The 144,179-nt window shown below is 38.0% G+C and overlaps 2 protein-coding genes and 1 non-coding gene across 7 annotated transcripts in view; 1 reads left to right on the forward strand and 2 right to left on the reverse strand.

The window, feature by feature from the left end:
• Positions 1–24,517: 24,517 nt before the first annotated feature.
• FHL5 (four and a half LIM domains 5) lies at positions 24,518–82,047 on the reverse strand. Of its 3 annotated transcripts, XM_061427785.1 has the most exons (7): positions 81,858–82,047; positions 80,895–81,117; positions 42,598–42,768; positions 41,633–41,807; positions 39,676–39,845; positions 35,060–35,246; positions 24,518–29,018 (listed from the first exon to the last, which is right to left on the reverse strand). In XM_061427785.1, exons 3-7 carry the CDS (start codon positions 42,754–42,756, stop codon positions 28,855–28,857), a joined length of 855 nt encoding a protein of 284 aa, XP_061283769.1. In that variant the 5' UTR covers positions 42,757–42,768; positions 80,895–81,117; positions 81,858–82,047; the 3' UTR covers positions 24,518–28,854. The 3 variants fall into 3 exon arrangements, with proteins under 3 accessions (XP_061283769.1, XP_061283767.1, XP_061283770.1); XM_061427783.1 differs by lacking the exon at positions 80,895–81,117 and having other exon boundaries at positions 81,858–82,046; XM_061427786.1 differs by lacking the exons at positions 42,598–42,768; positions 80,895–81,117 and having other exon boundaries at positions 81,858–82,046.
• Positions 82,048–89,228: 7,181 nt separating this feature from the next.
• The window catches only part of UFL1 (UFM1 specific ligase 1), a 67,647-nt gene continuing 12,696 nt past the window's right edge, over positions 89,229–144,179 (reverse strand). For 2 of the 3 annotated variants that reach the window (XM_061427787.1, XM_061427789.1), the window contains exons 4-20: positions 141,440–141,537; positions 140,802–140,916; positions 138,231–138,361; positions 137,899–138,024; positions 112,641–112,699; positions 110,509–110,655; positions 107,691–107,866; positions 106,877–107,056; positions 105,034–105,154; positions 102,618–102,734; positions 99,618–99,735; positions 98,353–98,519; positions 98,145–98,275; positions 92,991–93,071; positions 92,592–92,677; positions 91,911–92,091; positions 89,229–91,291 (exon numbers count right to left, since the gene is read on the reverse strand). In XM_061427787.1, the coding sequence (XP_061283771.1) occupies positions 91,073–91,291; positions 91,911–92,091; positions 92,592–92,677; positions 92,991–93,071; positions 98,145–98,275; positions 98,353–98,519; positions 99,618–99,735; positions 102,618–102,734; positions 105,034–105,154; positions 106,877–107,056; positions 107,691–107,866; positions 110,509–110,655; positions 112,641–112,699; positions 137,899–138,024; positions 138,231–138,361; positions 140,802–140,916; positions 141,440–141,537 (2,253 nt within the window). In that variant the 3' untranslated portion in view covers positions 89,229–91,072. The remainder of the gene's footprint in view (positions 91,292–91,910; positions 92,092–92,591; positions 92,678–92,990; positions 93,072–98,144; positions 98,276–98,352; positions 98,520–99,617; positions 99,736–102,617; positions 102,735–105,033; positions 105,155–106,876; positions 107,057–107,690; positions 107,867–110,508; positions 110,656–112,640; positions 112,700–137,898; positions 138,025–138,230; positions 138,362–140,801; positions 140,917–141,439; positions 141,538–144,179) is intronic. The other variant, XM_061427788.1, reaches the window with a different exon arrangement.
• On the forward strand, positions 124,613–124,685 carry TRNAG-UCC (transfer RNA glycine (anticodon UCC)). The gene has a single exon. It is a non-coding gene; the product is annotated as a tRNA-Gly (tRNA).

Raw genomic sequence — 144,179 nt, forward strand, 5'->3', positions numbered from 1 at the left:
TTCAAAAACATCAATTCTTTGGCGCTCAGCTTTCTTTATGGTCCAACTCTCACATCCATACATGACTACTGGAAAAACCATACTGTTCTCCATAGTGGCTGTGCCAATTTACATTCCCATCAAGAGTGTATGAGAGTTCCCTTTTCTCTACACCCTTGCCAACATTTATTATTTGTAGATTTTTTTATGTTGGCCATTCTGACCCATGTGAGGTACTACCTCATGGTAGTTTTGATTTTTCACGTCTCTGATAATTAGTGAAGTTGAGCATCTTTTCATGTGTGTGTTGGCCATCTGTATGTCTTCTTTGGAGACATGTCTAGGTTTTCTGCCCATTTTTTGATTGTGTTATTTGGTTTTTTGATATTGAGCTTCATGAGCTGTTGTGTATTTTAGAGATTAATCCCTTACCTGTTGCTTTGTTTGCAAATACTTTCTCTCATTCAGAGACTTTTCTTTTTGTCTTGTTTATGGTTTCCTTTGCTATTTAAAAGCTTTTAAGTTTAATTAGGTTCCATTTGTTTATTTTTGTTTTTATTTTCATTACTCTAGGAGGTGGGTCGAGAAAGATCTTGCTGTGATTTTTGTCAGAGTGTTCTGCCTACATCTTCCTTTAAGAGTTTTATAGGGCCTGGCCTTACATTTAGGTCTTTAATCCATTTTGAGTTTATTTTTGTGTATAGTATTAGGCAGTGTTTTAATTTCATTCTCTTACATGTAGCTGTCCAGTTTTCCCAGCACCACTATAAGAAGAGACTGTCTTTTCTCCGTTATATATTCTTGCTTCCTTTATCATAGACGGTGTGATCATAGGTGTGTGGATTTGTCTCTGGGTTTTCTGTCTTATCCCATTTATCTATTTTTTTTTTATGTCAGTATCATACTATCTCAATTACTGTAGCTTTGTAATATATCAAAGTGGTAATTTTTCTAACTCTTTTTTCTGTAGCAAAGACATTTTTCTTTCCTTTTATATATATACTCATTTATATCAGTTTGGACTCATGGATTTTATTTTATTCAATAGGATGCAGTATTTCATTATCATTATAAGAGGTGATACGTATATTAATAAACTTGATGGGAGAACCCTTTCACAATGTATATCAGATCATCACTGCATATATTTTAAATATTTTACAATTTTTCTTAATGATGATATTTTAATAAAGCTGAAAAAATAAGTTCTCATAGCATGGAATTTGACTGTAATATGTCCAAAATCAATTATGAATTGTCAATATTTTGAAGCCATATCATTGTTGTAGTTTACAACTTCTTGAACAATCTACTAATATTTCTTTTTTTTTAAACTAGTATAGTATAAATTTCACCACTATCAGTAGGATGATTCTCTCTTTTAGATTTTAGGTTCTGGTAAATTCACATTGTTGATTAGTCACTTAGTTGTATCTGACTTTTTTATGACCCATGGACTGTAGCCTGCCAGGCTCCTCTGTCCATAGGATTCTCTGCAAGAATATTGGAGTGGGTTGCCATTTTCTTCTTTAGGGGATTTTCCTGACTCAGAAATTGTACCCATATCTCCTGCATGGATCTTCTGCATTGCAGATGGATTTACTGCTGAGCCACCAGGGAATCATGCCTTTCATAAGATTTTTTATTTTCTTTCTTTCTCTTTTTTTTTTGCTTAGCCACCCTCTTAACCTCAAAGAACAACTTGAGAGGTCAGAAATTGGTTAAAATATATGCTGATAATAGTTACTTATGATTATTTATTGATCATTTATCTGTGTAGTTTAGTCCAATAAGTATTATCCATTTGGGCTCTAACAGTATGTTTTTTTTTGGGATGTCTTTAGGTCAATTTCTCTTTGAAAATCCTAAATGTAGAATTTTGAAAGTTGGATCTTATTTGCATGTGTAGAAATCTACAGATTTATGAACAAAAGTGAAATGGCATAAACTTAGATGTGATTACCATTGTTTCTCATTTTGTCATTGGAATGACATGGAGTGTCCCTCCATGTGGTATGATATGGTTTAATTGAAATTGCACAAAGGAAACTCTGTGTACCATTGTTCAGAGGCTACACAATAAGAAACCATGTGTCTAAAGCTCATGTTTATAGACATAGAGAACAAACTGTTGTTGCCAAGGGGGAGACGGTTAAGCAAGGGATGGAGTGGGAGTTTGGGATTAGCAGATGTAGGCTATTACATATAAAATGGAAAAACAACAAAGTCCTATTGTATAGCACAGAGAACTATATTCAGTATCCTATGGTAAACCATAATGGAAATATATATATATATATAGAGAGAAAATGAATATATTTGTATAACTGAGTCACTTTGCTGTAGAGCAGAAATTCATACAACATTATAAATCAACTTTGTTGTTTAGTTGCTCAGTCATGTCTGACCCTTTGTGACCCCATGAACTGTAACCCACCAGGTTTCTCTGTCCATGAATTTCCCAGGAGAGAATACTGGAGTGGATAACCATTTCCTTCTCTAGGGAGTCTTCCTGACCCAGGGATTGAACACATGTCTCCTGTATTGGCAGGCAGATTCTTTATCTCCGTGCCACCTGGGAAGCCCAAATCAATTATATTTATGTAAAATAAATAAATAAAGCCCATGTTTATTTTAAAAAATCTAATTCTGAAGCTTCCTGGATAAAAATTACCTGGAAGAAAATTAGAGCTTGGAAGGGTTTCAAATTTAGATCACAAGTATGGAAAACATGTAGTGCCTTTATGATCAGGGCCTCTCCTTCAGCTTCCCAGGTGGCATGGTGGTAAAGAATCTGCCTGCCAACGCAAGAGATGCAAGAGACACAGTTTTGATCCCTGGGCCAGGAAGATCCCCTGGAGAAGGAAATGACAACCCATTTCACTATTCTTGCCTGGAAAATTCCATGGACAGAGGAGCCTGGTGGGCTACAATAGTCCATGGGCCCACAAAGAGTCGGACTCAACTGAGCACACACTTCATGAGTTTAGGTAACAGATAGGGTAATTAAGAGTGAAAAAGGCAGTTTTTTGGCTGAGAGGAGTTGAAATAGGACTAAGTTTTTCATTTAACAGGTTATTTAGGATTTGTATTAGTTTTGGGCTTAGCCCAAATAAGGCATTCTTTCGCTTGAGGAAGTGTTTACTGTAGATGTTCTAACTCCTTATTTTATTCTGCGATAATTTTAGAAAATAGCCTTGACTCTTAGTTAAAGGGAGGTTTACTCGAGTTTGCAAGTTGTTATTTTAGATGATGAAAGCCACACAGTTGTACATCTCCATAAATATGGTTTTAAGTAGTACTTAATCATATTTAGATACTTCTAATTGAGAAACAGTTTTTGTTTTCTTTTAATTTTAAAGGAATGGTATTTATTTGGCAGTGGCTTATCTGAAATGGTATTGGTGTTGGAAACACAGTGCTCTCTAGCAAGTTCACATTTATTTTCCAGAATGACTGATGCAGAAGCTTAAATACCTCTGTGCTTCCTACAGCAGTATACAGAAAATGAATTCAGATGGCCGTCTTCTATCTCCAGATGCTCTGCTTCCATTCTTCCCACACAGATACAAACAACCTAAAAAATAAGTCAAACTATAGTCATTGAAAGCTGCCACTCTGGTCTGTGGGTGCATAATAGCTTTCCCATTCAACCCTACAAAGCTGGCTGCAGTTCAGTGATTATGCATCAGCTCTGAGGCAGAGAGCTTCAGTATGAGGGTGATGGATCTATCCAAATTCAGTGGCACGTGGCTCACGCTCATTTTAGTCATTGCCTGTATACTATTGCTGTCTACCATTTTTCTTCACAAGAATATAAGCATTTACTTACAATTGGTTAGTCAGGAACTAAGCATCAGGTAAGTAGGGGACTGTATTTGTTTCTAAAAGTGATTTTATTGTTTTTTAAAAGTTCTGCTGACAGTCGTATAAGCAATTATACCTTCTAGTGAGTAGGCAAGTCTTTTAAAATTTTTTTAATTGGAGGATAATTGCTTTACAATGTTGCATTAGTTTTTGCTGTACAGCAATGTGAATCAGCTGTAAGTATACATATATCCCCTCCCTCATAAGCCTCCCTCCAACCCCGCCCCCCATCCCAACACTCTAGGTCATCACAGTGCACCGAGCTGAGTTCCTTGTGCTTGTATCTGCTTCCCACCAGCTATCTGTTTTACACATGGCAGTGTATGTATGTCAAAGCTACTCCCAATTCATCCCACCCTCTCCTTCCCACACTGCGTCCACAAGTCTGCTCTCTACATCTGCAGGGGAAGTGTTTTTATATCATAGACTGTGACTCAATTATATCCTCATTTTTATGACTGAATTGATGACAAGTTTCAAGTTAGAAGCAAATGTTGACTGATAATATCTATTAAGCACATGCAAATGGTAAATGCAGTATAAAAACCTAAAAACATTGTATTTACTGTCATCTCACAGCTGATAGTCTCAGAAAAAAGATAGAAGTTCAGCCTCTTCCTTACTTACCCACTGGATCCAAAGGAGAGTGACAATAAGACTGTAGTGAAAAAATATCTTCCCCCGTTATTCTTAATTCAGCTTTTTATTAAGTAGATGCTATTTGAGAATGCTTCTGAGAAGGGCAGTTGATTACAAGTGGGCCCAACAGAACTTTTTGGGTCATAGAAATGTCTTATATTAATATTTTATTCTGCTGGTAGTTATACAAGTGAATACATTTTTCAAAACACAGCAGCCTGTATATTCAAAATGGATGAATTTTAATATATTTACATCATACCTGACTTCTAATTTATAAAGCAGTCCTGGAAATTAATGTAAAGCCCAAACTAACTGATAGAATGTTCTTCAAAGGATATGAAAAATCAGTTGACAGAAAAGGAAATACAAATGACTATGAAGAAAATATACAGATGTTATACTCCTCTCAAAATAAGGAAAGGCAATTTAAAATGACGAGGCTAGTTGTTTTTTAAATTAAGTTTGAGGAAAATTATTGATAACAAATGTATTGTATAGAAAAATAGGTGCTGTCAAGAGGACAGCATGAAGAATCCTTGTGATGATGGAAGTGTTTTGTGTCCAGACTGGATCACTGTCAACATCTGGCTGTTGTATCGTGCTGTGGGTTTTCAGGATTTTACCATCAGGGGAAACTGGCTAAAGGACACAGGATTGCTCTGAAGTTATTGCTTACAACTGCGTATGGCTCTGCAAGTGCCTCAAAATAAAATGTTTAAAAAGAGTCCATGTACAGATTAGCATGTGTAATTGGCTCCTTTATATATAAAAGGTGTGAGAAACAATCTATAATACAATGCTAGAAAGATGGAGAAGGAAATGACAACCCACTCCAGTACTCTTGCCTGGAAAATTCCATGGATGGAGGAGCCTGGTGGGCTACAGTCCATGGGATCACAAAGAGTCGGACACGACTGAGCGACTTCACTTTAGAATGATTAAGAAACTTAAATGTAGGATGGAGGAATGGAGGGAAGATGAGGTATACAAATAGAAAGGATAATTTTCATTATATATTCCTTTTTAAAATTTTATTTATTTGTAATTGGAGGATAATTGCTTTATAGTATTGTATTGGTTATTGCCATATACCAGCATGAATCAGCCGTAGGTATAGATAAGTTCCCTCCCTCCTGTCTCTCACCCTATCCCACCCCTCTAGGTTGTCACAGAGCACCTGTTTGAGCACCCTGAGTCATACAGCAAATTCCCACTGGCTTTCTGTTTTACACATGGTAATGCATATATTTCCATATTACTCTCTCAATTTGTCCCACCCTTCCCTTCCCCCACTGTGTCCACAAGTCTTCTCTCCATGTCTGCGTCTCCATTGCTGCCCTGCAAATAGGTTCATCAGTAGGATCTTTATAGATTCCATTGTTGTTCAGTTGCTCAGTCATGTCTGACTCTTTGTGACCCCATGAACTGTAGCATGCCAGGCTTCCCTGTCCTTTACTATCTCCTGGTATTTGCTCAAACTCATGTCCATTGCGTTGATGATACCATCCAACCATCTCATCCCCTGTCACCCTTCATCTTTCCTAGCATCAGGGTCTTTTCCAATGAGTCCGCTCTTCACATCAGGTGGCCAAAGTATTGGAGCTTCAGCTTCAGCAGGAGTCCTTCCAATGAGTACTCAGGGTTGGTTTCCTTTAGGATTGACTGATTTGATCTCCTTGCAGTCCAAGGGACTCTCAAGAGTCTTTTCCAGCACTACATTTCGAAAGTATCAATTCTTCGGTGCTCAGCCTTCTTTATGCTGCAATTCTCACAATCTGTACATGACTACTGGAAAAACCATAGCTTTGATTGTATGGACCTTTGTCGGCAAAGTGATGTCTCTGCTTCTTTAATACACTGTCTAGGTTTGTCATAGCTTTTCTTCCAAGGAGTAAGCATCTTTTAATTTTATGGCTGCAGTCACTGTCCACAGTGATTTTGGAGCCCAAGAAAATAAAATCTGTCACTGTTTCCATTTTTCTCCCCATCTATTTGCCATGAAGTTATGGGACCAGATGCCATGCTCTTAGTTTTTTGAATGCTGTTTTAAGCCAGCTTTTTCACTAGATTTTTCACATAGATTCCATATATATGCATTAATACTTGTTATTTGTTTTTATCTTTCTGACTTACTTTACTCTGTATAATAGGCTCTAAGTTCATCTACCTCATTAGAACTGACTCAAATGTATTCCTTTTATTAGTGAAAGTCACTCAGTCATGTCCAACTCTTTGCAACCCCATGGACTATACAGATGGAATTCTCCAGGCCAGAATACTGGAGTGGGTAGCCTTTCCCTTCTCCATGGGATCTTCACAACCCAGGAATTGAACCCAGGTCTCCTGCACTGCAGGTGGATTCTTTACCAGCTGAGCCACAAGGGAAGCCCAAGAATACTGGAGTGGGTAGCCTGTCCCTTCTCCAGCGGATCTTCCTGACCCAGGAATCAAACTAGTGTCTCCCGCATTGCAGGCAGATTCTTTACCAACTGAGCTATCAGGGAAGCCCTAGAAAATGATGATAGAAAAAATTACAGAAAAGAATTTTCTTTTATGAAAATTCCTTTTATGGCTCATTTTATGGCTGAGTAATCCCAGGGACAGAGGAGCCTGGTGGGCTGCCGTCTGTGGGGTGGCACAGAGTCGGACACGACTGAAGCGACTTAGCAGCAGCAGCAGCAGTATTCCATTGTATTATCTTAATGTGTACCACCGCATCTTTAGCCATTCATTTGTTAATGGGCATTTAGGTTGCTCTCACACTATATATTCTTTTCAACTTCCAATTTCTGTATGCTTCTGTTTTAGATTTTAAACTCCCAAAGTTCACGTATATGTGTTTTCTTGACACAGACCTGCACACTTCTCCTTGATATTAGTTATTTAGTAATTTGTTTAATGTTTGGTAACTGGTTTATAAATGTAGTTAGAAGATTTGCCAAGAGGATAAATCTAGTTGAATAAAAATATAGAACATGGATAATGGGTTAAATAAAGCTGCAAGTTGAGTGATAAAATAGGAGATAGTAAGAAATATGAGAAATAGACATACTTGTGAACACTTACAAAATGTAATTTTTTCCATCATCATTTTCTTTGTTATAAATTCATCATTATGAAGCTGTCAGCTCTGGCTGTTGGTTAACTGAACTTCCTAATTCTTGAATCAGTGTTCATTTAGTCTATTTGATTCATTGACTCAACTCTTATCTTGTTACTGCTTGAGAGAGAGAGAGTGTGTGTGTGTGTGTGTGTGAGAGAGAGAGAGAGAGAGTGAGCGAGAGGAGAGAGAGTGCAAGAGAGACAGAGAGAGGGAGAAATAATAAGAAAGAAGGAGAAATTGCGTATCTTACAGTTTTGTCTTTGGGTTTCTAGTCATTTCTCAGTTCACTTCACTTTCTATCCCAAAGAAGCCACACATTTTAAACAATTAGATGCCTGGCACCAAGTAAGTACTTTATACGTTTGTTAATGTAATCCTTGTAGCAATGCTGTGATGAAAGTTGTATTATTATCATACTCAGCTTTATTCTTCTCATCTTCAAAATGAGTGAGGTGCACAACTTCCCCAATCTTACATAGCTAGTAAGGAATGGAGCCAAGACTGAAGTCCAGCTCTGACACGAGTGTTTGGTCCTTGCTGCTCTGCTTATCTGACTGAGGAGCTATCGTGTGAGCAGATGCAGCACAGCTCCAGCAGAGTTGGTGGGGACAGAGGTGAGAACTGGGTAACTCCTCGACCAGGTTATAGTATTCTGCATAATAAAATGCCTGAGAATATCATGCCTGCTTGGGTCATCCTGAAGGAAATGTATATTTTATAGAGAGAATGAAACATTTTGTCAAAAAATTGAACATGGGAGAAAAGAACAAGACATCTGATATTCTGTATTGGGGAAAAGAACATGATGGTGCCTTTTACGAGTGAAAATTGGTAGTAGAGTTGTTTAATTAAATAAGAGAAGAAAATGCTTCTATTGCCCAGTTCTGCTATATGTATAGAATGTTATTAATAGTCAAGGGATGAGGGAGAGGTTTGGTTCTTGGACACAAGGGCAGGGACTGGTGATGTAAAGGGTATGAGGAGGCCGTGACTCAAGGCAGTTAGGCTGGGTAAGCTTGTATGATGGCATATAAAGAGGCAAGGGGGAGAGAAAAAAGTGAAAGTTTTAGTCATGTTTGACTCTTCATGACCCGTGGACTGTAGACCGCCAGGCTCCTGTGTTCTTGGGATTTCCCAGGCAAGAATACTGGAGCGGGTTGCCATTTCCTTCTCCAGGGGATCTTTCCAACCCAGGGATCCAACCTGGGTCTTCTGCATTGCAGGCAGATTCTTTACCACCTGAACCACCAGGGAAGCACTCATATATACTTGGAAAGAAAAGAATAGGGCCAGAACAAAGATGAAGAAAATGAAACTCTTACATTAGAGAAAAAGGGGCGGAAAGAGAGAGACCATGAATCATTTCAGTGACAGACTTATAGATCTGAAATAAATTTTTGAAAGAAAAGAATCAGATATCTTTTATATAACTGTTGAAGGTAGAATGTTTCACTGTGCTGAACAATATCAGGGTATAATTTTAAGTTTATTTTAGGCTGGTAGAAATATCATTTTTGTGAAGCCTACTGTATCTCCCTTCTCCTTGTGTTTGAATTTCTTTTCTTCAAAGTGCAACCCAGGGACCAGTGCCATAATCAAGTGCCAAGTCCCATTCCAACTCTAAAATTTATCACACTGGCCCTTTGGAAACCTCAAGGATAGAAAGACTATGGTTTTAAATTGGCTCCTTTCCCTCCTGCAACTCTTCACTTGGTGAGGCCAGAATATACGCCTGACTCTCTTAGATGATTGTTGAGTGGCTTGCCAGTCCTCATGGGACAATGGTTTAGAAAAAGCCTCTCTCACTGATTTCAGGGATTTTGCACATAGCATGGGAGTTTTCAGGGGATTTTGCCTTGCTGTAACCCACCCCTCCAGGATTTCATAGTCCAAGTGACTATGTATAAGGAAGCTCTACCTGGGGAGAGAGCCTCCATGTTAACCCAGTGATCTTCAAGAGGGAAAGTCTGAGCCCATAGAGATGCTCTCAAGATTACTCCTTGTTGAGAGTCCTGCCTTTAAAGCAGCTTCCTTCCATTGCATTGTCCAGCTGCAATGGGAGTTTCTGTGAAGTTCAAAAATTATTACCCAATCCACAGTCTGGGGGGTGTACTGTAAACTTCTGTGTTTTGCTAAATCTCTGTAGTCTGCTATTTCACACAACATGTGCTACTGACATTTGGCCCAGAAGAAACTTTTTTCTAAAAGTAAATGATTACTAAGGAGATTACAACTATTTGACAAGAACCAAACATAGTCTAAGGTTTGGAGAAAGTGCCAGGGGAAAAAACAATATGAATTGTGGTACACTGCTGAGGCCCTTTGTATTCCTCCTGATTAAAATTTGCCTGATAAATTACTTTCTGGAAATAAACTGTAATTCCTCAACAATAACCTATGCTTCTTAAGACCAGGGCATTCAATAATGAATGGGACCTAGATAAAATAGGTTCTAAAAGTATAATTTTTACTAATCAAATAAATGTTATGTTTTCTTAAAAAGAGCATCTTTAGAGTGTCATACTAAAATATTTGCAGTTGAGGTAGTATGACGTCTGGGATTTGCTTAAAATAACCTGTGTTTGAGGGGAAGGGAATAAGTAGAGATATAGGGAAAGAGATTGGCCCAGAGTTACAAATTAATTGAATTTAGGTGAGTACATGTGTTTATTGTACTTCTCACTGTACTTTTACATATGTTTTCCAGCATGAAAAGCTAAAAAATAATAGCACATAATGCTCACTCCTAGAGGCATTTAATTCTTGTGAATATGACTGTCTTCCTCAAAGACAGATGATCCAAAACTTCATAGCAACCATACAGCATACTTACTACTGAACACTGCCCCCGGATATTTATTTAGCAAGAAATGTTGGCAAAAAGTATTGATATATTCTTCAGAAGAACACTGCAAAGAATTCAGCCTGATTAAGCCACATGTGGAAGAATCTGTAGCACATCCACCTGCATTTCTATGGAAGCATTCTCACGGGTCAAGAGAGCCATGCGTTCAGATGCCAGGAAAAAGTGAAGTTCTAAAAAGAGAGGACAGTGTGAATAGAATGTAGTTTTTATTAGTCTCTTCGAGGCTTGGCAACAAATTCATGTCATGGATGTTTATAGAATTTATTAAATTAGGATTCTCTTGAAAATTCTAATAAGTGCATTTAAAATTCTCTTCTTTTGAAAAATACCAGGGATTACTGAATTCAATTATAATTTCCTCCAGAAAAATAACAGCGCTCCCAATGTACTATTTTTTTTTAGTTAGTCACTGCCAAAGCACAGTTCCCAGACAGAGTGTGCCAATTTTCCAACGAGATCAGCAGCTATGGCTTAAAAAACAATGTTTGAAACTATTGTTGGTGCAGGTGCATTTTTACATATAGGCAGAAAGAGAGATGGATTAATCAACCATTTATGAGGGAATTATGCTATAATGGTATAAGCTCAGGCTCTGAAGCCAGACTGCCAGGAAGAATCTCAACATTCTCTTTCTGTATGACCTTGGGCAAGTTCTAAAACCTTTTCATGTCTCATTTTCCCCTAACTCTTTCATAGTGCAGGGGATTAACTAAGTTAATATTCATAAAGGCTCCAGAACAGAATTAGCTCCTGCAGTCACAGAGCTTATAATGATAGATATGCTATTAGATGAGGAGGAAATGACAACCCATACCAGTACTCTTGCCTGGAGAATCCCATGGACAGAGGAGCCTGGAGAGCTACATCTGTAGGGTCGCAGTCAGACACGACTGAGCAGGAGCACGTTAGACATCAGTCCTAGAATATTGGAACCTGAAAGACTAAAATGTCTAGTCTAATCCTCTTATAGCTGAGGAGGCTTGAGCGAATACCAGTGTCCAGGTTCCACCCTCGGAGTGCTGGGGTAGGGCCCTTGAGTGTCTAGTGTGCAACCAGAGGTGAGAAAGTTGACTTGAAAGTTACAGAAAACTGTCCTATTTCAGGTCTTTCTGCTTAACTATACTCTCTCACATCTGGATGGAACATTCTGTGGAGGCTTTCAGCCCTTCACCCAATGTCTGTGCATCTGTTTCCACTATGTTAAAGCAAAGCAACACAAACATATAATTAGCATGCTCATACCTACTATTTATTACTGTGAAAACCTCTGATTTTTCTTTCCCAGCTTAAAAATAGTTGTTTGCTTTGAAATGCCATGTGCGAAAAGGCCAGCATTGCGAAGCATAGAGGTGAAAGCAATTTGCCTAAATCTGCAGTTTAGCAAAGAGCCTGGACTAATCTAGAAATGTCGCTTTAGATGGTAACAGTTTTCTGCCACCTAGTGGATAATTCAAATAATAAACTGGTCTTTATTTTTAAAAAATCAATATTGTCACCAAGCTATGGCTTCTGAATGCCCTGCTATGGGAAGGAAAGGTTTAGTGTTAGTTGGACAAATAGTTTTCCACAAATTGTCTCAAAGGTAGTCTTCCATTTTTATTGATTTATTAACATTTTTTCATTGTAAAGAAAATTCTGTTAATATTGCTAAAAAAAAAAATTGTGGGTACACAAAATAAAAATCCAAATATGCCCAGTTCCTTTATGCTCACCATCCTTATGGCAGAAAGTGAAGAACTAAAGAGCCTGTTGATGAAAGTGAAAGAGGAGAGTGAAAAAGTTGGCTTAAAACTCAACATTTAGAAAACTAAGATCATGGCATCCGGTCGCATCACATCATGACAAATAGATGAAGAAACAACAGAAACAGTGAGAGACTTTATTTTCGGGGGCTCCAAAATCACTGCAAATGGTGACGGCAGCCATGAAATTAAAAGACGCTTTGTCTTTGGAAGAAAAGCTATGACCAACCTAGACAGCATATTAAAAAACAGAGACATTACTTTGCTAACAAAGGCCCGTTTAGTCAAAGCTATGGTTTTTCCAGTAGTCATGTGTGGATGTGAGTGAAGTGAAGTGAAAGTTGCTCAGTCATGTCTGTCTCTTTGCGAGCCCTTGGACTATACACTCCATGGAATTCTCTAGGCCAGAATACTGGAGTGGGTAGCCTTTCCCTTCTCCAGAGGATCTTCCCAACCCAGGGACTGAACCCAGGTCTTCCGCATTGCAAGTGGATTCTTTACCAGCTGAGCCACGAGGGAAGCTCATGGATGTGAGAGTTGGACTATAAAGAAAGCTGAGCACCAAAGAATTGATGCTTTTGAACTGTGGTGTTGGAGAAGACTTTTGAGAGTCCCTTGGACTACAAGGAGATCCAACCAGTCCATCCTAAAGGAAATAAGTCCTGAGTATTCATTGGAAGGACTGATGCTGAAGCTGAAATTCTAATACTTTGGCCACCTGATGGGAAGAACTGACTCACTGGAAAAGACCCTGTTGTTGGGAAAGATTGAAGGCAGGAGGAGAAGGGGACAACAGAGGATGAAATGGTTGGATGGCATCACCGACTCGATGGACATGAGTTTGAGTAAACTCCGGGAGTTGGTGATGGACAGGGAGGCATGCCGCAGTCCACGGGGTCGCAAAGAGTCGGACACGGCTGAGGGACTGAACTGAACTAAATGTTCAATTCCAAAAGTTTACATACTTACAGGTCTGTGGTATAGATGCATGTATTTATATTTGGCTCTTATAAAATTTTTTCTGTACTAGAAGAAATTAAAATATTGTCTACACAGAAGCTATCTACAAAAACATTCTTAGGACCAATAAGTGTGTTTAGCAAAGTTGCAGATACAAGGTCTTCATAAAAATCAACTGTATTTCTGCAAAAAAATAATGAACAATGGTGAATCCAAGTTTTAAAGAATAAAACCTATACACAAGCTCCAAAATAACTGAAATATTTAGGTATAAATCTAACAAAACCTAAATAGGATCTGTATGCTTAAAACAACCATCAAAATACCCATTGCCAGACAAATAACTATTCTGCAACCCGGGCAATTAGCTACCAGTCAAAATATAAATAAGGCTCAATGAAAGTTCAGTAACAAAGTAATGTTCAAAATAATAAACAACATTGCTTTACTTCAAAAAAATTGAACTTTTCATTATTGGGGGTGGTAGTGTACAAGCTTAAGAGCATGAACTTGAAAGCCAAACCTCTTGATTGAAAATTCAGGCTCTCCCTTGTACTAGCTGTGGTAACTTTGTGCCTGGGCTTTCCCATGTGATAAGGATCATACCTCAGAGGGTGGCTGAGAAGATGAAATTCAGTCAAAGTCCTTGGTCTCAATGGCATTAGTAATTTTACTAATTTAACATTGTTGTTACTTTAACTATTTAACATTGTTAAAAACAATGTTAAAACATTTAACTGTTTAAAAATGTCGTTGTTTATGTGTGTATCAGTATTTATGGGGAAGAAGTTCAGAAGTGGTTTGTTCTGAGACCAAATTCACTTTAAAAAATTAACAAGCATTTGTTTAGGCTTATTTTATACTCAACATTACAGGGAATACAAAGCTGAATCAGACATTTCCCTGTTTTTGAGTCAATGTTCTCATAAATTAATGAGGGAGAATTAACTATAATTCAAAGCAAATATATTGAGTGTGAGACTAGAGTTATCATAAAGAACAGAGGTGAGAGAGGGTGTTTCCAGCTGGAGAAGTTGACTTATGAGCTGTAGCTTAAATAATGGATACATTTTAATGGAAATTAAATTGCATAAGTATAGATGGTAGAGAGGACTCCATTTTTTTAATCTTTAAAAATTTCCTCTAAGTATATTTTATTTTAATGGAAATGGAAAGGCATTTTATTTTAAATATAGCAGTGTGTATGAACTTGCAGTGGGTATGAACTTATTTACAACACAGATACATATTTTAAGCAATGGAATCAAGTTGGGAAAAATATAAGACATTTATTTTGGATTCAATGAGTAATAAGATTCAGTTAAAGCAGAAGATTTCTTCATTCTTCCACCTGATACTAATTTGAGCATCTACTCTGTGCCAGGCTCTGTTCTAGGTATATGTATGATGTAGACAAAGACTCTGTCCTTAAGAATGCATATTCCATTGCAGCAAGAATCCTGAGAGAGATGTCTGGGAAAAGAGGGTGGGACTAGATTTGGGAGGAGACCTAATGGAGAGCCAGCAAAGGCTGCTGAGTAAGATGGAGCCACAATCAGGTGCTACCTGAGAAATAGTTATCTGGTGAAGGAAGTGTGCATAGATGTAGGGAAGAGGCCGTAGGGGCACAGAAACATATTTCAGTAGGATGCAATTTAAAAAGTCTGGGCAAGAGGTCATGAAGCCTTGAACTGTGGAAGCAAAAAGGAGAAAACAGACTTAGAAGACATCCAACAGGTGGAGCAGGACTTGGACCAGCACAAAGAAAGCATATGAAAAATAATGCAAGATGGCTTGCTGCAGAGAGAGGAGGCAGAATTACACTGTATTATCAGCCTCACTGGCAGCATAGACTCTGGAGTCAGACCTACCTGTATCATTATGCCTCAAGCCAATTATTTGATCTCTTTAAACCTTTGTCTCATCAGCCCAAATGGAATAATTAAAAGTACCACTTTATTAGATTGTTGTAGGAAATAAACACAGGTACTTCGCACATCACTGCAGACATGGTGAGGGCATGGCCCTGGAGGCTGTTCTTGGGGAATGTTAAGAAGGCTAAGCAGAGTCACCTACACTTGCCTGTACTTAGCATCAGATGTGCTTGTAGGGGGGCTTCCCAGGTGGCACTAGTGGTAAAGAACCCATCTGCTATGCAGGAGACATGAGAGATAACGGGTTTGATCCATGGGTCAGGAAGGTCCCCTGGAGGAGGAAATCACAATCCGCTCCAGTATTCTTACCTGGAGAATCCTATGGACAGAGGAGTTTAGCAGGCTACAGTGCATAGGGTTGCAAAGAGTCGGGCACAACTGAAGTGACTTAGCCACTCACTTGGACTTGTAGGGGAGGTTGCTCTCACCTTAAAGCTGACAGTTGTTCACAAAAAAGGTAATTAGCCAAGAAGTTTTCAACAGTTATTCCATGTTAGAGAATGAACCACAAATGAAAGGGCCTTATTTTGCTTTTGGGAATCCTAGCAGCTGTGAGTTTTGGTGATAACTCTCCTCATAAACTGGCATAGGCCTCATTTACAGCACCTAGTAAACATACCTCATTTAAGGAAGAGAAATTTCATTAAAAACCTAAGAATGGAAACTGAACTAAAATTTCAATAGCCAGAGTGTTTTCAGTCTCAGGATCTATCTCTGAATATTTACCAGCTGAACACTTGTATTACCCTATCTTTAGAAGTTGCATATAGAGCATAATAGCAGGCAGCAGAGTTGGGGGTATTTGTTAAGGACCAGACAATATGGATCAAGAAGTATGCCTAATCTAGGTTAAAATCATTAACACTAGTAGGAAATTTCAGCAAATTTCCTGGATCTAAGATAAATATATAAAATTCAATAGCATTTTTAGGTATTAGGAACAATTAGGATTCCCAGGTGGCTCAGTGGTAAAGAATTCACCTGCAATGCAGGAGACCCAGGTTCAGTCCCAGGGTCTGGAAGATCCCCTGGAGAAGGGAATGGGAACTCACTCCAGTATTCTTGCCTGAGGAAACCCATGGACAGAGAAGTCTTGTGGGCTATAGTCCATAGGGTTGCACAGAGTTGGACACAACTGACAGAATGTGGTCCACTGGAGGAGGGAATGGCAAACCACTTTAGTATTCTTGCCTTGAGAACCCCATGAACAGTAGGAAAAGGCAAAATGATAGGATACTGAAAGAGGAACTCCCCAGGTCAGTAGGTGCCCAATATGCTACTGGAGATCAATGGAGAAATGACTCCAGAAAGAATGAAAGGATGGAGCCAAAGCAAAAAGATTACCCAGCTGTGGATGTGACTGGTGATAGAAGCAAGGTCCGATGCTATAAAGAGCAATATTGCATAGGAACCTGGAATGTCAGGTCCATGAATCAAGGCAAATTGGAAGTGGTCAAACAAGAGATGGCAAGAGTGAATGCCCACATTCTAGGAATCAGGAAACTAAAATGGACTGGTATGAGTGAATTTTACTCAGATGACATTATATCTACTACTGCAGGCAGGAATCCCTCAGAAGAAATGGAGTAGCCATCATGGTTAACAAAAGAGTCCGAAATGCAGTACTTGGATGCAATCTCAAAAACGACAGAATGATCTCTGTTCGTTTCCAAGGCAAACCATTCAATATCACAGTAATCCAAGTCTATGCCCCAACCAGTAACGCTGAAGAAGCTGAAGTTGAATGGTTCTATGAAGACCTACAAGACCTTTTAGAACTAACACCCAAAAAAGATGTCCTTTTCATTATAGGGGACTGGAATGCAAAAGTAGGAAGTCAAGAAACACCAGGAGTAACAGGCAAATTTGGCCTAGGAGTAAAGAATGAAGCAGGGCAAAGACTAATAGAGTTTTGCCAAGAGAACACACTGGTCATAGCAAATACCCTCTTCCAACAACACAAGAGAAGACTCTACACATGGACATCACCAGATGGTCAACACTGAAATCAGATTGATTATATTCTTTGCAGCCAAAGATGGAGAAGCTCTATATAGTCAACAAAAACAAGACCAGAAGCTGACTGTGGCTCAGATCATGAACTCCTTATTACCAAATTCAGACTGAAATTGAAGAAAGTAGGGAAAACCACTAGATCATTCAGGTATGACCTAAATCAAATCCCTTATGATTATACAGTGGAAGTGAGAAATAGATTTAAGGGCCTAGATCTGATAGATAGAGTGCCTGATGAACTATGGAATGAGGTTCATGACATTGTACAGGAGACAGGGATCAAGACCATCCCCATGGAAAAGAAATGCAAAAAAGCAAAATGGCTGTCTGGGGAGGCCTTACAAATGGCTGTGAAAAGAAGAGAAGCGAAAAGCAAAGGAGAAAAGGAAAGATATAAGCATCTGAATGCAGAGTTCCAAAGAATAGCAAGAAGAGATAAGAAAGCCTTCCTCAGTGATCAATGCAAAGAAATAGAGGAAAACAACAGAATGGGAAAGACTAGAGATCTCTTCAAGAAAATTAGAGATACCAAGGGAACATTTCATGCAAAGATGGGCTCGATAAAGGACAGAAATGGTATGGACCTAACAGAAGCAGAAGATATCAAGAAGAGGTGGCAAGAATATACAGAAAAACTGTACAAAAAAGGTCTTCACGTCCCAGATAATCATGATGGTTCGATCACTCACCTAGAGCCAGACATCCTGGAATGTGAAGTCAAGTGGGCCTTAGAAAGCATCACTACGAACAAAGCTAGTGGAGGTGATGGAATTCCAGTTCAGCTCTTTCAAATCCTGAAAGATGATGCTGTGAAAGTGCTGCGCTCAATATGCCAGCAAATTTGGAAAACTCAGCAGTGGCCACAGGACTGGAAAAGGTCAGTTTTCATTCCAATCCCAAAGAAAGGCAATGCCAAAGAATGCTCAAACTACCGCGCAGTTGCACTCACCTCACATGCTAGTAAAGTAATGCTCAAAATTCCCCAAGCCAGGCTTCAGCAATATGTGAACCATGAACTTCCTGATGTTCTAGGTGGTTTTAGAAAAGGCAGAGGAACCAGAGATCAAATTGCCAACATCTGCTGGATCATGGAAAAGGCAAGAGAGTTCCAGAAAAACATTTATTTCTGCTTTATTGACTATGCCAAAGCCTTTGACTGTGTGGATCACAATAAACTGTGGACAATTCTTCAAGAGATGGGAATACCAGACTACCTGACCTGCCTCTTGAGAAATCTGTATGCAAGTCAGGAAGCAACAGTTAGAACTGGACATGGAACAACAGACTGTTTCCAAATAGGAAAAGGAGTACGTCAAGGCTGTATATTGTTGCCCTGCTTATTTAACTTATATGCAGAGTACATCATGAGAAACGCTGGACTGGAAGAAACACAAGCTGGAATCAAGATTCCCGGGAGAAATATTAATAACCTCAGGTATGCAGATGACACCACCCTTATGGCAGAGAGTGAAGAGGAACTCAAAAGCCTCTTGATGAAAGTGAAAGAGGAGAGTGGAAAAGTTGGCTTAAAGCTCAACATTCACAAAACGAAGATCATGGCATCTGGTCCCATCACTTCATGGCAAATAGATGGGGAAACAGTGGCAACCATGTCAGACTTTATTTTTTGGGGCTCCAAAATCACTACCGATGGTGACTGCAGCCATGAAATTAAAAGATGCTTACTCCTTGGAAGGAAAGTTATGACCAACCTAGATAGCATATTGAAAAGCAGAGACATTACTTTGCCAAAAAAGGTCTGTCTAGTCAAGGCTATGGTTTTTCCTGTGGTCATGTATGGATGTGAGAGTTGGACTGTGAAGAAAGCTAAGTGCCGAAGAATTGATGCTTTTGAACTGTGGTGTTGGAGAAGACTCTTGAGGGTCCCTTGGACTGCAAGGAGATCCAACCAGTCCATTCTAAAGGAGATCAGCCCTGGTTGTTCTTTGGAAGGAATGATGCTAAAGCTGAAACTCCAGTACTTTGGCCACCTCATGGGAAGAGTTGACTCATTGGAAAAGACTCTGATGCTGGGAGGGATTGGGGGCAGGAGGAGAAGGGGACGACAGAGGATGAGATGGCTGAATGGCATCACTGACTCGATGGACGTGAGTCTGAGTGAACTCCAGGAGTTGGTGATGGACAGGGAGGCCTGGCGTGCTGCGATTCATGGGGTCACAAAGAGTTGGACATGACTGAGTGACTGAACTGAACTGAACTGAAGCAACTTAGCACAGCACAGATTTTTTTTAAAAGACACCATTTTGACAAAAGTAATAGTTATGAAACCACCACCATCACTCCTCAAATTTCCCTTGTAACCCTCTCAATTCATACCCTCACCCCCAGCCTCTAATACCACTGATTTCTGTCTCTATAGTTTTTACTTCCTCAGAAATTCAACTAAACAGGATCATCCAGTTTACAGTCATTGCTATCTGATTTTTTTCATTTTTATACATGTTTTTCCATGCATTAGTAGTCCCTCTTTATTCTTGGGTAGTATCTCACTGTATGGATACACCCTGGATTTTTATCCAGTTACCCATTGATAAACACTTAGTTGTTGCACCTGCATCTCCTGCATTGCAGGCGGGTTCTTTACCACCTGAACTACCAGGGAAGCCTGTTAAAATAATAATAAAGCTGCTGTTAATTAATAATCTTTATTGATAAATATTTGTATACAAAAAAGTGTGCTTAGATGTCTGTTTTCTGGAATTCCTTCCAAAGTAATTAAGTGAATAGTCTGAATCTATGTCCAGAGAGAAGTAATGCCCGTCAACAGAAAGAGAATGCTGAAATAGAGAAACGGGGACCTCTGGAGGACCAGGGCAGCCCACACATGCTGTTATGGTACGATAAGAGAATTTAGGATGCTTAGAGCTGTCTGTACTCAGCAATAGGTTAAAGTCCTCTGCCCTTTTGTGAGACACAGAGAATGCACTCTGGAGTTTAAGCAAAGTAAGTACAATTACATTTCTAACTGTAAGTACATGATCCAAAACTTGCTGGCTGGCTTGACTCCATATTTGGCAGGCGTATTTGGGATGGTCTGGCTTGACATAAAAGCTACTCTGCATTGCAAAATCTATTTTGAGGAACCAAAAGGAAACTTCAAGTAAAGAGTTATTCTCCAGGGCACCTGAAGATTAAGTGTCTGAAGACACCCTCCTGAATTCTGGTTGAAACAAGTGCATCCTACAGATCAGTAGTCTCTGGACAAAGAAAGCAGTGATATCAAAATAGAAAATTCAGAGCAGATGCTTGAAGTTGCAGGTGCTGATTTGCAGTCTAGCTGCTTCTCACATGGGCAACTTCATTTCACACAATCAAGATGAGAAGCAAAAAGGATTTACATATTTATCATGGTTACTGATAACATAAATATTATTATAATAACTCTTCAAAACTAAAATTTAATTCAGTGAGTATTTATTGCTCTTCTACCAAGTGCCAGACATTTTGTTAAGCTCTGGGTTTATAAACAATGAATAAAAGCATTATCTAGGGCAAGGGTAGAAAGGAAGGTGACAATAACTGACATTTAGTTTTTTAGTAACTGAAATGTTTTAGGTAGATGTGAAGCAGCTTGCATCTATTTCATTTAATATTCAGAGCAGGATTTTGAAGCTTATATTACAGATCCCCAATTCAAGATGGGAAAATCGAGACTCAGAGAGTTTAGTAACTACCAAGTGTCACACACCAAGGGAAGTGGCAAGGCTGAGCCCTGTACCTGGTACGCCTGGCTCCAAAGACCATCATCTTTTAGTTAGACTTTCTCCCATTTCTGACTGTAATGTAAATCAAGTTATGTAAACTGCTCACAAAATTGTAAAAGAAGTTGAGGAAAATGGTGAGTTTTTTCCTAAGGGATATCAGTAAAGATTTGACATAGGTGATAACTTTGGGCTTTGGAGCTTGATTAACATTTTGACAGGCAGGAGACTCCTAGGTGTAGGAAGTGTAAAGGAATGAAGCCTGTGGAGAATGACAAAGCTTGCAAGAGAAAATTTTTAAATTGTGGCTTTTCTTATGAGAATTAGGTATAAGGGATTCGGGAGGGGGTGGGATCCAAGGCAGATTAAAAAAAAAAAAAAAAGCTTTATGAGGTGTACTTTGTGTATCAGAGAATTCACTGATTTCAGGGATACAATTTAATAATTTTTTTTTTTTAGTAATTTTACCAAGTGGTGGTGCCACCATCATCATAAGTCAGTTTTAGAATATTTTCATTCCCCTCAACAAAGATCCTTCATGCCCATTTATAGTATATCCCTATTCCTTCTCCCTGCCTTAGGAAACCATGGCTCTACTTTCTGTCTATAAATTTGCATTTTCTGACATTTGGTATAAATGGAATCATAGATATATTATCTTTTTTGTCTGGTTTCTTTCACTTAGAACAACGTTTTCAAAATACATGTGGTGGCGAGTGTCAGCACTTCATTTTTTATTTTTGACTAACATTCCATTAAATGGTTATGCTATGCTTGTTTACTCATTCATCAATTGAATGCTTGGGTGGTTCCACTTCTTTGGCTATTAGGAATAATGCTATTATGAACATTTATGTGGATGTGTGTTTTCATAGCTCTCAGGTAGATAAGTGGAAGTAGAATTGCTGGGCTGTTAGATAGTTTTATATTTAACCCTTTGAGAAAATGACAAGCTGTTTTCCAAAGTGGCTGCATCATTTTACATTCCTGCCAGCAGTGTATGAGTGTTCCTATTTCTCTACATCTTAATAGCACTTGTTATTGCCTGACTTACAGATCACAGTCTTTCTAGTCCATGTGAAATGGTACCTTGTGGTTTTAATTTGCATTTTCTTAATGACTAATGCCCAGGATATAAAATCTAAAGACTGTCTGGATGATACATTTAACTAAGATGCAGAACATAATAAGTGGAATTTGTAGGAAGAATAGAAAAGTTGTGAGCTGTTCACATGATACTGAATTGCAGATGTTCAGAAGGCAGAGAAAAACTCAGGTCTGCAACTCAGAAGAGAATTGAAGGCAAGACATGTATATTTGGGCTCAGTTACATAGAAAAGGCAATTGAAGTCAAGAAACTAGATGAGTTAATTGACAGAGAAAATGTAGGAATATCTATTTTAAAGAAATGGATAAAGGGAGGTATGACTTTAGGAGACATAAGAGAAACAAGTGCCATGGATGCCACTGGAAGACAATTTTTAAATTTTACTAATGTTCATATTTTATTGTACTTCCTTGCAGTGTTTTTCTTCACACATAAATTAATAAACTTAGTAACATGGACATATCATACATATTTAATAATATTTTATTTCCACTCAACCTTGAGTCATGAACATTTTCATGTCCCTAGTCTTATTTTTTAATGGCTAATTTAAAGTAATTATAAATAGATACCGTAATTAATTTATTCTCTTATTTTGGACCTTATTAAAGAATACTGAAGTAAACCTTTTAGTGCAAAATATTTGTGTGGTTATCCAATGATTTTTCCCAGTATAAATTCTTAGAAATTGGAATTTCTTGTTAAAAGAATATAAAAAACATTAAGACTCTTTATATACATTGCCAAAGTTCTTTCCAGAAGTACCTTTCTCTCTCTAGCAGTGTATGAAAATAATGAGCCAAATGTATCAAACATGAAAAGAGTTATCTCATAAATATAAGGAAAATATTTAACATTGTTATTCTTTTAGGAGATCTGTTTGCAAGATTGCCATGAGCCCCTATTGATGACACTAACTGGAGAATTTTGTTTTTAATTTTTAAAATTATTTAAGGTGTACTACATGGTAATTGGATAGATACATATAAAAATCAACATCTCTATCAGTACACACACACAGACATATATATATATATAGTGAAAATATTACTATAGTCAGATTTTGAAGGAGCAATGGAAGACCAACAATAGCAAATACCTCACGACAGCATTGGAACTGTAAATATTATTGACTTTGGTGACTACGTATCTGTTGGTAGTATTTGAGAGTAATTTTTCCTTGAGAGAGGTTATGCATGCATGCTAAGTCGCTTCAGTCGTGTCTGACTCTTTGCGACTCTATGGACTATAGCCCGCCAGGCTCCTCTGTCCATAAGATTTTTCAGGCAAGAATACTGGAGTGGGTTGCCATGCTCTCCTCCAGGGGATCTTCCCCACCCAGGGATTGAACCCGTGTCTCTTACGTCACCTGCATTGGCAGGTGGGTTCTTTACTACTAGAGCTACCTGGGTGACAGATATCAAATTGTAGTTCTCGTGTCAAATTTTATCAAATTTTATTTTCCATTGTCCATTGATTTTGCTTTCTTCAAATGCCTTGTGGTTTTGAAAATGTTTTATTATACTATAGGGAAAAATGTCTTTAAAAATCAATTAAATTTTCTGTTTTTTTCAGGAATGTTAATTTTTTATTACCACTCTTTTTTCCTTCACTTCTTCTTTATTCATATTCCCTCATTTATTTCCTTGGGTTAGAGTTCTCAGATAAATAGCTTCGTAAATGATGCTACAGAGGCAAATTAGGAGTAGGTTGTAACTTGTGTAAATAAAGAATAAACCTTTGGGATTCCGTGTGTGGACTTCCATAAATGTCAAACCTCATTTTTGTTTTTAGATGTGATGGGAATAGCATTTAATGTCACTGTTTGAGTCATTGAATGGATGTCTGTTGAGCTCATTAATGTTCCTCATTCAGAGAACCCTTTATGGACATCCACTCCATAAGTTTATTACCATTCGTGGGAAAATACTTGACCCAAATACTCTTTGCTTCTCTGTGACATGGATCATAATTCTATCACAGTGAGCTGTTTCCTTTCTCAACCACAGAGATATACAATCCAGGCATTCTGAATACTCAGAGTAACATAAACTGTTACTTCCTGTATAAACTGAAACTTGAGCATGAATCATTTCCATTCCTTTCCCCTCCTTTTTGATTCTCAGTTTGAGAAATATCTCCTCCAACCCCACATTTAACAGGTGTGTATGGGTGTGCTCGGTCATATGTGACTCTTTACGACCCCGTGGACTGTAGCCTGCCAGGCTCCTCTGTCCATGGGATTCTCCAGGCAAGAGTACTGAACTGGGTTGCCATTTCCTTCTCCAGGGATCTTCTGGATACAGGGGTCGAACCCACATCCCTTGCATTGGCAGGCAGATTCTTTACTGCTGAGTCACCAGGGAAGCCCGATCAATTTCCTTTACTTCTTCTTAGAAAGAGGACCACAAAGTTCCCCGAACATTTCTTTACAGTTATTCCAGCTGACTTTTGGAATGTTTCTGGTAAGACAGTGAAGATCTAAAGATCTGATAGTTTTGGGGGAAGAGCTTCATGATAAAGGTTTATCCCTGCAAGTGTAATTTCTAGTAATATTCTGACCATTTCACTGAAGAAATACCATTTCAAGACGTAAATGTTTATTGAGTATTCATAAGAATTTCATCATATATTTCAAAGCCCTATGACTTAAAAAAATGCTCTGGAAATGTTTGGTGAGAGATATTTTTCTGAATGTTTCTTTGTGGAATACATTCTGACATTAAATGAGTCGTCTAATGTAACTCTAGAGAGAATTTAACTGATGCTTGTAGTATGGATTAGCTGAAGTTACATGAAGTCTATCACAGATGTAGATTTTGCTTTAAACAAAATTAAGAAGAGATTAAAAGCAGTAAGAGTCTTACAAATTCCTCCAGTACATAAATGAAATTAGCAGAAGACTACCTCAAAATAAGAAATAAGAAAATTCAACTGAAGTGAGATATCTCTGACAGAATATTTTTAGAATCACAGATATAGTAATTAAAATAATTCTTAGTTTAGAATATTTTAAAGTGTGATCATTAGAAGACAGAACATAGATATGGAGTTATTACTGTTTGGGTCAGACAGAATTGAATTATGCTATTCCTGTTTTAATACCCTGAAATGATATTTGAACAGATAGCTAATTTAGGTGTTGTAAAAGTGAAGATAAAATTCATAACTATGTAATAGACATATATAAACACTATAAAGTTACTCCATATCTATCTTGCTTACTGCACAGTTAATGTAAAAAATAAATCTCTAAATACAGTTTGAGAACTATATACTATGAAAACTTATTTAGCATAATAAAATTTTGAAGATCAGAATTTGTAAAACAAGCAAAAATGATATTATTGTAATAATGAACATCTATGATTGTATTTGAGAATAATTTCTGTGCTCAATGAAATACACCTCAAGCATATTATAACCATCTTTTCCTATTTAAAACATGAATTGCTATCAATATACCAAAAGTAGGTTAAAAAATAATTTTTTCTTAAAAAATGATGTTATTATTACTAACAACAGACATACATTTTTAGGTTAATTTTTCATTTGTAGGACTAAATTTTGCAGTGATATTTAACCAAGGTCTTTTTTGACAGTGTGATTCATTTTCACCATGCTTGAGCAATCTTTCCCTCCAAAGTACAATTTAATGTTTCTTTTTTTAAAAGTAAGTTTTCAACCCATGACTGTAGCACCATTACACTTCACTTAACCAGTAGGCCCATATGATGTGTTATGGTTTTGTTGAGTGAAAACTGAAGACTTGGGCACCCTTCCTCTTACGATGAAAGCAGAAATTCTTTTCTGCGTTTTTCTTTTTCATCTCTAACTGCAACATGACAGCATAAAATATTTGATTGACTTGTTCACTCATCTATATCATTAAATCTAGCTCTTGGTTTGCATTACCTATTGCTGCCCCTTTCTTCACTTCTGCACCCACTAATCAAAGGTATTACTGGAGGTATATCTTCACCTTCAGAAACTTGCCGTCTTCTGTTCTAGGCCACATACGATCATTAGCACAAGGTTCTTTACACATTGTCATAATGCTTAGCACAATGTTCTTTACATGTTTTTCTCTTCTTTTTAAGAACAGTAACTAACTTTCTCTTTCCTATTCTATTAAGTATAAACCATTTTTCCTAAGAGTTCATACTCTCCCTTCATCTGACCCTTTTCTTTAGCAATCCCATTTCTTCTTCCTCTTTGGCACAGTTACTCTGCTATTTCCAAGCCATTGGGTTGTTCTCAGCACACAGATTGGTTTCTAACTGCTTCCTTATTTGTGCAGGTGTCATGCCCTGAATCTTGGGAGCCCACTGCTTTCTGAGACAGTCCATTCTATCTTGTGATAAGTCAGTTAGAGGGTTTTCTTTTTATTGACCTAAACCACCTATCACATATTATGTATGATTTTTACTTTTATCTTTATGTGTCAGTCTAATTGTGTCTTTTCTCAGTCTAATCGTGTCTTTTCTCAGTTGTTGTTGCTCTGTGTTATGTCTATAGTGGTGCTTTTTATGAGCTCTCTGCATCTGGCACTCCAATGCTTCCATACCCTGATCTACCTCCCCACCACCCCAGAATCATAGCAGCTTGAGCTCTAACTGTGCATTGTACATCTTTAATATGTGTTTGATAACTAAGCTACCCACTAAATATGGAAGAAATATCTTCTAAAAATAGAGATAATTCCACATTTAGAAGGTAGCTTAGTGATAAGATATACTTAGCTATACTTCTCAAAGGATGACAAAATCTCTGTCTTGGAAATGGTTCTGTGAATTAAGTAAAATGCCCCATCATGTGCATACTCACATCCCCCCAGTCTCACACAGCAAAATGCCTGAACAATACCAATTGTTTAAGAAAAACCATTTTGTATGTTTACTTCTAATTGATTAACTGAGACAGTATTACATATTGTATATCCACATAGATTCAGAATGGCTTGGCTTTCTAAATATATGGTTCACTGTTTATTCTAAAGCATTGAACAATTGGCATATTCAGTTCTACATGTGCAATTTCAAGCAGTGCAGGAAGAATATCGGTATTTTTGCCTACATTTAAATGTTAATATGAGAAAATATCGTGGCATTGTTAATACCTAGAAAAGGACAATTATGTCTTTCAAATAGCTGATGAAGCCTGACCTTTTATTTGTATCTCTAAATTGCTGACATCTCCAAATGTTCTTGCATTTTAAACTTTTTCAAAAATTGTGTTTCCATAACAATTTTAATTGAGTCTTCTGTGATGCTATTTTAATCATTGTAATCAACCACAGCAATAATTAGACTTCAGTCAGAACCTTTAGTGCACTAATATGAGAGTAGACACTTATAAAAATGTCATGTCAGTCTGGATTTCTCCTCCTGACCTCTCTCTGCTGCACCCGTGATGCTATAACCAAGGGTCATAGTTGAATGAGAGCAGAGGTTGATTTCCACTTATCCTACATAATGTGGAAATTTTTGTCCAGGAGCAGCTAGTTAGGGCCATCATCAATAGATGTGTGGTATAAAGATAAACATATAGTGATAGGTTTTCATTGAGGCCGTGACCAGTAAGCACACTGGTTTACTTGGAGAATGGCTCCTGAAGGTCGAGAGTGCCCCTCAGAGTCGATGTAAGAGACTGAAGTTGTAGGCGCGGTGATGGAGGCAGCGCGGGTGACGTAAGTGGCACAGGTGATCTAGGCGCGGTGATGCAGGCAGCGCGGGTGACGTAAGCGGCACAGGTGATGTGCGTAGCCCAGGTGTGGAGGAAGCCTCATTTACAGACCTTAGTGCTCTGCTGTGCTTCTTCACAGGTCCTGAATTACCAGCAGTGAGTTATTCTTTTTAGGTTTTTATTATTACTAGATTTCTTTAAAACTCACTTTTATGTCTCCTCATTAATCATCTGTGAAACGTTGGAAGGCAAAATGCGTGAGGCTCAGAGCTAATTATGCATTCTATTATGCCTTTAGATATCTGGATGAAAGTCATGTTCCAACACACAATCCCTTCCCTAAAACTCATTTCCACAAGTGATGATTTAATGATCAATTTACTTTAAAGGTTTGCCTTTGGGGACAATGATTATCCTGGTTTGCTCTTTTGAAAGAATAGACTTTTCTTTCAGGGAATATGTAAATATTTAGGAAAAAAAATTTCATTGTGGACTTTGAAATGCTTTCAACACAAAATGTGTTGAAACCTATGCTTCGACTATCCCTGGGGGGAAAGGACACCTTTGTATCTATGCAGAGAATGAGGGGCATGGTGCCCAGAATTCTCAAATTCCTTTGATTAAATATGGTAACCAACTACTTGTGGACGTGGGGAGGATGAGGGCAAATTGCAGCTTTGTTTTTCAACTCCAAAGTTAGTACTTGTGAACAATAAAAGAATGATAAAATGACAAAATACCTAAATATGATGATTACTGATGTTTTCCCTGACCATTTTTGTTCTACCATTAACAGCCAAGCATGTTACGTATAAACTAGTGAGGAATGCAAACATTAGTCTCATATATTTGTCTTTCAATTTGATCTCTTCGTATCCTTCTTACTTTGCAGTTTTGAAAAACATCAGTTTTCAGTAATAAAATCCATGACTTCTAGGCATAGGTTATACATTAGATTACAATAAAGAAATATTTTCCCATATTTTCTAACAGCAGAGTGCAGTATTTTGCAAGAAAAGGTGTCTTTGTGATTTAGAGTGTATTCATTTCTGTTAGACTGTGCTTTTTCTGAGCCCTTATAGTTCAATTAAAAGGTGTGCAAAAACACTTGTGCTATAAACTCTACATGAATTTTTCCTAAAAATTAAGTCAAGTGCAATGTCAGTTGAGTTTTGGATTTAGTGAGAACAAAAGCAAGGTGGATTTCCGGTGGGGAGGGACTGTGTCCTTCTAGATGTCTGTGTCCACCCCAGAGCCACATTTGCGGCAGAAGATTTCCTTGTTGTGAGTCAGGAAGCCTTCCCCCACCAACGAGACCGAGCACTTCCCACAGTTAAAGCATTCACTGTGCCACTGGCGGTCTTGAAAGCAGATAAACTTGGCACCTCTGAGACCTGTAAAGCAATTGGAGAAAAAGAGTAATCTATTCTTTCAACAAAAAGATGGAGCATTCTATCAGGTACACTTCTGGGAGCTGGAGATAAAACAGTGAGTAAGACTGCATCAAGAAAGTAACCAAGAAATGATGCCACCTGCGATGGCCTGTATCTATTCAGGAATGACACCCACAGGTTCTTCCTTTGAGATCCAGCCAGATACCCAGTCAATTTTGTCCCATAATCTGCATAAGAATGTTGAACTTGGGTATACAAAGCACATATTTTTGGAGACAGTTCCCAATTGCCTAAGACATAAGGCTTCCCTTGTGGATCAGAATCTGCCTGTAATGCAGGAGGCCTGGGTTCGATCCTTGGGTTGGGAAGATCCCCTGGAGAAGGGAAAGGCTACCCACTCCAGTATTCTGGTCTGGAGAATTCCATTGACTGTATTAGTCCAGGGGGTCGCAAAGTTGTACATGGCTGAGCAATTTTCACAAGACATAAGGAAATTCAGGGTAGTGCAATGAGAAGAAGGAATAAGTTTTGAAGTCAGAACTTCAAAGTTCCACATCTTATCTAAGTAAGTTACTTACTTAGTTACTTGCTTATCTAAGTAAGAATATTTTTTCCTTCCTTGTGACCCTGTTTACTTTGAAGCAAAGTTAAGGTAAAATAAATGAATACTTCCCAGCCTGGTATCTGATATTTTAATGACTTTTAGTTCTTTTCTCTCTTTTCCCATGTTTAATTTTATTCAAGATAAAGTCCCACAGTCATACTGTGGCTTGAGACACAATTTCCAAAAGGCTCCAATAGAGAATTCCATCCAAACTGTCCTTAGCTAGCCTCATATGATAACCCTGTTACCTTGCCCAGAGTTGACTACAATGTAGGCTTGCAGCAAAGATGTGTGAATCTGATTCCTGTGGCCACTGAAGCCATGTTACCCAATGAAATCAGCTCCCCCATTTCAACTTGGGCCTTACTTGAGCCATAGGGTTTCTATTAATAAGAAAGGTATGAGAATTTGAGTCTTTGATGAGACTCTGTCTCTATACTCCAAATATGAATCCAGGGTACAGTTCAAGGAACTGATTTTGAGGAGTTGTTAAAAAGGAGAAAAGTCTAAGGTCTGGTAAGGGTTGGGATGCCCTAGACTTGAATCTTCACTTGCCAGCTTTTCTCCAAGTGATCTTAGTGCTATGAAATTCTTGTGGTTTGCTTATCACACTATTTTAGTGAGGCTAAAATAGTTCATGTGCTGATGCACATATAATTTCCAAATATTTCATTTGTGATGGTAAATCAAAAAAGGTGAATAAATATTTTATTTCAGGTAAATTCTCCTTAGATATGATAATGAGCTTTTGTTTCCTTCCTGGAAATGTTTTTTGATGCCTTCACATATAATTTACTAGTTCAGGGATACATTTACATCAAATTCTTGTACTTTTCTTGATTAAATTTATAGCTTATTTATGGTGCCATCACTACCTTCTAATGAGAGTAAATCAATAATGTACCAATTAATCCCCTTAAATGTTATTCAAGACATTAATAAGCTGATTGCAAGAATAATGTTCCATATATACATAAACCACTTCTGTTCATTAATTTAATTATTACACATCTAGCATTTTGATGCATATGAAATTTTCTTGATTTTGTTATTAAGCTTTGTACAGGTGGCAAATGTAAAAATAATTCTTCTAGAATTTTACAAAGAAGAATAAAAAGGAAACATCTGGTAGCAGGGATATAAGAAAGTCTTGACTTAACATGTGAGATGGTTATAAACTGTTTTGATTTTGGATGTGTTTACTCCTTCAGATCATAAGGGTCATTTTCAATAAGAAAGTCAACCAGGAAACAGGACTCTGACACCTGTTTTATCTGGCTTCATTTATTCCTAAAATTCAGTAAACTAAAAGCTGGCCTTTGTTGAGCTTTAAAGATGAACCAGTCACTATTCCAAGCCCTTTACTTCATACAGCTCACACCTCACTCCATGGGGTAGTTACTACCATCAACCCGACTTTGCAGATAGTAATTGTCAAACAGAGAGGTTAGCCTCTTGGCTAAATCACCCGGCTGCTAAGTGGCAGGTCTGGAATTCAATCCTAGGCCATCTGTTTCAGAGTCTGTGCTTCCAACTTCACCAAATTAAGTCTGAATTTTCTTTCTTAAAGAACATAAACAGAAATATTAGCATCCCTGTCTGAAGAAGTCAACGTTTGAAACTCACTTTACTGAAAATAAACAGAAATAGAAAACAGCAAAGATGTGATCTTATTTAATTCCTCATTTTGCAAAGAAGACAAATGAGGACCTTGGAGGTGAGTTGCATACCTATAGTCACACAGTAATAAGGGGCAGAGACAAGGCCATGGTCTTTTACTCCCTAGATTAGTGCTCTTCCCACTAGGTCAAGCTGCTTCATTTATCTCCTTAGAAAGGCAAATCCTATCTTAGAGGAGGAGAAAAAACTTATAGTTACATCTTGAGTTTGTTCCTTATGCTGCTGCTAAGTCACTTCAGTTGTGTTGGACTCTGTGCGACCCCATAGACGGCAGCCCACCAGGCTCCCCGTCCCTGGGATTCTCCAGGCAAGAACACTGGAGTGGGTTGCCATTTCCTTCTCCAATGCATGAAAGTGAAAAGTGAAAGTGAAGTCACTCAGTTGTGTCCAACTCGTAGCGACCCCATGGATTGCAGCCCACCAGGCTCCTCCGTCCATGGGATTTTCTAGGCAAGAGTACTGGAGTGGGGTGCCATTGCCTTCTCCGTTGTTCCTTATAGATCTAGCTAATTTAAAATGATGTTTTAAAAACAATTCTAACATAGTTTCTGGGGATGACATATTGTTTGCCTGAATGTACAACTTTCAGAAGATAAATGTTTGGTATTAATAGTATAATTCCCTGTGGTACATTAGTTCAAATAGCTCAACTTTAAAGAAGCACAACTACAGAGAATATATATATATATATTTAAAAGTGTTAGTTGCTCAGTTCATGTCTGACTCTATGACCCTATGGACTCTAGCCTGCCAGACTCCTCTGTCCTTGAGATTCTCTAGATGGGAATACTGGAGTGGGTTGCCATGCCCTTCTGAAGGGGATCTTCCTGACCCAGGGCTCGACCCCAGGTCTCTCACATCGCAGGCAGGTTGTTTATCGTTTGAGTTACCTGGGAAGCCCATATATATTTAAAAATCAGATCAAAACATACTAAAGTGAGTTGGAAGTTTTTGCAGGCATTTAGTTTCTGGTGTGTCTCAATCACAGAGCCAAAAGAAGATTAAGATAATGATCAACAGACTGATTATTCTAAATATATATCCTGCATTTGGATTACTTTTGGGACACATCTTTGGTTCCTGATCATCCCTATGTTTCATGTGGAAAATGTGGTTTTTCTGTCTGATTTTAAAAAGCTGGGTTCAGTAATTGACCTGCAGCAGTCCATCAGAAAAATCACTTAGACACATGCATTTGCGGTGATGGATCAGAATGGAAACTCATCAAGTTCAAAGCTTGTATAGGCTCTTTAAGATCCATACTAGCCATTTGAGTCCCTGGAAGTTTTCAAACATTTTTAAGTTGTTAAAATTTCTCATTTCTTCATGGAAATCCATCTCCAACCCCCCCCCCGCCCCCCTCTTTTCTGGCCAATTCAAGAAAAGTGTAGAATAAATTGTCTGAGTCCATCAAGCTGTGATTGCATATTCTACTAAGTTTTTTGAGCTCCAGTTACTCTTACATTTTTGGAAGTTTCATTTCTAACTAGAACCAGTAGAGAGGGTGGCTTATTCCCTTGGCTGCAAGAGTTGCCAGATATGCAAAAGCCGGAGAGGAGAGTTATTAACAGCCCAAGCCTTGGAGCCCTATGGTCTAAAATCGCCAGTGTATGTCCCTGAAAGGGCTGCAGAGGTGACATAGCTGAATGATTGTGGGAGGAACAAAGGGGGCATGCCCTACACAGTGGGCCAGTTACTCAGCTCCCCGTGACAGTGACCTGACCAGGAGTGTGAGGGCAGTATGCTTACCTCGGGCAGGCTCTTCATTTACTTTTTGGCTGAAGAGATGGATTTTACATTAGTTTCCAAGCTTATGCAGGCCAAACAAAACATGCTTGCTGGCCAGATGTAGCCCATGGGTCAGTGTGAGATTCTAAAAAATATGGTGCCTTGTATGGAGAAACAAGACCATGCTCTGTTTATCTAGGAAACTTCCTCCCTTGCAAAAAAGTGAAACCTATCAAGCTGGGCTTGCAGCAAAACTCTTTACTTGAAGATAAATAAATATTCAATTTTACTTGTGATATATCTGAAGATAGAGGAGGAGAAAAGGTATAAAATAATCTGTAATAATCCTATGTTACATAAACTGAGCCAGAAGTGAAATATGATCTAAGAGTACTGGGAATGGAGAACAGAAATACAGTTCTGCCATGTTATTTGGTGACCATACCTAAAAGAATAGCTATTGAAATGGAATATTACTCAGCCATAAAAGTGAACTTATTTGAGTCGGTTCTAATGAGGTGGATGAACCTAGAGCCTGTTATACAGAGTGAAGTAAGTCAGAAAGAAACAAATATCATACATTAATGCATGTATATGGAATCTAGAAAGATGGTACTGATGAAATTATTTTCAGGGCAGCAACGAAGGCACAGACACAGAGAACAGACATATGGATTCAGGAGCCGGGGAAGGAGGGAGACAAGGGACCTATGGAGAGAGTGACATGGAAATATACATTACCATATACAAAATAGATGGCCAATGGGAATTTGCTGCATGACTCAGGGAACTCAGATCAGGGCTCTAAAACAACCTAGAGGGATGGGATGGGGGTGGAGGTGGGAGGGAGCTTCAGGAGGGAGGGGACATAGGTATTCCTATGTCTGATTCATGTTGATGTTTAGCAGAAACCAACACAATACTGTAAAGCAATTATCCTTCAATTGAAAATAAATTTTTAAAAAGGAGAGAAAAAAAGAAGAGCTATTGGGTCTCTCAGGGATGAGAGTGTCAGTTCTCTTATGACAGGATTAGCATTTTAGAAGTAACTCTGGGGAAAATACAATGTGCTTTTTACCTTGAAAACTCATTTAGCACAGATAGATTTACCATTTATGTTATTTTCAAATCATATCACACATATTTTGTTCAACAGAATGCTATCTTGTTTTATCTATTCATAATTAGATAATTCTGTAAGTGAACAGAATGAAAAGAGAATAATACATTTGTTAGAATCATCTTAAATTGAGGTTTAATTAATTCCTCACCTACGCTATCATAATTATTATAACTTCTGATTTTTGCAAGGTACTTGCATTTAATTAAAATTTTTTCTATTTTAAGGCTCCTTTACGCTTGTTTAGAATTGAGCAGCATTTTGATTTATAAGTATCCCTTTCTCCCACTCAGTTTCTTAAAGTTCTACCTCAACTCAGGCCTGGAGAAGGATGTGGCAACCCACTCCAATACTCCTGCCTGGGAGATTCCATGGATGGGGGAGCCTGGTAGGCTACAGTCCATGGGGTCGCAAAGAGTCTGAGTAACTTCCCTTTCTTTCTTTCTGTAGTTCCTTCTGGAGAAGGAAATGGCAACCCATTTCAGTGTTCTTGCCAGGAGAATCCCATGGATGGAAGGGCCTGGTGGGCTACAGTCTATGGGGTTGCAAAGAGTCGGACACAACTAAGCAACTAACACACACACACACACACACACACAACTCAGGCCTCCTTGTGAAGGTCTTCTGTGTTCATCTTACTCTCCTTCTTTCTTGAACTATTGCTTTACTTTGAGTCAGTACCATGAAGTTTAGTATTAATGACCCTCTACAGAGCCTAGCTGCCTTAATTATACTCTATACTTACCTTGAGGGTTCTGTGTAATATTCATATTTATATATAAGTACTCATGTTTGTTTCAAAAGGAGACATAAGGGAAAGATCATCCTTTTAAAAATGACATTTCCTAAATTAACTGTATAGCGTTTTCAGAACCGTACTTTTTCATGCTAGGGCTATATTAAACTTACCAGTAATAGGCTTGGTGCAGGCGGCACACTTTTTGGCATAAAGATGGTTGTAGCAGTCCAGACAGAATGGATAGTCATCTCTGGACATAAACTCTTCCTCACAGAGCTCTTTCCTACAGCCGCTGCACAGAAAACACTCCTTATGCCATGGCTGGTCACGAAACGTTATCCCACCTGAAGTTATGACCTGAGAAGTGATCACAAAAAAGGCGATGGCCATGGAATGTCTTTTGTGATTCTCTGCTTTGTCCACAAGTGGTTCTTCAAGCTACCCTATCACCTTGCGTCAGGATGTCTTTTTCCTGTGATTTTTTTGAACCAAAGTAAAACAAAAGGCTATCTCGATCAAATAGAACTGATGAGAATTATCCTAATTTTTCTCCTACAGTGGTATAGGAAAGAAGCAGGGTCATGATGAGCTCAGGAAGATGAAAAGATATAAGCCCTTGATTTCTTTGCTCATCTTTCTCTTTCTTGTTGATCTTCAAAGATCTGCCATTAGACTTAAGATACTTTCTATGCTATGTTCTTATGTTCACATATAACTTCTAAGAATCCTAAAAAAAAGCTATTTTTTCCTGAATGCTTTATTCAGCAGGAGCAACCCTGAAAGGATTTGCTCAGCACCATTCCCGGGTGGTGCTAGTGGTAAAGAACCCATGTGCCAGTGTAGGAGCTCCAGGAGATTCAGGTTCAGTCCCTGGGTTGGAAAGATCCCCCGGAGGAAGAAATGGTAACCCACTCCAGTATTCTTGCCTGGAGAATTCGCATGGACAGAGGAGCCTAGTGGGCTACAGTGCATGGGGTTGAAAGAGCTGGACGTGACTGAAGGAACTTGGCATGGCACGCATCATCTGCTGATAATGACTAATATTTCTAAGGTGTTTTTTCAGTCTTTAGTCCTGTGCTTAACCTGTTCTTAACATTCTCAATATCCTGACACAGTATCTTCCCTCTTTAGAGATGAACCACTCCAGAGAGTTAGAGCAGTTACATCTCTTGCTAGGGACACAGAGAGTGAGAATTCAAACCTGCAGCCTGATTCCACAATCTGTGTGCCTAACCACGAACATAGTACTGAGACGAGATTGCTTTGCACTGATAAGCCACTGAGAAATCTTTGTTGAATGAATGAAGAAACACCAAAGGAAGAATGTTTGAAAGCGATTCTAGTATGTCCTAGCACAAACGGGATGACTGTGGGCAACTGCGTGTTTTCAGTGCTAGGATTCAGTCATAAGTGCTGTACATTGAACCGTAATGTGTGATGTGTTAGGGTTTTGCAGAGATGCTTGTTACTCCTCCATAAAATATTTTCTAACCCAGTTTAATCCATGGATTCTACCTTTTAAAAGACTGAGATATCTCTATTTAAAAATCAGATGGAAAAATATTAGACAACTTTACTTGTGTAGCAATTTTTAAGTCCTAGCATCTTTCAAATCCATGGCTACTGAGCTCTTGGGGGTGGCTGGGGAACCTGGCAAGCATTCATAGAAATGTCTTCTAATGACTGAAGCAAGGTGATATCTGAGATGGCGCCTGTAGTCTTTGTATGCAAATTAACTAGATATAGAAAAAGTCTATTCTAAGCCGTTCTATTGTGACAAATTAAACTGTCTATGCTGTAGGCTTTTGAAAAGATTATCCTAAAGATATTTAAAATTTTTCCAATGAATACCTTAATAATTAAATTTGATATAAAGTTATTTTTTTGTAAATGAGAAAAAAATATATACTGTTCTAAATAAGTAAATGGGAAACATAATGGTGGGTGTGAACTAAAGCAATTTAAAATACCCCCTACTGACTTCAAATGCCTTACAACAGGCACAGCAGAATTCAGGATTCTTTTGATTTGTTTGGTCAAATGATTAGCAGGCAAGGCTTAAAAGATTCAAAACTTGAAAACTGTATTCACAGCAAAATGAAACTTGATGTATACACTAAAGATTGTTTCATTACGGAGATGAAACTCTGGAACATTAAAAATAGCTTGTTTGTGATTATATTCCTTTTGAAGAGGCAGACAGGCTAAGATGAAGTCTAATATCCAAGCCTGGTTTTTGATACTGATTGATCCCAGGATTTAGAACATGTTTCTTCTCTGGCAAAGTGGAGTCGACAATGATTTTGCACTCAGTGGATGACAGCTGATCAATTTTAGAACATGTGAAACTTGTGGAGTTTGAATTCAAAGGACTGTTTGAGGTTACTTCCTTTCTGGTAGAAAATACATTTTAGTTTCAGAAAATAAAATCTATGAAAAAATTCTGTGGGCTGGTTGTCAAGTAGTTTTTGCTTATTTTCTTTTGTTTTATATTTGGTCTTTGGCTTGGGTTGAAACAAATTGTTTTTCTTCAGCTTGGATCATCTTGATTAGAAACATTTATATCCAGTTTTCCTTAAAGGACTTGTGGTTTTAAAAAATTAAATAGAAAATAATCTGGCATGTTGTGATCTGTCTACTACCCAATACAAACATTTCATAAATTTCTGGGGACTTAAAATCATGTCCTAAATATAGGGCAGGCTCCTCTAACCTGGGAAACATCAGGGCTTTGGCCCCAGACAGTGCTCAGCTATGATATACTAGAGAAGATATTTGAATCTTGAATAGCATTGAAGGAAACTTTACATCGTGTGCCCAACAAATGATTTTAAAATGACTCCCACAAGTCTCATTTTAGTGTGAGTCCTTAAGAAACACAGCCTAAAAATGGCCAATTTAGTTGTCCCTCAAAACAGTCAGGTCAATCTGTCCGTTTTATTTCCATCATCTCTTTCTAAATGCATTTCATTGACTTTTGCAGAGCTTCATCTTCATCTGTCTCAGGGTCATAGAGTCTAACTGTTTCTTGTAAAGTCATTTTCTAAGTCAGTATTTCTGATAGAGTAATGGAAGTCTCCATGGTTGAGATGGTTTTATGTCATGTTACTTTCAGTTGTAATTTTCAGCCATCACAATCCTAAAGGAAATCAGTCCTGAATATTCATTGGAAGGACTGATGCTGAAGCTGAAACTCTGATACTTGGGCCACCTGATATGAACTGGCTCATTGGAAAAGACCCTGAAAGATTGAGGGCAGGAGAAGGGGAAGACAGAGGATGAGATGGTTGGATGGCATCACCGATTCAATGGACATGAGTTTGAGCAAGCTCCAGGAGTTGGTGATGGACAGGGAAGCCTGGTGTGCTGCCTTTCATGGAGTCGCAAAGGGTCGGACAGCAACTGAACTGAACTATCGTGTAATTTAATAATTGTAACTTAGGAGTTTATCGATGCCTCCTCACATGCAGTATCAGTATTTTAAATATATGTAGAAATTCACTGTGTGTGTTAATTTGTAGATAATGACATGCTAGCTGTCTGGATGCAAATATGCAAATAGTCTTAAGAGATCTGCTAGAGTAGCCTGTCAGAGAAGGCAATGGCACCCCACTCCAGTACTCTTGCCTGGCAAATCCCATGGATGGAGGAGCCTGGTAGGCTCCACGGGGTCGCTAAGAGTCGGACACGACTGAGCGACTTCACTTTCACTTTTCACTTTCATGCATTGCAGAAGGAAATGGCAACCCATTGTTCCAGTGTTCCATTCTCCAGTGTTCTTGCCTGGAGAATCCCAGGGATGGTGGAGCTTGGTGGGCTGCCATCTATGGGGTTGTGAGAGTTGGATATGACTGGAGTGACTTAGCAGCAGCAGCAGCAGAGTAGCCTGTAGATCAAAAGTGTTTAGAAACCACTGTACTGAATTAGTACATGTTACCATGATTCAGGCTTTCTGATCACAACTTACAGGGGTATTTGAAACTTATGATACCTCACAGGTCAAGGATTTCTTTGAGAACATCAATATATATTAATGGATTACAGATATGTTATCAAGGTGATAGAGATGAGTGACTTTTTCATATAAAAGCTTAGAGGATAAAAAAAGAATTGTACCAAGTTTACTTGAAAAATGTGACTTTTATTCCTATTGGAAAAGTTTGAATGGGTATCCAAGTTAAAAGGCCCTACATGAAGCTTTGCAACTGGAGGCGAAGGAAACCACTTGCAGTGCTTAGCCTTCTTTCTGTCTAATGAATGAGTTTCCCTAATGATCTTGTCACTCTTGAGTATCATTCTCTTATCTGTCTACTGCTAGAAATATGAAAGCTTCAAGCCAAGAAGACATTTACATTGCTTGGATATAAAGTGAGGAGTGAGATATCCTGTTTAAATTGGTTCCCTTAGTCACTCTGTGAGACAAATCCATCTCCCTCTGAAATTATATGGATCAAAAATTTTCTAAGAAATATTTGTATTCAAAGAGAGATGTGGGTCCTTCACCAGAATACATGAAATCTTGCATGAACATCAGTGAATGGAACTGGAATATCAAATCACTTGAGCTTTTGAAACATTAAATTCATGTTCTGGGTGGCATTTTATGGTGATAAAAATAGATGGGCTTCCTCACTGTGACAGGTAGTGCTTTTGAACTTGATGGAATTCAGTACCAACGTGAGTGTGCAAAGATGGCTATAATATGATAGTATCAGCAAATATATAATGTTGCTAAAAAGCAATGGTTTGGAAGATTTCATAAGCTTCATGCTTTATAGATATTTACCTTCTTACAAAAGCTGCAGTAGTGAGCAAACTCCTTCTCAAAACATGGCACACAGTAATTGCCACTCTCTTTGGAAATCAAAGGTTTAGTTCCTATTGGCTGTCGGCAGTGCTCACACACAAAGCAGGTTTCATGCCAGTAGTTACCCTTAAATTCCATTTTGCGGGAACCTGGACCCCAAAAGTAAGAGTCTATTAGTACAAATCAAGTTTCATTGTTTTCTTTTAAGCAGTAATACATCACATCACTTAAACTATATGTTAAGGTGATAAACTAATCAGCCACTTAGAAAAAAAATAGTGTTTGGTTTCCAAAACATTTATCTGAAAAAAGAGGTCAATAGAGTTCAGCCACAATGATGGTGAATCACTCTTTCACTGGAAATTCTTGTGCTGTTTCATAATTTTATGATGTGAAAGGACTATAAAAGTAGACTCTGAAAGGCTGCACATGGTTTAGATAAATTGGGCCATAATAAGAATTACAAGGATATTAGGAATGCCCAGGGCACAGACTCCTGAGATTGATGTTGTGCAGTTACAGTCTCCTAGAAAAACTTTGAATCTATAATAAGAAAATGAGAGAGAATTGTTCTTATGCTGCTGTCCATAGGTATTGAGAAGAGGATCAGTGAAGAGGATTATTACTTGCCTAAAGGTGTAACAGGTTACATGGATCCTTGCTTTCCCTGAGAGAAAAGAAAGATGACTGACCCTCAGACCAGTGTTTGTTGAGATACAAAATGATGCTTGATTCCATTCTCCTATGATGGGCTGTGCTTTTTGATGCTATTGGTTCTGCCTAGGACAGGGTGTTTAATGCAGTTTTAGCATTATTTATTGGTGTAGATTTTATTCCCTGGTTCAGTTTCTGGTTCAAAATGTTCCTATGAATTATGTTTATGACAGTATATAAAAGACAGTACACTTGGCCCATTGGAAACAAAGTATAATCTTTTCATTTCTAAAGTACACTAAATGAGATAAAGAGATAGTAAGAAATATGTCTATCTGAAAAGCAGGATTTTGTGTAATAGTCCCCTTTATCTGTGAAGGATACATCCCAAGATCCCCAGTGGATGTGTGACACTGCAGAAAACACCAAACCTTGTGTGTGTGTGTGTGTGTGTGTGTGTGTGTGTATACCATGTTTTTTCCCCTGTACATACAGACCTATGTTTAAGTTTATAAATTGGGTATTGCAAGAGATCAATAACAATAAAACAGAACAATTATAACAATATACTGGAATAAACATTATGTGAATGTGGTCTCTCTTTCTGAAAATATCTTGCTGTACGAATTGAATGCCTTTTCCATCTTATCTAAGTACTTACCATGCACTGTGGCCGTAACTTGCAGTTTGAGGCATGACAGCAAAACTAGCATAAATTTCTTTTTCCTTCTTCATGATTTCATGGATGGGGAATTTGTTCTTACATTAGATCTTAGTAACCTCAGCATGTGATTTATTTCCTTATTAAATTAAGAACTGTCTTTTCTTAAAGGAAGAACTTTATGGCTTTTTTCCGGCATACCTGATTGCCAGCATCACTACTATTGCACTTTGTGGCCATTATTAACTAAAATAAAGGTTCCTTGAACACAAGCACTGTGATACAGCAACAGTCTGATCTGGTAACTGAGGTGGTCATTAAGTGACTGCTGGGCAGGATGCTCTGGACAAAGAGATGATTCATGTCATGGAACAGGTGCAAGGAGGTTTCATCACACTACTCAGAACAGTACACAATGGAAAACTTAAGGAACTCTTATTGCTGGTATTTTCCAGTTAATATTTTCAGGCTGAACATTTTTGACCTTGGGTAACTACAACCACGAAAAGTGAAACCATGGAAGGAGAATGGGGGTACTAAAGCACTACACTCTTCCTGTGCTTGGGTTTAATTTAAAGCATTGTAGCTTCAGTTATAGACCAAAAGGCCTTGAGATCTTACCAGGCATGATGGTCTTCTTGCAGTGAAAGCACTTGGAAGAGCACTCATTAGAATAGCACTCCGAGCACAGCAGGCGCTCATCCTTGGCAGCAAAAGGCTTTTCTACCAAAGAGTGATTGCATTTGGTGCAATTAAAGCATCCTTCATGCCAGTGACGGCCTTTGTAACAAAGATCCTTCGAGACAGAGAGTAAAAGTTAATTAAATGTGTTTATGATCAAACAGGCCATTTTGTAAGACAATACTAAACACTCTGGGGCTCTGGTGCTAGTAGGTTTTGCTGTTAGCTTGAGGGCATGATGTTATTGATACTATTACCTGGAGAGAGGAGACTCTGCCACAATTAGGAGCTAGAGCCTGCTTCCTTGGTTGGTCACAAAAGATAGATGGAAAATAAGGGGACTCTCCTATTTCTTCCAATTTCCTGAGATGATTTTTATTTTTAGATGATAACATCCTATTACTGTTTAAGATTTAAGTAAACAAAATCTCAACACTACTTACCTAAAGCAAAGATTAAAAAAAAGAGAAAATAGACAACAATATGCGTTCTGGTAGGAATGGGCTATATGCATGAGAGGTGTCAGGGCACAATGTCTTTAATGAATATGAAACTGATTCAAAGTTAGGAAATAAAGGTTTGTGAATCTTTATACTTCCAGTTGTTTATGCAGTTAGTCATTTATACTCTTGTCATTCTAGAAAAAACACTTTAGCTGTGTAACTTTGGTCAAATAACTTCTTTAATCTTTAGCGTCCTAAACTGTCTTCCAAGATCACTGTAAGGATTAAAGCATGTGTTCTGTTTCACAGTGCTGAGCATAGTGCCTTGAACATCAACTTGATTGATGATAGCTTTGAAAATCCTTATATCTAGTAGCAGAGCCTTAGATTATTAAAGAAAAATAGGAATCACAACACATTTTTCTGCTGATCATATGCAATAATTCTGTGAATTAAACCTACCTTGGAACCTGATTCAATTGGTTCTTTGCACTCCTCACAATAGTTAGAAAAGATACGATCATAACAAGAAACACAGTATGGATTGTCATCCTTTAGTACATATTTCTTCCCAAGAAGTGATGCCATGCAGTATTGGCAATAAAATTGAGGAGTTGTCATTTTGCCTTAATCCTATGAATAGAAAAATAATTCACATACATAAAGGCAAAATTTTTGACAAATTATAAAGCCCCAATACAGCATGAGTCAAGCACTTGAATGGATTTATATCTTCTTATATGAACACCCACCAGTTTAGGAAATATGCTGTAGTCATGGTGACACTTGGAGGGATTTAGGAAAGGCTACTCTCCCATCTTGGCAGTTCCTGTGTATTTTGCTAGCAAAACGCATCAAGCCAGCAGCCGGAGTGTGAAAAAACATCTTGTATTCATCATTCACTAATGTGGAATTCAATGAGAAAGTGATATTTGTTGAAATAGGGTGGTTTCACCTCAAGGATATAAATATGAACTGTTGATAGAGCTTTCACTAACTGTCATCACTTACTAGCTTGTTGTAGAGATCTGGAGGTGGAGTTCCATGGAAATAAGTCTTTTTTTTTTCTAACTGAAATAGAAATTACTAATCAAGTACATTGTCATTTTCTATGCCATCCTTTTATTTCCCAAATCTTTGGGCTTCCTATGTGGTGCTAGTGGTAAAGAACCTGCCTGCCAGTGCAGGAGACTTAAGAGATGCAGGTTTGATTTCTGCACATTAGTTAGTTCTAAGGTCCCTTGAGACATCCTTCTTACTTGTGGCTTCACCCTCCCCAACTACACTGTTGTACCTGCCATTGAGCAATATGTAGACATGCAGTCAAAACCATCAGTGGTAGAAAAGAGCTATAGGCTTCTTAAAGTTTTAGGGCTGAACTAACATGTACACAGAAGGAAAAATAGCAGCAGCATTTTATAAAATGAAAAATATAAAGCCAAGGTTAAGAGAAGAATTATAGTTATTTTGTAAATTTAGGAAAACCATTTAACAAAATCCATGGATTTCAAAAGGTTTTTATTCAGTTGTTCAGTCATGTCTGACTTTTTGCAACCCTATAAACTGCAGCACGCCAGACTTCCCTGTCCTTCACCATCTCCCAGAGTTGCTCAAATTCATGTCCATTGAGTCAGTGATGCCATCCGACCATTTCATCCTCTGTCATCTCCTCCTCCTCCTGCATTCAATCTTCCCAGCATCAGGGTCTTTTCCAGTGAGTTAGATCTTCACATCAGGTGGCCAAAGAATTGGAGCTTCAGTTTCAACATCAGTCCTTCCAATGAATATTCAGGGTTGATTTCCTTTAGGATTGACTAGTTTGATCACCTTGCTGTCCAAGGGACTTTCAAGAGTCTTCTCCAGCACCACAGTTCAAAGGCATCAATTCTTCATCACTCAGCCTTTTTTTTTTTTTATTGTCCAGCTCTCACATCCATACATGACTACTGGAGAAACCATAGCTTTGACTATACAGACCTTTGTCGGCAAATTATTATGTCTCTGCTTTTTAATACACTGTCTAGGTTTGTCATTGCTTTTTTCCAAAGAGCAAGCATCTTTTGATTTCGTGGCTGCAGTCACTGTCCACAGTGATATTGGAGTCCAAGAAAATAAAGTCTGACACTGTTTCCATTGTTTCCCCATCTATTTGCCATGAAGTGATGGGACTGGATGCCATGATCTTAGTTTTCTGAATGTTGAGTTTTAAGCCAGTTTTTTCACTCTTCTCTTTTACCTTCATCAAGAGCTCTTTTAACTCTTCTTTGTTTTCTGCCTTAAGGTGGTGTCATCTGTGTATCTGAGGTTATTGATATTTCTCCCAGCAATCTTGATTCTAGCTTAGTGATTCATCCGGCCCAGTGTTTCTCATGATGTCCTCTGCATATAAGTTAAATTATCAGGGTGACAATATACAGCCTTGACATGAAAAGTGAAAGTGTTCCACTCTGTTGTTCCATGTCTGATTCTAACTGTTGCTGCTTGACCTGCTTATAGGTTTCTCAGGAGACAGGTAAGGTGCTCTGTTATTCCTATCTCTTAAGAATTTTCCGCAGTTTGTTGTGATCCACACAAAGGCTTTAGCATAGCCAATGAAGCAGAAGTAGATGTTTCTCTGGAATTTTCTTGCTTTTTCTATGATCCAACAGATGTTGGCAATGAATTAGGATTAAACACGAGTTTTTTGTTGTCACCAAAAGCAGTACCACTGATTTTCTTGGAAAATAAATATATTATGAACTATAGATACTTTCTAATTCTCCATCTCAGAAATTTGTTTTTTTTTTTTCAATTTTAGCAAAATGAGAAAATCCACTATTGTGATGCTTTTTTACAGAATTTTTAGTGCTAGTTTTTATTTACTATATTTACATTGCATTCCCACATAGTTTGCCTTCTTTTATTTTAATGGTAACATTTTCAGCTGAGTGTCTTGCTAAATGTACACTGTCATTAAGTCTGTATATAGATTTTCAGTAACAGAGAAAAGACAGGATTTGGAACATGTGTGTCTTTTCTAAGGAAGGACGAAAATTCAGACTAGAAGTTCCCAATGGAACATGCCAAAATTATCTGCGAAGAATATTGAATCCCCTATTTGCTTAATTCCATAGAAATGTCTCTTTTACACAAATACAACACACACTAAAAGGATTGCTGAGGGCTTGGAAACAGGAGGAAATAAATGTGAGTCCCTTGAAAGATTTTAAAACTCAAATTTTGTTCATGTTTACAGTGATCAAGTGTTGTATCTCTTAGTAGTGAAATAAAATATATACTTTTAACTTTCATCACTTCGTATGGAAAATGCCATTTTCATTAGTCATGTATTTATTTAGTCTTAGATGTGTATAATGGAGAAGGCACTGGCACCCCACTCCAGTACTCTTGCCTGGAAAGTCCCATGCACAGAGGAGCCTGGTGGGCTGCCGTCTATGGGGTCATACAGAGTCCGACACGACTGACGTGACTTAGCAGCAACAGCAGCAGATGTGTATGATAGCACCATGAAGCATAGCCTCTCAGAACTTAGAAACTCCCAGGCTACTTCCATTTTGTGAGGCTTTTAGTATATTATAAAATGAATAAACAACCAAAGGGATCACAAAATTGGCAGATTTTCAAGTTTTTATTTTAAACCACACTTTAAATACAATCATACTTGTACCTCATTTGGTGATCAGTTGTCTAAATATAAAATCTAAATCTCTAAATATTTTATAAATATTAATATAGAAGTATATATCAATGAATATAAATACTTATCTAAATGTAAATATGGGAAGATACGGTTCTGCCCCATCTCCATTATAATTACATAATAAGTCTTGCTCCATAAAAATTCTTAACAAAATGGACCATATTTTCCTCAGTTTCTTTTAAAAGAGAAAGTACATCTTATTCCACCTGTTTTTTAAAAGCAGTGTCAAGAAGTTGGGGAGGGTGAAAGAGTCAGTCCAATATCTCAAAACTGTATAATTTTGTATTTTATAGAATGATACAGTGCGAGTAGGCATTTGGTCCAGGTCAATGTGTATTGAAATATCTACTCAGTAATAGCTGAACTCTCTGCCCTCAAGAAGTCTGGATCCTCTTAGCTCTTACCTTGGTAATAGTGAATATAATTTGAGATAGAACAAACTGAATGTTCACTCTCTCATTTTTGGTTGGGAAAAGTACACTAAGAAATCCAGTCCTCATTTTTATGAAGTCTGTCATTTAATTATGGGTATAGGAATACATCCACATAGAGTTTTCTTAAACAGGAGTGTTACCATATAGAATATGATACACATTCCACTAGAACCATAGAATTCTTAGTGATTTTAGAAAGGAGTGAGGAGCTACAGCATAGAAGACCTTCCTAGAAAGATTTTAAAGAAGTTAATCTTTTGCAAATCTGTTAGGAAGGAAGGAAGAGAACAAGGATTTTGATTAGCAGGGAAGGAAGGAGAAAAGACAATGAGAGAAGGCATGGGATTACATACAAAGCTGGGAAATGGTAAGTCTTGCCAACAGATTTTCACCCAGGTATATTCAGGATAAAAGAAGACCTTCCAACTATTTAAAGCTATTTGAGCAACAGTTAGAACTGGACATGGAACAACAGACTGGTTCCAAATAGGAAAAGGAGTACATCAAGGCTGTATATTGTCACCCTGCTTATTTAACTTCTATGCAGAGTACATCATGAGAAATGCTGGGCTGGAAGAAGCACAAGCTGGAATCAAGATTGCCGGGAGAAATATCAATAACCTCAGATATGCAGATGACACCACCCTTATGGCAGAAAGTGAAGAGGAACTCAAAAGCATCTTGATGAAAGTGAAAGAGGAGAGTGAAAAAGTTGGCTTAAAGCTGCACATTCAGAAAACCAAGATCATGGCATCCGGTCCCATCACTTCATGGCAGATAGATGAGGAAACAGTGGAAACAGTGGCTGGCTTTATTTTTCTGGGCTCCAAAATCACTGCAGATGGTGACTGCAGCCATGAAATTGAAAGACGCTTACTCCTTGGAAGGAAAGCTATGACCAACCTAGATAGCATATTCAAAAGCAGAGACATTACTTTGCTAACAAAGGTCTGTCTAGTCAAGGCTATGGTTTTTCCAGTGGTCATGTATGGATGTGAGAGTTGGACTTTGAAGAAAGCTGAGCACCAAAGAATTGATGCTTTTGAACTGTGGTGTTGGAGAAGACTCTTGAGAGTCCCTTGGACTACAAGGAGATCCAACCAGTCCATTCTAAAGGAGATCAGTCCTGGGTGTTCAGTGGAAGGACTGATATTGAAGCTGAAATGCCAACACTTTGGCCACCTGATGCGAAGAGCTGACTCATTGGAAAAGACCCTGATGCTGGGAATGACTGAGGACAAGAGAAGGGGACGACAGAGGATGAGATGGTTGGATGGCATCATCAATTCGATGGACATGTGTTTAGGTGGACTCCGGGAGTTGGTGATGGACAGGGAGGCCTGGAATGCTGCGGTTCATGGGGTCACAAAGAGTTGGACGTGTCTGAGTGACTAAACTGAACTGAACCTTTAATACAAACAGTTCTAAATAGGGTTGGGGGTAGGCAAAAATATAAGAGTATGAATTTTTCCAACTGGGTCACAGTTTTACTACCTTATTCTCTCCTAAACATAATTCTGTACTTTTTTTTTTTTTTTTGCCTGTTTTCCTCCTCTTTAATCCTTTCATTATTATTTCTGAATAATCAGGGAATAATCTGTACCCACAGTTCAGTTCAGTCGCTCAGTCGTGTCCGATTCTTTGTGACCCCATGAACCGCAGCACGCCAGGCCTCCCTGTCCATCACCAACTCCCGGAGTCCATCCAAACTCAGAGTGCCATGTACACCTGCACTATGCATTATCCAGACCAGCCCAGTGGCAGAAATACCTGCCCAGCCATAAAGACCAGTTTTTCTTTTTCTGCTGCCAACAATGTAACTCCTTAAAAGACAACATTTCTTTCTCAATCCCATAAAGGGTCATGCTCACCCTCTTACATGGAAACATCTTCGATGAACTTTACATACAATGCTGATATATCATTTCCCTTAAAGACAACAACTGGTGCAGAACAAACTGGTCAGATAACCTGGGGAGATACTGGGGTGCACCGATTGTAAGTTCTTAGCTTAAATACTTACTTATGACCTTATTAATGTTACTATGTTGTATTCTGCTTATTTAACAAGATTTTTTCCTGCATTACCAAATGTGTGACTGAACCTCTGATAAAATTAATAATGATTCCGTTCAGTTCAGTCACTCAGTCGTGTCTGACTTTGTGACCCTGTGGACTGCAGCATGATAGGCTTCCCTGTCCATCACCAACTCCCAGAGCTTACTCAAACTCATGTCCATCGAGTTGGTGATGCCATCCAACCATCTCATCCTCTGTTGTCCCCTTCTCCTCCTGCCTTTAATCTTTCCCAGCATCAGGGTCTTTTCCAATGAGTCAGCTCTTCGCATCAGGTGACCAAAATATTGGAGTTTCAGCTTCAACATCAGTCCTTCCAATGAACACCCAAGACTGATTTCCTTTAGGATGGACTGGTTGGATCTCCTTGTAGTCCAAGGGACTCTCAAGAGTCTTCTCCAACACCACAGTTCAAAAGCATCAATTAAAAAGCTTGCTTTATAGTCCAACTCTCACATCCATACATGACCACTGGAAAAACCATAGCCTTGACTAGACGGACTTTTGTTAGCAAAGTAATGTCTCTGCTTTTTAATATGCTGTCTGGGTTGGTCATAACCCACAAGAACAGACCAAATGGCTTGTTTTCAATCATTTTCTAACAGGTAAAACTGTAGGAAAGGGGATAGGGACCATGTGATTCTTATCTCAGGAGCCCCCATCTGAGGGTTAATTTGGCAAAGATATTTAAAAATGTTTGCTTCCAAATATTTAAAATCCTTGAGCAGAGCTGATTTATGAGTCATAGGAAATCTTAATAGTAGATCCCAATTGGATAGCATTTAACTTTTCTAGGCATGACCTTAGAAATGTTAGTATCAATATCAATTAGACACTCATGTCAAGCTTTTCAATGGGATAAGATTAGATATATTCTTGTCAAACTTCTTTCAAAGTCATTCCTCAGTTACACAACACTTTAACTACAGAATTTTTATCACTGTATCCTGAGGTTTTAGGAGACTGATTTAGAGATACACTGATACATCTAAAAACCTATGAAGATAAATAGCTCAGAAGTTCAATGTCATGGATGGACTTGGCTTTCTTCTTCCAATTCTCTGCTTTAGATTTTAGATTTTTGCCTAAAAGGATGTGAGTCTAAGGTCATAGCTTTCATGAGTGAGAATGCTGTTGGATACATGTTATTTTTAAAACTAGGAATAATTTTGTGTCAAGTAATGTTATATGGTGAGTTAATGATTAGAAGGCAAATGCTGTGAGCAATATACACACTTATATTTTTATTATGCTGAACAGAATTAATAAATTCACAAGAAGTGTACTTCAGAGAACATCAAGCAGGAGAAAGGCAGAGACTTGAGGCCATGCAGGTCATCTTTAACATGCTTGTGTTTTCAGGGCATCACACACCATTCACTCATTCATTATATAAATAGGTAAACCTTTTTTATTTGCAAAGTAATCACCTAGAAGTCAGTGAAGGACGTAAAAATAGACGACTCAAATTCTATCCTCAGAGAGCTTATAATCTAGTAGAAAGAGGAAGGACATTTTATAACTAAACAAAAATTTGGAACTGATAAGGAGAAATGAAAATTCATAATAATTTAGAGCAATGGTTCTAAACACGATGCATATTAGAATTTTTAAAATTTCCCCCAAAGTGCACCTGTATCCTAAACCAATGAAATCAGAATTTCTTGTGGGGTAGGGAAGGAGAACAAGTATCTTTAAGCTCCCAGGAAGTTCTAAAGTCCAGTGAGAATAAAAAAGCCCCAGTTAAGAAGAGGAAAGGGATTACTTTTAGCTTGGAAAAATTCAGAAACAACTTAGAGAAAATGGCATTTGAATGGATCGTGTGGTAGGTATTATGGATTTGTTCTCCCAACTTGGTTCTATCCTCCTCCTGGTTGGAGAGGTCAGGCAGCTTGAGATTTCTCCTGGAACCTCTTACAGCTAATATTCAGGATGAAAATTTAGCTGTTAACTCCAAACAGGTGTGTACACGGGCAGGCAGAAGCGAAGTGAAGGACGTGTTCTGGCTGCTGTTGCTGCTGGCGGGCTGAGTCATAGAGTGGTGTGTGGTTTCCACCACTCAGAATGCTTGGACTCAGGTTTTCCAGGGGCCAGGGGCTTGGTTTGGGGCTGTGAGAGACAGTCGTGGCAGTGGGACTGGTGGCAGCAGCAAGTTTCTGACCTCTGGATTACGGGGCAGACTGGGTACTGAAGTGGGCAGAGAGCAGCCTCTGCCACCCTTGGAGGGACTGTTCAGATACTAACAATGAGAGCTAATGTTTCTGTGCGTTTCTTGAGAGCCAAGTACTGTGTTAACCACTTTATGCAGATTCTCTATTAATCTTCACAACAGTCCTGTAGGATGGGTCCACTATTGTGGTTCCCATTTGGCAGGTGAAAAAAAACCAAAGCTTAGAGAGGCCAAGACCGCTTGAAAATGCTGAATCTAGGATTTAAACCTCCACCTGTCAGAAAGTGAAGCCCAGGATCTGAGCCTGCATAAACCTCTCCTTTCCTGAAGATGTGGGGAAGGGCATTGAGACTGACCAACATAATTAGGAGGAAAGGTGTTTAGACTCTATATGTGAGGTCTGAATGGAAAACAGCAAGTAAGTTATTTGAAGTGGTTGGTAGGCCATGAGAAGGTACAAATTGGAGGACAAGTTTGAAAAGGTAGCCTGGGTAAGATCATCAATGGCTTAAGCTTCAAACTAGAGATGAGCTTACTTTTTGTATAGAAAAGGTACAATCATTGATGATTGAGAATAGATGAGTGAAGTGTTTTGAACTGAGATCTGTGAAAATTAATCTAGGAATAGTGACAGGATTGGAAGGTAGATACACCACAGACAGGAAACTGATTAGGAGTCTATTTTTCAATATTCCATTTAATCTACAAATAATATTATTATCTCATGTTGATGTATGGCAAAGCCAATACAATATTGTAAAGTAATTAGCCTCCAATTAAAATAAATAAATTTATATTAAAAATATTATTATCTCCATGTAAAAGGAGTTGTTTTATATATTTTGGTGGGAATATGAGGGAGAATTTTTGTTGAGGAAATAATGGCCAATCTATTAAAGCTAACAAATTCATCACATTACAAATTTAAAAAACAAAGCAAAAACTATGAACCTCACCCAGACTGAAGACACACAACATAGGCTTCTCTGGATAAAGCTATTAAAAACTGAAGAAAAATAAGATCTTAAAAATAGGTCAAAAACATTACTTTTCAGAGTAACAATAAATTGAGAAGTTACCTACTTCTCAACAGAAAAAATGGAAGGTAGATGATGGAAAAATAAAATGGCTGGAAAAAAAATGGGAGCTTACCTAGAAGTCTATCTTTTGATAATAAAGGTGAAAAAAGACTTTTTTCAGACAATCAGAAACTGAATATATCAATAGCACATCCTTATTAAATACTTAACAGTATATTTCATGGAGAAGAATACTGAGCTCTGACTGAAGCTCAGAGATAGATGGTGAAAAACAACCAAAATTATAAATACGTAGATGAATCTGAATAAATATTAACATAGAACAACTTTAAAGAATTTGAAAATTTAGGCAAAATGGGAAACTTCTAAGATAAGTAAAACATTAAAAGTGAACAAGAAGAAATATAAAATTTCAACTGGTTGGTAACTATTAGAGAAACTGAATTTGAAATTAAAAGTCTACATACAAGGTAAAATACAAGTTCACATGGCTTCTCCAGTGGATTTAACTAAGCTTTTAGGAAGAAATAGCAATAATATTAGCACACTATACCAAATAATTAAAAACAAAAAACATGATTCATTTAATTTTGAACCCATTAAAATTTTGATGATGTTGTCTCAGTCACTAAGTCATCTGACTCTCTTGTGACCCCATGGACTCTGGCCCACCAGGTTCCTCTGTCCATGGGATTTCTCAGGCAAGAATACTAGAATGGGTTGCCATTTCCTTCTTTGAGGGATTTTCCCAACTTAGGGATTGAACTCCCATCTCCTGCATTGACAGGCAGTTTTTTTTTTTTTTTTTTTTTTAAACCACTGAGCTACCAGGGAAGCCCAAAACTTTGATACCAAAATCTAAAAACATTATGAGAAAAAATATTTAGGCCAATCATACTACTAATAATAAAATATGCAGTAATTACAAGAAAGTTAGCACAGATAGTAACTAACTGAATCCAGTGATATATGAAAAAGTTAATATGATAAATTGAGTTTATCCCAGGAATGGAGTTTTAGTTTAAAATTAAAAGAATCATTGTATTTTACCACATTTACCAAATAAAACAGAAAGCCATATTCTTAGCTTCCCATATTCTTAGCAGATGCAAAAAGACATTTGATAAAAAATTTTACTTCAATTCACGATTAAAAGCTTAGCAAACTAAGATTAGAGGAATTTTCTCAATGCAGTAAAAAATACAGCAAATATTATCCTTATTGGCAAATGTTGGTAGTTTTTACTGAGATCAGAAAAAGGAAAAGAATGTCCTTGATTATATTTCTGTTCAGTTTTATACTGAAAGTTATAGTTTATGCACTAAGATGAGAAAAAATATAAGAATTGAAAAGGAGCAAATACACTCTCATTTACTGGTAACTGATTTTTGTGCAAAAAATATCTAAGTAATTCTATATTATTAGAATTTACAAGGGAGTTATCAGTTGCTGGGTAAAATGTATAAAAATCAATTGTATTCCTACAGCAACACAGAGAAAATGAAAATTTTAAAAATATATAATTTATGATATAATTAAAAGACCTTCAATTACATTTTAATCTAATAAGAATGTGGGAAACCTCTACATAGACTACTTTGAAGGAACATAAAACTCAAAGAAGTATAAAGATATACTATGTTGATGGACTTCAAAATTTACTTTTGTGATGGTGTTATTCGTCTTTGAGCCCTTTCAAAATATATAGGAAAATGTTTTCATTAACTTGTAACAAGGAAAGAGTTCGTAAACAAGGTGGAAAGAGTAACAGCCAAATAGGGGAATTTTAATAAATTAGACTACATTAAAATTAAGAACCACTGTTTTTCAAAGGGCTTTCTTGGTGGCTCAGTGGTAAAGAATCCACATGCCAAATCAGGAGATGTGAGTTCAATTCCTGGTCTGGGAAGATGCTCTGGAGAAGGAAATGGCAACCCACTCCAGAATTCTTGCCAAGAAAACCCCATGGACAAAGGAACCTGGTGGGCTACGGTCCATGGGGTCCCAAAGAGTCAGACACGACTTAGTGACTGAACAGCAACAAATTTTTCAAAAGACACAGAGAGAGTGAAAATGACAGCCAAAGTGTCAGAGAAAGTATTCAATGCAAGAATCAACTAAAGAATCATATCCAGAACACATAAAAATTCTACAAATCAATTAGAAAAAAACCTAGACAATCCAATAAAGGAGAGAAAAGCTCAAATAGACACTATACCAAAGAGGATATTCAAATAACTGATAAACATGAACTTGTGTTCAGTCTCATTAACAGTCACTGAAAGAGAGTTTAGCAAGTTCTTTGATACAAAACCAATATATAAATCTCACAGAATTTCTATACCCCAGGAATACAATGTTTAAAAGGTTTTAAAATAATAAAAATTATACTTGTATTAAATGTAGTACAATATATCTAAAAATTTTGATAGTAGGAGGGCTTGTCATGAAAGCCAAAACTTAAAGAAGTTAAGGCAAAGTACTAGAACTGGATAAACCAGAAGATCTGTGCAATGTAATAGAAAATCAGATCAAACATTTACACACATACAGTAATAGTTCAGTAAAAGAAAAAGTATTCAATAAATGGTACTGAAGTACCTGGTTATTCACATGTCAAAAAACTAAATTGGGTCCTACCTTACACCATATTGAAAACAGTTCTATCATCAACATAAAAGAAAAGCTTAAAATACAGTAGTAAATTTCTATGATCAGGTTAGGGAAAGTTTTTCAGAAAGATGCAAAAGCACAAGCTACAAACAAAAAGATTGATACTTTTAAAAATTTCTCACTGAAGGGTACTATTAATATTGAAAGGACAAGCCACAGAATAACAGATTATTGGATGATATTTGCCACATATATAACCGACAAAGAATTACAATGCAGGATATATAAAACATTCTCATGAATCAATAAGAATTAAAGGTAAACCAATAGAAAAATAGGCAAAATACATAAGCAAAAATTCTTTCTAAAATATTTTAAAGGAAGCTCAATCTACTCAGTGAAATTTGAACTGACCTGTTCAGCAAATGATGAGATAATTTATACTCACAAGGTCAGAAAAAACTATCGATTCTGAAAATACGAAATGTTAGTGAGAATAAGGAGCAACGAGAACTCACACACTGAATAAAACTGAAATATGGATGGACAAAACTACTTTGAAAAGCAATTTTTTTCATTGTATTGTAAAGGTGAACATGTGCCTTTCAAATGACTCAGTGATTTCTTGCCTAAGTGTGTGAATCATAAACCTTGCAGGGATCACCTGGGAGAATGCTCATGGCGCAGTTTATAGTAGCCCTAACAGCAGGAAACTCTGAAAATCTATCAAAGGAAAAGTGGATAAATAAGTATTAATAGATGTATGGTCATATAGCACTTGCTATACAGCAGTAAACACAGATGAATTACAGGTGCCCTCCTTAATACAGATGAACTTCACAATATTGAGTGAAACAAGTTATAAAATAGTACATACACCAGGATTGCATTTTTATAAAGTTAAAAAGCAGCCCAAGTTGATTATTTGGAATTATAATAAATATATATTATGTTATTAAACATAATAAATATTATTAAGGCTGTTAAAGCAGAGATGATAAACACAAAAATCAGGATTCAGTTTAAGATTAACTTCTGGAGTTAGATTGGAATTGGGAAGTGTCAGAGGGTTTCAAATATATAGAAAATACTTGATTTCTTTAAGCAAAATTATTTCTTATACTTTGCATATAACAGAAATATTCTTTTATATATATCTGTTTCATTTTTAATAGTTAAAAAATGAGTGGGTGGTAAATGTGCAGAAGTATTATAATATATTAAACCATTCTTTTTGTCGACAGAGAAGTAATCCAGATGCATGTAGCAATATCTTGAGGATATTTTTGCATGCTAATGGTGCTTATAGAATTTATTGTCCAAACAGGGAAGATATGAGGATAGTTGAGGGCTGATTCAAAGGGCAGTTGCTCAGGGTGATCATTTTATTTAATTTATGTATTTTTCAAGAAGAAAAACGAAACCGTATTTAAGCCAACCTGAGAATGATAACCTAGGAGATAAACTGTCAGAAACTCTGAGGAATGTCCCACTTGTTACAAGTCTAATACGCAGTTATATACATTTTCAAGACAGAGGATTATACATCCAAATGCTGTACTGATATTTTACATAAAGTTTGCTAGGAATACATAGACCAAATAAGCATGTACAAAGTGGTCATCAAATCACCATGGCCCCCTACTGAGTTGGGAGGGACCATTTAGATGCAAAAGGGAGGAGACGGAGACAAAGTTTTCTCTCTCTCAGTACTCATTTACCATGAATATGCAAAGCCGAACCGTGGTTCCAGTGTGCACGAGATTCATCTTATTACTTGGCAATAAGACATGAGCTTTGTCTTATTGCTTTCCTGTTAGAGATTACAAACTTCAAAAGAGAGGGCTTTTATTTTTTATGGTGAAGTTGAAATGTGTTAGTTTTAGTCTCTCAATCGTGTGTAACTCTTGGTGACCCCATGGACTGTAGCCTGCCAGACTCCTCTGTCCACGTGATTCTGCAGGCAATGACACTGGAGTGGGTTGCCATTCTCTTCTCCAGGGGATCTTCCCAACCCAGGGATCAAACCCTGGTCTCCTGCATTGCAGGCGGATTCTTTACCATCTGAGCCACCAAGGGGGGCTGGTAGTGCACATATAGCAATGCCACTTTCTCAGTTCGTCACACCCTCTCCTTCCCCACTGTGTTATCTATGCCTATGTCTCTTCTCTACCCTTGCCCTGAAAATAGGTTCATCAGCACCATTTCTCTAGATTCCATATATATACCTTAATATATGATATTTGTTTTTTCTCTTTCTTACTATAGTCTGTATGACAGATTCTAGATTCATCCACAAAGTGCACTGTTTTTTAATTCAAAGTTTGCTGGACTTTCTGGCTTAATCTTCATCTGGTTATTCATAGTAGCCTTACTCAGCCTGTGCTAATACATCTCTGCTCATCTGGGAGTGCTGCATGACTGCTTCAATTGCCCATTCCAGTCTTTCACTGATTCTGTAAAGTAGATCTGTTTCTGCTTTTCTTTAGGAAAGAAGTTGAAAGAATTTAAATCCAAAGGGCATAAGGAATATTAAAATGATCTTGAAAAATGTTAGTTCAAAACACTGAAGTCTTTGAAACGTGTGATTGATATATAGAGCTTGGATGAAGACTAAAAGTGGATGAAGAATCTTAATTTGAACTGAGATGAATTTACCTGGGCTTAATTTCCCCATTTAGTATTTTAATTTGAATTGTTGCTCTGAGGGCAGGTAGTGGGCTGATGGTCAGTACAGAGCATTTTGGAAGCCTCATTGAGCGAAGTATATTTTTCTGTGCTCTATAACGAGTTACAGAAACCATGGTGATACATGTATAACCATGGCAGCTTGTCTGCCAATGCACTTGTTTCAGTTACTCTCTCCTCCCTCCCTGCCTGTTCCCCACCACATATCTTTATTGTGGTGGTGGTGTTTAGTTGCTAAGTCATGTCTGATTCTTTTGTGACCCCAGGGACTGTAATCTGCCAGGCTCCTCTGTCTACAGGATTTTTCCAGGCAAGAATACTAGAGTGGGTTGCCATTTCCTTCTCCAACCTGCATCTGACCCATAGATCTAACCTGCATCTCCTGCATTGGTAGGCGGATTCTTTATCACTGAGCCATCAGGGAAGCCATACCATATCTTATGGATTCCACTTCAGAAGCATTCCTTAAATCATTCTGTATGCCCCCCACCCCCCGCCCCTTATATCTCTGATGGACAACAGTGGCTTACATAGAATTGAAGATATTATTAAAATTTTCTCATTCTATTGAGTGGAACCAAGCACATTTCTACTAGATGACTTTTGCTCTCTAAGTAAGATCAGTTTCCCTGGGAATTCTAGAACATCACAATGCTCAAGAAAATTCTTTCTCAGACTCATGATCATCTCCTTTCTCTGGAGAAAAACATGACAACTTCTTTGACTATAAAACCAAGTCCATTACTTAGCATAGAGACCATTTACTACTTTGTCTACTTTTCTCACTGTCTCTTTATCCCTTCCCTAACCTTGGGCCATGTGGTACACACATACACACACTGCACATCACACACTACACACACACACCCAAACCCTTCACCTATGCTTTAGCCATTTCCAATGACCCAGGGGTAAAGAACCTGCCTGCCAATGCGGGAAACATGAGAGCCTTGGGTTCGATCCCTGGGTTGGGAAGATCCCCTGAAGGACGGCATGGCAACCCACTCCATTCTTCTTTCCTGAAGAATCACTTGGACAGAAAAGCCTGGCGGAATACAGTTCATAGGGTCACAAAAAGTTGGACACGACTGAAGCGACTTAGTATGCATGCGTGACTCCCTATTCTTCAAATGCACTATGTCTTTTTATACCTTTGAGCCTTCACACATGACTTTTCTTCTATCTTCAATGATCTTCTCCTTCTCACCCCCTACCCTGTCCACCTCCTCATGGTTCAAGGTCCAGCTAAAAATCCTTCTCTATAGCTTTCTCAGATCTCTGAGGACACAGAAGCTGCTCTCATTAGTTCATACATATGTGGGTTTTCACCACATTTGTATTGTGTGTCTTTCTCACTTCTAAGCTCCTCAAGGGAGGGATGATGCCTGCTTCTGTGTGTCTCATGTCTGAGCACAGCAGGGCTTCAGCACATGCTTTATGACTGAAGAAATGAATGAATGGAAAACTTCCTATTTCCCATGAGCTTGGAGTCCAAGACAAGTCCTAATGAAAACATAGAGGATTCTATCAACAGCATAAAAGATAAAGGTTCAAGAATAAAAAAGTTAAGAATTTGCATATGTTGACTTCAATAGTAAATTAATTCATATCTATTATATCTTTGGCAAATATATCCAAGGACTGAGATAGAGATTAGGGAACAGAAGGTGAAGCTCCAAGGAAGCTTCTTGTCTATGGCAAGGAGGGTCCTTTCACTTTCTTTGAAGAAGTCAGCTAGAATGCCCTTTAAATCCCAGCTGAGGAAGGTATCAAGGAAACAGCAGAAGGTGGCTAATCTATTGATATTAGTAAAGGGTTTCTCTCTAAACTGTGGGTACCAGTAAGCTTCCATTAACAGTTTTTGAACTGTTATGATCAGATACTTCAGTTTTCTGTTGGAAGCTGCACCAGCCTGTGAATATGATTTTCAGAGACAAATCATGTCTTTACCAAGATTCCAAGGTCATTGTCTTCTGAAATCTGTGATGTTAGCTAAAGTATTGTTACACTGAAGTGTTATCTGAGTGACTGAATTTGACAGAACTTGGGTGGAGTTAAGTGGGATATATGAAGAAATATATCCTTCACAGTCTGTGTAAACTAGGGCAGATGTTTTACAGTAGAAACTTTATTTTGGGGGGCTCCAAAATCACTGCAGATGGTGACTGTAGCCATGAAATTAAAAGACACTTATTCCTTTGAAGGTTTGTCATAGACAAACCTAGACAGTGTTTTAAAAAGCAGAGACATTACTTTCCAACAAAGGTCCATCTAGTCAAAGCTATGGTTTTTCCAGTAGTCATGTATGGATGTGAGAGTTGGACTACAGAGAAGGCTGAGTGCCGAAGAATTGATGCTTTTGAACTGTGGTGCTGAAAACTCTTTAGAGTTGCTTGGACAGCAAGGAGATCCAACCAGTCCATCCTAAAGGAGATCAGTCCTGAATATTCATTGGAAGGACTGATGCTGAAGCTGAAACTCCAGTCCTTTGGCCACCTCGTGCGAAGAACTGACTCACTGGAAAAGACCCTGATGTTGGGAAAGATTGAAGGCAGGAAGAGAAGGGGATGACAGAGGATGAGGTGGTTGGATGGCATCACCGACTTGATGGACATGAGTTTGAGCAAGTTCCAGGAGTTGGTGATGGACAGGGAAGCCTGGTGTGCTGCAGTCCATGGGGTCGCAAAGAGTCAGACACAACTGAGCGACTGAACTGGACAGTAGAAAAATTTAAATTCTCAGATTTGAAAATACTAAGGAGTTAGAATAACTAATAAAGTTATACTCTTAGGTTTTTCCTTTGTTTCTTTTCCTAGTTCTGATGGTGGAGTTGAGTAGACCTGTGTATACTTTATTATCTGGTTTTTCCTTATAACCCAACACATAATATACAGAGAATACTGGGTTGGAATGCAGAGGCTATAGTTTGTTGCAGTAGTTGCTTTAGCCCTAGCATAGAAATGAGTGCTGGAAACAATCTAATCTTTCTGGCACTTACTTTCCTTAACTATGAAATGAGAACATCATTAGCAGCATATGGTCCCACTGAAGTATCAAGTGAGGTTGGGATGGAAGAGACATGAGTGAGTTGGCTGTAGGTGTACTCGACTTGATGGAAAATGTGCAATTATAACTGTAGCTCCCATTTTGAAGAAGGAGGCTATTTTCATAACCCCTCAAACACTACTTTTGAAAACTCAACAAACAATTTTAAAAATAACTAAAGCCATAACTTCAGGCCATTAATCAAAAATAACCTAAAACAAGCATCATAGAATTGTGGTGGAATGTTTGATATTAGTCTCTAGGGGTGTATTCACAAGCTCAGTTTGTTGGAAGCTGAATGTTTTGTGTAGAGAGGTCAAATGAGAATTCTCCTGAGAGCTGATGCCACTGCTCTCCCATGAAACAAAACAGCTGACAAGAGCTTTCCATCTGGTTAATTTGTTCTGTGGATACTAACAAAGAAAACAACTGCTTTGTATTCTTAGAGGGATTACTTTCAGAATCATGTAGTTATGGCAGCTATTACTGACACAGAGGTAAAATGTAGTTCATGGTACTATGTAAGAATAACCATATTTTATCAAATGTTATATTCTTTACAAAATAGAAAAAGTAGGGCTCTTAAAAATACATGATTTTAATACCATCCTTGAGTCTTTTCCTCACTGGGATGTAAGAAAAATGTCAAGACATAAAGAATACCACTTTTAAGGTGAAACTGCATTATCTAGGCCTCTGCCTATTGAAATACCAAATTTCTGCTTTTAAATCCATCATTAGGCTTGTCTCAGTTTTTATCCTGAAGGAACCACTATCATTTCAATAGGTATAGGTTGTCTTCCCTTCTACTCCCTGTCAACTTGCTGTTATTTCTGTGAAAGTTGTTCTGGAAGAGCAAATACTGTTCCTAGGTTCCCTGAGGATCTCCTCAAAGTCTTGAGTTCTCATTTAGTGCTGGGGTTTGGTATATACAAGACTAGACTATTTGCTCAGTTGTGTCCGACTCTTTGCAACTCTGTGGACTGTAGCCCACCAGGCTCCTCCGTCCATGGGATTCTCCAGGCAAGAGTACTGGAGTGGGTTGCCATTTCCTTCTCCAGGGGATCTTCCCAACCCAGGGATAGAACCCAGATCTCCCGCATTGCAGGCAGATGCTTTAACCTCTGAGCCACCAGGGAATCCCGGTATATACAAGGACTGAACTAAATGTGGTAGTTTATGTAAATGTGTTTCACATCGAGTCTGCACATGGTAGTGGCAGGGTATTTCCTGCCTGTGAATCCCCCAAATCAACCTCATTTCCTGGAAGTGGATTCTAATCTAAACATAACTCCAGATCTGATGTAAATATTAGAGAATATTTCCTTTACCCATTTCTAAGCTTTTTGAAAAATTCAAGTACTGTATGGAATACTGAAGATAGTAGTTGTGAGAGTTTTTTGGTTCTGTTTTGTTTTGCTTTGGTTGGTCTTCTTTTCTGTTTGAGGTCATCTTCTTCATGCTCACCATCTACTGTCAGTATCTGAGCTCTGTGTGCCATGCTGTGCTAAGTTGCTTCAGTCATGTCTGACTCTTTGAGACCCCATAGACCATCGCTGGTCAGACTCTTCTGTCCCTGGGATTTTCCAGGCAAAAATACTGGAGTGGTTGGCAGTTCCTGCTCCAGGGGATCTTCCTGCCCCAAGGACTGAACCCACATCTTTCATGTCTCCTGCACTGGCAGGGCATTCTTTACCTCTACCACCACCAGGGAAACCCCATCTGAGCCGGAGTAGTTTTCTCAGCATTGGGGAGGGAACTCATTGATTTGTCTACTTAACACTGTTTCTACCTGCTGCTTCTTGCATCTGTTGAGAAATACAAGTATATTTAGCAAGAAGTGTGACCTGCCACTGTAGAAACTAAGTCTACTCTAGAAGGACTGAATTTCTAACACATGCTAGTCAGCTGAATTCCTTACAGGGCCAGGTATTTGAATTTACAAGATCACAGGAGAATTTTTCTATGGCCTAGTGGAATGTGCTTCATCAGACAGGAAATGCAATGTCTTTTGTACCTTTTTTCCTTCAATTTTTGAGTTCTATGTCATGTGTTATAAAGACACTGTGATTTGATCACTATAAAACCAAGACAGCTCTTTTCATTTCTTGGTGTTTTAAAATAAACTCTAATTTCCTTCCGTAATTAGTAATGAGAAAACTCTATCCTTCTCAATTAATTCACCTTAAGAAGATGATAAGCATATTCACTTTACACAGTGGCTTGAGAGCAGGTTAGGGTAATAACCGTGGACCCAGAAATTTAGGAAAGATGAGCTGAGTGCTCTAATCACAACAGTCTGGTCAATGCATCTTAACTCCATGTAATCATGAAAACCTAAAAGTAATGCTACTCAGAATATAGAAGAATCAAGCAAAAAATGCTTTCCATGATTTTTCTTCCAATAAATATGTTTTAAAATATGAGAAACCACTTCTATTCTGATGAAAAATAATATTAGAAACTCTCCAATGAAGTGAAGAGTATGCTTTATTTGGAAAGTGGCCAATATAAAATGATAAATGTATCCTTTATCTAATAGACCCTATAAAGTAGTTTTCTAAGTCAAAAAATGGCTTAAAAATGACAACTCCAGTTAAACAAATTAAGAAGAACTTTCAGTCATTTAACTGAGGGCACTAAGTAAGAGTTCACAATCAACCACACAGTTCTTTTCTGAGAATAAGACAAGTCTAACCATATAATATACTGGTTTTTATGTATCCTGGCATTAATGTGTATTATAGATTCTTTTGGTTTATGACCTTCTTCTAATTCATAAAACATAATGATGGAAGAGGAGCTCTTTTCTGGGCCTTCTGAAATAGAATCTATCAACAAGTTCTATTTCAAGTATTAACTTAAAGCTGCAGACATTTTTGCATTTTAAGATATATGAATTTACATTATAATGTATATGTAAAGTACATGAGTTACATTTACAAGTTGTGTTTCTCTTAGATGATTTTTATATTCTAACTCCTATTGTAAATGATGGAGGAGGAGGAGGAGGTCATTGTACTCCTTATGACCATAATGTGGGCTCACCGAGGGCAAGCACTGTATCTTTGTTCTTGTTCAGTCACTAAGTCATATCTGACTCTTTGCTACCCCATGGACTGCAGCACGCCAGGTTTCCCTGTCCTTCACTGTCTCCCAGAGTTTGCTCAAATTCATGCCCATCGAGTTGGTGATGTTATCTAACCATCTCATCTTCTGTCGCCCCTTTCTCCTTTTGCTTTCACTCTTTCCCAGCACTGAGGTCTTTTCCAATGAGTCAGTTCTTCACATCAGGTGGCCAAAGTACTGGAGCTTCAACATCGGTCCTTCCAATGAATATTCAGGGTTGATTTCCTTTAGAATTGACTGGTTTTATCTTCTTGCAGTCTAAGGGACTCTCAAGAGTCTTCTGTAGCATCACAATTTGAAAGCATCAAAGAAGCTCAGCCTTCTTTATGGTCCAGCTCTCACATCCATACATGACTATTGGAAAAACCATAGCTTTGATTAGATGGACCTTTGTTGGCAATGTGATGTCTCTGCTTTTTAATATGCCATCTAGGTTTGTCATAGCTTTCCTTCCAAGGAGCAAGTGTCTTTGAATTTCATGGCTACAGTACTGTCCGCAATGATTTTGGAGCCAAAGAAAAGAAAATATGTTACTGTTTTCACTTTCTCCCCTTGTATTTGCCATGAAGTGATGGGACAGATGCCATGATCTTAGTTTTTTTTGAATACTTTTGAATATTGAGTTTTAAACCATTTCACTTTCCTCTTTCACCTTCATCAAGAGGCTCTTTACTTCCTCTTCACTTTCTGCCACTAGGGTGGCATATCTGAAGTTGTTGATATTTCTTCTGGCAATCTTGATTCCAGCTTAGTGATTCATGCAGCCTGGCATTTCACATGATGTACTCCTCATATAAGTTAAATAAGCAGGTGACAATATACACCCTGATGTACACTTTTTCCAATTTGGAACCAGTCTGTTGTTCTGTGGCCGGTTCTGACTGTTGCTTCTTGACTTGCACACGGATTTCTCAGGCAGGTGAGATGGTCTGGCATTCCCATCTTTTTAAGAATTTCCCACAGTTTGTTGTGAATCACACAGTCAAAGGCTTTAGCATAGTAAATAGAATTAGACATTTCTGTGGAATTCCCTTGCTTTCTCTATAATCCAATGAATGTCAACAATTTGATTTTTGGTTCCTCTGCCTTTTCTAAGCACAGCTTGTACATCTGGAAGTTCTCAATTCATGTACTGCTGAAGGCTAGCTTGAAGGATTTTGAGCATAACCTTGCTAGCATGTGAAACGAGGCACAATCGTACAGTAGTTTGAACATTCTTTGGCATTGCCCTTCTTTGGGATTGAAATGAACACTGATCCTTTCCAGTCCTGTGGCCACTGCTGAGTTTGCCCGATTGCTGGCATATTGAGTGCAGCAGTTTATCGGCATCATCTTTTACGATTTGAATTAGCTCAGCTGGAATTCCATCACCTTCACTAGTTTTGTTCTTAGTAGTGCTTCCAGAGACCCACTTAAGTTTGTATCTTTATCTTACTCATTTCTGCACTCCACATGGAGCCTGAAAGTGTCCAGCACTTACTGGATGATCTTTTAAAGTGTCTCAGATAAAACTTACAGTCACTTTTTACTGAAAGTGATGATGACTCAAGATCAAGAAAATAAGCTGAAGTACCTCCCGTTTTGAATATTCTGTTGGAAGGCATCCTTATGAATCTCTAGAGACTAGAAGCATGCCAGGTATAAACTATCTTCCCTTAATTTCTAAGGAGGAGACACTGGATACTCTTTCTTTTCCTCTGAACTGGTAGGGCAAGTCAGAGGGTAGCAAATGTCTTGTCTTTGCAAGTCTACCAACAGTTTAATAGATGGATACAGGTTTGGAGTAGATGCCTCTTTAGACCTTTTAATTCTGTTTTCAACAGTAATAGTCACTGCAGCCTTTATATTCCTGTGAACCTCTAGTAGGGATTCTCCTTGGTCCTTCACAGATCATGGGTGAGGGTGGCAATCCCAGGAGTCCGCCACTGAGGGCTGACCAAAAGGCATAAGTGCCCCTTTTCATAGGAACACAATTTCCACTCATTCTCGAAATTCTTAACTCTCAGTTGATCATTTTCATGACCTTTGCATGGACAAGTCAAAGAACCAGTTTATAAAACTACTCTAATCATCCCATTTGGCATTTTGGCAGCATCTAAATACATATATGGCAGAAAAATATGACATTTGTGTTCTGCCTTATAAGGTAGAATATTGTAAATCATACCCATAGATGGTGCTTTGAAGCAAATTAGATAATATATATCAAAATACCTTAAAACCATTATGAGTTATGGAAAACTAAACCTTGCTGAAATATACAGGAATTAATGGTAGATAGAAAATTTTAAGAATATATATAATTTGTTATCCTAATAGTGCTATAACATTTGGTACTGATCAAAAAAAGCTTACCTTCTCATTAATCAACATTTAACTTAAAAATACCTAGTCACTCTTGAAGAAACTCAAAACAGTGATGAAGAGACTGGGAAGGTAGTGAGATTTATTTTCTGCTTGTATATAGTCTTTTGTACCTTTTGAATTTTGTACCAAATGACCTATTTTAAAAACTAAATGAAATCTTAACACAAATCAAAAGACTGAACTTACTTAAGTCAATTGTTTTTGATGATAGAACATAAGGACTAGAAGAGATAGATGAATTTGAGCTCCTTATTTTACAGGGATAGAAACTAAACTCCAAAGAGGATGTTTATAGATCTAGTATTTTTTCTGGAAAAATGGAATGTTATCTTCCAAATAAAATTTTGTAAATACTTAAAAGGAAATACCCACATTGCTAATCAAAACAAATTTTAATAAAATTCAGACTAAATTACTAGTTAGTAAAGATTGAACTTTAGGACCAAATTGTTAAATAGAAATTAGATTTTCTTTAAAATCAGCCAAAATTTAATGCCAGTTTGTGACCCATTTAAAGAGTCTTACATGCACCACCATTTTGGTAATTTCACAAATAGTCTCTCAACTTTGCTCTGCATGATCTCATTTCTCTAAAGGAAAGAGAAAGAATTGACTTCCACTTTCAAATATATTAGTTGTACAACCAGCCAATCTTTACTTCAATAGTTTACTAAAATAATTAAATCTCAGTCATTACGACAAGGATGAGGAAAGATAGAGAAAGAAGGAAGGAAGATGTGGAGACGTAGAAGATTTATAGAGAAACTTGGAGAAAGGAATCCCCTATAGATACAATAAGATATTTAGAGAGAAAGCATCTAGTACTGCAGTCATTTTGATATTTTTTGTTCTCTTTAAAAAGTGCTTCTGATTTCAGCCCATTTCACAGTACCACTAGATCTAGGAGCTGAGAGGGATTTTTGAAATTCTCTACTTTATTCCTCTCATCTATCATGTGAGAAAAACTGAAGTCCAGGAAGGCAAATTGACTTTTTTTAAGCTTACAGAGTGGTCACTGAAAAAACTTCATCCAGAATTCAGATCTCCAGGCTCATTATAGAAGCCATTTGCTATGGCTGTTTTCATACAAACACAGGCAAAAACTTTGTGTGAAATGACAGCTTTGGTTACTGCTGTGATTTTTTTAAAAAAGAGAAGAGGTGAAGTTCACTTCAGTTCAGTTGCTCAGTCACGTCCAACTCTTTGCGACCCCATGGACTGCAGCACCCCAGGCTTCCCTGTCCATCACCAACTCTCGGAGCTTGCTCAAACTCATGTCCATTGAATCGATGATGCCATCCAACCATCTCATCCTCTGTCATCCCTTTCTCCTGCCTTCAATCTTTCCCAGCATCAGAGTCTTTTCTAATGAGTCAGATCTTAGCATCAGGTGGCCAAAGTATTGGAGCATTAGCATCAGTCCTTCCAATGAATTCAGGACTGATTTCCTTTAGGATTGACTGGTTTGATCTCCTTGCAGACCAAGGGACTCTCAGGAGTCTTCTCCAACACCACAGTTCAAAAGCATCAATTCTTTGGCACTCAGCTTTCTTTATAGTCCAACTCTCACATCCTTACGTGACTACTGGAAAAACTATAGCTTTGAATAGATGAAACACTTTTGATAAAGTAATGTCTCTGCTTTTTAGTATGCTGTGTAGGTTTGTCATAGCTTTTCTTCTAAGGGGCAAGTGTCTTTTAATTTCATGGCTGCAGTCACCATCTGCAGTGATGTTAGAGCCCAAGAAAATAAAGTCTGTCACTGTTTGCACTGTTTCCCCATCTGTTTGCCATGAGGTGGTGGGACCAGATGCCATGATCGTAGTTTTCTGAATGTTTAGTCTTAAGCCAGCTTTTTCACTCTCCTCTTTCACTTTCATCAAGAGGCTCTTTAGTGCTGGCACTATCTGTATCTGGCACTCTACCTTTTCACTGTGTCCAGGTTACAGCCTCACATGCATGAAGAGAGACGATCATTACATGCCTGAAGGCAGGCTGCCACTAGCTGTACAAAACCATGTCATTAGCCTCAAAAGCAAGTACATGTTCCCCCGAACATTTGAGACAATTCAATTTCTATTGGTTCTTGCTATAGTTGTGTGTGTTAGTTGCTCAGCGTGTCTGACTCTTTGCATCCCCATGGACTATAGCCAGTCAGGTTCATCTGTCCCTGGGATTTTCCCAGGCAAGAATACTGGAGTGGGTTGCCATGCCCTCCTCCAGGGGCTCTTCGTGACCCAGGGATAAAACCTAGATCTCCCACACTGCAGGCAGATTATTTAGCTTCTGAGCTACCAGAGAAGCCCTTTGTTATAGTTATTACTGATTAACTGTGCAGTTGGGAAGAAAAGCTTTATATTCCGCATCCTCACCTAAAAAATTGAGGTAATGATGTGTGTGCATGTGTGGTGTGTGTGTTTGTGTGTATGTATGTGTGAGTTTATGTGCCATGAAGAGGGAGTTTAGGTTTGGGTTGGAGAAGGAGTGGAGATTAAGGCTAACTAATTTTCCTAGTATTTATACCTGAAGCAAAATAATCTTCCTACCCAGAATGTGATTTAAAAAGATACAAGGCAGGGTTATATCCTATACTTTGTTGATAACACTAATCAGTAATTACAAGCTACTCCCTTGACAGTTTCAAATTTGTTGGTGATGGAGTGGGTGGCCACTGAAATAGTTATAGGGTAATCTTTAAAATCAGCTTTAATTTTTATCTGTTCTCAGTCTCAGAGATTTAACCAGAGTCAGTTCTTGGTATCTGTCGAAGGAAAATGATTGGACCCAAAGTAGTCACACCTTCACTCAGCACTTGTGGGTTACAGCTTTGGCAATACAGTATGTGGATCTCAGGTTGCTTGTGCTAATTCTGTGTATAAAGCAAAGGGGAAACCTGTTGTCATTCCTTTGGAAACCAAATGTTCACAGTATTAGTTGACAAGTACTGGTTACGATTTTATTTTCATTTTCACCCCAGGCCTCACTCAATGTGTGAATTTTTAAGGCCTGCCAACCTGTCACACTAGCCGTAGCAGAGCCCTCTGCCTTGTTCAGGCTGTGTCCCTGGCACCTGAAAGAGAGCCTGGCCTAAGTATGTGTTGAATGAATGCAGGAAGAAAGCTGAAGCTTTGGCCATAGGATCTTAACTATTTAGGGTCAAACTGCCACTCCCCTCCCACTTTAGAAATCAGACTGAGCCAGAGTCTTTAAATGACTGTCTTTGAATCACATTGCTCTCTGTGACCTATCCCTGGTCTAAGTTCTTTAGCATAGAGTTTCAGACCTTTCAAACTCTGGCATCTGCGTTGACCTGATTTCTTCAGTTTTAAACCCAACAACATCAAACGGTTCTCTGAACATGGTGAACTTTATTTCTATAGTTTTCACAAAGAGCTCTTGAGTGCCTAACATAGTGCTTGGCAGTGAAGGTAAAACGGAGTCTCTCCTTGTGCAAAACTTCTACTCTGGCATGGGAGAGACTTACAAATAAGCACTTTACTCCATCCCTCTGCCACCAGACCAGAGTCCTGGCTCTAAAACTCCATGGCTCTCCGTATGTCAGCACACACTGTGCACCACAGCCCTAGTTAATTGTCCTTCCTGCTCAGCGGAGCTTCAGGCAGGATAGATGCTATGTTGGCCCCAAACTAGCTCGTGTCTAGCATATTATCAACACGAGCTGGTCACTCACTAAATGTTGTGGATAAGAGGCAGTGAAAGGAGAAAGGAGAGGGCATCTGGACATACTTGGATGTAGGCACAGGATGCCCTGGAATTAGGAAATTTCTAGAAAATGTCAGTTAAAGCTTCTTCCAGAGCTGTAACTCAGTGGTAAAGAATCTGCCTTCCAAAGCAGGAGACGCAGTTTCCATCCCTGGGTAGGGAAAATTCCCTGGAGGAGGAAATGACAATCTATTTCAGTATTCTTGCCTGGAGAATCCAATGGACAGAGGAGCCTGGCAGGCTACAGTTCATGGGGTTGCAAAGAGTCGGACACAACTGGGCACCCATGTGCATGTTTAGATCTGTAGCTTGAAGGTGGAATAAAAACGAGTCTTTAAGTAAAGGTGGGGAGAAGCAGCAAGGACTCCACACAGCTGTGAGGGAAGCAGTAGGTGGGGGTGTGGACTAGGCCAGAGATCATTGCTACAGCTGTAGAGGGACCACACTTGGAGGGTAGTCCATACCTGGATAGGTGCACTTACTGTTACATGTCAGAACTTTCAAAACTCAGCTACACATCACTATGAATAATTTTAGCCTACTGTTTTCTTCTTGGTCAACCGAAGACCATACTGTTAAGCAGGCCTGGGACATATACCTTCAACTGAAAATCTCTCTTATTTGGCATTTCAACAATTTACATTGATGACTTAAATTTATACTAAACTAAAATTACAATTGTTACTGTTGTTCAGTCGCCAAGTTGTGTCTGACTCTTTGCAACCCCATGGACTGCTTGCTGTAGGCCAGGCCTCCCTGTCCCTCACCATCTCCCGAAGTTTGCCCAAGTTCATGTTCATTGCATCGGTGATGCCATCCAGTCATCTCAACCTCTAACGCCCTCTTCTCCTTCTGCCCTCAATCTTTCCCAGCATCAAGGACTTTTCCAATGAGTCAGCTGTTGGCATCAGGTGACCAAATTGCTGGCGCTTCAGCTTCAGCATCAGTCCTTCCAAGGAGTATTCAGAGTTGATTTCCCTTAAGATTGATTGGCTTGATCTCCTTGCAGTCCAAGGGACTCTCAGGAGTCTTCTCAACACCAGAGTTTGAAGGTATCAATTCTTTGGCTCTCAGCATTCTTTACAGTCCAGCTCTCACACCAATACATAGCTATTGGGAAGACCACAGCCTTGACTATATGGACCTTTGTCAGCAGAGTAATGTCTCTGCTTTTCACCACACTGTCTGGGTTTGTCATAACTTTCCTGTCAAGAAGCAATTGTCTTCTGATTTCATGGCTACAGTCACCACCCACAGTGATGTTGGAGCCCAAGAAGAGGAAATCTGTCACTACTTCCACCTTTTCCTCTTTCTGAAGTACGACTGAACTGAACTGAACTGAATGGGGCCAGATGACATGATCTTAGTTTTTTAACATTTAGTTTTAAGCCAGCTCTTTCACTCTCCTCCTTCACCCTCATCAAGAGGCTCTTTAGTTCCTTTTCACTTTCTGCTTTTAGAGTGGTATCATCCACATATCTGAGGTTGTTGATGTTTCTTGCACCTGTCTTGATTCCAGCTTGTAACTCATCCTGCCCAGCATTTCTCATGATGTGCTTAGCATATAGGTATAAGCCGAATGACAGCAGACAGCCCTGTCATACTCCTTTCTCAATCCTGAACCAGTTTTTCCATACAACATTCTAACTTGCTTCTTGACCCGCATGCAGCTTTCTCAGAAGACAGATAAGGTGGTCTGGTATTCCCATCTCTTTAAGAGCTTTCCACGGTTTGTTATGATCCACACAGTCAAAGGCTTTAGTGTAGTTGATGAAACAGGTAGATGTTTTTCTGAAATTCCCTTTCTTTCTCTATGATCCAGCAAATGTTGGCAATTTGATCTCTGGTTCCTCTTCGTTTTCTAAACCTAACTTGGACATCTAGAAGTTCTTGGTTTGAGTAATGCTGAAGCCTAGCATGCAAGATTTTAAGCATGACCTTACTAGCATGGGAGATGAGTACAACTGTCCTATGGTTTGAACATTCTTTAGTACTCTCTCGGGAATTGGGATGAGGATTGACCGTTTCCAGTCCTGTGGCCACTGCTGAGTCTTCTAGATTTACTGACATATTGAGTGCAACACTTTAATAGCATCATCCTTATTGGAATTCTGGCAGAGCTTACATTTATACAAAGAAGCAGGAATATTTTTTGAATTAAAAATCATATTAAGGAATCTCTCATTTCTCTCAGATTTCTATACTGGCCATGTAAAGGAATTTGTCTTTGGAAAGTTTTGGAGGTGAAATGTTTGTCCCTTCACTTGCTGATTCTGTTCTACCTGGGGAGTCACTTAACTGAGAAGCAACTGGGCAAAGGACCCCACTCAAGTATCTCCCACTTCCCTCCAGTGGGATTTGCCAAGGCATAGCCCTAAACTCTGCTCTTCTGGAGGGAGCCCACTGCAGCCACCCAGCCATAGGAAGGAGCACTGAGTCCAAGTTCTCTACCTCTCTGCAAATAAGCTCAGTTCAGGCTGGGAGGCACAGTCTCAGGGAATAGCTCTGTTTTCTAACCCAGCCTTAACAATAAAAACATTGATGATAAATTGATTCATATATGACACTGTATCTATTTCACAATTGTCCTAGAACTCTGAAAGGAGAGGTTCATGAGTAAGTGGGACTTTCAAATCCATACATACATTCCAATAAAGGTGGCTTTATTCCTAAGTCCTTTTGTTGTGCTGTGTGCATATGCATGTGGCAGGAGAGGAGAAAAGACAGAATACACACACACACACACACACACACACACACACACACGCTGCTGCTGCTAAGTCACTTTAGTCGTGTCCGACTCTGCAACCCCATAGACGGCAGACCACCAGGCTTCCCCGTCCCTGGGATTCTCCAGGCAAGAACACTGGAGTGGGTTGCCATTTCCTTCTCCAATTCATGAAAGTGAAAAGTGAAAGTGAAGTCGCTCAGTCACATCCGACTCCTAGCGACCCCATGCACTGCAGCCTACCAGGCTCCTCCATCCATGGGATTTTCCAGGCAAGAGTACTGGAGTGGGTTGCTATTGCCTTCTCCATACACAGGCTAGTTTTTATTAATCAGAATGGTAAATTAGGATTCTCTGATTATTTTAACTTTGTAGTTTAAAACTTAACAAAAACTAAGTGAAGGAATGAATAGTGTTTCTAAGCTCTTGACTCAGTCAAAAAACAATAAATATTTTAATTACCTCGATTAGAATAACCATTAATTCTATTTTAAATGTCTTTAGTAATTTAACTTGTTATCTAGTCCCTCTTTAGATTACAGTTTATAAGATTTTTGAATTTTGAGTTTCAGTTTTTCAGATTGAATTCTGATAATGCCTACATTTATTTTCATTAATCAATTTTTTTCAGATCACTTGGTGTCTGAATGAAAAGTATCATAAGCAAAGTACTAATAGATATTTTAATAATGATTTGTGGTTTACAAGGGCTTCCCTGGTGGCTCAGACAGTAAAGAATCTGCCCACAATACGGGAGACCCAGGTTTGATCCCTGGGTTGGGAAGATCTCCTGGAGAAGGGAATGGCAACCCACTCCAGTATTCTTGCCTGGGAAATCCCATGGACAGAGGAACCTGGCGGGCTACAGTCCATAGGGTCACAAAGAGTTGGACACGACTGAGCGACTAACACACACATGTGGTTTACAAAGTGCTTTCGGGTCTATTATCTACAGCAGTAATTTTTAAACATTTTTAGCTAAAGAATGGAGTATTATTCAGCCATTAAAAAAATACATTTAAATAAGTTCTAATGAGGTGGATGAAACTGGAGTCTATTATACAGAGTGAAGTAAGCCAGAAAGAAAAACACCAATACAGTATACTAACGTATATATATGGAATTTAGAAAGATGGTAACAATAACCCTGTATACAAGACAGCAAAAGAGACACTGAAGTATAGAACAGTCTTATGAACTCTGTGGGAGAGGGAGAGGGTGGGAAGATTTGGGAGAATGACGTTGAAACATGTATAATATCATGTATGAAACGAGTCACCAGTCCAGGTTCGATGCACGATACTGGATGCTTGGGGCTGGTGCACTGGGATGACCCAGAGGGAGGGTATGGGGAGGGAGGAGGGAGGAGGGTTCAGAATGGGGAACACATGTATACCTGTGGCGGATTCATTTTGATATTTGGCAAAACCAATACAATATTGTAAAGTTTAAAAAAATTTTTTTTGAAAAAAAAAAGATAAATAAATACTACTTTACTTAAATAAAGACAAATATTTGATCCTTTCAAAAGAATATCTTAGCACCTAATAAAAATTATTTACCTCTCCTTAACAATATATTCACATTTTTGTGTTCATGGAACTTTTTCAAACTTGCTGAAGCCAAGGTTCTTGGTATTAGGCTGCTGAGTTCAGGTTGCCAACTCCATCTCAAGAACAAAAATCCAGCCACAATCTGTGTTTTCATGGCTTGAGGCCTAAACATAGCTTTTGCATTTTTAAGTGATCAAAGAAAATCAAAAGAAGGATAACTTTTTTGATACGTGAAATTACATGACATTCAATTTTCAGGGTCTATAAAGTTTTATTGAAACACAGCCTCTTTCATTTACAGTCTGTAGCTACTTTTGCACTCTCACTGCAGAGTTGAATAGTTTTTGAAATCTAAAATATTTACTGTCTTTTCCATTTACAGAAAACATAAAATACATTTTGTGTTTTTTTGTTATATTTTGTTGAGTGTTTTTTTATTTTTTTTTGTAGATTTTTAAAAATTTTTATTTTATTTTTAAACTTTTCAATATTGTATTAGTTTTGCCAAATATCGAAATGAATCTGCCACAGGTATACATGCGTTCCCCATCCCGAACCCTCCTCCCTCCTCCCTCCCCATACCATCCCTCTGGGTCGTCCCAGTGCACCAGCCCCAAGCATCCAGTATCATGCATCGAACCTGGAGAGTTTGAAAAGAACTTCTGCACACTGCTTAAAAAATATAAAATTATTTACTAAATGACTTTTAAAATAACACTGCTGCTGCTACTGCTTATAAGTCACTTCAGTCGTGTCCGGGACTCTGTGTGACCCCATAGACGGCAACCTACCAGGCTCCCCCGTCCCTGGGATTCTCCAGGCAAGAACACTGGAGTGGGTTGCCATGTCCTTCTCCAATACATGAAAGTAAAAAGTGAAAGTGAAGTCGCTCAGTTGTGTCCGACCCTCAGTGACCCCATGGACTGCAGCCTTCCAGGCTCCTCCTTCCATGGGATTTTCCAGGCAAGAGTATTAAAATAACACTAGAAATTATTAATATGGTGTTTGGAAAATTACTTAATGACATGGCAAAATGCTCCTAATATTGCTTTAAATGGAAAAAAAGTAGGAATTAAATAATCAATGTGATCTTGACCACATAAATATTTTTGAAGAGTAGAAAACAAGTTTAGAAGAAAATATACTCAAATGTTAAAATTATTGATTAATGTTACAGATTTTTAAAAAGATTTTTTACTGTTCACTACTTTTTAAATTGTACAATGCATAATATACACTTTGAAAATAAGGAAAAATATTGAACAAAATTAGATTGTAGTAATACATTTTATAAAAAAAAAACTCAGTGATTAGAATCTTCTGTAATAGTGTAAGTGTAGAAATGTTTAAGGCATCAAATTAATAGAATGATTGTAATTACAAGGCCAGAAATAATTTTTACAACTTCATTTAGGTGACATGATAGCTTGGTGTCAGATGCATTTTTTCTCCCTGCATGCAAATTACATCTGTGAACTGCTAAAGAAATGCTGAATTTAATGTGAAGAAAAAATTTTTACATAAAGTCAAAGCATTGTTCTATACTGAGAAGCCTTGGTCAAAATTTATCATAGGCATCTCCTTGTTCACCCATGAAATGGTTATCAGCACAGTGGAGAGATTCATGATAACCTTGACCAATATTTTTATAGATATTAATACTATACTGACTTTACTTGAATGAAAGTGAATACATGAAGGAATGAACATGACTTTTTGACTCTGTCAGGAAAATGATAAATTGTTTGATACGTTGACCAGGACAGCTATTAATAGACTTTTAAAAAGTATTAGGAATTGCATGATAATGGCATTTTACTTAAATTGTCAGCAAGAATAATTAAATATAAAAGATCTTTAAAGAGAACAGAATCAAGCTGGAAAGCAAGAATCCCAGAAGCTGATTTCCCCATCGTCTACAGTGCATGTTCTCATTGCAATTAAATTGAAAATAAAACCTAAAGTGTATTCTTAAATAATGAGAGGGGAGAACCTGATACATCCAAATGGTCTACTGCAAAATAAAACTCAAGGTCCATTGATAATTCTGCTCTGGCAAAATGAATAAGCAAAGGAAAATCTTAAGGTCCAGGAGCAGCAGAATTGTATAAGCAGAATTTACGGGTAGCATAGTTCTAAAACAAAATTCTACAAGATGGGTATTTTTATTCCATTTAAGGAATTGAGGCGAACTAATTTGCTCAAGTTCACAGAGGACTTAACATGGACCAGACTTCAAAGCTTTGACTCTTTCCTCTGTATCACACTATCACTCTTGCACTGACTTTTTAGCCTTGCATATTTATTTAATGAATTTAAAACTCCCCCCACCCCTTTCCAGTGGGTTAACAGTGCAACCCAGAGGCAGCATTTGCAGAGAAGCTCATTCTATTACATCAGATCTTAAATCTTTGTTCCCTGTCTCCATGTCTCATTTTATGGTCTTTGAAAATGTGTCTATAAAATGCATTCTTTCTTACTGATCATCAGAAACTTGCAACAGAGTGTAGAATGCTAGAAATTCAGCAGTAATTGCCGTAGTCCCTTGCTCTAATAAAGCATACAGTCTTATAGAAGAGAAATAAATGAGACTATAATGTGAGCCCAAGAGGGTACATTGGCAGTTTGAGAATATGAAGAAGTGGTACCAAACATAGATTTGGGTAGAGGGTGGTCTGTAAGTTCTTTCCAGAGAAAGGAGCACCTGGATATGACTAAGGTGAGTTAGGTCTGTGGGCAGAGAGCTCTGTGGAGAAGTGCCCATGGAGGCCTGGCAGAAAAGAGGCATTTGCTCAATTCCTACTTTGCTGAAGGTCATTTGCTGTGACTGAGAAGTAGAGTGTGTTATGTGTGTGTTATGTGTGTGTGCGTGCGCACATGTGTGCATGCCTGGGTGTGCCCGTCAGTGCAACAGTAAAAACTGTTTTGGAGAAGACTATAGAGGCTAAATTATTCAGGGTCTTGTGCTCAGGGCTCAGTTGCTCAGTCGTGTCCAATTCTTTGCAACTCCATGAACTGTAGTCCTCCAGATTGCTCTGTCCATGGGATTTTCTAGGCAAGAATACTGGAGTGGGTTGCCATTTCCTTCTCCAGTTCAGTCTTAACTAGTAAGAAAAATAACTTGTGCTTAATACTTATTCTGTGCCAGACACTGTTGTAATTTTAATATAACACATTTATTCCTCATTTTAAACCTAAGAAAATTTTATACTGTCATGATCTTCATTTCATATACAAGGACAATAACACACACACACACACACACACGTGTGCACGCTAAGTGACTCTTCTAAGTTATCAGATTTAGTGAGGAATACAACAGAGACTTGAGCTCCAGCCAATCTAGCATGAAAAGTACGGTCCATGAACCAGTATTATCAGTATCACCTGGGAACTTGTTAAAAATGCAACAACTGAGGCACCAACCCAGACCTACAGAATCAGAATAGACATTTTAACAAGGTGGTTCCTGAGCACTTTAAAGTTTTGGAACTTCTGCTGTAGCCCACTGAACTCTGCTGCTTCTCTTTAACTTTGAGAAGGAATCTGGACATTATCCTAAGGCCAGTGGAGAGTCAGGAAAAGGCTTGAAGTAAGAGATGGTCAAAATCAAATCTATTTTTAGACCAATAGTTTCACGTCAATCACTCTGGCTTCAGTATGGGGAGTGAAGCCAAAGAAGGCAATTCTGGAGTCAGGGAGACCCATGAAAGGACTACTGTTCACCAAATAAAGGAGGATGGCAGCCTGAAATAGGGCGATGGCAGTGATGAAGGAGGGAAGCTGGTGAGTGGATGAGGTAGTGTGAACAGAATTTGGAGATTCTTTGGGTATATAAATTGAGGGAGAGGTGGAGTCAGTTCACCTCCAGTTTCTGGCTTGAGCAACTGGTTGTATCATGGTGTCATTTTCTGTACGAGGATACTTGGGGGAAGAGGGTGGAAAGTATGGGAGGCAGTTGGTTGATGAGTTTACTTTTAGATTAAAATGAGACTTGAGAGGACTGTGGGAAAGTCAAGGAGAGCTATTCAGTCAGGTCCAAAGAGTGAGTGAGGAAACCACATAAATTCCTTGGACATTTTGAAAGGGATCCCAGGGCAAATTCTAGGTCAAAATTCTACCTGGCTTGCCCTTCATGTCCCTGCATTTACTCCATTGTATTCACTAAGGTCTACACCTGCTCTGGGAAGTCCTATATTCAGCAGACAATCAGACATAGAGGTTTGTTGCTCAGGAAAGATATCTTAGCGGGACATAAAGATTTCAGACACCTAAGCATATAGAATAGACTGTAACTGAAGCTGTGACATTGCTCAGAAAGAGAAAAGAAGTCTAGGATAAAGGAAAGAGGAAGAAGAATCTGTGAAACTGACTGAGTGTAGTGGTCTTAGAGGTGGGAGGAAAACTAGGAGTTGGACATGATGGAAGCTCTGGGTAAAGAGTGTTTCAAGATGGGAAAAGTGGAGACTAAGGTAAAATGGTTCTGAAACAGTAAGAAGAGAATAAGAAATTTCTGCTGGATTTAGCAATACACTAGCGATTGATCAGCTCAGTGAGAGCTGGGGAAAACTGATGAGGATCAAAGCCAGACAGCAATAGATTGAGAAGTGAGGGCTAAGAAAATGGGGATTCTTTACAGAGTGTAGACAATACTTTCAGGACATTGATCTATAAAGCTTAGGAATGAGGGTAAACTGGAAAAGCTTGGTAATGAAGCAGAAGCTTTTCAAGATGGGGGATTTGAATATGCTTAAATGATGATTTTGTGCTTTTGCTAAGTCACTTCAGTCGTGTCCGACTCTGTGTGACCCCATAGACGGCAGCCCACCAGGCTCCCCTGTCCCTGAGATTCTCCAGGCAAGAACACTGGATTAGATTTCCATTTCCTTCTCCAATGCATGAAAATGAAAAGTGAAAAGGAAGTTGCTCAGTCATGTCCGACTCTTCGAGACCCCATGGACTGCAGCCTACCAGGCTCCTCCATCCATGGGATTTTCCAGGCAAGAGTACTGGAGTGGGGTGTCATCGCCTTCTCCGATGAATGAGTCTACCCATTTGTAAAAACGTGACTGATGAAAACAGTGCAATCACTAGGTTATCACACTGTGCGAGTTCAGTTGTCAAGAGGGAGCAACTCAGAGGACATCGCACAATCTATAAACCAGCTGGAAGGAGCCATCCAGACTTTGCCCTGCTGAACCCTTTCTGGGCAATGATTAGACAAGTCCTCATAGATGATATACTGTGTGCAGAAGTATATGATGATGAGAGGAGCCAATAAGGAAGGAAAGATTAAAGTCCGTGAACCCTGAAGTAGAAGATATGAGATAATGGGCACTGGTTTAGATCTTTCCTTTTATGCCCCAATCTACCAATAGGTCAGTATGGGGATTTGGGAGAATGGCCGGAGAATAGGTAGGTCCCCCTTCAGTCACCTGTTCCACATTCTGGGGTCTCTAGAGGCTTAGTTCTATCACCTTTCCTTTCTAAGCATTAGTCTCCACAGAAGAAACTTCTGATATTTGAATCTTCCACTTTTATATCAGTGGACATGCTGTCCAGAACAAGTATGACTATGGATTAACTATGTATCTACTTCAAAAATTAACCCTTAAATGTCATCTTCAGCTAAAATCTTTGCCTTAACCTTTCCTGTCCTTGGGTAAATTGAGAGAGTCAGACATACTTCCACCTTAATCCGTTTAAAGATTGCATAAACCCAACTCCAGGTTTCATAGAGAATAGTAGTTCATAATCAGGACACCTCAAGAATACTCAAGAACAGGTTTCAAGAGTATATCAACCCCAGAAATGTTAAGGATAAAAAGTTTATATACCATGTGCCTTTTTTCTTCTGAGACATGTCCATTGATTCTCAGATTGTTAAGAGAATCTGTGATCCCAAGTCTATTGTGGAGATAGTGCTCAAGCTGATAATTTTGGAGGGATTTGAGCTGTTGTGGCAGGAAGGAGTCCCGTATCCTCCTTCTCCTTCCCTTCCTATTCACAGTTCCTTCCAGGGGGCCAAAAGGTAACCAAGAAAAATGATGACAATCAGAAAGGATAAAGAGAATTACAAGAACGTGGAAATATAAGGTTGTTTAACTGACATCTGATTCAGAACTTTCCATGTGAACCCAAGTATTTGGTTTTCAATTCTAAAGAGGTCATTTCCTAGATTGAAAATGTGAAAAAACAAATCTAAGCTTATGCAGCATGTTCTAGAGAAATTTTTATTTTCAATATTATAGTAGAAAGTTGCTAGCCTTGCTTAAGCAACCCAAACTAATCCAACTTTACTCAGAATATTGTTGGCAAATATAATAAAAATAAGAGGTAGACTTGTCAGTGAGGTGATGTTACATTAAAGCACAAATCTGCTGCTCTTATTTAGGTAGAACAGTCCCGGAATTGGCAGCTAATGACAACACATGGGAATAAATAGAACAAGTGTAGAAAACAGATGTCAGAGTTTACCTTTCCCACCAAGCAGTTTGGATTATGGCTTTAGGCACATATCATAACAAATATGTTAAGAAATATCCTGTGCGATGTGTATATCTGCAATTGTTTGTGCTAAATTTTAACCCATATATGTTGCTAATAAAAATCTTAGAACCTATACATGATAATATTGTGAATGTGAAATGACAGCTAAAATGACTTGTTACATTTTATTTATAAGAATTACACATTTTATTAATGATTCTTTTTGGTTCCCACATTTCCAAAACCCAAATTGACAAGTTGAGTTGCATTTGGTTTTCAAATGGATTACAGACACCAAAAAGAATCTGATTAGAGAGGGAAAAAGTATAAACACATATGGGAAGCATACTTCTGCTTTCATAATACTATCTGTTTCAAGAAGCAGTGCTTTAGATTCATTCAGCATATTACACATGGGTCAGACACACAGACATTTTAATTCAATCTTAGAAAGCCTAACATTAGGAATTGTCTTTATGCCTGCTTGTGAAAAATAGGCAGTTTTTCTTTTTTTTAATAGCAGGAATCTCACTAACTCAAAATCTGTAAATGACTTTAAATTGTGCTCTGGATATATAAATCCAGCCATAAAATATCCTTAGTGATAAAGTTAGTCATTCAAATAAATTAAGCCAATTAAAACCCCAGAATCAAGTCATTCCCTTTTTTATGAATACAATGAAGTTGTATCTCCAATTATAGACAATTTTCAGAACTCAGGAGACAACGCAAAAGAGTTATCTGGCTACTACGTTGCCTTTATACACATGGCATCAAATTGAGAAATCTGAAAAGCTCAGCATATAAAGTTTGATAACTGCTGGCTCAAATGCCTTTTAAAAAGTTTCTAAGAAACTTCAAGATATATACTTGCTTGCCAAGTAAAACCAAGTCACCACAAAGTTTCCTTTAAGTAGCCATGAGAAAGTTTATAAGAATCTCCTGCACTTAAAAAAAAATTAGAAATGCAAAGACAACATTAAGGAGAAGAAAACAAAACTTACTTTTTCTTAAAGCCGCTTCTTCCAACAGTTTAAACAGGATGAAAGGAGAATATATGATGATTTACTTTCCCCTCCAACACATTCATATGTTACCTCCAAGAGGTACAGAATGGGCCACCAAAACTGAGGGTCCCTCCCAACTGCAGCCTTTTTAACTTTGTGGAAGAAAATAGGAGGGTGTGTGGGTTTCCTCCAAGTCTTGTGACATGTACATAGCTGACTCCTACTGGGCTGAAAAAGCACTCGTCAATTTTTACTTAAAATTATGAGTAGCAAATTCTCTGCAGGACATCCTTAAAGGGAAATCCTGCCAGAATTAGTACATGAAACGTCTAGATAATCTCCAGAAAGTTTAAAGTATAAAGTGCACATACAGACATTCACATACACTCAAGAAATTCCCACTGCCTAGGCTAAATTGAGGGTATATTTAAATTAAAACATTTTTTCTATAGACAATGATGTATTTCCTGTTTTTTGTTTTTTTGTTTTTTTTTGGTTGTTGTTATTGTTGCTGTTATTTCAATGACAGAATCCTTCTTATGGGTTGCTGTGTGCTATGCTTAGTCGCTCAGTCATGGCTGACTCTGCGACCCCATGGACTGTAGCCTGCCAGGCTCCTCTGTCCATAGGGATTCTCTCCAGGCAAGAATACTGGAGTGGGTTGCCATGCCCTTCTTCAGAGGATATTCCCAACCCAGGGATTGAACCCAGGTCTCCTGCATTGCAGGCAGATTCTTTACTGTCTGAGCCACCAGGGAAGCCCCAAAATACTGGAGTGGGTAGTCTATCCATTCTCCAGGAGTTCTTCCCATCTCAGGAATCAAACTGGAGTCTCCTGCATTGCAGGCAGCTATTTTACCAACTGAGCTAAAATCAGATCTTCTTATAGGTTAGAAATGGACAAATTACAGAGCTTTTTTGTTGAAATATCTGGAAAGAGATGAGGCCCGATGTTCTCACCTGTATCGTTTTTGGTAGCTTGAGAGATGAATCGTGGGGTGTGGCCTCTATCACTGCCTTCCTGGGAAATTGGTGAACTTTGAGCCTTAGACCTGACTCAGATAACTCAAAGTAGTTACTGCTTCCTGCACCTGAACTGTGGACCTGGCCTTCCCTGCTGCTGCCTCTTTCCCTATGAGCTGGCAACAATTGTTATGTCACGTCCATGGCTGTATGACTTCACTTAAGCACAAACTCAGGCTTTTGAAATCTGAAGTCAAAACTTAAAAAGTGGCCAGATATTTCAGGAGCTGGATCTAAAGAAATGTTTGAATACTGAACTAATCTACAACAGGAATTCTCAGTGGGTCATATTTATCTATAAAGCAGGTGACATTTACTTTTAATCTCTCTGTTTAAGGCCATTTCTTCAGTTTGTAAAGGTGGGTGAGGAAGGAAATGTTCTGCTTTAACGCCATCTATTCCCAGACCAAACTTGACCTGTCCTTGTTCGAGGTGCCAAAGAAATATGTTAATGTTTTCTGAGGTCAAACTCAGTTACATACAATCAAAAAACTGGAGCTAGGGAAATATATAAAGGCAGTCAACTCAGTGCCTTGTTATTCACCTGACTTTGATGATAAAGATATTATGAAAATGAAAACATTGTGATGAGCAGCAACAAATTGATTCAGTGAAAGGACAAGAGAACATTCAAACTATTATAAAACATTCAATCTAACATAAAACCTATTATTAGTAATAGCTTTTAATTCTTATGATGCCATGGGCAGACTGGCATTAATTTTCTCCTTTTAAAGGTGAGGAAGTAGAGTCCAGGAGTTATAAAGTCGCCTATGTCCCCATGTAGTTATGGAACCCTCTTTATTGCCCCTGTGTTTTCCTGAGAGGGTAATCTTCATTCACGCATCCAACCTAAGATCCTCCCGCTCCATTCTCAAACTATTCCACGTAGCTCCATTAAGCTCATAAAATATCTTAGTTAACACTCCTAAGAATAACTGTCTTTAATCTTACCTGAAATTTCTCATCTCTGCCATGTCCATTTCTTTTTGAAACTCGCTTCCCTTGGTCTCACTAAATCATTCTCTCTTAATTTTCTCCTTGGGCTTAGCATCTTCAACCTCCTTTCCCTTTATTCACCTCACCCTTCCCTAGAACTTCATTCTCAGTTCAGAATGCTTCTCTACACTCTCCATGGGTTTTCTCATGAAAACGATTAGTAATATATTATGACTGTTAAGCCTGTATTCTCAGCTGGTATTGCTGTCTAAGGTTCTAGGCCTGTATCCTATTGTCTGTTCGCTTGTATCCTCTTTGCACAGAGGTCCGTAGGCCTCCCAAACAAACACTTTTATCTTTTCCCCACCTCTCACTGTACAGATGAGGTCTGCTGCATTTCCTGTCTCAGGACATGGCACAATCACCTAATCCATCATACCTTGGACTTGTCACTTTCCTCAGTTAGTCTCCACCATCCCCATCATTCATCCCCATCCTCAACTTCTGGTGGTTCTACTTTGTTAAATATTTCCTAGATTTGTCATTATCCCTGCATTCTGGCCCTCACATTTCTCACTTGGATTGTTGTTGCTGCTGCTGCTGCTGCTAAGTCGCTTCAGTCGTGTCTGACTCTGTGCAACCCCATAGATGGCAGCCCACCAGGCTCCCCTGTCCCTGGGATTCTCCAGGCAAGAACACTGGAGTGGGGTGCCATTTCCTTCTCCAATGCATGAAAGTGAAAAGTCAAAGTGAAGTCGCTCAGTCCTGTCTGACTCTTCACTACCCCATGGACTGCAGCCTACCTGGCTCCTCCGTCCATGGGATTTTCCAGGCAAGAGTACTGGAGTGGGGTGCCACTGCCTTCTCCAGGATTGTTGTTATCAGTCATAAAACATTTGGCATCTACCTCAGTCTAGTTCCCTTCTATAATTTCTTTGTATCACTATAAAACAATATTTAAAGATATATTTATTGAATTATAAAATACATGCTTCTTGCAGAAAGTCTGAAATAATGAAAAACATTGTTTAAAATGACTTGAAATCCAAGAGACAGTCACAATTCGTCACTCAAATATCTTTGAAATATTCTGTATGCATACATGTAGCTATACGAGGAAATGTTTATGTATTTTCATGCAAATGCTTACACAGCTATAGTTAAATACGTTTAATAAGAAAATCAAAACCACACTGCATATATCTTTTTTACTTAATATACTGTGATTTTCCAAATCCAATATTTTTAAAGTGGCTGTAAATAATGGCTGCAACATAATGAAGTATGTGATGGAATAATGTTTCCTCTTTTTTCTCTATGATCTGTTTTCTTCAACACCAAAACTTAGCCTCAGCATTTATAATTTATGACTCACAAGACTTAGATTCTTGTGGGAAAGAGAGAAGAAAAAAAAATAGAACACTCTAAGTTCATTAATTTAAACTTAAACATTTAGTTTAAGGCTGCACTTTACTAGTAAGTAAAGACAGTTTAGTAGGAAAACAATTTGCTAAAATGATTTTTTCTTCTTTATAATGAATAATGAACACAGAAGAAAACCTGTGGGGATTTTGTCATAGCTTGACTAGTCAGAGAAAGGACTTTTCTTTGGTGGAAGACTGCCTCCATTCCTTGAGAGATGTATCATCCACATTTCTATCAGAGGCTGGGGGGAAAAGATTTGTACACGTTTTTAAGTTCACATTTTACTTCTCAGGAGACACTGATCTCACAAATAATACATACATTTTAAAGGATTTTGGCAAACTGTCAAATTGCCTTTTAGAATGGATGATCTTTTTAAAAGACAATCACCTCACTTCCCTGATTAATCTTTAAAGGCAATCTCTTGCTTTTAGGAGAATGGCTAACTTCTCAGCTTAAATGTAAGCCATTTTGTGATTCCTCCTCCTCTAGTCTCTCCAGCTTCATCTTACACTACTTCCCAAATCATTTTTCATATTTCTCATACTTTAGGAATTCCAAAATTTCTTGCTTCATATTATCTTAGTAGTCTGGAATCTCCTTTTCTTGGTCCAGAAATGCCCTTACCAGGCTAGTCCTACTTTTCTTAAGGGTCACCTCTAGCTGGTTCAGTTCCCCTCCCTGCAGTGCAAGACAGTTTGACTTTCTTCTCCCATTACATCCTCTGCTTGCTGCTCTCTAAACACTGTATTGAACTATAACTGTTGATTCTTGCCATCACCTTGAAAGCAAGACACATTTTTAAGATCTGTATTCTTATTCTTTGTACTTAGTTGTCTTACAGGATCCAGATTATTGAGCCAAGGATTGAAACTCACCATGTCCTCTCTTTCCTCCATCACACCCCAATATAATCCCTTCCTTCCTGCTCTTCAAACACACATTCAAGTTAAGTCTTACTACTAATCATTGAAGAGGAACAGAGGTGCAAATAGAGACAAGCCTGGTAAAACACATAAAACACAACATTGGGGACCTTAAAAAATTTAATACCTGTTTAATGTAGTAGTTCCTTCTTTTTGTGTGTGATGGAATAAACAGTGTGTGTTTATGTGTGGTTTATGTGTGGTTTAATGTAGTAGTTCCTTCTTTTTGTGTGTAAATGGAATAAACAGTTTTTGAAGATCCAAAAGTCAGGCTTGCTTTCTTAATGATTTGGAAAAAGTCTGACCTGGGTTCTATTTTTTTTTTTAATTTATTTATAGTTGATTTACCATGTTTCAGATATATAGCAAAGTGACTTTTTAATGATATATGTATGTATATATATACACACATACATATATGTGTGTACACACACACACACATATATGTGTGTACACACACACACACACACACACTTCCCTGGTGGCTCAGATGGTACAGAATCTGCCTACAATGCAAGAAACCCAGGTTCGATCCCTGGGTCAGGAAGATCCCTTGGAGAAGGAAATGGCAACCCACTCCAGTATCCTTGCCTGGAAAATCTCATGGGCAGAGAAGCCTGGCAGGCTACAGTCCATGGGGTCACAAACAATTGGACACAACTGAGTGACTAACACTAAAACACACACACACACAAATATATACATATATATTTTTCAGATTTCCCCCCATTATTGGTTATTATCAGATATTGAATATAGTTTCCTGTGCTATACAGCAGGTCCTTATTATCTATTTTATCTGAAATTCCTAACTTATCTCCCCTCTACCCACTGCTATCCCCTCTGGTAACCATAAATTTGTTTTCTATGTCTGTGAGTCTATTTCTGTTTTGTAAACAAGTTCACTTATATGGGCTTCCTGGGTGGTGCCAAGGAAATGGCAACACACTTCAGTATTCATGCCTGGAGAATCCCATGGACAGAGGAGCCTAGAGGGCTACAGTCCATAGGGTCACAAAGAGACACGACTGACGTGACATAGTACGCATGCGTTTTTTAGATTCTATGTGATACTGTGTCTCTCTGACTTGATTTAATTAGTATGAAAGTTTAGGTCCATCCGTGTTATTGCAAATGGCATTATTTCATTCTTTTTTAATGGCTGAGTAATATACTATAGGAAAAGTGAAAGTTGCTCAGTCGTGTCTGACTCTCTGCAACCCCATGGACTGTACAGGCCATGGAATTCTCCAGGCCAGAATATTGGAGTGAGTAGCTTTTCCTTTCTCCAGGGGATCTTCCTGACCCAGGGATCGAACCCAGGTCTCCTGCATTGCAGGTGGATTCTTTACCAGCTGAGCCACAAGGGAAGCCCCATATACTATATATCTCTCTATGTATAACATATATGCCACATCTTCTCTTTCCATTATGTTTTGATGGACATTTATAGGCTTCTTTCATGTGCTGGCTACTGTTAAGTAGTGCTGCTGTGAACACTGGGGTGCATGTATCCTTTCAAATTAGAGTTTTTGTCTTTTCAGGGTATGTGCCCAGGAATGGATTGCTAGATCATATGGCAACTCCATCTTTAGTATTTAAGAAACCTCCATACTGTGCTCAGTAGTGGCTGCACCAATTTATATCCCCACAAACAGTGCAGGAGGTTTTCTTTTTCTCTGTACCCTCTTGAGCACTGTTTATAAACTTTTTGATGGCCATTCTGACCAGTGTGTGGTGATACACCTCACTGTAGTTTTGATTTGCATTTTTCTAATAATTATGATGTTGAGCATCTTTTGTTTTTTTTACTTTTTTTTAAACTTTACAATATTGTATTGGTTTTGCCAAATATCGAAATGAATCCGCCACAGGTATACATGTGTTCCCCATCCTGAACCCTCCTCCCTCCTGCCTCCCCATACCATCCCTCTGGGTCATCCCAGTGCACCAGCCCCAAGCATCCAGTATCCTGCATTGAACCTGGACTGGTGACTCGTTTCATACCTGATAGTATACATGTTTCAATGCCATTCTCCCAAATCTTCCCACCCTCTCCCTCTCCCAGAGTCCATAAGACTGTTCTATACATCAGTGTCTCTTTTGCTGTCTCGTATACAGGGTTATTGTTACCATCTTTCTAAATTCCATATATATGTGTTAGTATACTGTAAATACCCATTGACTATCTGTATGTTTTCTTTGGAGAAATGTCTATTTAGATGCATTGCCTATTTTTTAATTGCTTTTTTGTTATTGAGTTGTATGAGCTGTTTGTATATTTTGGAAATGAATCCCTTATCAGTCACATCATTTGTAAATACATTCTACCTTTTGAGGGATGTCTCTCCATTTTCTTTGTGGTTTCTCTTGCTGTGCAAGGCTCTTAGGTTTAACTAGGTCCCATTTTAAAACTTCTGTTTTTCTTTACGTTACTCTAGGAGATAGATCAAAAAGTTACTATTTATGTAAAAGAGTTTTCTGTGTGTTTTCCTCTGCAAATTTTATTGTATCGTCTTACATTTAGGTCTTTAACTCTATTGAGTCTATTTTTTTAATATGGTGTTAAGAGAATGTTGTAATTTCATTCTTTTACATGCAGCTGTCCACTTATGGAAGACTTTTTTCGACTGTATGTTTTCCTTCTTTGCTGTAGATAATTGACCTTAAACACATGGGCTTATTTCTGGATTCGATTCTGTTCCACTGATCTGTGTGTCTGTTTGTGTCAATATCATACTTATTTACTGTAGCTTTATATTCTTAAGTCAGGGAGTGGGATTCTTCCAGCTCTTTCTCGAAAGTGTTTTGGCTATTTGAGGTCTTTTGTGTTTACAATTAACAATTTTTTGTTCCAGTTCTGTGAAAAATACAATTGGTAATTTGATAGGGATTACACTGAATCTGTAAAATGCCTTGAGTAGTATGGTTATTTCAACAATATTCTTTTAATCCAAGCACATGGTAATCTCTTTCCATCTGTTTGTGTGGGCTTCAGTTTCTTTTATCAGCATCTTAGAGTTTTCTGAGTACAGATCTTTTGCAGTTAAGTTTATTCCTAGGTATCCTATTCTTCTTTATATGGGTTTCCTTATTTCTAAAATTTCATTGTTAGCGTACAGAAATGTAGTGGATTTCTGTGTATTTATTTTGTATCCTGCAACTTGACTGAATTCATTGGTGAGCCCTAGTAGTTTTCTGGTAGTATCCTCAGGATTTTCTATGTATAGTATCATGTCATCTGCAAATAGGGACAGTTTTACTTCTTTTCCAATTTGTATTCATTTCTTTTTCTTCCATTGCTGTGGAGTCCTGGGTTCTATTTATTCTCCTGTTTGTGTAGTGTGGCCTTCAGAGGGGAACAACTTGAGTGAATCTGTAGGCTATTTTAATAGCCATAACTTTAATAGTGCTCTCAGATTTTGTGGAAAATCTACATGCCAAAATTTATAAATTTCTTTCTTTCATTTTCCTTATATACTGTGTACACTGGGGTCAAAGGCTTCATTGGTATTAGTCAAAGAGAGCAAAACTTCCATTGTCCCCACCCAACTCATGTAAGTTAGTTCTTGATAGAAAAAAAATCCCATCTGGCTGTGTGTCAAGTGGCATTTCTGAGGAAGGAATGAACTGTTTCTTTTCACTCTACAGACACACTCTTCAGATTACTGCTGCACTTTGACTTCACCCTTGGTGCTTCATGGTCTGACTAAAGTACATTCTCCAAAAAGTTCAAGATGGGTCTATATTCAGGTTAAGCAACTTCTACATTTATTTTTCTAATTTCATATTAAGGTCTTTTTGGGAAATACACTGTGATTTTTGCTTAACATATGCCATTGTTCATTGACTCTGATGGTCAGAAATGAGTTTCCTTTGACTATTCAAAAACAAATGGTCTGGAGAGAGAACATATGAACATAAATACCTGAGCATATTATTCAAATATCCCTGCCATTATGTGCAATAGTAAGAAGTACTAATAGCAGATAAAAGTTCAGCTATACATTTGCTGAAATCCAGGTAACTGAAAATGATTTATTAAGGTGAAATGGTTCATGAATGGCAAACTTGCAAGGAATAAAAGGCACAGAGGACTATGGAACTATTTTTGTGTACAAACGTAATAAAATCCTCTAAAAATATTCAGAATAAAAATTTTAAAATGTAAATACATTACACATATACATCAATCCTAGTAGTTAAAGTAGAAGATTCAAAGCACATAAAATTTAATAGAAAGAGAACTTTATTCTAAATAACATTCTTAAATCTGCCCATTAAGAGCACAGTAAACATTTAACAGTTTTTGTTTTATTAATGAAATTAGATTTTTACATACAAAATCAGCTAAGTAATTTTATTTACAAAAATAATAAAAAACTGCTTATTCACTGTGGAAAAATAACCATTTTGATAAAAGAAAAAGAATTTAATGAAAGTTTAATGCAACAAAGTAAGAATGGCTTTTTGTTTCATTGTCTGATACTTTGACTTAAATGTGGATTACTTGGTATCTCTTGAAACCTAAGTAATAAGATCTTTAAACAAGCACTGAATAAAAAATTAGGTTGGGTGTATTCTGGAACCTGAATCAACACGACTAAGTGGAGTTTGTGGTCACAGAGGATTTGTCATTTTTCTTCTTTGCCCTTATGAAAATACATTAATAGAAAATTACCAATGGAAAATATTTTAAAATTTGTTATATTCCTATCAACTTTGACATTGCTTAGCAAATTTATTAATTTCTTTCAATCAATGTTAATACTTTGTCTAGAATTAGGGTAGAGGTAGACTGATCTTTGTATTCAAACATTTTAAAACATTGTTTTAAATGCCATATAAGGAATAATATAAAATAGTATTTTTTTAAATATTGGAGATTTAATTTACTATTTTAAATAATTCCTTTTTTATATACAATAAGTTGTTGCTTAAAACTCATTTGATTAAAATTATTACTCCAAGGAACTATTTTAGTCTTTTAATTGCTAATCTTTATAAATTAAGAATACCTATTTCTAAATAAGTTTCTATTTAAAAAAAAAAAAAAGTCCCAACGATTTAAATGCATTATAGATCCCCTACAACAAAGTATTAGGTGACAGTGTCTACTGATATGAAAAATGAAATTCAGAAATGCAAACTGGGTTATAGAAAACTATTTGTACTACATTTTTAGTAAATGTGATTTAACACCTGTAAGTAGTAAATTACTACTTTTTCTCTGACTCTTGTTAGCATCTTATTTTAGAATAGAGCACAGAAATGGATGGGACTCTCGGGTATTCTTCTATATCTGTAAACACATCCCTGAAGCCCCCAGACACACAGAAGTTCACTCTTGTGGGGGAAATGAGAGGCCTTCAGTTGGCAAACTTCTTTTGAAGCGTTCTCTATTAATTTTAAAGAAAAATACACTATTTTCATTTTGATACTAAAGGTTTTTCCTTTCTTTAAAAGACACTGACCACATTTTAAGTTTCTATGAAAATTATATTTACACATGTCACCTGAAATCTAGTAACACAACAAAAGAGTCCTTTCCTAGAGATAAAAGATATCAGAAAATTTATTTTTCATTCACCTTCTAGGAAGAAAATAAACTTGAAATGTATAATTTTTAGAATAATGTGAAAAAGAAACCTTCCATGGAGAGCCCAATTTACAAAAATTTACATTTTTTTAAACTTACAATGAATACAGTGCTACTGTTTTAACTGAATTGTGGGTGTGGGAGGTGCTATTGGGATTCTGGACTGTGAAATGAGTATTTTTTTTTTTTGGTAACCACTCACCTTTAACTTATTTAAAGGGAAAAATATTTACTGTATGACAACATTAAGTAAATTAAAATCATCACTCTTCTGTCACTGATGACTTCCTAGATTTGAGAACAAGGTCTTTAATGGATGAGGAAAGCTCCTGAAGTTCTTTACGAGTTGTATTGATGATATCCTCTTGTTCTTTGTCTAATTCATCACTCAAGGGATCTTCTCCCTGCCCAGTCTTCTTATTTTGACTGACTAAATGCTTTACAACCAAACCTTGATACTTTACTAAAAGAGCATGTTGATCCTGTGAAAAGAGAAAGGAGAGCAAAGTTAACAAACACGACTTAATTTTCTGTGGGACAAAGTAAGATTTATTCAACCATTATACACTGCAGGTCTTCATCTTTACAAATTACTGGTCATAGAAGTAGAAAGCTGAATCTAGCAAGGTCCTTGCTCTCAAGGAGGTTCCTTGCTCTCAAGGAGGTTAGTTTGGGGGAGATAAAACATGAATACAGATAGTTTTAATGTAAGTTGACTGAGCTGGGTTCTATCACCAAAGATAAAGTGACATGAAAGTTCAAAGAAGCCAGTTTACTTCTAGCTGAGAAGTCCCTCAGAAGAATGTGTGTTGGGTAAGACTTTTTGAGCTGATTCTTGAAGGACAGGTTAAACCTGCATAAACTGAAATGGAAGACTGAACATTGTTATATCACTTCCAAAAGCTTAATTTCTAAATTCAGAATATTCTTTACCATAGATCTTAAAGGATCCTGAAACATTCCTGAACTATGCTGAGTTTTAAAAATCAATCTCCTCCTTCACTGTTCTCATTCCAGGAAGCAGAAACATGATGTTAGTACACTCAAAATATTCAGAATCTAAAAGTTTTAAAAGTTTCAAGTACACTGAAAATATAATACCTCTGGAATTTTACTACTCAGAAAAGCAATGATCTGGGGGACACATCTTCCAGGTGCATGGAGCATGCTATGGGTTGAGAATTGAAACAACAGAACCGACGTGAGATGCAGAGTAAGAGCAGGGTCTTCTGTGACTTTTAGCTGTTCAACCAGTGCTTGTCGATGCTGAAACAGTACCTGCCTAAACAAAAAGAAAGTAACATAAGCATGTTATCATATTCTAACAAGTTCTCACCAATTTCAGTTCTTCCCTTCTGGGGGAAGGTTATTGTTAGGTTTCATAAACAATTTAAAGGACCTTTTATGCAACAGACACATAGTTCTGAACAGCACTGATAAACTAATCTGCTAAAAATAGAAAAACTATATAGATTGAGAATCTCTGATGTATAGTTTTTCTAAGTATGCTTTTTATTTTGAATTGTAGGGTATCAAACAGAAGTGCCGTGGTTTAAATAAGGCTTCCTATAAAGAAGGTCTTAAGGCTAATAAGAATTATTAATTCCTAGGCTTGATCAGATATGGGATTAAGAACTCTGATACCTTATTCCATTGGGTCAGAGAGGGACACTTAAGGATATGAAGACTGACTACGTTTGAAGGTCTATAGCCACTTAGATACAACAGTTCTCTTTGCAGGATTCAGACAGACTCCAATTTCAGACATTAATTCAGTGTTACCTTTCTCTTTTTTTGTCTCCCTTCTTCAACATAATATCACAAGCTTCTGCTGCAGAATCCAGACAAGCAAGAAAGTCTTCTATGCTCTGGAAAGGTATTTAAACCATTATTTACTTTTATAAACAGTCGCCTAAAGAAAAGCAGTCATTTAATACTGTTTTATAATTTTATGCCCCAAATACAATTTTTAAAAAGGTCATTTTGTCATTAGGTTTGAAACTGTGATTTAGGACTAGACAGTAAAGTGTCCCCAGCTTCGTCTCTTTCTTCACCCTCCAAAGAGATGTCTTGAGTGTAGATGAATAGTTTTAAATTTAGTTTTCAGTTATTTTGATAAAAATCTATTCAAAGATCACAAATTCTAGCTCAAATATCTGAATACAGTAAAACTTTATTTACCTTTTCATTCAGAGAGTTGTGGAGTTTTGTGAGAGCCACTTTTGTTTCTTCTGATAATTTACTTAGAATTTTTTTTCTTACCTATAGGGCAAAAAAAAAAAAAAATCCTTTGAGACTGTATATGCACTACATGTCAAAGCTACAGAGTACATCATGAGAAACGCTGGGCTGGATGAAGCACAAGCTGGAATCAAGACTGCTGGGAGAAATATCAATAACCTCAGATATGCAGATGACACCACCCTTATGGCAGAAAGCGAAGAACTAAAGAGCCTCTTGATGAAAGTGAAAGGGAGTGAAGAAGTTGGCTTAAAGCTCAACATTCAGAAAACTAAGATCATGGCATCTGGTCCCATCACTTCATGGCAAATAGATGGGGAAACAGTGTCAGACTTTATTTTTTTGGGCTCCAAAATCACTGCAGATAGTGATTTCAGCCATGAAATTAAAAGATGCTTACTCCTTGCAAGAAAAGTTATGACCAACCTACACAGCATATTAAAAAGCAGAGACATTACTTTGCCAACAAAGGTCCATCTAGTCAAGGCTATGGTTTTTCCAGTGGTCATGTATGGATGTGAGAGTTGGACTGTGAAGAAAGCTGAGTGCGGAAGAATTGATGCTTTTGAACTGTGGTGTTGGAGAAGACTCTTGAGAGTCCCTTGGACTGCAAGGAGATCCAACCAGTCCATCCTAAAGGAAATCAGTCCTGAATGTTCATTGGAAGGACTGATGTTGAAGATGAAACTCCAATACTTTGGCCACGTGATATGAAGAACTGACTCATTTGAAAAGACCCTGATGCTGGGAAAGACTGAAGGCAGGAGAAGTGGATGACAGAGAATGAGATGGTTGGATGGCATCACTGACTCAATGGACGTGAGTTTTGAGTGAACTCTAGGAGTTGGTGATAGACAGGGAGGCCTGCTGTGCTGCAGTCCATGAGGTCACAAAGTCGGACACGACTGAGTGACTGAACTGAACTGAATATACATTCAAACAAAGCAAAACAAAAAATGTGTATTATCCTTGTTCTTAAATTTCAGACTGCAAACTCAGGATAAAATATGGTAAAATACTTTAACATCAGAACGCTAGTTAGTGAACAGCTAGCCAAAGAAGCTAGATGCAGCCTGCACTCATCCCATTTGCTCCTGCAGTAAAACAGGAGGATCAGAGAGCACGTGAGTGAATGAGCACATACCCATTGTTCATCTTGCAAGAAAAAGAGAATCTGGGGTAAGAGGCTGCTCCTTATCTTTTCCATTGTGGTGGGAAGAGTATTTTTCCCTAAGGCCAGTTGTCGGAGCCCCACTCATAAAGATCAAGCGTATCTGTAAGTGAGGGGACTTGAGCCATGGATAGACAGATGCTATAGTGTCTGGTGTGTGGAACTTTACTGCACTCCACCCCAGATATGCTTTGTAAAGTTTGGTGGCATTTGTGGACAGTCTTAATGCTCCTCCTAGTGCAGAAGTGCTAGAGGAGGCCTTACTGGAATGGTGTGGGCAGCAGGCTCTGAAATTACAGTGTCTTGGAGGACTGGACAACCTACTGACTCCTGTCCTCCATGTTACACCGATCTTCCTGTGGCCCTTGAAGGGCATGGGACAGTACCCATGTATTTCCCACAGCGGAGGTTGGCATGCAGGCAGGTACATGAAAAAGTCCACATAGCTGGCACTCACTGTTTGAGCTGAAGAATGGAAGGGAAACAGTGCCTTTCTAGGGTAGGAGGAAGAGATAAATGGACCTCTGGAGGTTTAGGGAGAGTCCTTGATATGAGAAGGAGTTGCATGATAATAAAAACATTTCCCCCAAACAGCCTATCTCACTTATGTGACAAATGTCACATCAGGAGAGGCCACAAGCATTAGGCTGATTTGGTTTGAACTGGATCAATGCCAGTGATATGCAGTCAGTCTCATAAAGGCCGTTTTGTCTTTCATTCTTCCTCATCTCCAACTTTAAGTGGATCCAGGGTGTGGAAGGAGAGGGGGATGGGGCAGACCATACTTTTCTTCCTCTAGGCAAATGGGAGCCATAGCTCCACCTTACACTGCAAAAAGGGAAGAGAGGAGCTTTGAATTTGAGATTAGAACTTAAGAAAATGAACTGGAGTCAGTCTAAATAAATGAGACAGTGTCACGAAATGAAAATAACTGCAAAGTTATAGAATCTGGTCAGAACTCTGGTAAGGGATATGCAACTCAACAGAAAAAAGGGGTGTGACACAACAATAATTAGGAGAAAATAAAACCTGATTTCAAAATAACTAAACACCATTACTCTTCCCCCTCTCCCCACCTTGTTCTGGCTGTCTCATGGGATTCTAAACTGTTGTGCTAGCCTAGACCTCTAAGAATTGTTAAAATTTCAGCTGCTTTACTTCCTGTCTTTGTGGCAAACACCTCTTCTCCCTGAAGATCCACCTTAGGTAAGCCAGTCTATCTATCCTACCTCTTTGGATAGTCACCTTCATTCTCTGAAAGGTTATCTGGTAAAATTAATTGCAGTCTAGGTCATCTGATTAGCTTAAAAGAAGATTTTGTACATTACAGAGCTTATTTGTGTGTGCATGCTTAGTTAAGTCCAACTTTTTGTGGCCCTCTGGACTACATGGGCCAAATTCAGACTTAAATGGAAGAAAGTAGGGAAAAACACTAGACTACTCAGGTATGACCTAATGATTATACAGTGGAAGTGAGAAATAGATTTAAGGGACTAGATCTGATAGATAGAGTGCCTGATGAACTACGGACGGAGGTTCATGACACTGTACAGGAGACAGGGATCAAGAACATCCCCATGAAAAAGAAATGCAAAAAAGCAAAATGACTGTCTGAGGAGGCCTTACAAATAGCTGTGAAAAGAAGAGAAGCGAAAAGCAAAGGAGAAAAGGAAAGATATAAGTATCTGAATGTAGAGTTCCAAAGAATAGCAAGGAGAGGTAAGAAAGCCTTCCTCTGCGATCAATGCAAAGAAATAGAGGAAAACAACAGAATGGGAAAGACTAGAGATCTCTCCAAGAAAATTAGAGACACCAATGGAACATTTCATGCAAAGATGGTCTTGATAAAGGACAGAAATGGTATGGACCTAACAGAAGTAAGAAGAGGTGGCAAGAATACACAGAAGAACTGTACAAAACAGATCTTCATGACCCAGATAATCACGATGGTGTGATCACTCACCTAGAGCCAGACATCCTGGAATGTGAAGTCAAGTGGGCCTTAGAAAGCATCACTATGAACAAAGTTGGTGGAGGTGATGGAATTCCAGTGGGGCTATTTCAAATCCTGAAAGATGATGCTGTGAAAATGCTGAACTCAACATGCCAGCAAATTTGGAAAACTCAGCAGTGGCCACAGGACTGGAAAAGGTCAGTTTTCATTCCGATCCCAAAGAAAGGCAATGTCAAAGAATGCTCAAACTACTGCACAATTGCACTCATCTCACATGCTAGTAAAGTAATGCTCAACATTCTGTAAGCCAGGCTTCAGCAATATGTGAACTGTGAACTTTCAGACGTTCAAGCTGGTTTTAGAAAAGGCAGAGGAACCAGAGATCAAATTGCCAACATCCGTTGGATCAAGGAAAAAGCAAGAGAGTTCCAAAAAAACATCTATTTCTGCTTTCTTGACTATGCCAAAGCCTTTGACTGTGTGGATCACAATAAACTGTGGAAAATTCTGAAAGAGATGGGAATACCAGACCACCTGACATGCCTCCTGAGAAACCTATATACAGGTCAGGAAGCAACAGTTAGAACTGGACATGGAACAACAGACTGGTTCCAAATAGGAAAAGGAGTACATCAAGGCTGTATATTGTCACCCTGCTTATTTAACTTCTATGCAGAGTACATCATGAGAAACGCTGGGCTGGAAGAAGCACAAGCTGGAATCAAGATTGCCGGGAGAAGTATCAATAACCTCAGATATGCAGACGACACCACCCTTATGGCAGAAAGTGAAGAGAAACTAAAAAGCCTCTTGATGAAAGTGAAAGAGGAGAGTGAAACAGTTGGCTTAAAGCTCAACATTCAGAAAACGAAGATCATGGCATCTGGTCTCATCACTTCATGGGAAATAGATGGGCAAACAGTGGCAACAGTGTCAGACTTTATTTTTTTGGGCTCCAAAATCACTGCAGATGGTGATTGTGGCCATGAAATTAAAAGACGCTTACTCCTTGGAAGGAAAGTTATGACCAACCTATATAGCACATTCAAAAGCAGAGACATTACTTTGCCAACAAAGGTCCATCTAGTCAAGGCTATGGTTTTTCCAGTGGTCATGTGTGGATGTGAGAGTTGGACTGTGAAGAAAGCTGAGCGCCAAAGAATTGATGCTTTTGAGCTGCGGTGTTGGAGAAGACTCTTGAGAGTCCCTTGGACTGCAAGGAGATCCAACCAGTCCATTCTGAAGGAGATCAGTCCTGGGTGTTCACTGGAAGGACTGATGCTGAAGCTGAAACTCCAGTACTTTGGCCACCTCATGCGAAGAGTTGACTCTTTGGAAAAGACCCTGATGCTGGGAGGGATTGGGGGCAAGAGGAGAAGGGGATGACAGAGGATGAGATGGCTGGATGGCATCACCGACTCGATGGACGTGAGTCTGAGTGAACTCCGGGAGTTGGTGATGGACAGGGAGGCCTGGTGTGCTGTGATTCATGGGGTCGCAAAGAGTCAGACACGACTGAGTGACTGAACTGGACTACATGTGGACTGCCCTTCTTCTCTGTCTATGGGACTGAACCTGTGTATCCTGCACTAGCAGGTGGATGGATTCTTTACCACTGTGCCACCTGGGAAGCCTAAGAACTTATCTTTTTTAAAAGAGAGAATGTTCTCCTGTTACTTTCTATATGCTAATAGGAAGTAGAAGGCCAAGCATGCATGCTATCATATTTATTACAGGCATTTCCAGACACAATGACTAGTATTTCCTTTTATTATTACTGTTAATAGACTGGTCTTACCAGTCCTGGTAGCAACTGTATATACAGTGTACTAAACCTGAACTAAAAACCTGACAGATTTGTAAAAACTCCTTCCTGAATTTCATTTTCCTTTTAGGATGTGAGAAAATAAAATGTACTTGGACTTCAAAGCAAAACACATCAAGAGTGGCAAGAAAAACACTAACTTACTTCACTGGTAATGGTTGCAGGATCATCTACTGCCATCATTAAGTCCGAAGCTAAGAAGTTGAAAACGAGATTAGTGATATCAGTACACACTGTTTTCAGTAAGTGTTTCGTAAGAGCAGCCTGGGTATCATCTGGAAAATAAAGATGCTTTATTAAAATGAATGTCCAAGAACAACTGAGAATGAAAAAACACTATTAAGTACAATACCTGTAAAGAACTTCATCCCTTTTTCAAATAATCGAATATTGTTGTAAAGGTTTGAAACCTCTTCTTGCAAGTCCTTGATCGTGCGCTTTCTACCAGTTCCAGAGGCCGAAGAAGTTGAAGACATGTAAACTGAATGTACCACCTCGAGGTAAGTTTTATTTAAAGGTCTATGAATAAGATAAATATATTTAGTTCATTAAAATGCACTGGGTTTATGTAGATAGGAAATTTTGCTTCTATGGAAATAAGGCTTTAAAAAGATCTCTATTTAAAAATAATAAGATTTGGAGAATGGTTCACAAGAATTTTTCCTCTAATTCCAGAAATTAAAATTAATTAATTTGAAGTTATAAAGTAATTAAACTTATTGCACTAAAGACAACAAGAAAAACAGTTTTAACAAAAGCTTCAGTTCAAATTCAGTTCAGAGCAACTTTTTAAATTAGGTAATCTGGTATAAATACAGCAGATTATAAATTTGTCTCTCATTCTCAGGAATAATAACTTAAACTCTCAATTTCTAAAGTACTATAAGAAGATCTGTATTTTTAAAAATCCTTATGCTAAACACAGAATAGACTTTTAAAATGTAGTGGCAAATGGGTAATAGTAACTATTTTGACTTTTTATATATGAAAAATATAACTATGTAACATATTTATGCACAAGAGCATTCATTTAAATTTTTTAAAATTTGACTACAAAAGCTCTGTTTCTAAATTCAAAAAGTTAGTTAGATGCACTGGGCTCCTGGATTGCGTTTAGAGCAGCTTATACATACAGACTAACTTGTGGGAAAACTTCATGGTAGTTAGGGATAGTCGTTATATACAATTTATTTCTGTACAAAAATAAATTTAGCCTGGCTCATTTACAAGGTAGTGCTGTCTAAATTTATTCTCTCTGAGGGCAGTTTGTTACTTTATTTTCTCTCTAAAAGTGCACTGTTTATCTTCTGTTTGACAGAGAATAATCTTTTCATTTTAGATGTTACTTTTCATGCAATGTTGTTTTTCTTCCAACTAGGACTGGAACAGAGAAGGAGATGAGACTGCCTCCACATTCCTGCCCTGTATTTTCGGCACTGCCTTGCCCAGCACACTTAAATATTTGTTGAACTACTATAAGCAAACAAAATCTAGAATTTAGTGACTTAAATTTGAAGTTTTGAAAACAAAACACCTATATTATATGTTTTCAATGAGATTGTGAAAATTTTAGTAACTCACTAAATCTCTATCATAAAACAAAAAACATATACTTGCTTTATTAAATACTCTGCAAGCTCAGAAATAAACTCCTCAGGGGCATCTTGTAAGTGTTTTCTTAAAAAATCCTCAATCTCATCCTGGAACATAAAAGTAATCTCTGGTTTCTTCTTTCCTGTAAAAAAAAAAACGAGCCGCAGGAAAAAACAATGAAGTAAGCAACCTACAAGCAAATAATATATTTAATACGATAGTAATTTATTCATTGCTGATCATAAAGTCTCTAATGTTAACTTTTGTCACCAAAATTACCCATGTCAAATAGCAGTAAGCAATGAAAACACTGTTAAAATAGAATATATAGTGGCATTTGGAGTAATAACATTTTAACTTGTTTTCTACATGTCAGTCGAAAATAGTAACGATGATTCTCCCCCTAATCTAACTTGGATGATGCAAATATCTGGAAATTAAAACAATCAAGTGGATTGTTAAAATCTTAGGATAATTTTTTTGTTGAACAATGGATATGGAGCAGACTGTCCTTCTTTATAAATATTTACGAAAAATCAAATCATCCTTATAATCAAGTGAACCACAATTCTAGTAGAATGAAGCTAAAAACTGTCTTTTTGAACAGGCATGGATGAAAAAACCTACAATTTTATAGCCATAATTATTTTTGCTCTCACAGAAATAATTCTATGCCAAGGAAAATTTGTATGTAATGGAAATAATTGTTAATTGAGGAAATGTCATGCCTACTCACTTACTTGGGAAAGTATGGGTTGCAAAGAAAACTAACAATATTTCCATAATTAATTGTTAAAGTATAAAAAAGTGATTATTTCCAGCTAAATTAGGTTATTGCCCCTAAAAGTGAAACCTTAGAGATAATAGAATAGCTCAAAAATCAATTTTCAGTATGCATCAAGATCTAACTAAGTACAGCTACTTCTTGTAGCTTTAGAATAGATAGGAAAGTACTATCCTTTTTTTCCCCTGAGTTCTGCTATTCATTCCTGCTCTCTGACATCAAATAGTATTTGACTAGTTATTAAACTGTATTATTTCCTTCCAGTAATCTTTTACACAGAGTTGAGCGTGTATTTTAGCTGAGAATCAAACTGCATCCCCCATTTCTGAGATTACAACAAAACAGTTTTTCAAAAGCACTGAAATTGCCTTTTATTTAAATTCTTTTATAGCTCCTCTCCTACTAAACTATACACAAAAGGAGTATCACACTGCCTCAATTACTTAAGACTACAGATTTTAGAGAAGTATTTTCTTAAATGCCCCTTCACTAACTCCTTGTTTAACCTCTGAGGAACTCGCACAGAATAGTCTTAATGCTAATTAAAAATAAGGGTTGAGTTCACAGTTTCTAAGATACTTTTCTGTTAATTAATATTGCTTTATGTATGTTGAGAACAGTACCTATTTTGACTTATTTTAGAATACTTTAGACAGATCTTAAGCAATTGTTCTATTACAAGTAGTGGCGTATTAACATCTGAAGCCTTGTCACTTGATATTTATATTTCCCAAGGTGATAAATAATTCTGCGGAAGAGGTAAAAAAAAAATCTCAAATCATTTCAAGTTTCTCTTTGTGCTGGGGAAAAGGAGAAGGGGAGGTATCATAGTTTCATTAATTTTTAAAACAAACATAAAAAAAATCGTACTTTTATTTAGAAAAGCAAAGTAAGGTGTGTCTTGCTAACTTAACCATACCAAATACTAACTAAAGTCTAGATAAAGAAAGATGCATATATCTAGTTCCCCTGCTTAGATACAAGCAACCAACCAATTAGGTGTTACCATAAAAATTAAAATTATTTTTAATAATTTTAAATTTAAATAATTTAAATAATTTTGGATAAAATTATTTTTAACTTCAATTTGCAGAGAGTCACTTTTCATAAAATGTTCTACTTTGCTTTGCATGGAAGCTGGGAGACCATAAAAATCTATGCAAGCTGTAACTGCAAAGTGTTTGTAATAAACAATGGGAAAATTTATGATTGTTCTGTAACCTTTTAAAAATGTTTGTGAAAACATTCAAAGTTCTTATTGCTGGTTATGAATGTATATGGAAATGAAAAATAAGACTAATAATTCTAATTTAGTACACTGTAATTTAGTGTATCAGAAACACTGAGAATGAAAATACTTTCTTTGTAAAAAACTTACCAAGAATAATTTGAACACTGCTTACCTTCTTCTCATCCTGTAACTTAAAATACAGAGCAAGCACCTTTTCTATGCCTGAGCAAGCTGTCATATTCCCTTTTTAACTCTCAATCAGCTTCCAACATTTTATTCTTTGCCCTCTCAACACTGTGAAACACTTATGAGAATTCCTTTAAGGTGAAGCGTTTTTGTCAATTTCATACCCTGAAGACATCTTTATCCTTTTTGTCATAATCATTCCCCTTATTTACGTCAAGTGTGCCTTTACCAAGCTCCTCTGCGCAGCTAAAGTTTCTTGAACAGAGGCAACTTCAACATTCCCACAGTCAGGTATTTCTTCTACAACTCCGCTTATTCTTGATTCATATTTCCAGTGTTATCAGTTTTCTCTGCCACACATTCATCTTTGTTGGCCAATTTCCTCTTTTGATTATGCATTTTTGTAAAATGTCGCATGGATTTATCACTGGGGGACAAGGAGGTAACACAAACTACATGCTGTGTTTTCAGTGCATAAAGCAAGTTAAGGGATGCACAGTGATCAGTCTTTGACAAACCTGGAAATAAGTGATGTGACTGTCACAGACCATGATGCACATCTGTTATTTATGTGATCTGTGGACTAAGGAGCCAGCAGCCAAGTCTGTACCTTATGCAATTACTCAGTACACTACCCTGGTAACTGAAATATGAACTGCATTGTTGGGGTACTGGTGTTACGTAACTGTGAAATTGTGCCCACTGAAACTCTGCAAAGCAAGGACTTCCTGCATAATCACAGACACCTCACTGTATGCATCTTAAGAAAGTAAGTTAAAAAAAATCACACACATACAAAGGAGAAGTAAAATGAGCTACACACCTGTGTGAGATGACTCATCGTCGCTATCATCATCTTTTCTTCCTTTCTTCTTGGTTTTTTTAATTTTGTACTCTCTGGCATTGCTGCCACCTCCTCCTCTCACACTTCCACTGCCCTCTGGTGGGAAAATGACATTAGTTAGTATTACCTAATAACTGTTTTTAGAAATAATGACACTATATTGCCAAATAAACTTAACTTTTAGCCACTTTTAAATGTTGTGGTTTATTAAAATATTTTTAAAATTCAAACAATAAAAATTAATAAATAATAAGATGAAATATTTGAATTAAAGCAACTCACTTAGATAGCCCATCTACTCTAAATGCAGTCTTTCTGTAATAACATCTATTTTCTGAAGCTTTGACTTTTTCCTGGCCAAACTCATCCCTTTAGCTTCCTTCTATCTTCCTCAAAAGTGCCCTAAGTTGTTTATATCTGTTACCACAGCCTCACTAACAGCCCCTATTCCAGTACCTCACAAATTTGGTTTTGTCTTCTTGATTGAAAGATTATTCCCCAGGTTTACAGGAGACATGCTGACTCTCCCACCACCCTAAAAAAGACAATGAACTTCTTGAAAGTAGGGAGCCTCTCTCACTAATGTTCACATCCTCAGGGTTAAGGCAATGCTGGACAGATAACAGGCACTCAATAAATACTGACCATAAATTGGTTAAGTGGAAAAATATCAATCACCTATGGGCTAAATAAAGACTAAAAAAATACAAACCAAGAAACAGACTAAGACACTATCAATAAATTAGAGTATTCCTCTATTATACATCTACATTTAAAATATCTATTCAACAAAATATAATAATGGGATTATAACATTGAAAAATATTGAAAATTATTTCGTCATAAAAGATTCATTTTAAAATAGAATGAGATATATATATATATATATATATATATATATATATATAAAACAAAGATTCTTTTTCTAAACTCTAAGTAGAATTCCCTTAAAGTCAAAGTGAAGTGAAAGTCACACAGTTGTGTCCGACTCTTTGCAGCCCCATGGACTATACAGTCCATGGAATTCTCCAGGCCAGAATACTGGAGTGGGTAGCCATTTCCTTCTCCAGGGGATCTTCCCAACCCAGGGATCGAACCCAGGTCTCCCACATTGCAAGCAGATTGATTATCAGCTGAGCCACCTAGATTTCATCATTTTCTGTAAGTTCTATTGCTTTTATGATAGAAAAACACAACTTTCAAATTAAAGTTTAAAGTGAATGTGTTTTTTACATTTGGTAATACATTTCTTATGGTAAATATGTTTGACATTATTCCATGAACTGTAATTAAACTATTTAACAGCAGTATCAGAACAAAACACCAGATGACCCTAAGTTTTAAGAAGGATATAGAACAGACTAGTTATACTGATGTAAGTACAACCAACTGATTAAGTGGTTTTAAATCTTCAATTAACAAAATATGCATTGCTATGAAAATTATGATTTTTTTACAGTAATTTACCATATTCTAGTTTTCCTAGAATGGACAAATTTCAAAATACCATTATTGATTTTGTAGAAAAAGATTTTTGAAGAGAAAAATAATCTTGAAGTAGTGAACTTTCACAGCAAATAAAGTTTTTATAATGGATGTTCAATATAGCTGTATTTATTGATTAAATACGTTGAATATCTAATTTCTTTAACCTTGATATAGCACTAATAAAATTTTTCATACTACAAAAAGTATGGAAAATATGTGTTACATTTCCCAATGCAAGTTACTAGTATACCAGTGATACCTAGGATAATTTCCAGTGATTCTAAATTAAAAGAATACATAAAAACAGGCCCTCAGGAAATTCATTCACTCAATAAATAATTATGGGGCACTTAAAATATGCCAAGAAGTGCTCTAAGTATTAGGGAAACAACAATAAATGAGATGGAGAAGATTCCAAAATGATAAAAGACATCACAGTGATAAAAGTGATGTAACAAACTAGGAGAATAATATATGGAGACTGACAATGTTGTCTACTATTCTGGGTGGTGGTTGGGCAGGCCTCTGTGAGGAACTGACATTTCAAGGGGAGCTCTTGATGATAAGAAGGAAACAGTTACTTGAATTCATGAGACCATTCCAGGTAGAAGTGAACATAAACTTGGAAAGTCTGAGAATCAAGAAGAAGAAAAAAAGCTACTAGGGCTGGAACATTAAAGAGCAATGGGAACAGGAGGTCATGAAATTAGCTTAATTCTCACAAAATGAAGAGTAACCATCAATATTTTCATTTTTATAATCAAGTTAATTCATTATCAAAAGATGTGGTTAATATCAGGTGAATTAAACAAATAAAAGGCCTTCCTAAAGGTCTGATAAATACAAAGTTCACAGCAATGAATAAAAAACTCATCTTGAATCTTCCATGTTGTTAATAATTTGTTACCTGTTGCTTTCCTCCTTCGTTCATCTTTTTTATCCTTTTTACTTGTATTAATGCTTTCTAAAATGGAGATTTGTTTCAGATCTTCTTCAGTGATTAAATGAACAGGATTGTTTTTCATTTCCTGAAATAAAACATGATTATTTTTTATAGGCAAAAATACAAAATATTACAAAATGCATAAAATAAAACTTGTTTATATACTCATATCCTAATTGTTTTTTGTTTGGTTTCACTGCTAAGAATTATAGAGCTTTGTCTCAGCTGCCACTCAGATTGTTCGTCCTTGCTCCAAATCAATCTCCTTCCCTGTTGTCCTTGACTTCTTGTAATTATCACCAGGTAATGAGAAATCCTATGCTTGATCACTTAACAACTAACTGGTCACACAGTACTGGATATAATCCTCTTTAAATGTTATTGGCTAATTTTGCCACTGCCTAACAGGTGACCCTTTCTCCCTCTCTTTTCAAGACTCCCATGGTCTAGTACCACTTGGATATCCGAGATGACTAGAAAGATAATGAAATCTCCATTCCCACAATAATGATCACATATGAGTTGCATACTTTGTCATGTACACTTTTTCCCACTCTGGACTCATTCTTGATCTCTGCTTTTTTATAAATATATGTTAGAAACAATTAACTATTTCAAAGTTCAGAAAATGGTTCTAAATCTGTAGTGAAAAACATTTTGTTGAAAATATTTCCTTTTCAGTTTTCCAATGAAATGTTATATCATTTTGTTTGAGTGTCATTTTATTTGAAATGACAGTTCCAACAAAGGAATTTTTTTTCCCCCTGAATTTATTTTTGTGGTTGGAGGGAGGAAAATAAGAAAAAAAATGATAGTGTTAAACTGCAGTTTAGTGAAAGGTCACAAATGAAAATAATAATGTAGTCCTTTACTAACTGGTAGCTAACATGTATCAGACATTTTATTTACATCATTCCTTAATTCACATTTATCCTTTTAAGAATAGGCATCATCCTTTTCTTTGAAGATGGGGGAACTGGAGGTCTATTAGTCAAACACCTACAGGGTAAACAAGCTGAAATTAGAACTCAGGTTTGCAGATATCAATCCAGTGTACTTTATACTCCTCTCTGCTGGTTTGCAGGCCAAATATAGAAAAGTTATGTCATTTTAAAGACTATTAAGGAGCTTAAAAGGAATACAGATAAACACAAATTATATACTTAATAGGCCCTCATGAATTTATTAACAGTCTAAGATATAAATGGGTTTTTTCTACCTATTTATGAGCAGGCTTTATTATGGGGGTGCTGTTAACCAGAAACATGAATTCAACAGTCATTAAAGCAGACATGGTATGACCTCTGCTTCTAAACACTTCCACAGCAGTTGCTCTGAGGAACTAATCAATGTGGATAGTAACAATTTCTTTCCTCAGTAAGTCATCTGGCTGGTTAACTACTAAATAGGTAAAATTATGAGGCTCTGCTAGATATAGTAAATATAATGTGTATTGATAAATAGATACACTCTATATTATGCATATAATACACTGGTATCATTTGTATGGATTTTAATGATGGACAAATACTCTCAGGCGATAAGTGTATAATTTCATTGATAAGATTTTGATTTATAAAAATCAAAATGTTTTTCCTATGTTCTAACTTCTATATTCTGATGGGAATGAAGGAGGAGAAAAACAAATCCAGGAGAGGAAATAAAAAGGAATGATGCAGTGAAGGAAAATAATGTATGAAATAGTTTTCAGTTTTGGGTATACTGCTTACCTTATTTTCAAAAGTCATCAGATGACTGTAATGTGAAAATACTGTTAAATCAGTAGGCGAAACGAAATCTGGCATACCTTTTCAGCTTTCTGGTGCATCAGTTCACTGAACAGGTCTGTACAATCATTTATAAATTTTTCACTGACTACAATAGTATCGCTAAAGACTACAGCTGAAGCCTGTTTGCTGAGTGCTCTCATTACATGTTGCAGCAATATTGCAGCGTCTTCAACTGATAAGGAACTGGGTAGCAGAGGCTAGAATTACAAACAAAATGAAAACAAAGTATAAGTGCAATATAATACAGATCAACCATTTGTTATGTATATGCCCTCCCTAAGTGATCTCATTAAGTTCAATGGTTTTGGAACCATCTATATGCTGAACAACCTCCCAAATTATACTTCTAATTTTATCACCACTCTGAACTCTGAAATCACATATCTTACTGCTTCCCTAACCTACCTCAACCCATACCTAAACAGGCATCTCAAATTTTAACATGTCCTGTTCAAAACAACTTGGTTTGTGCCTTCAGGTGTGTCCAGAACCCAGCTCCCATGTTCTCTTCCCCATTGTTTCCCGATCTTAACCAATGGACCCACTTTCCATTCCATTAATCAGGCCCTAAACCTACAAGTCATGCTTCGTTCCTCTCATAAACTCACAATCTAACTTCAATTCTTGATACCTTTGCCTCCAATATACATTTCTTCTTAGCTCTTTCTACCATCTGAAATTACCATTTTCATTAATATCCCTCTCCCTCCCCCAACCATGAAAGTATTCCTCCTGAGAGCTGTATCCTAATTCTTAAAATGGTCATATACTAGTGAAATACCAGCTGTTCTTGGCTTAAAGGAAAATTAAGAAGAAAAAGATAAAACATACTGCAATATCAACCCATGTTCCAGAGCTGATGGCTTCCTCTACTGATGCTTCCACCTGATCCACAAGTCCTTGGCCAACGCAAGCTGCTTTCAAAAACAAGAGTTGTGTAGTCTTATATCTTTTCTTTATGTAGCTCATAGCATCTGGGATTCCAAGTCTGGACAAAGCATCAAATTCTAGAAATGCATTACAAGATTGGAATAGAATTGTTAATCACTCTTAGAATTCTTAGAAAATGTTAAGTTCTATCAAAATCTATTCTTTGGGAATGCATTGTATTTTAATAGAATTTTTCAAGAATATAACATATCACAGCCTCTTTCCTAGTTATATTACCTTGTGCTGTGTTTGCACGCATGCTCAGTTATGTCCAACTCTTTGAGACCCCATGGACTATAATGTGCCCGTCAGGCTTCTCTGTCCATAGAATTTTTCAAGCAAGAATACTGGAGAGGGTTGCCATTTCCTTCTCCAGGGGATCTTCCCAATCCAGGGATCAAACCCTTGGCTCCTGCTGCATCTCCTACACTGCAGGCAGATTCTTTACTGCTGAGCCACTGGGGCCCTTATGTTACACTCCCAAATTTTTATTAATAAACATATTTGTAGATAAATTGGTTCAAGTACTTCATTAATCCTGCTTTGTCTTTTACTCTCCAACTGAGGAGTCAAAGGGAAAGCATGAGGACAAAAGACAAAAGGCCAATAAAAATAGAACTGAGGATAAAGGAATGTAATGTAGAGAAACAAAAATTGAAATTTTGCTTATCACAGTTAGCAAAAGGAATGGAGTTTATTTTTCAAATGTTTTATCAAACAATTGACGATAGCAATTCTCTAGTCTAATTTATACTAATAAAAGATCTAGTATATAAAAAGTAAAATATTTAAGACTTAAATTTGCAGCCATTAAAGTTACTGGAGACAGCTACCAACCTCTCTTTGTCCTCAAATAATAATATTTAAGAAAATTAATTACAACAAAATTTTAATTCAAATCCTTGGCTGCAAAGGCACATTACAGAAAGTCAAGAAAATGTAAGTCAAACCAGTACTCATTCTAGCACACATTTAAACTGAACGCTAATGACTTGAGAAACCTATATGCAGGTCAGGAAGCAACAGTTAGAACTGGACATGGAACAATAAACTGGTTCCAAATAGGGAAAGGAGTACATCAAGGCTGTATATTGTCACCCTGCTTATTTAACTTATATGCAGAGTACATCATGAGAAACGCTGGGCTGGAAGAAGCACAAGCTGGAATCAAGATTGCCGGGAGAAATATCAATAACTTCAGATACGCAGATGATACCACCCTTATGGCAGAAAGTGAAGAGGAACTAAAAAGCCTCTTGATGAAAGTGAAAGAGGAGAGTGAAAAAGCTGGCTTAAAGCTCAACATTCAGAAAACAAAGATCATGGCATCTGGTCCCATCACTTCATGGGAAATAGATGGGGAAACAGTGGGCTGGCTCCAAAATCACTGCAGATGGTGACTGCAGCCAGGAAATTAAAAGACACTTACTCCTTGGAACAAAAGTTATGACCAACCTAGATAGCATATTGAAAAGCAGAGACATTACTTTGCCAACAAAGGTTCGTCTAGTCAAGGCTATGGTTTTTCCAGTGGTCATGTATAGATGTTGAGAGTTGGACTGTGAAGAAAGCTGAGTGCTGAAGAATTGATGCATTTTAACTGTGGTGTTGGAGAAGACTCTTGAAAGTCCCTTGGACTGCAAGGAAATCCAACCAGTCCATTCTAAAGGAGATCAGCCCTGGGTGTTCTTTGGAAGGAATGATGCTAAAGCTTTAGTACTTTGGCCACCTCATGTGAAGAGTTGACTCATTGGAAAAGACTCTGATGCTGGGAGGGATTGGGGGCAGAAGGAAAAGGGGATGACAGAGGATGAGATGGCTGAATGGCATCACTAACTCGATGGATGTGAGTCTGAGTGAACTCCGGGAGTTGGTGATGGATAGGGAGGCCTGGCGTGCTGTGATTCATGGGGTCGCAAAGAGCTGGACACGAGTGAGCGACTGAACTATCTATCTAATGACTTATAGGTTACCTATTTTTAGGTAACTCATCTCTTGGGTTTCTCTAGTGGCTCAGGCAGTAAAGAATCTGCCTGCAATGCAGGAGACCTGGATTCGATCTCTGGGTTGGGAAGATTCCCCTGGAGAAGGGAATGGCAACCCACTCCAGTATTCTTGCCTGGAGAATTCCATGGACAGAGAAGCCTGGTCATCTACAGTGCATGGGGTAGCAGAGACAGACATGACTGAGTGACTAATACACACACACACACACGCACTACTTGTTTTAATGATTAAATTCAATCAATGTATTTCATCCAAATAATGGAACCTCAGAAACAGAATTTAGTACAATTTCAATGTTTCTGAAATAGTGGATAACTAATAAAAATGATAAAACTGACAGCCAATAAAGTATTTCTAAGATTATGTAAACCAGGCAACTTCATAAGTTATGTTATAAAAACAATTACTTTTTATGAATTAAAAAGAACTGGAAGTATTTGATATATAGTATCACATTACTGGAAGGCTGGTAATAATCAATACCAGCTTTGGCTTTTCTACATTACAACTGTTCAGTGACTATGGAATTAAACTCAGTTGCATGACTCACAAAAACCTTCAATGTGACTACTTTCATATTCAAAGAGAAGCACTTTAGTGTGCTGGCCAACAGTAAAGTACATGTGTACTCACTCCCAGGGTTAATACAGTCTTTCTAAGAATGTGTTTAACGTTAGAAATGATTTTTTGTTTAAAGAAAAAAAAAATTTACCCAGATAGCCATTCTGCCTGAGAAAAGAATCCACCCAAGTACTCTGTGTTCTGGAGTAAATGTCAGGGATAAACACTGCCTTATCCTGTCTCCCACCAACCACAGTGCCTCGTAAGCGTCCATCATTAACAAGTTCTTCAAGAACAGCTTAAAAGAAAAACAAATAGAGACAGAGCAGATAAAAAATCTCAAAAACACTTTACAATTTCACCATTTATTTATTATCCTTAGAAAAAGCAATTTAAAATTCAAGTTGCATACTAAATAAAGACATTATATTTTAGACAAAACTTTCCTGCCATTTATGAGAATACTCATGTCATAAATTCAGGAAAATGTGTCAACTAGATAAAGATGCTGAACTGTAATTCTAACTAATTAATATTAATGTTGAACTGTTTAGTCTGAGTTATTTTGGAAAAACATTCCATTATCTATCTCATGATTAAAAGTAGACGACTATACACTTTCAGAATAGATAATACACAATCACTGGTGTAACCAAGTTCAATATTCTTGTATTTAGAAAATCAAGACACCTGGATCCTATTAGAATCAACAGTGAAAAATTAAGCCATGAAAATCTGTATAAATTATTACACTTCCACTGTTTAAACTGAAGCAACACATTAAAACCCTACCTATAACAGAAGTATAACGCATGGTTAAGAGGATGGGTATGGACCCAGATAGCGTAAACTTCAACTCTGCCACCTACTGGTGCTGCCATTAACACCAAATTTATGCTTTTTATTTAAACTGTAACACTTAACTACATACTTTGTTGTTTTAAATATCAATCCCCTAAAAAAAAGATAAAGCAGATAGGAAGGAGTTATTTCTAAGTGTACCAAAAAGAGCATTCAAAAGATGCCTGGGACAAAATGATTCAGGAAACTTAGCCTTTAACAGAAATAAAAATTAGTTTAAAAATGAATTTCAGAATTCCATTGCTGAGTAAATTAGAATATATCAGAAAGGTCTAGATTTCAAACACATAATTTAAAATTTTGTGTGACTGTACAACACAAATCCAAGCTAAATTCAGACCAAAATTATCAAGTTATCAGTTATTACTTAAAGAAGTTTACATTATAATGAAATTCCACCAAACCCAATTAAGCAGATTCCAAAATACATCACATTTTTAATTTTAAATTTGTCTTATGAAAAACATAGTGAATAAAAATTAAGCTTTTGGTAGTGAATAAAAATTAAACTTTTGGTTCTGAATTTGAATTTCTTTTCCATTATTTATTTTAATTCTTATACTTGCATAGATACTGGAGTTGAAAGATTAAGCCACTGCTTTAAAAAATTATTCCAGCCAAGCTTAGGGGAAAAAAAAAAAAAAAAAGCCTTCAAAACCTCTTAAGAGTTTCACAGATGAACAGCGAAAGAACTCAGCCGTATATATACATATAAACTACCACACTATTAATCGGCTATACACCAATACAAAATAAAAAGTTTAAAGTTTGAAAAAAAAGTTTCACATACAAAATAGGCAATGGACCAACATTATTTTAGAGAATTACTTATTTTTTTAAATGCTAAGAATATACTTTTAATGCTATAAGCTTTTTGTAAAATTTTTTTAGCCAAACACCCCATGGATGATAGCCCACGAACTACCTCCTCTGTCCATGGCATTTTCCAGGCAAGAATACTGGAGTGGTTTGCTATTTCCTACTCCAGAGGATCTTCCTGATCCAAGGATTGAACCCAGGTCTCCTGTATTGCAGGCAGATTCTTTACCATCTGAGGCAGTAGGGAAGCCCCCACACACTTACTTTCATAAAAAAATTTAGTAAAAATTGGTAAGAACAAAGTGAAAATTATTCTTAATCCTAAAATTTTAAATCTCTCTATGTATGCATACACACAACAGAGTATTTTATACACATACACAATTTCTTTAAAAATCCCATTCCTTTTGAGGTACCTAATACTAAATGGTGAATATAACAGATAAGACACATACATGAAAAATGGTACAGAGAAACTTAGCAACTAGAAATATTTTAATAAGTTTTAAGATTAAAAGAGGTAAAAATACTATAATTAGTTAAGTTTTATATTTAGTCTATTCAAAAGCTAATTATGTGAAATGCAATTTAAATCAAACTCACAGTAAAGAAGCTGCTCCTGAAATCCATATCTTGAAATCAAAGAATTCACTGCTGTAGGCCTTTATGTAGAGGAAACAAAACAAAAACCTTTTTACTGATTATAGAGTTGCACATAGTTAGGAATTACATAAACTAGGATGATTAGCTTATGAAAAAACATAAATTAATTTAGAAGAAAAAAAATGAAGGCAAAAACTGTATCAGAGATCAAGACGGTGGAAAAGAAAGATGTGGAGTTCATCTCGTCTCATAAATACATCAAAAATGCATCTACATGTGGAGTAATTCTCACAGAATACCTTCTGAAAACTGACAGAACTCATACAACTGAAGTTGCAAGAAAGATCACCAAGAACCTGGGTAGGAAGAGAAAAAGGAGTTGGGGCAGGATCTATGCCCTTAGAAAGGACCCGTGAAAGAGGAAAGGTTCCTTCACCCTGGGAACCCCTTTCATTGGCTGAAATGTCAACCAGGACGGAAAGAGAGCTTCGGAGACTCAGAGGAGTGTGTAGTAACTGGTCTGCCACAGGCAGAACAGAGAGAGATTGGCACTAATGGTCCTGTCCACCTCGCTGCAATCCCCAGCCAAGGACACACGTCTGCTAGTGGACATCACAGGCTGAGTGCTGAAACTTGGGGTCCAGGGGACAGACCTGGGGAGAGGACAGGGGTTGGCTGTGCAGAAACAGCCTGAAGGAGGTGGAGTGCGCTTCGGAGGTGTACACAGGATTGACCCTGAATCTGCTGTAGAAGCCCCACTGTTAATACAGTAACCCTCGAGAGAAGGGAAGGGCAGGGCCCCACCAGAGCATCTTTAATCTCTGTGTGCTCACAGCAGTGTGGATTTTCCTTTATGAGCTCTGGGAGGATGCAAGAGCTGGAGTGATGCCCACATTTGGAGGTGGGGCTGAAATCTGAGCTGTCTCAGTGGCTGATTGATCTATAGATTTACGCCATGCTGGTGGTTTTGCAAGCTCAGCACCTGTTGGACATACAAGCAGATTACTGGCACTCCTGTGGCTGGGGCAGGTCTGGCATGAACAGCTGCAAGCTTTGGGGGCACGCATATATATAGGTGGGACTGGGGTCTGTAACTCTCATGGCAGGTCCAGGTGTGTGACCATGACAGTTTAGGTGCCTACCTACAGGGGACCTGAGCCTGTAGATCTGTGCTAGTGGTTTTGTGAGCACAGTGCTTGAGGGTAGCCCAGGCCAATTTCCTGCATTCCCATGGCTGAGAAGGGGTCAAGGGCAATTCCAACAGTGTACTTCATGAGCCCACATGATGACTGACAGGCAACACCACAGAGTGCACTCCCAGTGGGCAGCTTCTGCGGAGGAATTACGCAGTGGTTTCTCTCCCAGTGGGAGCGCTCCAGTCCTGCCTTTCTCATACCACAGCTTTGAAATGGATCTGGGGATTTCTACTTCAACAACTGGGGAGCAGCTCTGTTCCCAACAGGGCTCTGAGAACCACAGAGCAAAGAGGAGGCCCTGCTCAATATCCACTGGAAGCACTGGTCACAATAACAGTCACACCCCCATCAAGGGGATAATGGCCAGCACATACTGAGAAAAGACTTGACAAGCACCTGTACTAAAAAGAGCCCTCGCACCAAATATTAGACTCATGCAGGCTACCCAGGGATGCTCCTACATAAAATCAGTCCTCTAAGACCACAGTAGATAATAGCTATTTCTCCTAAATTAAGAGTCAGAAAAATGTAAGTAAAATGAAGAGGGACCATACCCATTTAAAAGATCAAGACAATTCCCCTGAAAAGAAAAAAAAAAATGAAACAAACTTATCCAGTCTACTAGACCCTGAGTTCAAAAAGGAGGTAATAAAACTACTGAAGAATTAAGAAAGGTTATCAACAGAAATGCAGATCTCTGTAACAAGTTAACTATAAAAAGGAATCAAGAAAAACTAGAAAACTCATTTGTTGAGATTAAAGCCAAGTTAAAGGCAATCAATAGCAAACTGAATGATACAGAAAATGAATAAATGATCTGGAAGGTAGAATAATGGAAATCACCCAATAAGAGCAGCAGACAAAAAGACAAATGAAAAACAATGAAAGCAATATATGAGACCTACGTGATAATATGGAGAAGGCAATGGCACCCCACTCCAGTACTCTTGCCTGGAAAATCCCATGGGCAGAGGAGCCTGGTAGGCTGCTGTCCATGGGGTCTCGAAGAGTCGGACATGACTGAGTGACTTCACTTTCAATTTTCACTTTCATGCACTGGAGAAGGAAATGGCAACCCACTCCAGTATTCTTGCCTGGAGAATCCCAGGGACGGGAGAGCCTGGTGGGCTGCCGTCTATGGGGTCGCACAGAGTCGGACACGACTGAAGTGACTTAGCAGTAGCAGCAGCATGGGACAATATAAAGTGTGCCAATCTATGCATAACAGGATCTCAGAAGAGAAAAGGGGACTGAAAACAACGGAAGAAATTATGGCTGAAAATCTCCCAAATCTAAGGAAACAGATATCCAGGTAAAGGAAGCACAGAAGCTCCCCTCCAAAAAAGATGAACCCAAACAAACCCACAATAAGACATATTATAATTAAAATAGCAAAGTTAGAGAAATGTTTCTAGGCAGCAAAAGTAAAAACAGAGTTACAAAGGGAACCCACTTAAGCCTATCAACTGATTTCTCTACAAAAAGGTTTCAGGCCAGAAGAAATTGACATTTGATGTCTTGAGAGGGAAACCTACAACTTAGCAAACTCTACCAGCAACATTGTCATTTAAAATAGAAGAGAGAATTACTCAGACAAACAAAAACTTTAAAAAAATACAGCAATACTAAACCTATCCTAACAGAAATATTGAAAGGTCTTCTTTAAATAGAAAAGAAGGAAGAATCTGTAGGGGGAAAAAAATCACAGCTGGAAAGTAAATGACTTAAATAGGCCACTACACAGATTAAAAAAACACTGTGAAAGAAAGTGACAATAACTACAATGACCAGCAAAAGGATAAACATGAAGGTGTGAAAGAGGGCATCAAAATCATAAAATATGGGGGAAAAGAGTAGTAAAATATAGATTTTTAAGAGTATGTTTGAGCCTATATGATTACCAGTTTGAAGCAAGGGTTTGGAATGTGTTAAAACATCTGAAAAATAGAGTAATCACAAATCAAAAACACACAATAGATTCACAAAACCCAAAAGAGAACAAAAGCATAATACAAAAGAAAACCATCAAACCACAAAAGGAAAGACAAAAAGAAAAAGGAACCATTAAGAAATACAAAACTGGAAAACAAGGTTTAAAATGGAAATATATATCAATAATTACCTTAAAGGTCAACAGACTAAATGCTCCAATCCAGAGTCAAAGAGTAGCAGATTGGATGAAAAAAAAATAAGGGCCTACAATATGCTGCCTACAAAAGATCCACTTTAGGGGGCAAATGACACATATGGATTAAAAGTGAGGGGATGGATAAAACTATATCATGCAAATAGCAGTGGCAAGAAAGAGAGGCTAGCAATACTCATTTGAGGAAAAATAAACTTTGAAATAGAGACCATAAAAAAAGATAAACTAGGACACTATATAATGATGAAAGGATCAATACAAGAGGATATTACACTTGTTAACATATATACACCCAACATAGGAGCATCTGAATACATAAAGCAAATACTAACAGACATAAAGGGAGAAATTGATGGGAATACAATAACTGTAGCAAACTTTAGCACCATATTCACATCAATGGAGAGATCTTCCAGACAGAAAATCAATGACACACTACAACAGATTTAATTGATATTTTCAGGACACTGCATTAAAAAGATCCAAGAATACACATAGTTTCCAAGTGCACATGGAACATTCTCAAGGAGTGACCACAGATGAGGCTATAAAACAAACCTCAACAAATTGAAGAGGGTAGAAATTATTTCAAGTATCTTTTTTGACCACAACAGTATGAAACTAGAAATTGACCACAGAAACAGAAACAAGAAAAAAAAAACTATTAGTGGACACTACCCAACATGCTACTAAAAAAATAATGGGTCATGATGAAATCAAACAGGAACGCTGAAAATACCTCGGGATAACTGATAATGAAAGCACAACCATACAAAATCTCTGGGATGCAGCAAAAGCAATTCCCTTAGAGGGAAGTTCATAATGATACAGGCTGTCCTCCAAAAACAAGAAAAATATGAATTAAACAACCTAACCTAACACCTAAAAAAACTAGAAAAAGAAGAAAAAATAAAACCTACAATGAACAGAAGGAAGGAAATAATGAAGCTCATAGAAGGATAAATAAAAGAGTTAAAAAAAAATAGAAATAATCCAATGAAAAAATGGGCGGAATACTTAAGACATACATTCCATAAAAGACATATAGATGGCCAATAGGCACATGAAATAATGTTCAACATTGCTAATTATTACAGAACTATAAATCAAAATTACAATGAGGTATCACCTAGTACCAGTCAGAATGATCATCATCAAAGTCTACAAATAAATGCTGGAGAAGATGTAGAGAAAAAGGACCCCTCCAACACTGTTGGTAAGAATGTGAATCTGTTACAGGGACTATGGAGAACAATATGGAGGTTCCTTAAAAACCAAAAACAGAGCTACCATGTGATCCTGTAATTGCACTCCCGGGCATACAGCTAGACAAAACTATAATTTGAAAAAAACATGCATCCCAATATTCATTGCAGCACAGCAACCTAATGTCCATTTAGCAACCTAAATGTTCCGTGACATATGACTGGATAAAAAAGATGTGATACACCTCCCCCAACACACAGTGGGGGTATTACTCAGCCATAAGAAAAATGGTATTTTCTGCAGAAAATGAATGGAAGTAGAGACTATCATACTAACAGAAGTAAGCCATATAGCATATGATATTGCTTATATGTGAAATTTTAGAAAATGATATGAATAAACTTATTTACAAAACAGAAACTGACCCACAGGCATAGAAAACAAATTTAGTTACCCAAGGGGAAAATGGGGGGAGAAATACGGGAGGGATAAATGAAAATCTTGGGATTAATACATATACACTACTATATATAGGGCTTACCTGGTGGTTCAGATGGTAAAAAATCTGCCTGCAATCTGGAAGACCTTGGTTCAATTCCTGGGTGGGGAAGATCCCCTGGAGAAGGAAATGCCAACCCACTCTGGTAATCATGCCTAGGAAATCCCATGTACAGAGGAGCCTGGTGGGCTGTCATCCATGCAGTTGCAAGACTCAGACACAACTTAGTGACTAAACCACCACTGCTATACATAAACAGATAAACAAGAATCTACTGTATAGCATGGGCTTCCCCAGTGGCTCAGTTGGTAAAGAATCTGCCTGCAATGCAGGAGACAACCTGTAGTGCAGGAGATGCAGGTTCAATCCCTGGTCAGGAAGTTCCCCTGGAGACGGAAATGGCAACCCACTCTAGTGGAAAATCCCATGGACAGAGGAGTCTGGCAGCCTACAGTCCATGAGGTCACAAGAGGTGGACACGACTTAGTGATTAAACCGCCACCCAAGCCAGGCTTGTGAACCATGAACTTCCAGATGTTTAAGCTGGTTTTAGAAAAGGCAGAGGAACCAGAGGTCAAACTGCCAACATTCGCTGGATCATTGAAAAAGCAAGAAAGTTCCAGAAAAACATCTATTTCTGGTTTACTGACTATGCCAAAGCCTTTGACTGTGTGGATCACAATAAACTGTGGAAAATTCTGAAAGAGATGGGAATACTTCTGGGTGAACCAGAAGAACTTCCAGAGTTTCAGAAGAAACCTGTATCCAGGTCAGGAAGCAACAGTTAGAACTGGACATGGAACAACAGACTGGCTCCAAATAGGAAAAGGACTACATCAAGGCTGTATACTGTCACCCTGCTTATTTAACTTATATGCGGAGTACATCAAGAGAAACGCTGGACTGGAGGAAGCACAAGCTGGAATCAAGACTGGCAGGAGAAATATCAATAACCTAAGATATGCAGATGACACCAACCTTATGGCAGAAAGTGAAGAAGAACTAAAGAGCCTCTTGATGAAAGTGAAAGAGGAGAGTGAAAAAACTGGCTTAAAACTCAACATTCAGAAAACTAAGATCATGGCATCTGGTCCCATCACTTCATGGCAAATAGATGGGGAAACAGTGGAAACAGTGTGAGGCTTTATTTTTTGGGGGCTCCAATATCACTGCAGATGGTGACTGGCAGCCATGAAAAGACGCTTACTCCTTGGAAGGAAAGTTATGAGCAACCTAGACAGCATATTAAAAAGCAGAGACATTACTTTATCAACAAAGGTCCGTCTAGTAAAGGCTATGGTTTTTCTAATAGTGATGTATGGATATGAGAGTTGGACTATAAAGAAAGCTGAGTGCTGAAGAATTGATGCTTTTGAACTGTGGTGTTGGAGAAGACTCTTGAGAGTCCCTTAGACTGCAAGGAGATCCAACCAGTCCATCCTAAAGATCAGTCCTGGGTGTTCACTGGAAGGACTGATGTTAAAGCTGAAACTTCAATATTTGGCCACCTGATGCGAAGAACTGACTCATTTGAAAAGACCCTGATTCTGGGAAAGACTGAGGGTGGGAGAAGAAGGAGACAACAGAGGATGAGATGGTTGTATGGCATCACCAATTCAATGGACATGAGTTTGGGTAACCTCTACGAGTTGGTGATGGACAGGGAGGCCTGGCATGGGGTTGCAAAGAGTCAGACACGATTGAGTGACTGTGCTGAACTGAACCACTGTATAGCATAGGGAGTTGTACTCAATATTTTGTAATAATCTATAAGGAAAAAGAATCTGAAAAAGAACATATATACACACACATACACATATATAAATATAACTGAATCACGTTGTTGTACACCTGAAACACACTGTAAACTAACTATACTGCAATTTAAAAAAAAATAGAAAAAGAAAATCAATAAAACCAAGAGTTGGTTCTTTGAAAGGGTAAACAAAATCAGCAGACCTCTAGCCAGGCTCACCAAGAAGAAAAAGAGAGAACCAAATAAAACAAGAAATGAAAGAGAAGAAATAACAACCAATATCACAGAAATACACAATATCTGTTATAAGAGAATACTATGAGCAATTACATGCCATCAAATTAGACAACCCAGAAGAAATGGACAAGTTTCTAGAAATACACAGTCCACCAAAACTGAATTAAGCACAGATAATTTGAATAGGCTAATCACTTTAAGTGAAATAGCATCTGTAATAATAATAATGATAAAAAAAAACTCTCTGCAAACAAAAGTACAGGGCTGGATGGCTTCAATGAGGAATTCTACCAAGCATACATAGAACTTATAATGATCCTTCTCAAACTCTTCCAAAATACTGAAGAGGAGGAAATACTCCAAAAGTCATTCTATGAAGGTACCATCAGCCTGATACAAAAATCAGACAAAGATACACCTGAAAGTAGCACAACACTAGAAACAACTATACTTCAATTTAAAAACATAGAAAAAAAATCAGCCCACCAAAACTGAATCAAGAAGAACTACATAATTTGAACAGACCTATCCCTATAAGTAAAGTAGAATCGTTAATTTAAAAGCTTTCTACAACAAAAGTCCAGGACTTGATGGCTTCACAGGCAAATTCTACCAACCATACAAAGAATTATACTGATTCTTTTCAAAATATTCCAAAAGACTGAAGTGGAGGAAACACTCCCAAAGACATTCCATGAAGCCACAATCATCCTGATACCAAAACTAAACACACCATCAAAAGAAAAAAGAAAAGAAAATTACAGGTCAGTATGTTTGATGAATATAGATGCAAAAAATATCAACAAAATATTAGCAAACTGCATCAAACAACACATAAAAAAGATGATACACCATGACCAAGTGGAATCTACCCCAAGTTCACAAGAATGGTTCAACGTATGCAAATGAATGTGATAAACCATATAAAGAAAAGAATAGACAAAACCACATGATCTCAACAGATGCAGAAAAGCATCTGACAAACTTTCATTATAAGCAGATGACATGATACCATATATCACCAACCATTCATGATAAAAATTCTTACCAAAGTGGGTAAGACAGAACATATCTCAACATAATAAGAGCTATGTATGACAAATCCACAAATAAGGTAATAGTCAATGGTGAAAAGCTGAAAACCTTCCTAATAAAATTTTGGAACAAGACAAGCGTGCCCACTCTCACCGCTTCCGTTCAACAGAGTATCAGAAGTCCTAGCTGCAGGAATCAGACAAAAAAAAGCAATAAAAGGTATCCAAAATGGAAAGGAAGAGGTAAAATTTTCATTATAAGGAGATGACATGATACCATATATAAAAAACTCAAAAGATTCCAAGAGATGATTCTACGCATGGACATCACCAGATGGTCAATATTCTTTGCAGCCAAAGATGGGAGAAGCTCCATATAGTCAGTAAAAACAAGACTGGGAGCTGACTGTAGCTCAGATCATGAGCTCCTTATTGCAAAATTCAGGCTTAAACTGAAGAAAGTAGGGAAAACCACTAGGCCACGTATGACCTAAATCAAATACCTTATGATTATACAGTGGAGGTAAATAGTTTCAAGGGATTACATCTGGTAGACAGAGGTGCCAAAAGACTTACAGATGGAGGTTCATAACATTTTACAGGAAGAGGTGACCAAAACCATCCTAAAGAAAAAGAAATGCAAGAAGGCAAAATGGTTTTGAGTTGAGTAGGCTTTACAAATAGCTGAGAAAAGAAGCTAAAGGCAAGGGAGAAAGGGAAAGATATACCCAACTGAATGTGGAGTTTCAGAGAAGAGCAAGGAGAGACAAGACGGCCTTAAGTGAATAATGAAAAGAAAGAGGAAAACAACAGAATGGGAAAGACTAGAGATCTCTTCAAGAAAACTGGGCATATTAAGGGAACATTTCATGTAAAGATGGGCATGATAAAGGACAGAAACGGTAAGGACATAAGAGAAGCAGAAAAGATTAAGAAAAGATAGCAAGAATACACAGAAGAATTATACAAAAAAGTCTCAATGACCTGGATAACCATGACAGTGTGGTCACTCACTTAGGGCAAGACATTCTGGAGTGTGAAGTCAAGTGGGCCTTAGGAAGCATTACTATGAACAAAGCTAGTGGAGGTGATGGAATTCCAGCTGAACTATTTAAAAATCCTAAAAGATGATGATGTTAAATACTGCACTCTGTATGTCAGCAAAATTGGAAAACTCAGCAGTGGTCACAGGACTAGAAAAGGTCAGTTTTCATTCCAATCCCAAAGAGGGGCAATGACAGAAGACTATTCAAAGTACTGTACAATTGCGCAAGCTAATGCTGCATGTTAGGCTTTAGCAGATACGTGAACCAAGAATTTCCAGATGTACAAGCTGGTTTCAAAAAAGGTAAAGGAACCAGAGATCTCTCACCAACATTCATTGGATTAGAGAAAAAGCAAGAGAATTCCACAAAGACATATACTTCTGCTTCACTGACTACACTAAAGCCTTTGAGTGTGTGGATCCAACAAACTGTGGAGAACTCTTAAAGAGATAGAAACATCAGACCACTTTACTTGTCTCCTGAGAAACCTATATGCAGGTCAAGAAGCAATAGTTAGAAATGGACATGGAATAATGGACTGGTTCCAAATTGGGAAAGGGGTACGACAAGACTGTATATTGTCGCCCTGCTTATTTAACTTCTATGCTGAGTATATCATGTGAAATGCTGGACTAAATGAATTACAAGCTGGAATCCAGACTGCTGGGAGAAATATCAACAACCTCAGATATGTAGATGATGCCACTCTAATGGCAGAAAGTGAAGAGGAACTAAAGACCCTCTTGATGAGGGTGAAAGAAGAGAGTGAAAAAGCTGGCTTAACACTCAACATTCAGAAACTAAGATCATGGCATCCGGCCCCATCATTTCATGGCAAATAGAAACTAAAAGAGTCAAAATGGTGACAGATTTTCTTTTCTTGGGCTCCAAAATCACTGCAAATAAGCACTACAGCCATGAAATTCAAAGATGCTTGCTCCTTGGAAGGAAAGTTATGACAAACCTAGAAAGCATATTAAAAAGCAGAGACATCTCTTTGCCAACAAAGGTCTGTATAGGGAAGTCGCTCAGTTGTGTCCAACTCTTAGTGATCCCATGGACTGCAGCCTACCAGGCTCCGCCATCCATGGGATTTTCCAGGCAAGAGTACTGGAGTGGGGTGCCATTTCCTTCTCCAATAAATGAAAGTGAAAAGTGAAAGGGAAGTCGCTCAGTCGTGTCCAACTCTTAGCGACCCCATGGACTGCAGCTTACCAGGCTCTGCCATCCATGGGATTTCCAGGCAAGAGTACTGGAGTGGGGTGCCACTGCCTTCTCCAAAAGGTCTGTATAGTCAAAGCTATTATTTTCAGTAATCACATGTGGATTTGAGAGCTGGATCATAAAGAAGGCTGAGCACTGAAGAACTGATGCTTATGAATTATGGTGCTGGATAAGACTCTTGCAAATCCCCTGGACAGCAAGGAGATCAAACCAATCAATCCTAAGGGAAAGAAACTCTGAATATTAACTGGAAGGACTGTTGCTAAAGCTAAACCTCTAATACTTTAGCCTCCTGATGCAAAGAGGCCACTCATGGAAAAGATTTTGATGCTGGCAAAGAATGAAGGCAAAAGGAGGTAGGGGCGGCAGAGGATGAGATGATTGGATAGCATCACAAACTCAATGGACATGAATTTGGGCAAATTCCAGGAGATACTGAAGGAAGGACAGGGGAGCCTGGTATGCAGCACTCCACGGGGCTACAAAGAGTCAGACATGACTTAGTGACTGAACAACAACAAAAAACTTCACACAAAAACTACTGAAACTGATAAACGAATTAAGCAAGGTAGCATGATACAAGATTAACATATAGAAATCTGTTGCATTTCTTTTTTCTTTTTTTTTTTTTTTGACAGAAATGTCTTTGTTTATTTGAAAAAAATTTTTTTTTTTTAAACACTGATGAGGGCCCGAACTTTGACTTCTGGATGTTAGAAATTTTTTCCAACTTAATGAGGAACTAACAATTGTGCTGTCACTGTTTTCCACGTTGTCACTAAGATCTTAAGGCTTTTAGTGATTTCTCTGATGTACTTTTAGTCAGATGTTTATCATCATTACCTTTTATCCTTACATGGGCTTTGGAGAAAGACAGACCTGAGTTTGAATCCTATGCTGCTGCTGCTAAGTCGCTTCAGTCGTGTCTGACTCTGTGCGACCCCATAGACGGCAGCCCACCAGGCTCCCCCGTCCCTGGGATTCTCCAGGCAAGAACACTGGGGTGGGTTGCCATTTCCTTCTCCAATGAATGAAAGGAAAAGTGAAAGTGAAGTCACTCAGTAGCGACCCCATGGACTGCAGCCTTCCAGGCTCCTCTGTCCATGGGATTTTCCAGGCGAGAGTACTGGAGCATTTCTTTATACTAATAATAAAAGGTGTCAGAAACAGAAAGTAAAAAAAGCAATCCTTTTTAAAATTGCATCAAAAAATACTTAGGAATAAACCTCATCAAAGAGGTGAAACACCTACATGCTCAGACGTACAAAACATTAACAAAGGAAACTGAAGATGATGCAAACAAATGGAAAGGTATCTCATGCTTTTGGACTGGAAGAGTTAATATTGCTAAAATGACCATAGTACCCAAAGCAATCTACAGATTTAATGTGATCTGTATCAAATTACTCATGACATTTTTCACAGGACCAGAAAAATCCTAAAATGTATATGAAACCATAAAAGACCCAGAATTGCCAAAGCAATCCTGAGGAAAAGGAACAAAAGCAGGAAGCTCAACCCTCCCAGACTTCAGATAATATTTTAAAGCTACATTAATCAAAACAGCATGGTATTGGCACAAAAACAGACATCTAGATCAATGGAATAGAAAAGAAAGCCCAAGGAATTCCCTGGTGGTCCAGTGGTTAGGACTCTGCATTTCCATTGCTGATGGCACAGGTTCAATCCCTGATCAGGGAATTAATATCCTGCAAGCCACATGGCAAAAAAAAAAAAAAAGCCTCAAAACAAAATACAGAGAGAGCTTAGAATAAACCCACTACCCATGGTCAATTTATCTTTGACAAATGAGGCAAGAATATACACAGAGAAGAGTCTCTTCAGGAAGTGGTATCTGGAAAGCTGGAGAGCCATATGTAAATCAATGAAATCAGAACACTCCCTCACACTGTACACACACAAAAAAACTCAAAATGGCTTAAAGACTTAAAATGTAGGACATGACACCATAAAACGCCTAGAAGAGAAGACAGGCAAAATATTATCTGACATAAACTGTAGCAATGTTTTTCTTAGGTCAGCCTCCTAAGGCAACAGAAATAAAAGCAAAAATAAACAAATGGGACCTATTCAAACTTTTAAGTTTTTACACAGCAAAGAAAACCATAAACAAAATAAAAGGACAGCCTACATATTGGGAGAAAATATCTGCAAATGATGTGACCAACAAGGGATTAATCTCCAAAATATACAAACAGCTTACATATCTCAATTAAAAAAACCAAAAACCGAATCAAAAAACGTGCAGAAGACCCAAATAGACATTTCTCCAAAAAAGACATAGAGACGGCCAATACGCACATGAAAAGATGCTCAATGTAACTAGAGAAATGCAAATTAAAACTTCAATAAGGTATCACCCTCATATGGGTCAGAATAGCCAACATCAAATAATAAATACTGGAGAGGATATGGAGAAAAGGGAACCCTCCTACACTTTTCATGGGAATGTAAATTGGTAAAGCCACTATGGAAAACAGTATGGAGGCTCCTTAAAAAACTAAAAATAAAGTTGCCATATGATTCAGCAATCCTGTTTCTGGGTATATAAACCAGTCAAAACTATGATTCAAAAAGATGTATGCACCCAATGATCGAAGCAGCACTATTTACAACAGGTAAGAGATGAAGCAACCTAAGTGTCCATCAACAGAGGAATGGATAAAAACGTGGTACATATATACAATGGATTACTACCCAGCCATAAAAAAAGGATAAAATACTGCCATTTGCAGCAATATGGATAGACCTAGAGATTATCATACTAAGTGAAGTTAAGTCAAACACAGAAAAACAGATATCATATAGTATCATTTGGATGTGAAATCTAAAACATGGTACAAATGCTCTTATTTATGGAGAAGGCTATGGCACCCCACTCAAGTACTCTTGCCTGGAAAATCCCATGGACGGAGGAGTCTAGTGGGCTGCAGTCCATGGGGTCACTAAGAGTCGGACACAACTGAGTGACTTCACTTTCACTTTTCACTTTCATGCATTGGAGAAGGAAATGGCAACCCACTCCAGCGTTCTTGCTTGGAGAATCCCAGGGATGGGGGAGCCTGGTGGGCTGCCATCTATGGGGTCGCACAGAGTCAGACACGACTGAAGCGACTTAGCAACAGCAGCAGCAGCTCTTATTTAAAAAACAGAAACAGACTCAGACACAGAAAACAAAGGAGAAAAGGGGTAGGAGAGGGATAAATTAGAAGTTCTGGATTAGGAGACACTAATTACTATAGATAAATAAGGTTCTACTGTATAGCGCAGGGAACTATATTCAATACCCTGTAATAAACTATAATGGAAAAGAACATGAAAAATATATACATATATATGTACACCTGAATTACATGCTTTACACAAGAAATGAACACAATACTGTAAATTAACTTAAAAAAAAAAAAAACTGCACCACACTTTATATCCTTAAGCAGAATTATGCTACTGAAATACCAGGTAATTGATCTGTCTTCCTATTCCAAGATCAATTTCCTTTCCAACCAAAATTTAACTTCAGATTTAGTGATTTTGATCCTGGGTGTTCGTTGAAGGATTGATGTTGAAGCTGAAACTCCAATACTTGGGCCACCTGATGCGAAGAGCTGACTCATTTGAAAAAACCCTAATGCTGGGAAAGATTGAGGGCAGGAGGAGAAGGGGATGACAGAAGATGAGATGGTTGGATGGCATCACTGACTCAATGGACATGGGTTTAGGTAGACTCTGGCAGTTGGTGATGGACAGGGAGGCCTGGCGTGCTGCAGTTCATGGGGTCGCAAAGCGTTGGACATGATTGAGCAACTGAACTGAACTTAGTGATCTTGACTATCTGCCCTGCCCTTTATTATATATTAAGTTTTTGTTTATTCTATTCTTTCTGTCTGAGAGACTGTCCTTACCTGGGAAGTCACTGAATCTTATATGATTGTATTTTTGAAGAAAAACGAGATCATACACAAACTGAAAGGAAACTGGAATGCTGTATTCCAGTTAAGAAATTTGACTGGTAGAGATCCACTTTAATTAATCTCTTTTGTTTATCAATATTTTCTGTAATGACTACACATATTTTTTAAAACAGCTTGAATGAGATATATAAAACTTACATATAAATCTAACCAATTCTAAATATAGAATTCAATGACCTCAATAAATTAATAGAGCTGAGCAACCAACACCACAATCCAGTTTTAGAAGGTTTCCATTACCCAAAAAGTTTCTTCCTAGATGTCTGCAGTTAATTCCTGTTGCCACTTGTAACCCAGAGAACCACTGACTGGATTTCTGCCTCTACAAATGTGCCTTTTTAGAGATTTCTCATAAATGGAGTCAATATGTGTCTCATGCATTTGGCTTCCTTTGAGTGAGTGAGTGAAGTTGCTCAGTCATGTCTGACTCTTTGTGACCCCGTGGACTGTAGCCTACCAGGCTTCTCCATCCATGGGATTCTCCAGGCAAGAACACTGGAGTGGGTTACCATTTCTTTCTCCAGGGGATCTTCCCGACCCAGGGATTGAACCTGGGTCTCCTGCACTGGAGGCAGACGCTTTAACCTCTGAGCCACCTGGCTTCCTTTACTTAGCATGTCTTTGAGGTTCATGAATAATAAAGCAGAGATCAGCATTCATTCCTTTTTACTGCGAAAGAGTATTCTGGTATATGGATATACCACATTTTGTAGTTTGTATCCATTATCAGTTGATGGACACTTGGATTATTTCCAGTTTGGGGCTATTATGACTAAGGCTGCTATGAAGATTTGCTTTCATGTCTTTGTGTGGAGATATGCTTTAATTTCTTTTGGATAGATTCTTGTGAATGCTTTTCTTTTATAATAATTATAATTTAAGTAAATCATTAAAAAAAAATCCAGATTTTTTTCTGACTCCAATTCTTTTCTTCCCTATTTATTTTAAGCCAATTATACCAGTTCTCTAGTTTAGGTTTAGTCTGTATTTTTGTTCTTATGCACTAGCCAGAGACTCTTGCAGGACACAAACAAAACTCTGTGCTTACCAGGATCCAGGGAAAGAAAGGAGCAGTAACCACCACATGAGACTGAGCCAGACCTGCATCAGTGTTTGAGGATCTATTGGAGAGGCATGGGTCAGCAGTGACCTGCCATGGGGACAGGGACACTGTTGCCAGCAGTCCTAGGAGGTGCGGCTTGTTGGCATAAATCCTCTTGGAGGAGGTTGTCATTAGGCCTAACAGAGACTATACCCCTTCCACAGAGAATGCAAGACTCCAGGACTGGGCCACCTCAGGCCAAACTACAGGGAGGGAGCATAGACTCACACATTAGCAGATAATTGGATTAAACATTTACTGAGCTCGGACCTGCCCACCAAAGTGAAACTGAGTTTTCCCCACAGCCAGTCTCTCCCAGCAGGAAGCTTGCACTAGCCTCTTATTCTCACCCATAAGTGGGCAGAGAGAATGAAAACCACAATTACAGAAAGCTAACCATATGATCACATGGATCACAGGCTTGTGTAACTCAATAAAACTGTGAGTCATGCCATGTAGGGCCACCCAAAATGGATGGGTCATGGTGGAGAGTCCTGACAAAATGCAGTCCACTGGAGGAGGGAATGGCAAACTACTTCAGCATTTTTGCCTTGAGAACCCCATGAACGGCATGAAAAGGCAAACAGATATGACACTGAAAGATGAACTACCCAGCTCAATATGCTACTGGAGAAGAGCGGGGAAATGCTCTGGAAAGAATGAAGAGGCTGAGTCAATGTGGAAATGACGCCCAGTTGTGGTTGTATCTGGTGGTGAAAGTAAAGTCCGAAGCTGTAAGGAATAGTACTTATTGTGTAGGAACCTAGAATGTTAGGTCCATGAATCAGGGTGGTCAAATTGGAAATTGGAAGTGGTCAAACAGGAGATGGCAAGAGTGAACATCGACATTTTAGGAATCAGTGAACTAAAATGGATGGAAACGGGCGAATTTAATTCAGATTACCATTATATCTATTACCGCAGGCAAGAATCCTTAGAAGAAATGGAGTAGGCTTCATAGTCAACAAGAGTCTGAAATGTAGTACAAGGGTGCAATCTCAAATACAACAGAATGATCTCCGTTTGTTTCCAAGGCAAACCATTCAACATCATAGTAATTCAAGTTTATGCCCCAACCACTAATGCTGAAGAAGATGAAGAATGGTTCTGTGAAGACCTACAAGACCTTCTAGAACTAACATCAAAAACAGATGTCTTTTCCATAATAGGGTATTAGAATCCAAAAGTAGGAAGTCAAGGGATAACCTGGAGTAACAGGCAAATTCGGCCTTGGAGTACAAAATGAAGCACGGCAAATGCTAACAGTTTTGCCAAAAGAACGCACTGGTCATAGCAAACACCCTCTTCCAACAACACAAGAGATGACTCTAGACATGGATCATCAGATGTTCCATACTGAAATCAGGTTGATAATATTCTTTGCAGCTGAAGATACAGAATCTGTATACTCTCAACAAAATCAAGACCAGGAGCTGACCGTGACTCAGATCTTGAACTCCTTATTGCAAAATTCAGACTTAAATAGAAAAAAGTAGGGAAAACCACTAGGCCCTCAGGTATGACTTAAACCAAATCCCCTACGATTTTACAGTAGAGATAACAGATTCAAGGCATTAGATCTGATAGAGTGCCTGAAACACTGTAGACAGAGGTTTATAACACTGTACAAGAGATGGTGACAAAACCATCCCCAAGAAGAAATGCAAAAGGCAAAACGGTTGTTTGAGGAGGCCTTACAAATAGCTAAGAAAAGAAGAGAAGCAAAAGACAAAGGAGAAATGAAAGATATACCCATTTGAATGCAGAGTTCCAAAGAATAGCAAGGAGAGATAAGAAAGCCTTCCTCAGTGATCAGTGCAAAGAAATAGAGGAAAATAATAGAATGGGAAAGATTAGAGATCTCCTCAAGAAAATCAGAGATACCAAGGGAACATTTCATGCAAAGATGGGCTCAATAAAGGACAGAAATGATATGGACCTAACAGAAGCAGAAGATAGTAAGAAGTTGCAAGAATACACAGAAGATACAAAAAAGATCTTCATGACCCAGATAACTACGATCATGTGATCACTCACCTAGAGCCAGACATTCTGGAATGTGAAGTCAAGCTGTCCTTAGGAAGCATCACTACGAGCAAAGCTAGTGGAGGTGATGGAATTCCAGTTGAGCTATTTCAAATCCTAAAAGATGATGCTGTGAAAGTGCTGCATTCAATATGCCAGCATATTTGGAAAAATCAGCAGTGGCCACAGGACTGGAAAAGGTCAGTTTTCATTCCAAACCCAAAGAAAGGTAATGCCAAAGAATGTTCAAACTACTGCACAATTGCACTCTTTCACATGCTAACAAGGTAATGCTCAAAATCCTTCAAGTGAGGCTTCAACAGTATGTGAACCAAGAACTTCCAGATGTTCAAGCTGGATTTAGAAAAGGCAGGGGAACCAGAGGTCAAATTGCAAACCACCACTCAACCATAGACAAGTGAAGGGAATCCAGAAAAACATCAACATCTGCTTCACTGATGATGCTAAAATCTTGACTACGTGGATCACAACAAAATGGAAAATTGTTAAAGAGATGGGAATATCAGACCATTTTACCTGCCTCCTGAGAAACCTGTATGCAGGTCAAGAAGTAACAGAACTGAACATGGAAAAATGGACTGGTTCAAAATTGGGAAAGGAGCACATCAAGGCTGTAAACTGTCCCCTGCTTATTTAAATTATAATGCGGAGTACATCATGCAAAATGCTGGGCTAGATGAAGCACAAGCTGGAATCAACATTGCTGGGAGAAATATCAATGACTTCAGATACGCAGATGACACTACTCTAAAGGCAGACAACAAAGAAGAACTAAAGATTCTTGATGAGGGTGAAAAAGGAGAGTGAGGAAGTATTAGTATTCAAAATACTAAGATCATGGTATCTGGTCCCATCACATCATGTGGAAAAAATGGAAACAATGGCAGATATTATATTTTTGGGCTCCAAAATCACTGTGGACAGTGACTACAGCCATGAAATTAAAAGATGCTTGCTTCTTGGAAGAAAAGCTATGACAAATCTAAATAGTATATTATAAAGCAGAGATACCACTTTCCCAAAAAAGGTCCATCTAGTCAAATCTATGGTTTTTCCAGTAGTCACGTATGGATATGAAAGTCTGACCATCAAGAAGACTGAGTGCTGAAGAACTGATGCTTTCGAATTGTGCTAGAGAAGACTCTTCAGAGTCCCTTGGACAGCAAGGAGATCAAACTAGTCAATCCTAAAAGAATTCTACCCTAAATATTCATTGGAAGGACTGATGCTGAAGCTCCAACACTTTGCCCACTTGATACAAACAGCTGACTCATTGGAAAAGACCCTGATGGTGGGAAAGATTGAGGACAGGAGAAGAAGGATGAGATGGTTGGATGGCATCACAAATTCAATGGACATGGGTTTGAGCAAACTCCAGAAGATATGAAGGACAGGGAAGCCTAGCGTGCTGCAGACCATGGGGTCACAAAGAGTGGGACATGACTGAGCAACTGAACAACAAAAATATGACTAACAGACTTTTAACTTATTCAAACTACTTGACCTTCTCTTGTTGACTATTTAAGACATTATAATTTTTCCATATAACAGACCTAGGAGAGCAGAAAATATTAATTTAAAATATGACTTAATATTTAAAACCTCTGTATGGGGATTTTTGATTCAATTATTATTTTTACCAAATTTCTATATAGGCCAATTTGGTTTTATTATTTTACCTAAAATATTCAGCTAAATTATCTACAGTTCCTGAAACCAATCAGCCCCTTCATGGATCACTGTCTTGTGGTGGTGAAGGGACGTGTCAGACTCAGTGAAGCTATGAGCCATGCCATGTAGGGCCACAAACACAGACGGGTGAAGTGGAGAGTTCTAAAAAAACATGGTCCACTGGAGGAAGGAATGGCAAACTACTCCAGGATTCTTGCCATGAGAACCCAATGAAGTGTATAAAAAGGCAAAAAGATACGACACCGAAAGACAAGGCCCACAGGCTGGATGGTGTCCAATATGCTACCAGAGAAGAGCAGAGGACAACTACTAATAATAGCTCCAGAAACAATGACGTGGCTGGTCCAAAGCGGCAGTGATGCCTGGTTGTGGATGTGTCTGGTGATGAAAGTAAAATCCAATACTATTAAGAAAAGAATTACATAGGAACCTGGAACGTTAGATCTACAAATCAAGGTATATTGGATGTGGTCAGCAGGAGATGGCAAGAAAAAACACTGACATCTTAGGAATCAGTGAACTAAAGTGGATGGGAATGAGTGAATTTAATTAAGATGACCATATATCTACTACTGTGGGCAAGAATCCTATAGAAGAAATGAAGCAGTCCTCATAATCAACAGAAGAGTCTAAAATGCAATACACTTAGGTGCAACCTCAAAAATGACAGAATGATCTCGGTTCATTTCCAAGACAAGCCATTCAACACCAGAGTAACCCAAGTCTATGCCCCAACGGATGTGGAAGAAGCTCAAGTTGATCAGTTATACAAAGACCTACAAGACCTCCTAGAATTAACACCAAAAGAATATGTTCTATTTAACAGAGGGGACTGGAATGCAAAAGTAGGAAGTCAAGATACCTGGAGTAACAGGCAAGTTTGGCCTTGGTGTACAAAACGAAACAGGGCAAAGGCTAACAGAATTCTGCCAAGAGAAAACACTGGTCAAAGCAAACACCCTTTTTCAACAAAACAAGAGATGACTTTACACATGGTCATCACTAGATGGTTAATACCAAAATCAGACTGATTACATTCTTTGTAGCCGAAGATAGACAAATTATATACAGTCAGAAAATAAGACCTGGAGTTGACTGTGCCTCAGGTCATCAGCTCCTTACAGCAAAATTCATGCTTAAACTAAAGAAAGTGGGGAAAACCACAAGGCCAATCAGGTACGACCTAAATCAAATCCCTTATGATTATACAGTGGAGGTGACGAATAGATTCAAGGGATTAGATCTAGTAAATAAAGTGCCTGAAGAACTATGGACAGAGGTTCATAATATTGTACAGAAGGCAGTGAGCAAAACCATCCCAAAGAAAAAGAAATGAAAAAAGGCAAAGTGTCTGAGCAGGCTTTACAAAATGGTTGTCTGAGGAAAGAGAATTGAAAGCGAGGGAGAAAGGGAAAGGTATACTCAACTGAATGCAGAGTTTGAGAGAAATGCAAGGTCAGAGGAGAAGGCCTTCTTCAACGAACAGTGCAAAGAAACAGAGGAAAACAACAGAATGGAAAGGCTAGAGAGCTCTTCTAGAAAACTGGATATATCAAAAGAACATTTTATCCAAAGAGGAGCACAATAAAGGACACAAACTGTACGGACCTAACAGAAGCAGAAGTGGTATAGAAGAGATGGCAAGAATACATACACAGAAGAACTGTACAAAGAAGACCTTAATGACCCAGATAACTACGTTGGTGTCATCACTCATCCAGAGCCAGACATTCCGGAAGTGTGCAGTCAACCAGGCCTTAGGAAGCACTGCTGTCAGTAAAGCCAGTGGAGATGATGGAATCCCAGCAGAGCTATTTAAAATCCTAAATAAGGATGGTATTAAAGTGCTGCACTCAGTATGTCAGCAAATTTGGACTATCCAGCAGTGGCCCCAGGACTAGAAATCTTCAATCTTCATCCCAAATCCCAAGGGTAATACTAAAGATGTCTGAACTACTGGACAATTATATTCATCTCCCATGCTAGTAAGGTTATACTCAAAATCCTTCAAGCTAGCCTTCAGTGGTATGTGAACTAAGAACTTATAGATATTCAAACTGGGTTTAGAAAAGGCAGAAGAACCAGAGATCAAACTGCCAACATTTGCTGGATCACAGAGAAAGCAAGGGAATTCCAGAAAAATATCTACCTCTGTTTGATTGACTACATTAAAGACTTTGACTGGTGGATCATAACAAACTGTGGAAAATGCTTAAAGAGATGGGAATACCAGACCGTATTATCTTTTTCCTGAGAAACCTGTAGGCGGGTCAAGAAGCAATAGTTAGAACCTTGTATGGAACAACTGACTAGTTCAAAATTGAGAAAGGCATACGACAAGGCTGTTTATTATCACCCTGTTTCTTTAACTTTTATGCAGAGCACATCATGCAAAACACTGGGCTGGATGAGTTACAAGCTGGAATCAAGACTGCTGGGAGAAATATCAACAAACTCAGACATGCAGATGATACCACTTTAATGGCAGAAAGCGAAGAGGAAGCAAAAAGCCATTTGATGAGGGTGACAGAAGACAGCAAAAAAGCCAGCTTAAAATTCAATATTAAAAAACTAAGATCATGGCATCTGGTTCCATCCCTTCATGGCAAACAGAAAGGGAAAAGGTGGAAGTAGTTCCAGATTTCCTCTTACTAGGCTCTAAAATCACTGCAGATGTTGACTGCAGCCATGCAATTAAGAAACGAATGGTTCTTGGCAGGAAAGTTAGGACAAACCTAGACAGTGTATTAAAAAGCAAAGACACCCCTTTGCTGACAAAGGTCTACTAGTCAAGGCTATTGTCTTTCCAGTAGTCATGTATGGATGTGAGAGCTGGACCATAAAGAAGGCTGAGCGCCAAATAATTGATGCTTTTGAACTGTGGTGCTGGAGAAGACTCTTGAGAGTCTCTTGGACTGCAAGGAGATCAAACTAGTCAACCCTAAAAGAAATCAACCCTGAATACACATTGGAAGGACTGATGTGGAAGCTGAAGCTCCAATACTCTGGCTAACCTGATGTGAACTGCTGACTCACTGGAAAAGATCCTGATGCTGGGAAAGACTGAAGGCAGAAGAAGAGGGTGACAGAGGATGAGATAGTTGGATGGCGTCACCAATTCGATGAACATGAACCTGGGGAAACTCTAAGAAATGGTGAAGGGCAGGGAGGCCTGGTGTGCTTCAGTCCATGGGTTGCAGATTTGGACACAACTTGGCAACTGTACAACAACAAACCAATTAGGTCCAATTACATGCTCTGTGAATTTTGCTCTCCTCTGTTTATCTTATTACAAGCTTCTCATGTTTTTTATTTTCTGTTCCTTTCTACCTGAACGTATTCCTACAAACATGCAAAGGGCTCCTTGAAGAACTTTATCTTAAAACTACTGGGTGCATAAATTATTGTGGATGTTCAATAAAAGTTTAATTGGACTGCACAAAATTTCTAGCTTTTTTAGTACAATGAAACTTGGCTGCTGGATTTTTATTTCAACTTGGAATTGCAACGTAGTTAACCTACATATCTCATTCTTCTAACTAATTACTTCAGTGTGAACTCATGGTTTTTGATACACAAAAATAAAAATGCAAAAAAGAAAATATACATATAGGGGTGTACATGTATGTTGTCATTGTGCCACTCAGTTGTGTCCAACTCTTTGTGATCCCATGGATGCCAGGCCTCCCTGTTCTCCCATGTGTATCCTTTAGCTTGTCTGCTGAGGGCTTGGGAGCAGGAACAACCCAAACAGCAATAAACAATCTAGTGTCCAGATCTTGGTTTCTATATACTCTACTAAAATGGCTGATTCTAAGGTTGAACAGGCAAAGGATGAACTGAGCCTAGAACTCCTTTGTGTATCAGAAAGAAAAGAAGTGTTGGAAAGATTGAGAAATGTCAAAAGAACAAAGAAGCCAGGCTGAAGGGCATTCCACTAGCCTAAATCAGAGGCAACTTGAAAATCTAAATAATGATAACAATGGATTATAATCCAAAGAATGATACAGAAAGCCGTAAGTCTGTAGTGATTTAATAAATGAATAAATTGAAAATTTGATGAAAAACAGGGTAACTCACAAGATCTCAAATTGCCCTCCCCACAAATAATTATAAAGGGAAACAAAAAACCTTAATGAGAAATCTACATACATTCTTATTAAGAAGTTACAATGCACCTCATCAGTAATTCCTGGAAAAGGAAATGGCAACCCACTCCAGTATTCTTCCTAGAGAATCCCATGAACAGAGAAGCCTGGCAGGCTACAGACCATGGGGTTGCAAAGAGTCAGACATGACTGAGCACAACACAGCAGCATGAGTAATCGCAAAAATCTAAATTGCATGCCACCTGATAGGGTTCAATGACAAAGACATATAATTACTTCTGTGATATTCCTGCCAATGATGAATAATCTGAATTATCAGTAGAATCATGTAGCAGAAAGAAAAGAATGAATATTCTCATGAAAGTAAGGTAGGTATTCGAGACTGAAAGTGACCAAGCAGACTTGACAAGTAAATGCAATATGTGATTCTGAACTGGATCCTTTTTCTATATAGAATACTATTAGGATTGAACTGGTAAATCACAAATGGGATCCAAAGATTGGATGGTAGTAATGGATCAGGGTCAATTTTCTGATTTTGATGTTTGTATTGTAGTTTTATAGGACACTTGCCCTTGCTTATAGGAAAGAGACTAAAGTATTTTTGGTCATGGGACATAATGTCAGCTACTTTCTTTCAAATGGGACAGAATTTGAAAAAAAGGTTCTCTTTGAACTTTTCTATTAATATAAGCGTGAGATTAAAAAAAGAGAGAGAAAGAATACTATTGCATTAGATTGCGAGCTCTCTCTTCTAACCTTCTATTGTTTTGTTCTACCAGGGCCCTCCCTGCATGTATCAGGTATTCAATCAGCGCGCCTGATTTACTGAATGACAAAAGGAAATCACTGTGGCTGCCATGCAAAAGAGCATCCTGAAACACAGTAAGAAAAGAAGAGGAGCGACTTGTTAGAAAGCTACTAAAACACTCCAGTAAAAAACGGCCTGAATTGGTGAGAACAGTGGTGTCAGAGAAGTAAAGGTTACATAAATATTTAGGCTATGACTTCAAAAGATGTTGTGTTATGGAAACAGAGGTGAGAGAAAGGTGGCATAAAGGACGACTCCCAGGTTTCTGGCAAAACCAACCTGATGATGGCATTTACTGATAATGGAAATACAAGTGGAAGAATTCAGAAGAGACAAGGAGTGGGACAGCTCAGGACAGTGAGTTAAATATGTTGAATTTGAGGCACTTGTAAAACACTTCAATAGAGATACTGTGCAAGTTGTATGTGTCTGGAACTTAAAAGTAAAAGCACTTATGCAGGTAGTGCAGGACTGAGAAGAGAAGACGGCCTCAAAGAAAACTTTCAAGGCTAGTGAATGGAGGAAGAGCCAGAAAAGCTGACTTATAAGGCACAGCCAAAAGAGGTTAAGAAGAAACCAGGAAAGTGTGGTGTTAAAAAAAAAAAGAGAGAGAGAGAGAGACAAGAGAACATTTCAAGAAGAAGACATAATTGGAGTTAAATGGTGCTACAAAGTCAAGTAAAACAAGGACAGGAAATACCCATTAGATTTAACGAGACTGACATCATTGCTATGTAAGTGGAAGAAGCCAGATGGGTAAGCTGAGAAGTGACAGAAGGTAAGAAAACTGAGACAATAACTGTAGACATCAATTTGAGATGGTTCCCTTTAAGGAAAGGAATAAACAAGATGGTAGAGGGAATGGAATCCAGGGTTAAGAGAGGTTTGATTGTTTTAAAATGGAGAAATCTGGACATTTATATGCTGGGGGACCAAAAAAACTACTGAGATAAATTTAATGACACAGGATAAAAGAGAAAACTGAGAATGCAGGTTTTCTTAATTCCATGCTGGAGTTTGTCACAGAGGCCCCAAACATTCAGTTAAAGTGATTTTGAAAGTACAATGGTTATTCATTAGACTATTAGAATTTTATTTAGTAAAGAGTTCTAAAGTCATCCAGCACCATCTGAGACTCAAAGAAGTTAGGTGACTAACTTACCTGCTCAAGGTCACATGGTTACTATATGATAGAGCTATGACCCAGGGGTTTCTGACTGCATGCTCCTTCCACAATCCCAGAGTGACTATATATGATCTGAGTATTCTGCAGAAGTGCATTTGGAGTCTTAAGGGTGGTGAAGGTAGAAGAAAGAGATGTGGGTTGGAGAGAATGTGGACACATTCGAGAGTCTGGAATCCCCATTCCTATTTCATGGAAGTTCCCCTTCTGTTTAATAAACTAGGGTCCTGAATAAGATTTAAGGAAAAAAAAAAAAAGGCAAACAATGATCAAAGAAATGTAAAAATACACATACTTTAAAACTTGCTTACCGGGTAACAGCACTGAACAGTCCACGGATGCGTGCTTTATGTCTAGATACAAAGGCTTCAGTAAATATTACTCCTCTGTTATCAAGATCAATGTGTCCATTAATAATTCTACCTAGTCGCTGAGTTAGTGCCTGAGGGTAAAGATGGATGAAAATTCTTATTAAAATGATAGAACAAAATTACAGATTTACATATGTACAGGTTTACTAAAGTCATGTGGCATGCTGATGTTGTATTAATCATACGACTGAGTAATTTCAGCAAGCATGAATTAACAAGATATATAAAGTAAAATGAAGACTTAGGATCTAGGAAACTTCATAATCTTATGGTGAAGACAAGAATTGAATGAGTCTAATAACTGATATGTTAAAAAAATCAGCTACCTGCTAATAAGGCCACAGGCAGCCTGAAACACAGACAACCAAGATATTTACAAGGATCCTGGAGAGGATCCTATATGGAACTGCTAATACTAACAGAGAAATAAATATTATCCCAAGATTCTGCAACCTAGGGATACATAAAACCTGAAAAGTTATACTCTGTGATGTAAATATTAACAAACTGTGTCCATAAATCTATACTGACAGACAACCTGATTTCTTGGTAACCTGAGGAGAGCATTTCTCCACAGCTACACTATGACTGGGATCAGGTTTATGAAATAAGCTTGGACATATTTCCCTTTACAGGACAAGTTAAATCTATTTGAGTCAGCCTGGCTGATACTTCTATGGTACAGAAAAATGGTTTCCAAACAACTTTTTTTTAAGGATCCATTTTTTTTGCTGCCCCATGAGGCATGCGGGATCTTAGTTCTGTGAGCCAGGATTAAACCCATGCCCTTAGCATTGGAATTGGAAGCTCAGAGTCTTATCCACTGGACTGTCAGGGAAGTCCCCCAAACCACTTCTTAGTGAGCTTTTACAATACTGCCTATGATACCGAGAAAAATTAAAACTGAAAAAAGAATATATATATATTTCTAAAATGTATCAGTAGCACAATAAGAAACCACTTGATCTGTTCTGATATTTTAATGTAAAACTGACTAAAAGTTTTTTTTTTTTGCCTTCTGTGATTTACATGTATTTGCTCATTTTATCTTCTGTAATTTACATACACTTGCTCAGGAGCTTAGTTCTCCTGAAATACTTTGTAAAACAGATCTATATGCTCAATGGTATTTTAGATGCAATGAGGAGAAATCACCCACTTAAAATGAGTGAGTAAATCTGTTTCATTATAAATTAATCTCATGCAATTATGGTTTGGTAATTTCTGTAAGATGGATTTTTTTAAAGTATACCTAAAATGATTTGGCTTTTCCCTTATTTGTTCCAGTAAATATATAAACAAAACCATCATTTATTGAGTACTTCCTCTAGGCCAGCCATTTCACCAGATATACCATGTATTCGACACCTTACTGACATCTATGAGAGACAATTATTCCCATTTTCAGATACGTAACTTGAAGCACAAATAGGCATAAAAATAATTTTTCTGACCCTAAGTAACAAAGCAGTGTCATAGACAGAATTCAAAGCATGGCCTGTTTAACTTCCACTGTTCCAAACAGACTTCTAAAACGTTAAACAACTTTAAGAAAACTGAAATAACAAGGAAATAGCCTCTATTTTCAGGCACCATTGTAATTTAACTTATAATTTGATTTGAGTATTGACACAAGTACCAAAAATTAAGTGACTATAAGCCATTCCTTGATTTCTCTCCCTATCATGCTCTCAGTTTAGAGGAGGAAAAAAGGTGACATCAAAAGAAGTTGGTACTATTGACATCTGGGGAAGAAAATTTTCTACTGGGAAGGAATGCTCTGTGCACTGCAGGATGTTCAGCAGCATCTGTGACCTTTACCACACAAGATGCCAGTAGCACTTCTTATAAATTATAATCTTCATCAGCTGTTTCTTAAATTATAACTAGCAATCAGAACTGAAGATATTCTTGCTAAAGAAGCATTCAATAAAGATATACACTTCTGGTATACTTGCTACTGCATCCAAGCAGGCTGAGACCTTAAGTCTACCAAGTTTAGGTATCTCTGGGTTCAGGAATGGAGAAGGCAATGGCACCCCACTCCAGTACTCTTGCCTGGAAAATCCCATGGATGGAGGAGCCTGGTGGGCTGTATAGTCCATAGGGTGGCTAAGATTCAGACACAACTGAGCAACTTCACTTTCACTTTTCACTTTCATGCATTGGAGAAGGAAATGGCAACCCACTCCAGTGTTCTTGCCTGGAGAATCCCAGGGACGGGGGAGCCTGGTGGGCTGCCATCTATGGGGTCGCACAGAGTTGGACACGACTGAAGCAGCTTAGCAGCAGCAACAGGGTTCAGGAAGATTAAAATCACTTCTAAACAATCTTATCAGAGCCATCAGTGTTTAAGTATCCCTCAAATATATTGCTAGAACATAGTCAAAACTAGAGAATAGTCAAAACACTTGCAAAAAAACAAATAATAGTAAGTCTAGTTTATTCCCACCCTTTCAAACTTGGCATTTATTTGAAAAGACAAATTATACCATTAAGGAAAAAAAATACCTGTGTCAGAAAGTTTCCAGGAAGATCATAGGTTTTACATAGTTCTGCTATGGTTACTTGACCACTTTCCTGTAATTTATCATTTACTTCTTCTGCTAAACGATCCAAATAGTTCCTAATAGTTTAAATTAAAAAAAAAAAAAGGAAAAACTTAATTAGGAATAATAATTTTTCTCTTTCTTTTTATGTTTAATTTCTGCTGCAATAAGGCACTCCCCAAAAGTAATTAATATGGTATGTTTAGGTAAACACCATTCATTAATCATAGTCTGAAATTTTTTTTATCAATGTAACTAAATGGAAGGTTAATCAAATAAATGCTGAAATTGTTTTCAACAGTTAAAATTCTACAGTCATTTTCATTAGGACTTTTTAACAATTCTGCTTTCAGAGTTAAGTTCACATAGGAAAGATGATAAAAATTGTGTTTTGTGTTGCTTTAAAACAACAGAAAAAATTAAAAGTTTATATTATTCCCAAGTATTCCACACAAGTAAGCACTTACTTTTTAAGCACAATAATGAAAATCAGTACTGGAAGAGTACTAAAAAATGCCATAGTGCCACAGTTATTCTAAATTTAAGTATAAACTTACAAAAAAAGAAACACAAAAAGGTATTCTTAATTATTGTACTTACTCATCTATCAGTTGTCCCAATACTAGTTGAACATGTTTTTCTGATTTAACAATGTCACCAATTCTATTTTCAATATGAGTCAGATCCACATTAATTGCCTGGAAAATAAGTACACATTCTATTAGTGATAAGTTCATATTGTTTTAAAATTTGAAATTATATATTTTAGAACTTTTAAAAAAATGAAAACTTACTTCCCCTTAGATGAATTTCAAATTGATTTGAAATATTATAAAAAATCTCAAACAATTAGGGGCTTATTGCTCATTCACTTTCATTTCTGAACCTGTACACTTTCACTCGCTAAGAAAGCTTGCACTACAAAAATCACACAACTTCAAAGGTCTTTTCACCTCCAGAGTCCCACCTAGTCCCCAGGGAGGCAGACAGGAGTGAGAGGGAGCGCCTGAAGCAGTGCAACTGGCAGGTCCTGACCTGCTGACATCATGCAGTGAGTCTGTGAGTCTATGACCCAAACTGCCCACTGCCTCTGAGCAATCACTGGACTGCTGCCCCATGGGGAGCCTCCTGGCCCAAGGACCATCCCAGCCCTGATTCTCTCACTCGAGAGAGGCTCTGCAGGCCAGCACTCAGGGGGTCAAGCCTGCTGATACATCTCAGCCCATGGTGTGATCCATGGGCTTGTAAATAAGTCAGCCAAACCCACTGTCAGGGTCGTGAATGAGGTTTCTCAGCAGATCCTGGCTCGTGGTTCTGAGATAGGAGGTAGATGGGTCCCTGAGCTAAACAGCTGGAGATTGTCAAGTGGAGTAAACTGGACCTTTGCTTCCCCTAGACATTTCAAGGATAAACTTAATAGCAGAAGCTGAGCTCTGCTGCAGTCAAGAAATAAGATGACTACATCTATCACTCCCGAGGTCAGGATCTCCAGGACTGCACATGTGTAGAAAGACTTGGGGGTCAAAAAGGGAGGGGTGCTATCCCATAATAGGTGCTGTCAACCTCCTATAGGCTTCCATGCTGGAATCCATCTTGGCAAAAAGATGCATAAGTATATCAGGAAGAGCCTTGGGTCAAGTCTGAGGTGGGAAATGAAGAAAGATGACTGGCCAGAGGAAATAAAAAACCAAGGAAAAACTGCTTCCATATAAGTGATTTAAATCACCTCTCTGGGATGCTCCTCATTAGGGAGGACACCCACACTCTTTCCTGTGTGTGTATTTCTGCTTTGTTTTAAATAGACTGCTTCTTTGTTCTCTTTGCATGTACTATGCTTCCAATAAATTTTGTGTCTGCTTTAAAATGTTTCTTTGTGGAATTCTTTCTCTGAAGAAGAAAAGAACCAAGGTCCTCTCACTTGCCATCATCATCTGGTGCCATGATTCGGATTGCTGCCAAGGTAATTTGCAGGTCTCGCTCAACTATGACTATGGCAAGAGATCTCTGCATGCACCATCTTCTTTGCTTCTCCTTTGGATTGTGCCTTTCTTTCCTACTTATCTTGCACAGAAGGGCCTGTTTTTCACTACATATGTTCAACATCCTCCTGGGAAAAGATCTTTTGCTTTTTATTTCTAAACTGCCAGTGCTGTCTTCATCAGGCTGAGTGCACAGGTACCCTGAGGTCTTATCTTTGTTACAAAACACACACATCTGAAATAATTATGCTTCTCAACTCTAATTCCTCCAAGAGTTTTTCCTTTTACTTCTCAGCTGCCCCCCTCACCCTGACCCCAGGCGTTGGCAACCCACACACTGCTACAGCCAGCCTAGTGAGCTGGCCAATTCTCAGTAGATCACAACATAAATTTTATAAATACTCAATCCTGAGGAGTACACCCCAGTGTAGGAAATCTTGTTATAGGACACAGGGGAGATCTGTTGTCTTGTCTATAAAGGCTTAAGGGAAAAACTGGCAACTGCTTTGCACTGGTTCAAATGTCCACCATAGGCAGGGAGGGAGAGCACCTTTAAGGGAACCAAAGCTGACCAGAGATGTCTGGTTAGAAAGCAGTGAGGGAGTAGAGGATGCTCCAAAGCCCATCAGCATAAAGATCAAAGGTAATTCAGAGGATGTTATGAATCCCTTACAGGTGCCTCCTAGTAATGTTTCCAGGATGCTGGACTTCATTTCTAGGACTGCTGTTCTTGGTTGCAGGTTATTCAACATGGGAGGATCTCCTTCTAAACCCAAAGAAACACCCCTTGAAAACGCTCCTACGACACTAAGTTTTTTTGTTCTTTCTGTCCACTTTCAGTTATAAACACCACTGACGGTACCCCTGGGACAACATTTCATCAGCCAGTCTGCCCCTCTTATTAGTGTCGGTTTAAGCACTATTTGGTCTAAATTTTAGCTATAAAACTATGAATACAAAAAAAGATAATCTTTTTTGACACTGTGAGACCACAATATTCTTTAGATTCCAGAGAAAACTCGTTAAAACTCTTTTGAAATTGCAAAATTGGTTCTTCCTTAAATTTGTTTTTAATTGGAGGATAACTGCTTTACAATATTGTGTTGGCTTTTGCCATACAACAACATGAATCAGTCATAAGTATACATATGTTCCCCTCCCTCTTGAACCTCCTCCAACTCCATCCCACCCCTCTAGATTGTCATAGAGTACCACTTTGGGTTCCCTGTGTTATACAGCAACTTCCCATTAGCTAGCTATTTTACACATGGTAATGAGTAAAAATATGTTTCATGCTTTTCTCTCAATCTGTCCCACCTCTCCTTCCCCAACTCTTTCCACAAGTATTTTCTCTATGTCTG

Source organism: Bos javanicus, chromosome 9 (assembly GCF_032452875.1).
Source record: "Bos javanicus breed banteng chromosome 9, ARS-OSU_banteng_1.0, whole genome shotgun sequence".
NCBI lineage: Eukaryota > Metazoa > Chordata > Mammalia > Artiodactyla > Bovidae > Bos > Bos javanicus.

Excerpts from the sequence above, each read along its gene's own strand:
- FHL5 (XM_061427785.1), bottom strand. The coding sequence starts at position 42,756 with ATGACAACTCCTCAATTTTATTGCCAATACTGCATGGCATCACTTCTT. Across the intron at positions 41,808-42,597 it reads CAATTGAATCAGGTTCCAAG|GATCTTTGTTACAAAGGCCG; the intron begins GTAGGTTTAATT and ends TCTGTCTCGAAG. Across the intron at positions 39,846-41,632 it reads CAAGAAGACCATCATGCCTG|GTTCCCGCAAAATGGAATTT; the intron begins GTAAGATCTCAA and ends TTTGGGGTCCAG.